The following is a 144,179-nucleotide window of genomic DNA, read 5'->3' on the forward strand; positions in this document are numbered from 1 at the left end:
ACATGCCGAAACAGAGGAACGCAGAGATAATTCCACTGAGAACACAGAGATAAAAAGTGGCCGTCTACATCAGGCAATTTGGTCCCAAACTCATCTTAAACATAGTACAGCTTCAAGTAGGAAAAATTTGTGTAAAATTTCTATTTAAGAATACTCATTCTGATAACTAGATGATGGATGAAATAGCAATTGAAAGCAATAGCAATGAAAAGCAATTGAAATGGGCAAGTCCAGAAAGGAAGCTGATACAATCATCCAGAAGAGAAATTTTGAAGATCTGAATTTAAAAAGTAGCAGCAGAGAATGGAAGGATTTCAAAGATATTTAGTCATTAAAATCAATGGGATTTGGTGACTGACAAAATGTGGGGAAGGAGAGGGCAGAGTGAAAAACATCATGTTTCTAGTGTTAGGAGATTGAGTTTATTCGCTGAAAATGAGAGTATAAGAGTGATTTGGTAAGAAAAGAGTAAATTCTTGCTTTGGATGTATTGAGTTCAAGATGTTATTATGTATCCATAATTAGGTATTTTCTAGGCACAGTGGAACCCTTTAAGGAAATGCAAAGCTTATTTTTATCTTTTGCTAGATTACTATTATTTATCATTATTTTGTATAATTTAAGAAATAGCACCAGAAGGTAGGTATGTTTATAAGAATAAGCACTGTATTGGTGTTGAGATTGATGCTCAGAGGTGTTGGTCAACTCTTCCAAGGTCACATAGCTTATGAATGATAGGATCCATTGTGATGGATCATTGTAAGTTACACTACATTTACAATCATATTATCATTGTAATGGATCACTGTAAATGTCATTGTAAATGACAGTTGCCAGTATTCCCTCCTCCAAACAAAGCATTTTCTGTTGGATATAAAAAGATGAAAATTAGAAGATACAGGTAGGAACCTAACTGTGGCCTTAAACAAAGACTAGGGGTTTGAGTTTCATTTTCTGAGAAGAATCACAATTTATACATCGAATAGCATGTTAGAGTTTATAAGATTTCACATACTTTCAAAGTAGATCTTCATGATAAACCTATAGGATACTCAGAGCATGTGTCTATTTTACAGCAAAGAATACTAAATTTGGTAATGTAAGTGACTTGCCAAAGATGGATCTTTGCCAAAGATGGATGGAAGAAGCCAAAATACAATGCCAGATCTTCGGGCTCTATGTTCGGTGGGTGAGTTATGAAGAGTTCTTGAATTCATAAACGGCAGGAAATCCATGGGAAATCTGCCCAAGGATGATTTATCTGGTGTCTGAAAATAGAAAAGACTGGAAGGTGAGGAGGTAAAAAACACAGGTGAACACAGGTGAATAAGGTGAAAGTTGGCATTTCCTTATTGTGTGTATATATATATATATATATATATATATATATATATATAATTTTACAAATATAATGGTACTGCCATCCTTACCTGGGAAAGCATGAAACCAAAGGACAGACTTATCCCAGTCCAGTACATTAAATTTGACAACTGAGCCACATTGGCTTGACAGTGCTGTAGTTCACAAGGCAGTTGTAGGATTTTAATAAGCTTATTTTTATGCCAACTTGATGAACAGTGAGGTCTTAGATTCAGCCAAAGGCATCAAGACTCAGCTTTGTGAGTAGAACAATAGGAACAAAAAGGATCACAGTCCCAAAGCACTTATCAAAGGGCATTATTTAATTTTCCCCCAAAACACAAATATATAATATATTACATATTATATAATATACATATATATATATATATTTATGTATTATATATGAAGAGGTGGTAAGTGAGGAAGGAAGAAAATAAAGCAAGTGACAAGATATATAGGAAGGAACAAAATCACAATGTTCACGGCTGATTGCAGGATTCCTCCTAGAGGCAAAAGACTCTCTTATATAAGAGCTCACTTAATTAGGTATGTTTGGGGACATAGTCAAAATGTGCCACAGTCACCCTGCATCAGAGCTACAGAGGAATTTTATAGTTTTAGAGGTTCCTGAAGAGAAGGAAAGCACAGGGTTGGAGAGGGAAATAAAGATGAAAGTTTAAAGTCAGATGAGAAAGAAAGAAAGAAAAGAGAAAGAAAGATGAAAGAAAGAAAAGAAAGAAAGAAAGAAAGAAAGAAAGAAAGAAAGAAAGAAAGAAAGAAAGAGAAAGAAGAAAGAAAGAAAGAAGAAAGAAGAAAGAAAGAAAAGAAAGAAAGAAAGAAGAAAGAAAGAAAGAAAGAAAGAAAGAAAGAAAGAAAGAAAGAAAAAAAAAGAAAAAAAAAAGAAAGAAAGAAAGAAAGAAAGAAAGAAAGAAAGAAAGAAAGAAAGGAAAGAAAGAAAGAAAAAAGAAAGAAAGAAAGAAAGAAAGAAAGAAAGAAAGAAGAAAGAAAGAAAGAGAAAGAAAGAAAGAAGAAAGAAAGAAAGAAGAAAGAAAGAAAGAAAGAAAGAAAGAAAGAAAGAAAGAAAGAAAGAAAGAAAGAAAGAAAGAAGAAAAGAGAGTGGGCATTGATAAACTATCTGTGGCAAGTGTGAAGGAGAGAGCTTGTAAATAGCAGTACTATTTAATATTTGATATTCAATTATAATTGGCTCTTATCTTGCTTTGTACCTTGTATCTTTCATTGCTGCTGAATCCCCTGCAAAATTCTCATCCATGTGAATGGTATTTTGGGGAAAATCTAGGCAAAGAAGCAGTGTCCCACAACTGAGGCCAACAGTGATGAAGAGAGAAAAAAGCCACAGGAGGGCATACACATTTAGAAATAGGGAATCAGAATCTTAGAAACAGGAAGTACAGTGGTGGTTTCCTAGACACTGGGACAGGGGCAAAGAGGAGGTGCTGGTAAAGGATACAAAGGTTCAGTCATGCAATGTGATTAAGTCCTAGAGATCTACTGTACAGCACAGTGCCTACAGTTAACAACACGGTATTGTATGCTTACAAATGTGCTGAGAGTGTAAACCTTGTGTTTTTATCACACACAAAAAAATAAGATAAAAGAAAGATGATGGAAAAAATTGGGGGAAGGTGATGGATATGTTTATGGCATAGATTGTGGTGATGATTTCATGGATGTATATACTTATCTCCAAATTTGTTGAGTTGGCACATTAAATACATACAGCTTTTTGTATGTCAAAAAATTATACATATATAAAATTCATATATATGTATATACAAATAGGGAATCATTTGGAGAGATAATGAGCAGTGAGCAAACATGGCCCTGGGACTTGCCAAAATCTTGGGGATGGCATCAGATTTCTAAAAAGAAAATAGAATGACATCTGGGCCAATCCTATTTTCTCTTAAAAAGCAGAGAGAGGGATCCCTGGGTGGCGCAGCGGTTTGGCGCCTGCCTTTGGCCCAGGGCGCGATCCTGGAGACCCGGGATCGAATCCCACGTCAGGCTCCCGGTGCATGGAGCCTGCTTCTCCCTCTGCCTGTGTCTCTGCCTCTCTCTCTCTATCTGTGTGTGACTATCATAAATAAATAAAAATTTATAAAAAAAAAAAAAAAAAAGCAGAGAGAGCAAGCTGATATCTGGGTTGACGTGAGGTTTGAGTGTGATCCCTTGTCTCTGCAGTATCTTCCATACTGACTTTGCAGTTAAGTCTTTGGTGATTATTATGGTAAAAACAACCACTACATTTTATGAAAACCTCCTGTAAGCAGACTGGACATAGCTACTTACTAACACCATGACCTTGGATAAACTACTTAACATCATTAAGCCTCTTTTTTCCCCTAATTTGTAAAAATAGACATAATAATCTGTAATAATAATTATTCCAAAAGAGAAGGCTGTTCTTTAAGCATCTGTGGAAAGTAATACATATTGCTAGAGATAATTACATATCCTGATGCACTTTTGCATAAAATTTAAGAGGTTTCTTGGATCCTAGATGACAACTGCATGAATAGATGGTGATCTTCTAATGACTGGAATTAGAGTCTTACAGGGCCTAACCCAAGCTTTGGCATACAAAAGTACAAAATATACATACTTATCTAGGCAGAATCTAGGAAATTGACAATAAACAAACAAACAGACTCAAAAAAGGGCAGCATAGGAAAAAAACCTTAAAAACAAGATCCAGAAAGGAAAACAATTTGTCAAATGTCACACAGATAATAACCGCAAGGCTTGTAGTTGAATCTGGTTCTCCTGACTCATGACCTGATACTCATCTCAGAACCCAGGATGTTTTCTGTTTCCTTTTCCATAAACCAGACAAGTTGAACTAAAGCCTCTAAGAACCCTTAGCATTGCAAAACTAAAGTGTGTGTTGTTGTTGTTGTTGTTTTTAATGAATCAAAGGCAATTTAAATTTGTACTTTTTAGAGTAGATGTGTGATCTTCCATAAACTTGAAAGCAAGTTTGTTCTCAAATCTAAGATCTAAAATTAAGTCAAACGAACAAGAGCAGGATGGTCAGGGGAGATAAGGCATTGATTCGAGAGGTATGATTCCATTTGAGATTTAAAGCAGCTCAAGGCTGAGGAAATTTCCAACTTTCTTTTATCAGATATGTTCAGAGGAAGAGAATTTGTCTCTGTTTGGAAGGCTTATGATTTTTCCTGAGGCAAGCTAAAATGAAGAAACAAGATTTCTTAATATGACCCACAAAATCGAGAGAGTGACAGACTTGGAAATGTTCTCTGTAAAACTCCTTATTCTAACTCCATAGCTGGTATATTTAATTGCTGAGGAAGAGAAAAGAAAAACATGCAAACACTCCATTCTCTCTGTGAATGATCCATTTAGTTCAATGAGTTAACTGAACTTCTGTGAAAAGCCTAGGAGTAAGACAGCTTTCTTCTTAGTTTTTTTGTGTGAGTGTAAACATTTACTGGAACCATGATTTGCAATTTAAAAATGATTTCCTGGGGATCCCAGGATGGCTCAGTGGTTTTGGTGCCTGCCTTTGGCCCAGGGCAGTGATCCTGGAGTCCCGCATTTTAATTTTAAAAAAATTAAAAATTAAAAAAAACTTATTTTCCCTTTTCCTTTCCACACCCAATCAGAACGTGTAATTTCTGTGCATCATCACACCTTGCGCAGATATATATATATATATTTTTTTAGATATTTATGTAAGAAAGAAAGGCAGATTATCTTAATGATATCCATGTTTTGTTTTGTTTTTAAACAAGTTTTCTATTGATTTTTTGTAACACAACCATCATCAGTGATCATCCAGTGAGGTTGTAAGATGATAAATGACTAGCATCTCAGTCCATTTGTCTTCCAAATGCATCCTCCCTTAAAAATATGATATTGAGGAGTTTCCTCAAACTAGTGGTGGTGAATGGTTAATATGCTGACCTGTAATATGTGACCTTAAGTGTTTTAAGTGGTTAAAGGACAATGGTGGGGACATAAGTAACCCTCCATTGCTTCAAACTACAGGATAAAAGCCAAATTTGTGAGCATCAAACATAATAGCCTTTAGAGTCCAACTTACTGATTTCATATTACATCCTCAACATCACCAGCCTCCTCCTAGTACCGACCTTGTTTTATCGATACTTAAAAACCTCAATTTCGGGCAGCCCAGGCGGTTTAGCCCCGCCTTCAGCCCAGGGTGTGATCCTGGAGTCCCAGAATCCAGTGCCAGTCGGGCTCCCTGCATGGAACCTGCTTCTCCCTCTGACTGTGTCTCTGCCTCCCTCTCTCTCTCTCTCTCTCTCTCTCTGTATCTCTCATGAATAAATAAATAAAATCTTTAAAAAAAAAACACTAAATTTCCCCCCAAATATGCCATTGTATTATGTGATCCTGTGCTTCTGCACATGCTAGACACTCCATCTGAGATTGCTTCCTTCCATCTCCACAACATGTATTCATTTTTAAATACCCAAGTAAAGGGCTTCGTCTTCCATGAAGCCTTCTTTTTTTTTAAACTAATTTTTAAATTTTAATTCCAATATATTTAAAATACAGTATTATATTAGTTTCAGGTGTACAAGAGTAATTCAACAATTTTATACATCACTGAGTGCTCATCATGATAAATGTATTCTTAATCCCCTTCATCTATTTCCTCCGTCCCCGTACCCACTCCCTTCTGGTAACCATCAGTTTGTTCTCTATAGCTAAGTACCTGTTTTATGGGTTGTCTCCTTTTTTCTTTGTTTTGCTTCTTAAATTCCACAATGTGAGTGAAATGGCATGGTATTGTCTTTCTCTGACTGATTTATTTCACTTAGCATTATACTCTATAGAACCATCTATGTTGTTACAAAAGGAAATATTTTACTATTTCTTACAGCTGAATATTCCATTGTATATATATAAACCACATCTTTTTTATCCATTCATCTGTCAGTTGATACTTGGGCAGATTCCACAGTTTGGATGTTGTAAATAACGCTGCAACCAACATAGGGGTGCATATATCTTTTTGAAACAGTGTTTTTGTATTCTTTGGGTAAATACCCAGTAGGGCAATTACTGAATAACAAGGTAATTCTATTTTTGATTTTTTGGAAAATCTCCATACTGTTTTCCACAGTGGCTGCACCAGTTTGCATTCCCATTAATAGTGAATGAAGGTTCCTTTTCCTCCACATCCTTGCCATCACTTGTTGTTTCTTGTATTTTTATTTTAGCCATTCTGACAGCTCTAAGATGATATCTCATTGTGGTTTTGATTTGAATTTCCCTGATGATAAGTGATGTTGAGCATCTTTCTTTTTCTTCCCATTTTTGTAAGGTTTGTTATTCCAATTATCATACAGTGTAATCATAGTTTCAATTGTGCAATATAGTTATTCAACACTTGCATACAGCACAAGTTTCTCATTGTATAAATGCACTTTAAAAATCCCTTAACTCATTTCACACCCTCCCAACCTCTTTCCATGTGTCTATTAGCCATCCGTGTGTCTTTTTTGGAGAAATGCCTGTTTGTGTGATCTGACCATTTTTTAGTTGTATTTATTTTTGGGGTGTTGAGTTGTGTAACTACTTTATATATTTTGGATACTAATCCTTTATTAGGTATGTCATTTGCAAATATCTCCACTCATTAAGTAGGTCATCCTTTAGTTTTGCTGATTATTTCTTGTGCTGTGTAGAAGCTTTTTATTTTGATGTAGTCCCAGTAGTTTATTTTTGCTTTTGTTTCCCTTGCATGAGGAGACACATTTAGAAAAAAGTCACTAAGGCCAATGTCAAACAAATTACTATCTCTCTTCTAGGGTTTTTATGGTTTCAGGTCTCACATTTAAGTCCTTAATCCATTTTTTATTTATTTTTGCATATGATGTAAGAAAAGTTTCATTCTTTTGCATTTAGCTATCTAGTTTTCCCAGCACATTTGTTAAAAAGATTGACTTTTTCCTATTGCATATTCTTGCCTCCTATGTCTAATATTAATGATCATATAATTGTGAGTTTATTTCTGGACTCTGTTTTATTGATCTATGTGTCTATTTTTGTGGCAATAGTGTTTTGATTACTACAGCTTTGTAGTATATCTTCAAATCTGGGATTGTAATACCTCTGGTTTTGTTTTTCTTTTTCAAGATTGCTTTGGCTATCCATGGTCTTTTGTGGTTCTATACAAATATTAGGATCATGTGTTCTAGTTCTGTGAAAAATGCTGTTGGTATTTTTATAAGGATTTTATTAAATCTGTACATTGCTTTGGGTAGTATGAACATTTTAGCAATATTTTTCCCCCAATCCATGAGCATGGGACATCTTTCTACCTGTTTGTGTATTCTTTTTGTGAATCTTCTTATCTGCTTACAAGTAGTACTAATAGCTGCTTCCTTTGTACTTCTCCATATTCAGTGGACTTCCCCATTACTGCATTTATAGGATTCTGCATGCTTACACCCATCTATCCCCTTCTGACCCTGCATACACTTTCATGCAGTGCTGTCATTGGGGTCAAGGTGTGTCTTATTGGTCAATGTCACTCCATTGCATACTACATTATCTGAAACAGACTAGCTTCCAATAAATAACTGAATTTCTGAAGTTTCCCCTCTGTAACTTGAGGGTGAACATAAAATATATATGAACTATCCTAATTTCATATTAGAAATTTGTAAAAAGTTAAAACTAAACAGTATTAAAAGAGAATGACTCTGGGTATTAGGATGGAAGAGATTGTAGGGGCAGAATTATAACATTGTAGAGAGGCAACAGGGCTATTTATAGGGAAAAATAGAGAAAAGGAAAGATGATCAAAAGATAGATGATACAATGAGGAGGCTGAGCCCAGCTCCTCAAATGATGTGGATCACATGAGATAACAGAGGTGGTGCCAGGGAGACAGTAATGACCTGGAGAAAATGGCGGCTGCCAAGTTTCCAGTAGGTGCATGCTTACAGGGCAAGTATTCTGAGAAGCAGCAAGAGTTCCGAAAAAACAACTTAAAGGGCACTTGGATGGCTCAGTTGGTTAAGCATCTGACTCTTGGTTTTGGCTCAGGTCAGGATCTCAGGGTTGTAAGAGCAAGCCCTGCTATGGTTCCCTGGTAAGTAAGGAGTCTGCTTGAGATTCTTTGCTCCCCCCTTGTCTCTCTCCCTCCCTCCCTCTCTGCTCCTCTCCCAGCTCCCATGATCTCTGTCTTTAAAATAAATAAATAAAATCTATTTTATAAAAAAGAAAAAAACACCCTACAATCAGGGCAGATGAGCTGCTGCCCAAGTCCCTGATAATGCCTCATAACCCTCCAGCTACAAAGGTGGAAAGAAACAGAGAGAAAAGGAGGAAGAAAGGGTGTGTGAAAAAGGGAAATAGGACAAAAGAAAGCAGAGGAAAGAAGAAAAAGAAAGAACAAGCCAAAAGAGAGAAAGGAAATGAAGAAATAAAAGAAGAGATGGAGAGGAAAAAACCTCCTCAGCACATAAAGATGACTGTGATAGTCATTTTTATTGCCTGAACAGATTTTATTGCTTGTCCAGTTGATCATCTCCACATATTGTAATGTTCAAAAGAGATGGCCTTGTGTAGACAATCAATGAAGACAAATTTCTTAGGTATCTATGTTGTTTCTGAGATATTTTATAAATATACAAACATGTCTATATTTCCTTTCTCCACCATTTTATATAAATGGTAGTATGTTATACACACATACTATGGATACCCTTCTGCACTGCACTCTTTTCACTTAAAATATATCTTCAAATTCATGAATACTCCATAAACAGCCTCCTTAATTTTGATGTCTACCTTGAATTCCACTGAATGCTTTTATACTAATTTATTTAACTAGTATCTCCCCGATGGATTCTTAGGTGGTTTCAATTTGTTGAAATCTAATAGTGAATTTGTGTGTTTGGATAGTCTCATGCACATTTGTGTGTTTGGATAGTCTCCACATCTCAACTAGAACTTAAGCCCTGCCCAGAAATACCTTGATATGCATTTCTAGTTTTCTTGTTCTTCCAATATTTGCCAAGTAGACTCCTCTTTCTCATCTCACACACACGCAAACACAAAATTTCAAACATTTTGTGAAATATTTGCTGGATAAGGGAATTCCCTGCCTCAAAATGCATAGCCTTTCTGATTATGGTGAAAACCATAGCCATATATGAGGTACCATTTTACATTTCTTTCTTTAAGATTTTATTTATTTATTTGAGAGAGAGAGAGAAGAGAGCACGTGAGTAGGTGAAGGGCAGGTGGAGAGGGAAAGAAAGAACTCAAGCAGACTCCACACTGAGTGTGAAGTCCAACGCAGGTTTCAGTCTCAGGACCCTGAAAACAATACCTGAGCTGAAACCAAGAGTTAGTCACTTAACTGAGCAATCCAGGCACCCCTCATCTTACATTTCCATGATTGTGTGATACATGTGCCTCCTTCCCTATAGTGACATCAACAGTATATTACCAAACTTTTGGCCCTTTGCCAATCTTGCAGGTGATAAACAGCATCTCTGTTCAGTTTTTTATATTTTTAGACATCAGGTTCACATAACTGAGTTATCATAATTTTTGGTTCATAATGCACTATTATCATAAGACCTTATATAGCTCTCTTTGATTATATTTTATTTGGTTAACTAACTAATTTATTTATTACTCTAATGACACCCATGATCCTCTACACAATCCCAAAACTACAACATTAGCTGGATACACATATAAGTAAACAGATCAACTTGGAGTTCACTAGGTTTCCTTTGTAATGTTTTCGGGAATTAGCATGCTCTACCCTAAATAAGAATCCAAGGTAAATCTGCTTGGATTTACAGCTGCATCACATCTGTACTCTGCAGAACTACGTGGCAGAATATTTCTGCCTTGCCTCTTGTTTCATTCACCGTCCCCACCCCACCCCATATCTGTTGCCATATTCACCCTCTTGATAACATCCCTAGAAGTTTCCACTGATAAGGTAAGAGAGACTGGAATCGAACGATGGGGCATATTGGATCTGTCTGCTGCCATGATGAGGAAAAGTTACCACCATCCTAATGACAATGACCAAAGCTATTTCCCCCTTTCTGACATTTGTCTGGTAAGGTAGGGGCTCCTTTGCACTCACTCAGTGATGTCCCTGTGGAAAGAGACAAAGGATTTGTTAACACATGATGGAGAGAGAGAGAACCAAGGAAAAGTTAATAATTCCCTATTAATTGGAGAATTTGGCAGATGGTCTGCAATACTTTACTTGAATTCATACTTAACATCTGTCAAAGGACATAGAAAAATATCTATATGAACATACATTTCTGTCTCCTTCCTATCCCACCTCAGATATCATCTCCCAGGACCATTTGGTAGCATGTTATACTTAGAAACTACTTTGCCTCTGAACTTGCTAACACATTTTCTATTTATAATCTACTAACTTTACAGTATACTGCTAATCTGCATTTAATTTTTTACCTTGTGAGAATATCTAATACCTTAAAAATCCACAGGAAACTACTAAATCTACTATGCTTTCCCTCCAGATTATATTTTAAAACCCTTCTCTTTATACCTGTGTTCATGCTAAACTTTACAGGTAGGTTTTTTGCCATTTGCTTCATTCATTATGTACAATTTTTTAAATCCTAAAGATAGATGACTTCTAATACTTCACCTTCATCTAATCTATGAAGGCTCCAACCATATGAGTTTTGCCACTGTACATTCAATGAGCCACATCTCAACTAGAACTTAAGCCCTGCCCAGAAATACCTTGATATGCATTTCTAGTTTTCTTGTTCTTCCAATATTTGCCAAGTAGACTCCTCTTTCTCATCTCGCTCTTATTATATATCACTTTCTCCTATTTTACAAAAAAAATAGAAATTATCAAATTTAAAATATTTGAAATTTCCATCATTCATTCACAAACTTACCTTAATCAATGTCGCTGGTACAATTTCAGTAGAGCAGTGGACCTGAGAGAGCCAAAGTTTAACCAGGTGTAAGAATGCTTATGGAACAAGATTTTCACCAAAAATAGTTTAGGATGAGTAATAAATAGAATGTAGAAAATAAGAAGGAAACTCTCTCTCTTTCCTGTTATGAGCAAAAAGAAAAATAGGTGAAATTAAGGTAAGGATATATACTTTTTTTTTTTTTTAAGGGTATATACTTTTTTCAGTCCTCATTGTCTTTGACATTTTGGCAGCATTTAGACTGTGTGATCTCTCCCATCTCCAAACCCTCTGATCCCTGGGTCTTGATTTGGTCCTAGCCACCTACTTTCCTCTACCCTGCCATCAGATGTTGGAGATTCTCAGGGATTCTCATAGACTTCCCTTCTGGTCTCACAATCCTTCCTTGGTAGGCAATTATATTTATTTCTTAAGATTTGGTAATAACATATTTGCCAATGATTTTCAAATTTACACACCTTATACAATCTTTTCTTTATACGACCAGACCCAATTGTCAACCAAGCATCTTGATTTGGGTGTCTTACGGGATGCTTAAAATTGCTCAGAGCTTTCCTCTTGTAGTTGAGACATAGTCTAAGTTCTAACTTGGATATTCTGGGCTCTGTCCTACCCTTCCTCCTCACCTAGTGCCGTCATCCAGACCCTAGCCATATCTCAGCTCTCCAAATGAGCTACAAGCTTTTCCAGTTTCCTCCAACACTCTTCATCTCACTAGCTAGCTCCTCGTCTTGTTCTTTTTCATCTTCAGGCCTCTGGTCATGCATTCCCTCTTAGAAAAAGATTTTTTTTACTTACTAGGGAAGTAAGCTTCCTTACCATATGCTCCTATAGCATTCCCTATTTCTACATTACACTGCTACCCCATTTCAAGCACTCTTTTCTTCATCAAACTGCAATGCCACAGGAGTGATGGTCAGAGCTATCTTATTCATTGCCATGTCTCCAGTCTACTGTGGTCCTGTCCTAGTCCATTGTGGTAATGGATGATAGAACTTGCGCCCACACACTACTTATGTTGCTCTGGGGCAGGACCTGCATCAGTAACACCCTGACCTCTCTGTTACCACCCCTTCCATGCCACTTCCACACTTCCTCTTTCCCAGGGGCAGAAAAGAAACTCAGCTGATTGAAGAATTTGGGATAATGATTTGGGGAAATGCCATTCTCTCCTTTTGGGCACTTGATTAACGGACTAAAAACAGGATCTTCCAACAGTTTGATGAAGATATTTTGACCTTTACTTCTGAGTTTCTCTCATCTATCTCTCAACTGGTTTCAACCTTAGGCAGAAAATAGGAATTTTATTTTGAAGTCTGAAGTCACACAATAACCTAATGCCTGGCTCATTGTAGCTATATATTTATTAAACCAATTTATGAGAGAATTTACCTGTTAATTAAACTTGAGGTTGTAAAATAATGGAAAATCAAAGGGGGCTTTGGAATAGAAAGAAGAATAGAAATAAGGATGTATTAGAGGAAACGGGGAGGGCAGAATAAAGAGAAGATTTAAAAAGAAGGGAGATTATGTGAGATATTTAATGCAGGTTATTTCATTAATCTTCAAAACAATCCTAGGTAACGAAAGCATAGAGGAGAAGGGGACGTACTTCAAATACTGGTTAAAATGGGGAAAAATAGATGGAGAAAATATTCATTTTTCAGAATAGAATATCAAGGGAACAAAGCTCTAGATAAACATCAGGAAACATGGAGAGCTAGGGTTGCAAGAAATTTAGACCATGTGAACATTTTGCTTATTGAAAAGAGAGAAAACAGGTTTTGAAAGTCACAAAGCAAGTTAAAAGAAAATCTGAGACCAAGGCCAGGTTTTGTGGCTCTTAGCTCAAAGCCATTTCAGTTCCCCAGGCCGCCTCCTTTAAAATGTAAGGAATCTAAAGAAAGGTCAAAAAGAAGGATGTGCTGGGAGATTAGGAAAACCAGATGAAAGATGAAAAATGTAGCGTGGGATGAGAAAAGTGAATAAAAAAAATGAAAGGACTCATTTCTAATTTATACATGTTTTACTTTATTCAACATTTAGTATCTGTGATTTAGTGGTGGTTTGGCACATAGAACAGGAGAGCAAAAAATAATGAAAATATGATGCTGGCAATATCATCCATCAATCGGAAGTACAGAGTCCTGGCAGGTCTACATTCAGGATCAAAAGTCTTTGTTTGGAACAGCCCAGTATACCCAACCAAATACCAATATTTCATAGTTCTTTCATCTAAATTAGAAAAAGAAATGTCATCTGTCTATAACATACACCCTATTGTGGCCTGCCCTCCAAAGAAAAATAAGGCAGCCAAAAGTTAAAGGGACCAGCATGTTATTTGAAGGGAGGGTTGTTGTTCTTTTCCCATTTTCCAAAAGATGTAGTAGTGGGAAGTAAGTGATAGTGATTTTCATCAAACTTGTTTTGGCATTCACATTCTTTACTGGCTTTATTTGTTGAAGCTTTGAGATAATAGCAAAGGTGGAACTATTAAAAATAGGGCAGACCCTTTACTTTTTTCCAGGCTTAATTTGATTGTATTGCACATATAGTGTATTAAAAGCTTATAATGTACCATGTGTGGCCTTTGGCCTTGTAGGAATCTGGTCCTTTCTATCCTGTTGCATTTAATGTAAAGGAAAATGAAAAACCTGTCCAGGTGCATGCTTCTCTATTCAAATAAGCATGGAACAAGGAAGAGAACATTTGTTAATAAGAATAATTAGGGTTTTTTTTCTAAGCTGTTATTTGACAGATACTGTTCTTAGATTTTTACATAGATTTCCTTACTCAATCTTCATCATAATTTTTTCAGGATTGCTTTATGACTAAACCTGTGGCCCAGGTGAGAATTCTGGGGCAGAGAGAGGGTAAGTAACTTTTCCTCATTTCCAGGGCTATAAAGACACTGATTATATCCCAAAAACTTCATGCACATGACTTTGTTTACACAGAGTCATGCAAATAAATCATAAGCTTTCTCTTATGAAAATAAGAAAATAGAGCTATAGTACATGTGCCTTAGTTATTTGGCTTCTGAAGACTGATATAAAATAGCAAATCAAGCATTTCCAGGGCTAAGGTTTGCATTTTCCTTACAGGGAGCAACACAGGCAACCAAGAGAAGATTTGTGATAGAGTCGATATTGAATTTAACCCTTGAATTTTGAAAAAGTAGCTGATAGAGAGTGGAGGGAGGATGTTCCAGGCCAGGCAAAAGTGACCAAATTAATGGAAATGTGGGGGCACTGAGCATGGAGAGGGCAGGCTAGTGTGGCTCCCTCAGGGTGAAAGATGAGCTCCACAGAGTAGGCAGGGACCCATCAGCAAAGGCCTTGAATGTGAGGCTGAGGAGCTGGGGAACCATTGCATATTTTTGAAGATTCCTATTTGTCCTAGATTGTTGACCAGGTAGTTGTAAATTGAATCCAGGCTTCACATTGTTCAGAAGAGACTCACTGTTAGCAAATCTTCAGTCTAAGAACCTTTTAGAAGTTCATTAAAAATCTCAAAAGCTTTTTCAAATACCACAAGTCCCCAGCACTTCATTTAAATGTAAATATACTTGAGAGTTTAAATTCTAAGATTTAAAAATGAATGGGAGTAAGTGCTTGGAAATAAATGTGGTTTTTTTTTTGTTTTTTTTGTTTTTTTCCGGAAAAAGAAATGGAAAGTGATGAACAGGGAGGACTAGGGAAAGACAAGAATGTATCCAATGCCGTGGGCGGGTTTTGGAAATGATTTGAGCCATCACTGCAGTTCTCTGGTGCGGATCATAAGTCAGGGAACTCAGAATTGACATCAGAGAAAAGAGCTGATGAACATCAAAATACAAGACAATAAAACCACAGAAAGAAAGCTCAGCTGGGTTTGGGCAGAGTTTTGTTTCCAGGTGGCAGTTTGTATTAGAAATCTGTCAGGTCTGGATACATGACGAAGGGGGTCTGAGCTGAGAGATCTGCAGAGAAGCCCTGGTCCCATCCAGATGGTTCTCATGCTTACATGGTGATGATCACCATCTTTCTTCCCCTTCCCAGTACCTCCCTGTCAATGCACCCTTCTAAAATTCAGCAGAAAATCAGTGTTATACAATATTGTCTCGAAGAAAAAGGAAGTACTGGATGCATAGCTTCTTAATATTGCCATTTTGAAAAAAATGCAAGAAACTATAAAAGCAAGGTTAAAGTGTAAACTTAACCATTGCTTGTAAGAAAGAAATAGATACAGTAGATATTTCTAAATTTTACCCCTTCCTCAATCTCCAAGTCAACTTATGAGGCATTTATTTTTTATTTTACTAAATTCTATATTGCTTATAGGATATATATAAGAAATATAGCCTTTTGCTTTTTATAAAAATCATGTTAAACACCTATATTATTTGTTTCTATAAAAAATCATTTTTATAATAAAACAAAATTATTTAATAATTTTAGAAAAGACAAAATGAGCAATAAAAATGTATCCATAAACTCATCACAAAGAAATAACTGTTAATATGTTGGTTCAGATTTCTTCAGTTTTATACCATTATATATAAAAAATTCATACACACAAAAGTCTTGATAAAACTGGAAACATATTACATATAAATTACATTTAAAGATCTATATTGTGTAAATGTTTCTATAAAATAATAAAAGGTTTTTTACAATATATATTTATATTTTAAAAATTTATATTTTAAAAATATTTTTAAAATAAAAAATATTTTAAAAATTTTAAAAATTAAACTCTCTTTAAATTAAATTTAAAATTTTAAAATTTTAAAAATTAAACGCTGGAAGAAAATTTAAGTTATTCACCTTGTTCCCCAAAATTGCTGTCATAAGGGCTTTTAGATTATTAAATATGATGTTTGGATGTTTCTGAGAGTCTTGAAATGATCCTGAGTATTTTTGAAAATTACCTGCATAGTATGGAACTAAATTAAAGGGTCATATTTTTGTTTTTGTTTTTACCTCATATGCCCATTTGAGTTTGGCTAGACTAGTAAGACAGTTTATAAAAAGCAGAGATGCCATTTTGTGGATTTTTAAATATAAAACAGAAGTTTTTCTTTACTAAGCAGCCAAATCTATGTATTAATTAAATATAAGTAAGTATCATGTTGTGACTTTAAATTATAATCTCCAGTCAATGTGATATAGTCCATAGGCATTAAAATAAATCCATAGAGAATGATTTACCATTTACTTGAGAAATTCACAATCCTGACTTGATAGGGATGAACCCTGGTGGTCAGGGAGCTGTTCCCCAGATGATGCTTAACCTGACTCCAGCTGTGTTATTTCCCACAACCCTTTAACTATCCTTAATGTTCAAACAACACCCCTCATCCCCAGGCATTCTCCCTGTTGGGTGCTAGACATAAGTGACACTCAGGAATTGCGTAAGGCCAGGGAGAGTTGGAAAACACCTGCCATCTTTATAAAAACTGAATGTTTAATTGCTAGGAGTTTTGTATGGAGTCAAAATGTCCCTGCAAATCACATGACTTTGTGTAGGCAACACATCCAGCCTTGGGACACAGCATCATATAGTGGGTACAGTATGATGTGGAAGAAAATCTGAGCTCTACAGAAAGGAGTCCCAGGGTCTCTGGGCAGACCATGTAACATCCTTGATCTCAGTTCCACAACCCTATTTTCCAAGTTTCAGAAATCCAAAAACAAACAAAAAACATAGTAAAAAAGTAGTAATTCCAATAATTCCATAATGCAGAGATAACCCCTTTTAGGATATTAACACATTTCTGTCCAACTAAATATATATAACTAGAATAACATGAATGCTATCTTATTTTTTAAAGTCATGTGATCTTTATTCTATTTTGAAAAATATGCATAGCATTTGTAATATCTGTACACTATAATTTGTTGAATTATTCCCCAAATGTGGGATGTGTGAATTGTTTGTTGTTATTCATTATTATAATAAAATATTCTAGAAAACATAATATCCTTGTCTAAATTCCAAATTAATCCTCAGGATGGAATTCAAGAAAAGTCTTTACAGACAAAAAAAAAAGCCACAATATAAGACATTGACATATACTGCCAAATTCTTAAAAAATATTATATAATTTTACATCCTTACCAGTCATGAATGAGGCCTGTGTCAATACATATCTTCAGTGTGACTATTAATTTTCTTCAAACTGCCACTTTTACAGAAAATATGCCATTTTATGGTTATTTAATTCCTATTTATTTGTTTGCTAGTCATAAGTCTATGGATAATTTGTATCTTTTCTGCTGCAAAATTTTTGTCCATGTACTTTGTCCATTTATCAACCTGGGTGCTAGAATCTTAAATAACATCTTACAGTATATGATTATAAAGCTACTGTGAATAATGTGTTCAATCATAATTAAATAATTAATTTGGTAATTTTAGAACATATAAAAATAAATCAGCCCCAAAAATCTTTTTTTTTTTAAATTTTTTATTTATTTACGATAGTCACACAGAGAAAGAGAGAGAGAGAGAGGCAGAGACACAGGCAGAGGGAGGAGCAGGCTCCATGCACCGGGAGCCCGACGTGGGATTCGATCCTGGGTCTCCAGGATCGCGCCCTGGGCCAAAGGCAGGCGCCAAACCGCTGCGCCACCCAGGGATCCCCAGCCCCAAAAATCTTATCTATAAACTTACTTCATGAAGATGACAACTGTCATATGCCAGTTCCTATTTTTCCAGTCTTATGCCATAAACAATGCTCAAACACACACATTCATGCACACATGCAATTCTTGACAAAGCTGTAATCGTACAGTATGTAAAAGTTTATTTCCATCCACTTACTTTTAATCTGTATGTGTCGGTATATTAATGATGGGTTTCTTATAGAAAACATGTTTAGGTTGTATTGGACCCATTCTGACACTCTCTGCCTTTTAAATGGTGCATCTGAGCTGTTGATTTTCAAGGTGATTTTGAGGTACTTGGATTCATACCAACTACACGTTATTGTTTTCTATTTACTGTCCTTATTCCTGGTTCTTGTTGTGGTTCATTCTTTTTCTACTTTTGTGATTTTGACTGAGCATTTTATATGAATCTATTTTCTCTCTTTTCTTTTACTATGAGTTATAGTTCCTTTAATACTTTTTTAAGTGGTTGACCTAAGAGTTTGCAATATACATTTACAACTGATCCAAGGCCACTTTCAAATAACACTATGCTACTGTATGTGTAGTGTGAGTATCATGTAATAAAACAATTCTAACCCTTCCTCCTTCCTGTCCCTGTATCATTGCTGTCATTCATTTCATACACATATACATATATATATACATATAACATATAAACATATATATGTTCAGATATATATGATACCTGCATAAGCATATAATGAAATACATTGTTGCCATTATTATTTTGAACAAACCATTACCTGTTAGATCAAGTGCGAATGAGAAAAATAAAAGTTTTGATATTACCTTCACCTATTTCCTTCTTTGATGTTCTTTTTCTTTATATGGGTCCATGTTTCTGACATATCATTTTCCTTCTCTCTAAAGAACTCCTTTTAATATTTCTTGCAAGGCAGGTCAACTGGCAACAAATTCCTTCATTTTTTGTTTGCCTAAGAATGTCTTGATTTCTTTTTCATTTTTGAGGATAATTTTACAGAGTACAGAATTATACATAGGCTGCTTTTAAAGGTTTCTTTTTCTCTCAACAATTTAAATATTTCACTCCAATCTTTTCTTGCTTGAATAGTTTCTGAGAAGTCAGAGGTAATTCTTATCTTTATTCCTCTGACTTTTTGGGGGGAATTTTTTTCTTTATCATTAGTTTTCTGTCATTTGAAGATGATCTGTCTAGGTGCAATTTCTTATAGCATTTATCCTGCCTAGTGTTCTCTGAGCTTCCTGGATCTGTGGTTTGGTGTCTGGCATTAATTTAGGAGAAAGTTTCAGTTATTATTATTATTTCAAATATTTCTTCTGTTTTTTTTTCTCTCTTTCTTCGTGTGATATTTACATTAAATGTATGTTATACCTCTTGTGGTTGTCCTACAGTTCTCAGATATTCTGTTCCATCTTTCTTCAGTCTTTGTTTTATTTCCTTTTCAGGTTTGAAGTTTTTAAATCCTCAAACTCAGAGATTCTTTCTTTAGGCATGTCCATTCTACTCATAATTTCACCAAAGCCTTGTTTGTTTCTGTTATAGTGTTTTGATCTGTAGCATTTCTGTTTGGTTCTTTCTTAGGATTTCCATCTCTGATTATATTGCTCATCTGCTCTTGCATATTGTCTCCTTTATCCATTTGAGCCCTTAGCATATTAATCATAGTTGTTTTAGATTCCTGATTTGATAGTTCCAACATCCTTACCATGTCTGATTCTGGTGCTTGCTCTGTCTCTTCAAATTATGGTTTTGCTTTTTGGTATGCCTTTTAATTTTTTCTTGATAACTGGACATAAAAATAAAGAGAATTACTGTAAATAGGCCTTTACTGATGTGATGATGCAGTGTGGGGGTAGAAGTATTCTATAACCTATGATTAAATCTCAGTCTTAATGAGCCTATGCCTTTAGTCTATGAGCCCCACAACTGTTTCCCAGGGCCCAGGGTTTTTTTCTCCCCACAGAGGTGGTATAGGATGGCTAGTATGGACTGGAATTGGTACTTCCCTTCTCCCAAATGGAAGGCTAGAGCTGACTGGAGATGGGGATTTCCCTTCCTCCAGGTCAGTTAAGCTCTGATAATAGCCCAGCAGGTTAGGCTCTCATTAACTAATTCCTCCTGAAGGCATTCCTGTTAAGAAAAACAGAGCACTTAGGTATATTTCAAAATGGTTCCTTTTCCATATCCCCTGCCATAAGCATGAGAGGATTTTTCTCTGATATTAACTAGAAGAAACTGGTTGGGCTATTGAGTACTTGTTAAGATGCCGTGGCAAAGTCCAAGTTCCTTATATGTAAGGAACCAGAAACAAAAGTTCATAAAAATCTATTTTTTTTTACTTAGCATTAATTTTTGAGCATTTCTTCTATGATTAAATACCTTGTTAAAGCACACTATCAGTTTATCAATAATGTTACTTTTTATGGGAGTGTCATTACATATCCAATCAAATTATCTTGTATATTCATATTTTCTGTCCTTTCTCTGTGATGAAAATTCTTGCACATAGATGTTTAACTGCAAAGCAGTGTAAACACATTGTTCCTCCTCTCCAAAAGTCAACAAGATAATTTAATAGCATTCAAAGATTTGAATAATCTTTAGAGACAATAATGGAAGAAGTGTTACAAAGCAGTGTTTCAAGTAGACTGTGTTTGGAGAATTTGAAGGACAGAAGAAGACTTGTTGATTCTGCGTGTGGTCTCTATGGGATTGTACCAGAAGCATTCCACTTGAGAACATTTCCCTCACTTCATACTCACTGTTCTCTCTGCCTCAGGATTCTCTCCACTACAAAATATCCTCTTCATCATGAGAGATCTGACCTTAAAAACATTCTACTTTTATCAAGGTATGTTTGTATAATATTCATTTAATCTTAGACAGTATCCATTTATAAAATACTCCTACATCTCATCACGCCTCATTCCTTGATTATGCTTTCTTCTTTTTCACAGAATTCATCATACCTGACATTATGTCATGTTTATTTGTTTACAATTATGTATTATGTTTATTTCCTACTAGAATACTACCTCTCAGAGGGCAGAGATGACTAATTTGTTTTAGTCATCATTGAATCCCCCAAACCTAGAACTGTTCCTAACACAGAAAATGTAGTCAAAAATATCTTAAAATATCCAAATGTTCCCAATTGCATGCACTGTCTGCTACACATTCAGCCTCTGGTAGAAGCATCTTTGATGGGTCTGGCACACCCTCTAATGTGTCAGCACCATGAGAGGTACTGAAACCCCACTGATAGCATCAGTGCTTATCTTCATCATTCTCACCAATACCCCTCCTACTTGTTACTTTAGACCCTCAACCCCCAGTCCTTTGACTTCTCAGTTTCCTTACCTTTGACTACAATCATCACAGTTTCTCATACCCACAGATATCCTATGGGCATCCTCCTCCTTGGAATCTCTTAAGTATGTTTCATGTTGTCCTCATAGGCCACAGTCAGCCATAGTTTTTGCCGTGCCTTTCTTGCTTTCTCAGATATGGTATTTAGGACATCAGCCCTCTCTTTCTAACCATGTCACCCATTTTGGTTTGCATGCTTCATTATGTTTTCCATCAACTTCAGATGGCCAACATCATCAGAATTCCCCATTAAAACCAAAGTAGGGGAGGCGCTTGAGTGACTCAGTCAGTTGAGTGTCCAAATCTTGATTTTTGGCTCAGATTATGATCTCAGGGTCATGGGATTGAGCCCCACATTGAGCTCCACACTCAGCAGAGAGTCTGCTTGAGGATTGATTCTCTCCCTCTCCCCCTCGCCTCTCCCCCCACTTGCATGTGCTCTCTCTCTCTCTCTAAAATAAATAGTAAACCTTTAAAAAGAAAAGTAGGAATAACCTATCATAACATACATTTTTAAATTTTGAACCATAAACAATAGGTGAATGAATAAACAAGTAAATGTATTTTCACATAAGATAAATCCTTTGACTAAAAGAATTCATTACTTTTGTCAATTTTGGTTGAATTTCAAGAACTGAAGATATGAGGAGGTGACTTTTGATAATGTGAAATCATTATTTATTTTATATTTTTATCTGCATTTTCATTAAGAACACTATGCTGAAAGGAGACTTTGTACATTTTATAACTATTTTTTCTGGTTCTAGATTAAATTTTCAAAACTTTTTTCTAAAGATCTTAGTAAAGCATACAGATCTTTCTGTCTTTAGATTCCTGTTTGTTGGTAAAGAGGCAAAAGCTGTAGTATTTTTTACATTGATTTTGTCAAATTATCATTGGATTTAGACATTGTAAAGCAGAAGTAAGAGTTAGAGATAGTTTCTGATCATTTAGGTAGAGACTCAGGATATTTCTGAATATACTTTGAAATAATAGGACAGCCTATAAAATGAATGTTGGGTACAAGTAAAAAAAATGAGTGGCTCATTCTAAAAGCAGCATGTTGAGTTTCACCATATTCTAGCTTGTTCAAAGATCTTGATAATATAATTGGTTAATTTCATCTTTTAAATATCTATCAAATTGCAAGTGTTTTCTTTTTTTATTCAGTGATTACACTTCTGGAATTTATGTAATTTCTGTACTAACACACTTTTAAGATGATAATATAATGTAATTTTTGTATTTTGGTTTAAAGCAAAACAGTAGAAATAATTTGAATGTCTACCAATATGGTACTGGTTATGCTGCACCTATAAAACAGAAGAGAAAGACAATTTTATTTAATAGTGTTTTGGTTAATAATTAGTAGATCCTGCTCTACCACTTCCTAAAATGGTGGAAAGGCTAGCATCTTCTACGCCATCAAAAAATATATATTGATAAAACTTGAATCAAATTTAAAGTCTACCAATGAGGCATATGGTGTGAAAATGTAGAATATATTAAATTTAATGTTTCAGAGAAATATCCGCATAGAAATGCCTTAGGTTTTTTTGTTTTTTTTTTTTTTTTTTATTCATAGAGATGGGGGGAGAGGGAGTGGATGGGGAGCAGAGACATAGGCAGAGAGAGAAGCAGGAGTCATACAGAGAGCCTGAAGTGGGACTCCATCCAGGGTCTCCAGGATCACGCCCTGGGCTGCAGGCGGCGCTAAACCGCTGCGCCACAGGGGCTGCCCTGCCTTAGGTTTTTTGAGCTTGTTGTCACTCTACCAGGAATTCTCTGACCCTCAGGTCTTTAAGTGGCTAACTATGCCCATTTAAGTTTCAACTTACATATCATCCTCAATGTAGAGCTACTTTACATTGCTGGTAGAGATACAAAAGGGTACACATTTGGTAAAAACTTTTTGGAAATTTCTAGGAGAGTTCTTACACAAGCATTATGACTCAGCAATTTTACTCTTCAGTGTCATGTTATTTCCTTCTTTTATCACAAAATGAGGATTTTTTTCCTTCTATTTACTTAAAAATTTTCCCTCCATTTTTGGCTTTCAAAAGTTTGGCCATAATGTACCCAAGACTCATTTTCTATATCTTGTTTGGGGTTTGCTGAACTACTGGAATCTATGGGATGATATATTAATAAGTTTTTATAAACTCCAGCCATTATGTTTTTTAAATACTGGTTCTGACCCATTTTCTCCTCTCCATCTAGGTCTCTCTTCGCACACGTGTAAAATATTTTGGCTGTGTCCCATGTGTCTCTTGCTCTTTGTTTTGTTTTTCCATTGTTTTTTCATTGTGCTTTAGTTTTGGTACATTCTCTATTAATTTATTTTAGAGGTTATCAATTCTGATTTTTTTCAGTGTCCTGCCAGCTGCTAAATCATCAAATGAGTTATTAATGCTAGGTTTATATACATTTTCTTGGTTCTAGGGTATCCATTTGAGTTTTATAGAGATTTATTCACCTATTGAAAATCATTGTTTTTTTTAATCAAATTTATCTACCTTTGCCTCTGTTTTCTTTAACATAATGATTCTAGCTTTAAATGTTTTTTTTTTCTAGTTGATTGCTAGTATTTTTTAAATTAAGACTTTATTTTTTTTTTAAGATTTTATTTATTTATTCATGAGAGACACACACACAGAGAGAGGCAGAAACACAGGGAGAGGGAGAAGCAGGCTCCATGCAGGGAGCCCGATGTGGGACTCGATCCTGGGTCTCCAGGATCAGGCCCTGGGCTGAAGGCAGTGCTAAACTGCTGAGCCACTGGGGCTGCCCAATTAAGACTTTATTTTTAAATCAGTTTTAGATTCCCAGCAAAATTGAACAGAAAGTAGACAGATATCCCACTCACATGCCCCTGCATCCACACGTTCATAGCCACCCCCATCATCAATACCCCTCACCAGAATGGTACATTTGTTATAATTGATGAACTTATACTGACACATCATCATCACCCAAAGTCTATAATTTAAATTATAGTTCACTCTTGGTGGTATACATTCTATGAGTTTGGACAAATGTATAACAATATCTACATACACACAATGATATGTATCTATCATACATTTCAATATGTATGAAAATACAGAATAGTTTCACTGTCCTAAAAACCATCCCTCTCTCTTACTCTCAAAACCTGGCAAACTCTGATCTTTTTCCACCTCCATAGTTTTGCCTTTTTAGATGTCATACAGTTAGAATCATACAGTATGTGGCCTTCTCAGATTGACTTCTTTTACTTAGTAATGTGCAATTAATATCACTCCATGTCTTCTCATGACTTGATAGCTCATTTCTTTTTAGCACTGAATAATATTCCATTGTCTGGGTATACCATATTATTGACCCACTCACCCAATGAAGAACATCTTGGTAGCTTTCAAGTTTTGGAAATTATGAGTAAAACTGCTATAAACACATCTGTGCATATTTTTGTAAGGACACAAGTTTTCATCTCCTTTGGGTAAATACCAAGGAGCATGATTACTGGATCTTATAGAGATCTCAGTTTGGTAAGAAGCTACCAGTATCTCCTAAAGTTGAAATATCATTTTACTTTCACATCAGCAATATATAACGGTCCCTATTGCTCCACATACTCACCAGCATTTGGTGCTGTCAGTGTTCTGTATTTTAGCCATTCTACTAGGTGTGTAGTGGTATCTCATTGTTTTAATTTGCAGTTCCCTTTGACATAATAAATCTTTTCATATGCTCAATCGCCCTCTGTATATTTTCTTTCATGAAATATCTGTTAAGGCCTTTCTTTATTTTAATTTTTTAATCAAGTTGTTTATTTTCTTATTGTTGAGTTTTAAACATTCTTTGTATATTTTGGATAACAGCCCTTTATCCAAAAAGTCCAGATGTGCCTTTTGCATATATTTTTTTCCCAGCCTGTAGCTTGTCTTCTCATTCTCTTGACATTGTCTGTCACAAAGCAGAAGTTTAAATTTTTTTATTATTATTTAAATTCAATTAGCCAACATATAGTACTTCATTAGTTTCAGATGTAGTGTACAATAATTTATCAGTTGTGTATAACACCCAGTGCTCATCATATCATGTGCCCTCCTTAAAATCCATTACCCAGTTACCCCATCTTCCCATGCACCTCCCCTCCAACAATAAAGTTTTACATTTTAACAAAATCCAGTTTATCAATTATTTCTTTCATGGATCATATTTTTCGGTGTTTTTTTTTTTTTTTGAAAGAGATTTTTTGGTGTTGTATCTAAAATGTTATTGTCCTACCGAAGGTATGTAAGTTTTTTCTATATTATCTTCCAGAGGGATTTAGAGTTTGCATTTTACATTTATATCAGTGATCCATTTTTAGTTGATTTTTGTGAAACATGTATGGTGTGGGTCTATATTTTGTTTTTCATGTGGATAGCAAGTTGTTTCAGTATCTTTGGTGAAAAGATTATCTTTGCTATATTGTATTGCCATTGGTATTTCCTCAAAGATGAGTTGACTATATTTATGTTGATCTATTTCTGGGTACTCTATTCTGTTCCATGGATTTATTTGTTTATCTTTGGCAATACTATACTGTCTTGATTACCAAAGCTTTAATTCTTAAGTTGGGTAATGTCAATCCTCCAACTTTGTTCTCTATCTTCAATATTGTGTTGACTATTCTAGGCTTTTTGCCTCTCTATAGAAACTGTAGAATCAATTTGTAAATGTTCATAAAATAACTTATTGGCTTTTTGACTGGGATTACATTGAATCTATATATCAGGTTGGGAAGAACAGAATATTTGACAATATTGAGTCTTCTCATCCATGAACATAGACAACCTTTTCATATATTTAGCTCTTACTTCATTTTGCTCATCAGTTTTGTAGTTTTCCTCATATAAATCCTGTGCACATTTTGTTAGATTCATATCTAAATATTTTAGTTTTAGGGGTGCTAGTGTAAATGGTATTGTATTTTTAGTTTCAAATTCCACTTGTTAATTGTTGGTGTATAGAAAAGCAATTGACTTTTTAAAATATCAACTTTGTATCCTGCAACCTGACTATATAATCATTTATTAGTTCCAGGAGGATTTTTTTGTGTTGATTCTTTTGAGTTTTCTAAATAGAAAATAATGTTATCTGTGAACAAAGAGAATTTCATTTCTCCCTTCCAAATCTGTATACTTTTTATTCCTCATTCTTATCTTATTGCATTAACTAGTACTTTCAGCACCATGTTGAAATGGAGTTGTGAGAGGGACTATCTTGCCTTGTTCCTGATCATGGTGGAAAACCCTAGTTATTTAAAATTTTTTTACATACTAACTCTGCTATTTGGATTTATATATAGATCTGTTTCTAATATACCTATTTATGACTTCATTATCATTCACATATTGATTATATATTTGTGTATCTAATCATTTTTTTAAATTTTACTATCTGTTAGACCTAAGATATTAGGTATTATAAATGCTCATGATGGTACATTCCATTAGAGAGGGATTCTCCTTGCCTTCTATTAGGCAGAAGGAGTGGGGACTTATGACCTCAATCTAAAGAGCAGCTGATTATAATTATGACTAGGTTGCCTTCTATGTAAGATTCAGTCTACCTCAAGTTGATCTCCGTATCTCAGATATGGCCTTTCTAGGATATTGGTAGAGCCCAGAAGGCTTCTCTCCATCTCTGAAAGAAACTGGGAGAAAGTTTTGCTCTTCAGATTTTTTAGCTTCTTGCTTCACATAGTTTCACAAACAAAAAGTGTAAGGAGGAAAACAGCTATGTGCTTATGGCAGGAATACTCCCTCTATCAGGACTTTGTGTCCTTTGTTCCATGAGACTCCAAAGGATTTGATTCTGTCTTTTGGAAGCTTTGGGCTCAGCTTCCCATGATTCCCAAGAATGGAACAAGTACTCCAGGAGAATCATTGCTATGAATTTGGGCTTCTTCTGGTTTCCAATCAGTTACACAAACACTGAGCAATTGCCAAATATTCCACAGATTCCTCTTTCCTTCAACAGAGACAACTTTTAGATTTCATTTTATTTTGTGGAGTGTCTTTATAAACACTATTTTCAGGCTGCACTCAGAATTAGTTCATGACCCAGGGAAGAAAGTAACCATAAATCATCAGCTTACTTATACAGTGCTCTTTATTATATGAAATTTTATTCTATTCAAACTTTATTGCTTCAACAACTCTCCACTGTCTTCAAAACATGAATTTTGAAATTTACTTCTTTTCCAAATTTGTGAACTGGAAGCATTGACATATCATGAACTATTTTATCCTCTCTAAGAGCACAAGTCTGAGACATTATTGTGGTTCAACAGATTGTTAAGAAAATTCAAATTTTTCATAATTTGTTACATTGGCAAAGCTGTGAAGAAAGATATGTTAACATATTGCTGGTACAAGGTGCATGAAGGTTCATTTTTCTGTAGCTGTCATATCATACATGTTTCTTTCTTTGATTCATAAATTATATTTCTAGGAACTTATACCAGCAAAATGACATATTATAAAAGTATTTGTTGCAACATCATATGTAATAACAAAAGATTAGAATGAATCCAAATGTCCATCAATAGGATTATAGTCTTAAATGAAATATTAAACTAATTCAAAATATTATGGACTTTTTTTTGCCAAATGACATGGAAATTTAGCTAAGATATTTGCTAAGTGGAAAGACCAATGTGCAGATAGAAGTGTAAAGATGTTAATGTTAGTAAAAAATGGGAATTCTAGAAAACACATATTTGTATTTAATCTTATAACAAATAGCTGGAGATACATAAAAGACTAATGATCTTGAACATTGGTTGAACCATGAAAGTATAGAAACTGAGTGGATGGAATGTGGAATGTAGGAAGAAAACTTTTCAGTATATACTTCTATAGGTGTATATATACTACATGAATGGGTTACACATTCACATAGTGTATGCATAAATACAAATATACATCTAAAATGTATATTTTACATATAAAAAGTAATTAAATAGTATACAAAATATACATCTAAAAAGTAATGAAATATACATATAAAAAGCAATTAAATGGTAAAATTCATAGCCCTTTTAAGACAAAGAGTCAGTAACATCACAAATCATATTCAAAAAGAATAAGTTTATCATGACTCCAAAATCATACAGTATATTTTACCTAAAGCTGACCAAAATCTGGGGAAAACACAGAATGGGCTATGAGCCAAAGAACTGAAGGTTGAAACACACAGATGATTGCTGGCTTCTCTCAGATACATCAGCGATCTTAACTTCTAAAACTACTTAGATAATCGCAACCACACTCATTAAAGGAAGGGGAAAATCTTTTCTTACCCCAGGAAATAAACCTTTAATAACCCAAGTCTCAGCGAATCTCACCCACAAAATCAAATTGTATTGGTAAGTGTAAGCAAAATGTCCTAGAAGACAAAAACATTTCAGGATAAAATAGATATTATTCTTTATCAAATTAACAGAGAAGAGTAGCTATAAACTTAATGCAAGCTCTAGGCATTAGACCAGCTTAGAGAGGTAAAAGAAAAGATTATATGTTCCGGGAGTTTGTATCTTAGAAGCTAAACTTGCAAAACCAGTCTCTAGTCTGATATTTCTCAGAGGAAAAGTAAGATGAGTGTCTTTGTCATTGTTCAATGAAGAGCTTGCAACTATTCATTCTTAATATTTGACAGCATCTCAGAATTCAATTACATGTCCTCTGGAGTCACACCATCTTCCATGTATTCTATTTTAGTGGACAGAGAACTGGTTTTAAAGTTAGGGAGGCATAGATTCCAATTTCAACAATATCATTAGCTGACCTTGGGGCAATCCATTTCTTCTCTGCATGCATTCATTTCTTCTTCTGAAGAATACGGTTTTGGATCTAGATAATCTCTATAATACTTTTGGGCTTCACATATGATGATTCTATATATTGAAAGAAATAAATGTCCTTTAGAGTGAGACATTCAAGTGACTCCGTTCTTTATATTGAACTGCACAAAGCAAGTCACATAGATTATCTGGTTTACGTTCTCAGAAGCAAGCTAGATTAGAAGTCTAGCTAAATCCTTTCCCTTTGGGACTAAACATGCAAAGTTTAAACATCTACATTGCCACTATATTGCCTTGTCTCCATTAAAAATATTTTCAAACATGAAACGTTATTGTTATCTTCATTTGTTTTATGTGTCTCCCTCACTATCTGAGCTTTCATTATCTAAATATTTGTTGTAACAATTAGCAAAAACCCTTTATCAAGAAACTCAACATCCAAGTTGAAAACCCGCTCTAACAAATTTGCCATATATACACACATTTATGTTGTTTGCAAGTCTAGTCTAGAGGAAGCAGAGTATGCTGAAGCTTTATCTCAGCTATTTTTTCCCATGGGACCATATCAAGAGTTCATATTGCTTAAATGTGTCATACTTTAATAATATCTTTCTCACATTACGAAGTGGAATGTTTTAAATAAAGTGCAAAAATCAATGAATAAAATAAGAAAAATGAATAGGTAATTACCTAATTAATCAGAGAGACTAGCAAGCCTATGCATTAGAGAAAATTTGGAAGAGTAAAGTGAATTGAGGGAGGAGAAAACCATCACTATCTTTTGAACATATTTCAGTGAAGCCACCAGTCTATTCTACCAATGTGACTATTGTAATCAATGTCACCAATGACTCCACACTGCCAAAAACAAACAGTTGATTTTCAACTACTAATTTATGCAACTTTTCACCAGGATTAGACACAGTTATGTGTACAAATATACTCTCTTCACTTTCAACATAGCATGTTCCCAACTTTCCAATGTCTGAATGCTGAGAGATTCAGATGTTCACTTCTGAAACTTATCTTTTCTCTCTCTACGTTTGCTCCCAAGGTAAACTCATCCAATTTAAATGCTACTCATAAACCGATCAAGTCATATTTTGGTTTCATATCCCTGTTGTGCTTCATTGGAACTCTCTGAATCTTGTATTCCTACCTTCTCTCTAGATTACAAAAAACACTGATTTGTAGCATTAAATGAATGGTGCAAAAGTACCCAAAGCATGGCCAGTTTTCCAGATACCATTGTGATTAGCTCTTTTGAACCAGAAGTATTTGTTTCCACACATCACTGGATATCTCTAACTGTATACTTGAAATCTTTCCTTCGATGTTAAGTAGTCTTCTCAAACATATGACCAAAACACAATTTTTAAGTTCTTCCTTGCCAAACCTAATCCTCCACAAATGTCAGATGACACCATCATTTACTCAATTTATCATCCAAGATTTCTTGGGAAAGTTTAAGACTTTCCCTGTTAACTTTTAGTTTAAAAGGTTCTAAAAGGAGTTTCCCAAACCACTAAAAACTTGGAGGTAAAATTCTTCTAGGACATTGGAGACTGGTACAGTTTTATCTCCTGAATAAGGATCTAAACTTGTAGACTCAGAACCTGGTTTTATTTATTTATTTTTAATTTATTTTTTATTGGTGTTCAATTTACTAACATACAGAATAACCCCCAGTGCCCGTCACCCATTCACTCCCACCCCCCGCCCTCCTCCCCTTCTACCACCCCTAGTTCGTTTCCCAGAGTTAGCAGTCTTTACACAGAACCTGGTTTTAGATGGATGAGGAAAGCTCAACTTTAGAGAACATCTCTTAAAAAGAAGCGCATAAAATGTTACTTGAAGTATTTTTATAATCACAATGTAAAGTCATATACAAAAAGGACAATAATGTGATAAGAATTGAACTTTAACATACATGTTTTTAATATCCAAGCTAGTAAGAGAGTGACACAGCTTTGGTACCCTCTATAGGGACTCTGGGAACCATGGAAATTCATGTGAATTAGTGCTACATCTGTTCCTGCCCTGTGTGGCCACATCATTGCTGATAGGATCTTATATTTTGGGCTAACTAGAGTGGACATTTGATCTAATCACGAATCAGGGTATTTGCACGTGTTTGTATGAGCATGTACTTTCTTCATGCCAATTCATAACTCACCAGAAAACCTGCCCTACATATATTTGCAGGATCAAAAACCAGAAAGAGGTCTGGATTCTCCATCTTTATAACAAAAAATTTTAACATATAGAGAACTAGACAGGATAATGGACAATGTACCCAATATGGAGATTTAATATTTGATAACAAGTTTGAGATGTTAATTTTGTATCCTTTTATTAATGTGATTATGCATGGTTTAGTGTTCCTACCAGAATCCATTCTTTCCTTCTTTTTACATATAACCATTACTGTGAAGATAGTATGTATTCCTAGGAAGAAGACTTATTCTATGAATGCCAGTAGTCATGTACAAGGTATGCAGGGCTTGGTGCTAAATTCTGATGGAAATATGTGTCCCTGTGCATCTCTGATCCTGTAGCAGTAATATTGTATCATTCTTATTGCCAGCAATATCTCCAGCTTGGTTCCAGAGAGAATTCCTAAGAATAACCTAGCTAGACTGCCAGAAATGTTCTCCTTTCTTTGGGAGGAGCTGCTTAGGAAATCAAATGCCTGTTCTCCTTTCTCTCATCTCATTTGCATTTTCAAAGAAATGAAAACCATTCTAGAGTACACTTTCAAACTAGTTTTAAAGGTCCAGTGTTCTGAGTTTCTCTCCTGCTCCAAAATTCTCTCACATAATTGTGGCTATATTTCAAAATAACTTTATTCTGGGATGCCTGGGTGGCTCAATGGTTGAGCATGTCTGCTTTTGCCTCAGGGAATGATCCTGGAGTTCTGGGATTGAGTCCTGCATCCGGCTCCCTGCATGGAGCTTGCTTCTCCCTCTGCCTATGTCTCTGCCTCTCTCTTTCTGTGTCTCTCATGAATAAATAAATAAAAATATTTTTTAAAATAACTTTATTCTAAGTACAGAGTGTCCAGTTTGTTTATGGTTCAGATTCCCCCAGCCCCAAAGTAGTCTCAGATATCTCACTAGTACCCTTACACGGAACAGATAAGAAAAATCTTAACTACATGAACAGACATGCAAAAAATACATACAATTTTAAATAAATACATAACATGCCATATATTCATGACATATTGTGTATATTTACTTTAAATGCACATATATATTTAAAAGCACATAATTTGTTTGTTGTACACCTATAAAACTTGGGTCCTATAACATCTTTGTTCTGTCATTTGAAGCTTGCATAGTAAGTTCTCTGTTTCAGGTGTATGTATACATTGTATTATTGTTTAAAATATGGCTTCCTTAGGAGTGAGAACTGTATCAACTTAATTTATGATTTCTGCCCTCTGCTTTGTCTTGATTCTTGGAATACAGTAAGTACACAAAATTTATGGAATTATAAATTTGTAACCTAGAAAGCAAGGTGAGCAATGGAAATATAGAAATCATAGATGGCAAAACAAAAATAGACCCTCAGAAATCAGAATATTTTTATTCTACCTCGGGGATGAGTTGAAGCATGTTGGGAACCAAGGGTTGGGATTAGGAGACTGGCTAGCCATCCTATGGGCAAGGGAATAAAACTGGATAGATTGAATAGAGAACAAAACAGTCAAATTTTAGGGTGAAAATTAAGTCAAATGTGAATGGCCGGCAGTTTCAGTTCATAAAAATAGCTAGAATGGACATCTTTCCCACTCTTCTAATAAGAAAATTGCTAACCAAACATGTTTTTACAAAATTTATCAGAGAACTGAGATCACAAGGACAAATAACCTAAAACATGGAGAGAGACGGACATCAGTAATGAAATGTAAGACTTAAGCTCTTACTTACCTGGGACATTGATACTGAATGCCATACAAGCTAATAAGAAGGACAAACCAGAAAATTATAATGAATTGCTCACAGCTAAGAATAGATTAGTGAAAGACTATGAAATTGCTTTGGGCCACGGAGAGAGGAATATTCATATACTCCAGGATTTTCCATCAAGTACTCATAAGGAAGATGTGGGAAAATCCCAAGAAAATTTTCACAATGAGGAGAGAGGAACGAGTTACTGCTAAAGCTTTGCCTGGTTGCCAACCCACTATCTCCCCTGTGAAACAAAACACTTGACTTGCATATGGAAAAGTAACCAAATTTTAACTACAGCTCGTAGTTAAGAACAGAAAACCAAACCCCATGCCTGATAAATGAGGAAGAATAAATGCAAAACCCAGTATGGCATCTGGAGGAAGGCAAGGACACATAAAAAGCCCATACCCTCAGGACGCCTGGGTGGCTCACTGATTGAGCATCAGCCTTCGGTTCAGGGTGTGATCCTGGTCCAGGGATCGAGTCCCACATCAGGCTCCCTGCAAGGAGCCCGCTTCTCCCTCTGTCTGTCTCTCTTCCTCTCTCTCTGTGTTTCTCATAAACAAACAAATAAATAAATAAATAAATCAAATATTTAAAAAGAATAAACATTTTTTTTTTAAAAGTCCATACCCTCAAGGCTCAGGTTCACAGTGCCTAAGACTAAGTTTTAATTAGAACACCAGAGAATGTCCCCAGGACTCCCTCCCACATGCTAACAAACATTGAGTGAAAATAACATTGGGATGAAGCAAAGAGAGTACAAAAGAATTTTCTCTGGAGAGCAAAGTAAATGGAAAATCCAGGGTCATGGGGTAGACCCAAAACCAAGTTGAGAAAAACTTTAAACCCAGTCCAATTCCTAAGTATATTAGCACAAATCACCACATCAAAAGACTGCAAGAAGAAAAGGCATGATTATCTCCAAGTATAAAAATTATTAATACTAGTACCCACCATTCTATACAATATTCCAGGCTTTTAACAACAATAACAACAACAATAGAAACCAAATAAAACAATCAAACAATCAAAAACTCAACAACAACAAAATCTATGAAGCATACATAGAAGCTGAATAAACACAGTCTGAAGGGACAAAGCAAGCATCAGGATAAGACTCACACATATTCACAGATGTTGATATTATCAGAGAGGAGATTTAAAATAATTATTAATAGTGTGTCAAAGCCCTTATTAGAAAAAAATAGAGGGCAAAATACAAGATCAAATAAGTAGTGTCATGACAGATAGAAGCCATAAGAAAAAAAATAATAAATTGTTAAACTAAACATAAAAACAGAAATCACAGTAACAGATATGGAGAATGCTTCCAATGAGCTTACCAGTAAACTCCACAGACAGTAAAGAACCAGTCAGGTTAAAATAAATTAATAGAAATCACTCAAGTTAAAATATAAAGAGGGAAAAGAAAGAGTGAAAACAAAGCAAAACAAAACAGAGCAGAACATTAAGGAGATGAGGGACAACATAAAATGGTATTTGGTTTTGGAATGATGAAGGAAAAGGAGAATAAATATTTGAAGAAATAATAATTCAGAATTTTCCAAAATTAGTAGCAGACACCAAACCACAAATCCAAGGTCAGAGAACATAAAGCAGAATCAGTAGCAATAAAACTACACTTGGTTTCTATTGTTTTTGCTGAAATTCAAGGACAAAGAAAAACCTTGAAGGCAGTTAAAACAAAAAAAATTACTGAAAGAAAAACATTTGTTAAGAGTTACAACAGACTTCTCATTAGAAATCAATGTAAGAAGGAAGGCAATGGAATGACACGTTTAAAATAATAAGAGAAAAAAAAATGTTATCCCTGAATTCTATATTCAGTGGAAATATCTTTGAAAGAATTTTTAAAAATTCAAGTATCTTTGAAAAAATTAACTTTTGAATTCAATTTCAACATGTAAAGAACTTTGAAAATTGTCACTTCTATCTTTAGAAGAAAAACCTGAACAAACGGAATATCAATGACTATTTGTGAATCCATCATTAACAGAGGTCACACTATTACCGCTAAAATTTAGAGAGACAGACAAATTTGGAGACTCACAGCTGAGACTTCCTTGTCTGAAGCAGAAGCCACTATGAAATGGAGCTATAAACTGGTAAAGAAACTTAAATAATGATTTTGATTAATTTCTAGAGCTAAGTGTGGATTAATATGAGAAAGAAACTCTTGAGAATTAGACTCCCTCTAACTCTTAGAATTAGAGGGAAACCCACAATCCTGAGTTCTCCCTCCAAGGAGATCAACAAGTTCTAACAGTGAGGATCTGAGAAAGATCCTCCTGTGGCTTTGTCAGAAGGAAGGGAAACTATTACACTTTCCACATAGTATTCTCCTTAACAAAGACCCATTCTCCAAGGACAAAGACTGCCTTGTAATATTTATTAATATCCGATAGTCCTCAGAGCACATTTTGGGAAAGCCTTGATAGAAGTGTTGTATATAATTCATCTGGCACAGAGAAGGTATTCAGTCCTGGTAGCTATTATTGCGATTATTGGCATGATATCTCTTCTTCTCAACTCCCTGGTTAATAAACTTTGAACCATAGGTATAGTCCCCCCCAGCTGCATAATTTAAAATATATGCTTTAGGCAAAAGCACACCTCAAACATTCTTCCAAGAAGAGCTACTGAGGTAAGCACTATGATATCAGGAGTTCTGGGATCAATTGTGTTCGCTGAAAAATACTTTTCCCACTTGTTTGTAAGTGCCAAATTCAAATAAAAACATCTTTAAGAGGAAAAAAATCAGCAAGCTTACTGATTTATTTCTTTTCTTAACAATTCAGTTTTATAGGAGGAAAGGGGCTGAAAATGGCTTCCAGGTGCACAGAAGGTGGCATGAGAGTAGTAGGAAGCATGAGACGTGAAGGCTGAATCTTCTAATGTGTTCTCTCAATTTCCCAATTTTCTGTAGGCTCAAATGTTTCTGCTGTGACTTGTTTAAAACTATTGACCATGTTGGTGTGTGTGTGTGTGTGTGTGTCTGTCTGTCTGTTTATGTGTGTTTAAGATTTATTTATTTTAGAGAGAGAGAGAGAGAGAGGGAGCTGAAGTGAGAGGCAGAGGGAGAGAGAAACTCAAGCAGACTCCACACTGAGCTTGGTGCCACACTCAAGCCTTGATCCCATGACTTTGAGATCATGACCTGAGCTGAAACCCAGAGATGGTTGCTTGACCAACTGTGCCACCAAACTCCCTATTGATCATTTTTGAACAGAGCAATAACTCAGCTCCTCAGGACCTCCAGGAACAATCTCTGAAGAAATTTTTCTTTTGAATAGTAGTGAGTTTATTTATCAAGAATCCACACTCCCTGAGTCAAAAGAATAAGACGTAGGATTGGCAGGGGATCTTGATATATCCTTCTTTTCTTTCCAGATCACTTGGGGTGGGGGGCACATTTATTTGCCTTTTTGATAACAAAGTGTGTTTTGAAAAATAGGAACATGGCATGAATTAGGCCCTTGTCAATTCGCATAAAAACTCTAAAATGCCAACATCACCTCCCAGTGCTTTAAGTGTTCATTTTATTCTCCATGGCAATCTCTTACATTAAAAAAAAAAAAACAGTCCTGTGAGTCACTCATGTTTATTTATATTCCATGGAGAGCTGGGGGATAAACAGTAAATTAAAAGCTGAGTTTGCACAGAAAGGATTTGGGAGAGGGGAGAAAAGCTTTCCACGAGCACTACCACAGTTGTGTTTAGTGGTTCTCCATAAGACATGTGGTACAGTGTCCTTGTTTGACTTCTTTATAATTACCTAAAGTACCATTCATCAATTCCCTAATCTCAGTCATTTCTACCTGTGCTTCATAGCCACAGCCATGAATTTTCTCAGGAAGTCGCCACAGATTTTTTCAATCTATGATAGTGATTTCCTTCCTGATATAACCTAAAGTAAGAAAGGGGCTCCTGACAGAGCACTCTCACTCCACTCTGTCCAGTGGCCCAAGATTTGATCTTACTGAATGCTCAGTCATTGGACCTCAGTAGCACTCATTGGTACCTGGCATGCATGAATGACACAACTAGTTAGTGGTCTGCATGTCTGTAGCTCTAGCCTCCTAAGCAGTGCAAGAGAGAAATCTGCATAGAGGAACCACCATTCTTAGGCCCAGTTGCAACTTGCTGATTTGTCCTCATTCTCTCCCACGTTTATTACAATTTTGCCTTCAACCATTCATATTCTTTCACAGGCATCAACTCATTGAAGCTTGTTTTGTGAGGCAGTCGCTCTTCATTGTCACTGTTGCCTTGGTGAAGCATGCTCTCCTGGACAATAGTGTAGCCAACTCTTTCAAAAATGTATGAATCCCACCCCAAATTCCTCTCATGAGAATAAGTTTTTTCAAGCTACTTCTATTGTTTCTATTAAAACCAAGTTAAAATAAATAAATAAATTAATAAAACCAAGTTAATTTAAAGCTTTACATTGAATGATTAATGGAAAGTCACTAAAAACATATCAGATTAAATTGTGGCAAGGCTATCATAAAAAAGTAGAAAATAAATAGTACTAATTTAAAAGAGTCTGAACTCAGATTACCACACATCTTGCCCTCTGAGAGCTCCTTCATTGAGAACATATACTTTGTTCTTTGTTTCTGTGATAAATCATAATTCCATTACAGGCAGTGAATGGGGGGGGGGGAATCCATTGAACTGCAGAAAGAGTGTCTAGAAGACCCACAGTGAGTCTGGCACCTATACCTCAACCTGGGCCCAGATGCCCAGAGCAAATCCTCGTCCATCATCCAGGGCCAGTGAAGCTTGAAAGTGAGAGCCCAACCCACAGACACCATCTGGGGAAGTAGAAAGAGTCTGGGAAGCGGGAGTCAGAAAAATTGGCTTTGAGGCTTGGCTGTGACTCTTTCCAACAGAAATTTTCTAGGCGAGTCACAAAATTGCTCTGAGTCTAAATTTCTTTCACCTATAAATTAAAATGGGAATAACATAACAATTCCACTTTGTCTGCCTTGGAAGTTTTTTGTGAATATAGGAAACAGAGACCTTCCCCTCATATCTTCTAGAGAGAAGCTCTGCTCTTCTCCCCATGCTTTTATCTCTCTACACTCTTCCATTAAAAGCTTCTTAAAAGTGATATAAAGGCACTAATCTGTCAATGTGGGACATTTACTGAATTATGTTTTACTAGTGGGACTTACATATCAATATCTGCATGTTGTCTTTGTCCTTGCTGGTAGTAAATTGACCTAGAATTTTCCTCTTCATAAAGGCAGATCTCTGTTGCCTCATTTGGGACCTTCGTAATTCTATATACTAAGGATTAGGTATAAGGGAATAGAGTCCAGCTCCAAACTACATTCTACATTCCTTATATGGAGCCTTGAATCATGAAACAAAAGTCCAACTATCAATACCATGCACTTTGTGTATCATCTGATTATTTAGTTTCTATTACAACTTTGGTCAAAAACCTAAAGCATAGTAGGAGTTAAATGACCAGAAAACAAAAAGCCGCTCCAAACCCCTAACAGGGCAGATCAGAAAATATATGTCTCAAGAAATAATTTATTCAGGTCAAACAGAAAAACAAGATACAAATGATAAATATAATCATTTCAATGTCATGAATTGTTGCAAAAGTGAAAGGAGGAGACATCAATTTCTAATAGAAATACAGAACTGAGATCTTGATCTTGTTTATTTAACCCCTGCAAGAGTTTTATCTACCAACCAGTGCCTCTGACTTTCACCAAGGAGACAGCATGGCTTGGATAACCCCTGCACTTTTTATTGAGCAAATATGAGGTGTTTTGTTGTTGTTGTTCCAGCAAGAGATCTCAGACAATACAATTATCTTATGCCTCAGTTTCCCTACCTATGAAAATGGACTTCATTGGAGCAGTGCTTCCCTTCAGCAAAAAGTTTGGTGGAACAAATGAAATAATAGCTGGGAAAATTTTCTGTAAAGTACAAAGCAAATATATATATATGTATATATATATATATATATATACATATATATATATACACACACACGTAATTATAGTTTTTGAGACAGAATATGTGTCCCTCTTCCTTTCTTTAGGCATGCTTTTTGAACACTTAACATACCTAAGCATATTGTAAGCTTTTGTAGCATGTATTCTTTCATTGAAATCTCACACAAATATATGCTTTTATTTGAGTAGCTCAGTGGTTGAGCATCTACCTTCAGCTCAGGGCATGATCCCAAGGATCAAGTCCCACATGGGGCTCCCTTCAGGGAGCCTGCTTCTCCCTCTGCCTATGTTTCTGCCTCTCTCTCTCTCTGTGTCTCTCATGAATAAATAAATAAAATATTTTTAAAAAAGAAATCTCACACCAACTCTTTTGAGATAGAAATTATTGCCATCTCTTTATAAATAAGCAAAATAAGGCTGGGGGAGTGGGTGTTCTTCACTGCGCATGAAGCCAGATGTGGCCATTTCTTGGAGATTCTGACTGAGTTGCAGTGAATAAAGTTATCTCTAAACCTCCTACCACCCATTTTAACCATATCACCTTGAGTGACATATGGTGAAGCTAGATGTAGATGAAGAGAGAGAAATCGAAAAGAAGTTTACAGTTCTATTATATTCATCATGCCTTGGAGGGAACACAGCACAGAGTGAAGGACCACATGGGGAGGCACCAGGGCTATTCACAAGGCGGAGAGAACTGTGAGTAAGCTCTTGTTCTGTGGCTCCTGCAGGAAGGAACAGGCAAGGCAAGCTGGCTTAGCAGTGGCTAAGGTAAATAATGTAAATAATTTCAGCGACTCTGGGGCCTAAGGGCTGCCGTTGGTTGTCTGGTAAATGGCCCTAGGGCAATTAAGGTAGATATATCATGGCCTAACAAAGGAAGAGGATGGGGTTCTGAACTGGATATTCAATGGAAACAATTGATCAGCTTCCAGTTAGGACCTCCAAACTGGGTCAAGATAACACACACACACACACACACACACACACACACACACACTATATCACTCCATCTAATATTTGGAAGATACATTTAACAATTTGTTTTATTTTTTTCTTTTTTGAAAGAAAATTGAGAAGATAGCTTATAGGGTGGCAACACAAAAAGGAGGTAAGAGATTTGGTCTAGGGTCAAATCTCAGCCATCCTGCTTACCAGCAGAATAAACTTGGACAATATACTTAAACTTTTTAAGTCCCCGTTTCCGTATATATAATAATAGAACTCATTTGGATGTGCCTTATAGTGAGTTTTCTATATATATATTAGTTTACTAAAATTCAGCATCTAGATTAATTTGCACAGAGCAGCATTTAGTCCTTCACAATAATTTGTGAGATTTTGCTACCCTATCCTTCTCAAGTGAGAGCATTTAAATAAATTATAACTGCTTATTATAGACTCTAAAATCAAGTTTATTAGAATGACATGGAAATAAAATTTATAACATTTAAAAATCTTGGAATCTCTTAAAATAATAATAGCAATAAAAGATTCCTGTGGAACTAATGAGTGTCTTACCATATCCATCTTAATGATAGAATCACTGAAAATCAGTGAAGATGTATCATATAGCCAAGATAATGTATTTTATTCACTCATTGTCTCATTACTAATCCAGAAATAAATGCAGATTAAAAATGTTAGACTAGAATGGAACCCTGGAATTCATCTGGTTTAGCACCATCATTTTAAAAATGGACTCCTGTGGTTGGAGAGGATCCCTATCTGTAGTATCCTTGAAGAAACTTGTCCTCAAGATCTCAAGCAGAGCAGACTCAAGTTCATTTTCCTTAGATGGACTTTTAGATTTTCCAGAAGGCTAAGACTTCTATTTAGAAAAGTCAGAAATAGCCCCATTAAAGCAGAAGCCTTTGACTTCTACTTCACTGCACACATAGTTCTCCATTTTACTTGTGTTCTTCCTCATTATAGAGACCTGGAAAAGGTACTGGATGAGGGTCATGGAAACTTTATAGACTTGCAGAAATCACTCTTTGCTCAGATCCTCATTATTAAAATGAGCTCTATAATGATACCCACCTCCCAAGAATGTTGTTGAACATCAACTCACATGGCCAACGTGGTGACTAGCACATATACGTTCTTTGGTCTTGATTTTCACTTAATGTTCAATGTAGTTTCTCTTATCTCATTATATTAATCTTTCATAATTCTTAACTTCTCTTAAGCACCATAATCCCTTTTGAGGTCTTGACGGATATTTCTATTATTGTTCCAAAGTCCTTCACTTATTCCTCAGAATGAATGAAGTTATTAAGTAGGGAAGCATCTTCTATTTAATATCCATCTAAAATGTACAGAGAGACTGTCTACTGTGTTTTGTGTCTCATGGGACGTTCTCTTAGATCTCTTTCCCCAATCATTTGTCACTTTATGTTTTTGTGTTGTCACTTATTAATATCCAAGTGCTTTATGCTAATCATTTTGGTGGGGAAAACAGAGAAGTTTCAGAGAGAGAGAGAAATGCTGTGTGTCTCTGAAAGCATATTTGAGGACAAAGTACTTTGAATGACAGGAATGATGATACCATTCTTTCTTGTTGAACTCCTAGGATTGGGGTAGGTAAACCCACCACTTGCCCCAAGCCAAGCTGTGGGGAGATCAATGTTTACACTGTGTGCAAGCACATATGAAATAAACGACGTGGGAAGAAGGTTCACCATCTATTTTAAAATGCTACCTTCTATTTTAGACTGAACATGTACAATTTCTGTTTAGCAATTTCAGCTAATTGTTGGATTAACATTTTTGGGAACAGATTGCAAACTTCAAAATGGAAAAGATCATTTTAGGGAGGGAAGCTAGGCAGCTGTCAGGGAGTCGGAATTAACATACATTTGCATAACAGATGTACAGTAAGGTGTCTATGACAGACAATCACTGAATATTAATGCTATAGACCACGACATCATTTGCGTAAATGCTGTCTGCTGGGTATTGAGGTTGGTGTGCTCTTTGCAGAAGACAAAGGGCCAGAGATTGGAACAGATGCACCAGATACGCCGATGCATCTTAATTTATGACATCCTCATGAAAGACCTTGTGGTGTGATTTCAGATTTTATTACAAATAATTTGGAGATAAAGGAACTAAGTAATTATCTTTTCCCCTACAGTTAGTCTCTCTCAAAGGAAGAGGGTTCATTTGTGGACTGCCATTGTGATGCTCTCAGGAGAGTGGCATTCTTTTTATGAAGTGGGGGTGGGGTGAAAAAGAAAAAGAAAGCATTCCTTAAAGTCAACGTTGTGCATTGAATAGATTTGGCTATTAGCATGTTGTCGGACACCTGTCACAGAGCAACTCACCCCCCCACACACACTTGAATGAAGCAGCAGGTGATTCTATGACAGGTTTCAAATGGTATTTTTTAAAAAGTGAATTAGCATTGAAGTATAAAACCCATTTTGTTAAGTCAATGTTCTGAACATATGTTGAGCTTGTACTATATGCAAGGCACCAGGTTTCTTTTCTTTGGTATCTTAATCAATTCCTTGCTTTCTTCTGGCCAGTCTCTACTGGACACCCTCCTCAGTAATTACACTCCACAGAATTGCTTGCCTTGTTGACCTCCCAGTGCACAACCAGTTCTTGATTGGCTAATTAAAAATGTCATGCATTTGATCAATATATATTTTAGCACATCAGATGTGACAAGCCTTGTATTAGGTGCTCAGTATGCAAAGGCACAGCTTCTGTCCTAAAGATTCACTGTCTAGTAGGGATGACAGTCAACAAATGTTTATTGAGCAGTTATTGTGCATTAGCCATTGTCAAGGTGCTAGAGATGCAGCAATAAATAAACCTGATGATCACTACTCTCAAGACACTTTCTGATGACAGAAAGACAATAAATTGTAACCAAATAAATAAGATGGTATTAGGTACAGGTAAAATAAGGTAGTGTGAGAGAGAGCAGTAGAGAGTGCCTGGGAGTGACTGGGTGTGGGGCCTGTCTGCTTTATTTTAAACTGCAAAAGACCTCTCTATAAAAGTTAACAATTGACCTGATATCTGCATGGTGAGAAGGAAGCAACCATATGGAGCATCTGGAGAAATGCCATTTTAGTAGAAGAAATAGCAAATGCAATATTCCTGAGACGGAGCTCATAAACATGCAAATAACTTGTTCACAAGGAGCTAACTTCCAAGTATTACATAGTTTGTACATGTAATGGATGGGGACAAGGGAGACAGTTCCTGATCCAACTGCATTGGAGTGAAGGTCAAAGGAGTTGGCAGAAATAATTTGTTTCTGTTGAGTCTCTCCTATATTGAAATCTAAAGCTTGGAAAGACACTAAGTCTTCCTGTAGTGAGTCTCTCCTGTATTGAAATCTAAAGCTTGGGAAGACACAAAGGACTCTCAAAAGAAAGCCTAGCATATGCAAAGACCTTCAAAAGAGATGCACAAGAGCAAGGCAGTTCCCCAGAATTGCATTGTGGATACATGTGGCTAATTCATAAACTGTTTGGGGGAAGTGTCACAATATAAAGCTGAAAAGGTAGGGTTGGGGCTACATTGAGAGGAATTTGTTAAGTTATGGAGGTTTTGAGGCAGGGAATAAGCAGACATCTAATTCAGAAATCTCATCTGGAAACACTGCATAATCTGGTAGAGTGGGCATTGCAACATGCTAAATTATGTACCACTTGTTTTCTGGCCCTTGTTTTTGAAACCTCTCACGTATGGGGATAAACGGAGTCACTTTAATAACAATTCAAATTCCTTTGATTCTAGTCATCGTGGCTTACTCAGGATTGATAATGACCCCCAAATCCACCAGGAAATCAAGAGAGAATGCTCATATGAATCTGCATCCTTCTCCTCTTCCCTTTTCCTAGTGTTATCTGCCCACAAATAGTTCAAAATGCTCATCCCTGCCAATGTGGACAGGTCTCTCTGAGAGAACATCAATGTCTACCTTCAGGGAGTAGCTTCTCGTGGTATTTCTGATGATGTCACCCAGTGATAGAAGAATTCAGCTATGTCCCCAGAAGTAGGTGTTGAAAATCTTCCACCCACACAATGTCACACTTTAGTATTAAAGGAGTCACCACCGCCCCTCTGCCTCTTAGAGATTCTCTTGGGAATCACATCTTTGGTTTGTGCTTAAAGCTTCTCTCCCCATAACCCCTAATACTAATGGCTAATGTGCCTTATGTGCATACTCTGTTGTAAGCTCTGTGCTACATTCTAAACATGGAAGGCTTTGTTTCAATCTTACAATGCACTTATGATATGTTTTCTCCTTCTAATGGACAAGGAATAAAACTCAGAAGGTACAAACCATTTGCCCCAGAATTTGCAACCAGAAAATTACTAGGTGCCAAATTTGATACACAGGCAGTCTGACTGCAAAGCCTGTATTTATAACCACTGTACTATATACTGCCTTTCCAGAGATCTCAGGGAGGTGTTCATGGGGTTGGCATAAGGCAAAGACACCTACCATGCTTGTCATTCTCGCTCTGTCTTCAGGTGACTGTTCAAGGCCCTTCCTACAAATACAGATAGCTCCTACAAGTCCATCTCCTGATTACTATGACAAGCTCAAACATTCTTAAGTCATAGTTTATCTAGTTTCTTTTTTTTTTTTATTTTTTTTCAATTTTTATTTATTTATAATAGTCACAGAGAGAGAGAGAGAGACAGAGACACAGGCCGAGGGAGAAGCAGGCTCCATGCACCGGGAGCCCGATGTGGGATTCGATCCCGGGTCTCCAGGATCGCGCCCTGGGCCAAAGGCAGGCGCCAAACCGCTGCGCCACCCAGGGATCCCAGTTTATCTAGTTTCAAGAGAAGATTCTCTTACATGCCATTCTTCAGTTATATCCTGCTTGTTAGCTATGTCTTTTTTTATCATTTTATTATTTTTTAAATTAAAATTTTATTTGTTTTGGTTTTGTTTTTATTGAAGTTCAATTTACCAACATATAACACCCAGTGCTCATCCCATCAAGTGCCCTCCTTAGTGTCCATCACCCAGTTACCCCAACTCCCAGCCCACCTTCCCTTCCACAACCCTTTGTTCATTTCCCAGAGTTAAGAGTCTCTCATGGTTTGTCTCCATCTCTAATTTTTCCCCACTCAGTTCCCCTCCTTTCTCTTATAATCCCTTTCACTATTTCATATATTCCCTGTATGAGTGAAACCATATGATGATTGTTCTTCTCCGATTGACTTACTTCACTCAGCATAATACCCTCCAGTTCCAACCGTGTCAAAGCAAATGGTGGGTATTCGTCTTTCTGATGGCTGAGTAATATTACATTGTATATATATATATATATATACCATATCTTCTTTATCCATTCATCTGTTGAAGGACATCGTGGCTCCTTCCATAGTTTGCCTATTGTGGACATTGCTGCTATAAACACTGGGGTGCCGTGATGTCTGTTTAAAGTGGTTGCAGACTTCCAGAAGGCACAGATTACAGAATAAAAGAAACTTGTTTTTTATAATGCTAGTCCATCTAAACTGGTTTAAATTTATTGTACCTAATCTGTTTTTTTAGCTCTTTTGGTGGCATTTCTCTGCCAAGATCAATAATAGGATATACTTACAGTGGAAAGAAAAAACTTGTTAAGACCCTTACCTGATGGAGAACAATACGGTGTAGTAAAAAACTTTGAATTCTGATATATGTTTTCACTGCCTTGATTATCATGGAGATGATTCAAGAGATAAGAGAATAGTTTAGCTGGGAGATAAGAGTCAAGGACACATTTGTCTACTAGTCTCTTCTCTCCTTTAGCTATCTATAGTTCCTCTTTTCTATACCAACCAATATTACCAATGCTAATATCAGTAGCCAAAGCCAGATTTTTATCTTCTACCTGAAACCCAGCCAGTTACTAGCATCATTACTTTTTCTTTTCTAGCTACCATTTGAAGGTTCCATGTTTAATTTAATTTGTCCAGTAAGTAAGTGGTCAGGTGCCATTTTGAGTGATAACTTTCAAACTTATCTCTGAGAAACTGAGTACTGCCTGGGTCAAGGATATCTCTATGTCTCCTCACAGCCAGAGCACCAGACTCTGGGTCCTTTTTGTGTTTGATTTCAGAAAAGGAGTACCTGATCTCATCAACCATGCATCATGGAATAAAGGAAGATAGACAAATTGGTAGGCTTCCTCCAGAATTAGGAGCCTAGCATTATTGAGTTTTGTGATATTCCTGCTGAAACAAGTATTAAGAGTGGTCTTCTTTTAGAAGTGAATGGGACTTAGGAAATTAGAGTCAACCTGTGATAGAGAAAATCAAATATCTGTGGGTGTCTAGAATTGGAGTACACATAGGAGAAAAGAGACAAAGCTGTCATGAAAGAGAGAAGATAGATTTCAGGGTGCAATTTTAGACTGGTCAACAATAGGGCAATAGGAAGTTGTTTTAGTATTTTATGGAAAGAATGACATGTTCAATTTTGCTTTAAAGAATCATTCTAAAAACAATGTGGAGAACATATTGGAGGAGAAAAAAATAAAGTTGATAGATGGCTGCAATAGTCCAGATGAAGAATGATGATGGTAATCTAGACTAAGGTGGAAATTCAGAATGGAGAGGAGATTTATGAAATTTGGATTTGAATGTAGATATAGGAAAGAAAGTAAAGGTCAGAATCTTTCCCAAATTTCAAGCTTGGGAAACTAGATGGAAAGTGAGATTGTTTTCTGATAGCGCAAAAGATAATGAGTTTTCTTTTAGACACTTGAACTTTTGAAGAGATGTCTACTAATAATTTGATTTATGGACATAGAACTCAGCAAGGGTTGGATTGGATGTAGATAGGTAAAATATGTTGACCTAGAATGCATGGGAGAGTAAATTTAAGCCTTAAGAATAGGATATATAGGGGTGCCTGGGTGGCTCAGTCAGTTAAGCATCTGATTCTTGAGTTTAGCCCAGGTCTTGATCTCAGGATCATGAGTTCAAGTCCCACATTGGGACTGACCTCATAGCATCACCTATGGTTATGGTCTCAGGGAAGGGAAGCTGCTCAAAATAAATGCACAAAGGGAATTGAGGTATTCATAAATGTTCTCAGAAACAATAAGGTGAAGAGACAAAAGCATAGACAAGGAATGGGTAGACTTCTATCCTCGCTCATTTATTTGCTAGCTGAATAACTCTAAACAACTTACCTCACATTTCTGACACCATTTTCTATTTTGTAAAAGGAAGAGGACATCTGTTTTGATCATCACTCTGAGGCTGTGTTGGCCAATATAGTTGTCACTAACCATGTATAGTTATTGATATGTAAGTAATTTGAAGTTAAATAACATTAAAAATCACTTCCTCAGTTGTCTAGCCACATTTGAAGCACTTGGTAGCCACATGCACATTCTGGTGCCTCTCCTATTGAGCCACATGGGTGTAGAATACTTCCATCATCACAAAAAATTCCTTTTGACAGCACTCTTTAAAGGATTACAGACAATCTCTAAGAACAGATCCAAAAAAATCTTCATCATCTATTATTAGGCACTCAGATGTAACAACTAACTTTTTCGTAATTATAAGTAATCTTTAAGACTAAAATCCGTACAAAATGTGTTACAAATTTCATTTAATATAACTTTTACTTCCACTGGGGATGGGAATGAGAATATTCATTCTATAGATGAGGAAATGAGACTTAAAAAGGTTAAATCATTTTCCAAGATTACAAAGATTATAAAGCTATTACGTTTGGGAATGTCTTCAAAATCACGGGGGAAAAATTTCAGAAAAGGGTTTCAAATACTCATTTGCTTGGCCACTAACCTACATGTTATACACCTATCAGCATGCTTTTATCTGCACTGAGAAGGGTGGAAAGCCCCAGCTGTGGTGGAAGGGAGGATAAACAATCTCGAGAATTTCATACAGGAAAGAAAAGAACAGTAGGGAAAGCCCTTGTGTATAAAGAAAACAAGGACAAAAAGTAGATAGCCTCGAAGTCCTATGACCTTGGACTCTCAGATTCTGAAAGACCTCATATTACATATTCTATCCCATTGGACACAATCAAGAATTATAGTTATTTATTTCAAGAAAAAACTATTTTCTTTTATTGTCTTTGCCAATCAATACCTGCCTCTTTGAGGAGACCTATGTTCTGATGAACATGTAGAGAGGAACAATTTGCTCTTGAAAATAAAGAAATAGGTTGGGAAATGGGTCTAAATAGTGGAGTATAGAATCTTAACAGTTTTTGTCTTTGCCCAAATCCTACACATCACACCTTTATCCATTGTTTTCTAAAAGAAATATCAAGACATTGTAAGTAGTAAGCACAATAGCGTCTTGTTAAATACTTTCCTGATTAAAAACAACTACAATATGGACACCTGAGTGGCTCAGTCAATTAAATGTCTGACTCTTGGTTTCAGCTCAGGTCATGATCTCAGGGTCTTGAGATGTACCACCCTGCTACCTTCTGCACTAGGCTCTATGCTAAGCAGAGTCTCCTTCCTCTTTCCCTCTGCTCCTCCCCCTGTTCACACTCTCTCTCTCTCAAATAAATAAATCTTTGAAAATAATAGAATTGATAACTATAAAGCAAATAATAATAATCATACTAAAAATAATAATGATTGGATGAATATATTATGAGTAAATTAATACAACATCTTAACAGTGGTTATATTAGGATAGGCTAGATTATGTGACAATAACAATACACCAATAAATCTCAGTGATTTAAGCCAAAAAGAAGTTTCCCACATGATAGTGCAACTGAATAAGTGTAGCTCTTCCTGGAGGCTGCCTTTCCTGATGGTTGATTCAGGAACCCAACATCTGGAACTTGTGTTCTCCAAGGGCTAGAGAGTCATGTAGCATAATTCCCAAGGCTGGAAGCAATTTACATTACTTCTGTCCACTTTCTATTTTCCAGAATTCAGTCACATGGTCCACAACTCAACTATAAGAGATACTGGCATATGTTGCCTTGTTATGAACCCAAGTGTAATGAACACATGACCTTGTCTATGAATCAGAGGTTGCCAACTAAGTTCAGCCTCCATGCATCAGCAAGCTATCTGCTTCTTTTAAAAAACTAACAGCCTCTTTGCTTTTAAATACTCATTTTTCTTTTTTTTCCAAAGCTCTGTTTCTACTTAAATGCAACCTGCCCCACCCTCATCAGATAGACTTGATTCCTACTTCAGCCCCACCAGACAAATTTTACATTCTCCTTTTCAGCTTGTCTTTCTCCTTTCAGAGGGGCAGCTGTCCTCTTAAACAAAGCTGAATCCTCTAAAGAAAGCACGGAGCTCCTTTGCTTCTTCCAGACTTTGATCTGTTAATTATTGCCTCTGTTTCCTATGTCTTTACTCCTGTGTATTTTTGTTTCTTTAGTCTATAAACTCGCTGAGATCTTTTTCATCCTAAACCCTTCCTTGACAATCAGGTTGTACCACACCTATAGTACAGTCAAGTCTCTACATCTATCCTTCATTACAATCTTAGAAGAAGAATACATACTCACTTCAAATCTGTTTCTAAATATTTATCTTCATAATGCTTAACAACATTTAATGATATATTGTTGTGTGGGACTATTGTCTATATCCTGCACTCAACTTCAAGCTCTACAAGGACATGACTATATATTTCTATTCACCCTGATTCTCACTACTAATCCTAGAGCCTGCTACATGGTACCTGCTTCAGACATATTTGGTGGTTCAAAAAAAAAATGAATAAATATTTGTTTATTTAGTCTACTGTAATTGATGCAGACTAAAAGGATCAATTACATTATCGCTATTAAATGTAACAGATACCACATCCTCTTTATTCACTCATCTATCAACAGACATCTGGGCTTTTTCCATATTTTGGCTATTGTGGACATTGTTGCTATAACCATCGGGGTGCAGGTACCCCTTAAGATCACTGATTATATCCTTCGGGTAAATACCTAGTAGTACAATTTTTGGGTCAAAGGGTAACTCTGTGTTTAATGTTTTAAGGAAGCTCCATACAATTTTCCAGAAGATTTGGTATATACATATACAATGGAATATTACTCAGCCACCAAAAAAAGAAGTCTTATTATTTGCAATGATGTGGATGAAACTAGAGGGTAATATGCTAAGCAAAATAAGTCTTTCAGAGAAAGACAATAATCATTATGATTTTACTCATATGTCAAATTTAAGAAACAACACAGAGGATCATAGGGGAGGGAAAAAAATAAGACAAAATCAGAGAGGGAGACAAACCATAAGAGATTCTCTTAATCATAGTAAACAAACTGAGGATTGGTAGGAGAGGTGGGTTGGGAGGATAGGGTAACTGAGTGATGGGCAGTAGGAAGGGCACTTGATGTAATGAGTGCTGGGTGTTATATGTAATCACTAAACTCTACCTCTGAAACTAAAAGAAAAGTAATAAACAAACAAACAAATAAATAAATGTATATATTATACATTATATTATATATATGGATATATTATATGTATATAAAATATATATATATATATAATGGATACATTTCTGCCTTTACTTTCATGGATTATTCTACTGCATTTCATATCATTGGATGACCTATGTTCTTTAGATAATCTAATCCCATGATGTCCTTGACCCATCAAACTCTTGGTGGTTTTCATACTTCTATGATAGGTCTCTTCCAGTTTACTGAATTGTCTCCTTCATCTTGCACTTTGCACCCCTCAAGTGGAGGTGCTCCCTGAAGTTTTATCCTTAGGATGCTGATCCCCTCAGTATTCATATTTCTAAAAGGATGACTTATCCACTTCAGAGATTTCTACTGCCACCTGTCTGCTGGTGTCTTACAAAACATATAGTAGTCCTAGACTTCTTCCTTGAGTGACAAAATTTGGGGCAAATTTAGGGCCATTGTCCATACAGTGATCAAATTAAAAACCAAGGAGCTTTATCTCTTTCCCTTTATCACTCTCTATTCCATAAACCACTAAATAAGTCCTACCCTTATACTTCCAAATATTTCTTGTATCCTTCCTCTCTTATCCACTCTTACTAGTTTTCTTACTCATTTCTCCACCCTGGATTATGAAAATCTATCAATCTTTTGCCAGCTAAATCCACTCCCACAGTGCTGCCAAACTGACTTTTTCAGAAGAAACCATCTGGCCATTTCATACTTCCATTTAAACTCCTTCAAAGACTCCCCATTGTATACAAGGCAAGATCACAACACTATAAGATGTCATGGATTTTCCAAAATTTGACTCCTTCCTCTCTGTGTCTCTAATTTCTCTTCCTTTCTTTCTTTCTTTCTTTCTTTCTTTCTTTCTTTCTTTCTTTCTTTCTTTCTTTCTTTCTTTTTCTTCTTCTTTCTTTCTTTCTTTCTTTCTTTCTTTCTTTCTTTCTTTCTTCTTTCTTTCTTTCTTTTTTTTCTTTTATTGGAGTTCAATTTGCCAACATATAACATATCACCCAGTGCTTGTGTCTCTGATTTCATGATTAGCAATGTTGTTGCTCTGCATACACCCTATTCTTTCTTGCATTGGTACTTTACTGAAGGAAAGTTAAGCAAAACCTAGATAACCTCTTCTCATCTTTGTAATCCTCTGTCAGGCCTCACCTCCTCCAGAAAGTCCCTATATCTCTGTTCAGTCTGAGTTGAATCTGGGCATCAGTCCCCTGTCCACATGTAGTGCTCTATGGATATTTGTGACTTGGAGTGATATAAAACTAAATCCCTTGGCAAAACATGTTGGACATGTCATATGAGTGGGAAGTAACATTTTGTGATGTTAAGTGACTGAAATTCAGGGCCTAATTGTCACCCCAACGTAACCTAGGTAATTCTGAATAAACTGTGGTTAGCATCTTTCAAATGAAGAATGAGGCATGAAAAAGTTAAGTCCCTACTCTGCTAATAGAGACAAAGCACAGATCTGCCATCATCTCCAGGCCTAACATTCACTGGAGCTATTTTACTAGGAAATGTTCAAAGGGAGCCAATTTGACTCTAGAAGGAAATGAAGAAAATTATGGAAAACTGCTTTCTCTAAGTACAGCAAACATTTGTAGAATAAATGAGTTTGCAGTTTATAATCTATTTTCCACTCTAGCAAAGCCAGTGCTATTCCATCTGAGCTGAGAAACTACTGGAGCTTGAATTATCCATGAAGGCGCTGCCTATTTGTCATGCAGCCTGGCCCACTGAGGGCGAGTTTACACATTGAAATGCAATGAGGTCAAATTGGAGATCCAGCAAACATTGCCACACTTTGGCAGCTGGAACATCATGTGCCAGTCCAAGTTCAGGAGCCATCTCAATATCCCTTGGGGGATAGCATCAAGGAAATGGGCCTTGCAGGGCTCATCCAGGGCTTACTGAATATTCACAGAACCACTGTACCCACTCTCTTACCATGTCTGCCCAGACACAGCCAAGGGAAAGAAAGGCAGGGACAGTGAAGCTACGTTTGTGGAATGTTATTTTCAGATGAAAAGACTACCTAGTGCCTCTTGGAAAGGGATAAATATACCATATCACATCAAATGTTTAGTCCTTCAACACATGAGAAGAATCTACCACTGGCTCCATTCCACTGTGAACATTTTTGATCATTGCCATATTTTATCTCCTGATTAGTGCATATGACTTGCTTTGGGGCTTTCTGGAATCTAAGCCCCTTTCTTATGCTCAGTGAGTTTCCCACCATATGGTCTTGTTGAAAAGCAGAACCTGCCTCCCACCTTAGAAGTCAAAAGACCAGGGATGCCTGGGTGGTTCAGTGGTTGAGTGTCTGCCTTTGGACCAGGTCATGATCCTGGGATCCAGGATCTAATCCCACATTGGGCTCCTTGCAGAAAGCCTGCTTCTCCCTCTGCCTATGTCTCTGCCTCTCTCTATCTCATGAATAAATAAATAAATAAAATCTTAAAAAAAAAAAAAAAGTCAAAAGGCCAGATCACACTTTTCTAGCTTCTCTTATGTCTCAAGACTTGGCACATGTCTCAAATAAGCAAATGTATAGGACACTAATTCTGAACTGGGAAAAAGGAATATAAAGAAGCAGGACCCTCAGCTATTGCATTCTGGGGACAATGATGGTAGAAATTTCTGTATGCAAGGATAGCAGTACCCAAGATGACCACAGGAGGGACTAAACAGGGATGTCCAGCATTTCTGGACAATAGCAGCAGTGTAGGGTCAAATTCATGGTGAGCATGCATTTGGCTGGGTTCTGGTGGCCTAGCCTTCCTTGTTCTGGGCCACCTTCTGCCCCTAGTTCTCCAGCCAGAACTGGCTATTCCATAGTATCCTAACAGCCTATTAATAAAGTTCTATTCTTACATCAGTCAAAAAACATTTCTGCTATTGTTATTACAATTCTTTTCTGATAAACTCTCTCATGTGCATAGCAAGATAAGGGACATTCCTAAAACAATCATTATAAATATTGTTTTCAGTGGAATCTATTCATAAAATAGGCAAAGAGAAATGGCCTCAGCATCAATGTAATTTATAGTGTGCTTGGTTCAATTTGTCATCTTAGATCAGTGATTCTCAATCCGGGGCCATTGTGTCCTCCAGGAGCCATCCAAGTAAGTTTGCTATTGTCATCTAATGAGTAGAAGTGAGAAACGTTGCTAAATATCCTACAATGCACAGGACAGCCTCAATGACAATGAATTATCTGGCCCAAAATGCCAAAAATGTGAAGGTTCAAGAACCCTGTCTTAGATTATTTGAGTTTCAATGGGCCTTAGGCCAACTAATTCTGTGGAAGAGGCAGCTCTGTTTTCTGGGACTGTGAACTCCAGAAGGCGCTTCTCTGTCCTCTTGTTAGGATTCTCAGCCTGTTGCTTTTTTTCCTGCTTTCTTTGTACTTTGTGATATGCTTTATTGTATTGTTTTGATGTATCCAGAGAATTAATTGCTTTAACATTCAGAATGTTTTATTCTCACTGTGGTAGCATAAATGGAAGCTTCTGTAACCTCATCAGTAACTCTTTTGGGGTATCCTTGAAATATTAAAGTTCGATCCTCAAAACCAAAAACCTCTTAGAGCTTATTTTAAAGTTCATAAGGAGATGCCTCAACTATTTTTCATGTTTTATAGACTTTCATGTTGTTGTTGTTGAGAGAGAGAGAATGAGAGAGATAGAGAAAGAGATAGCATATGCTCAAGTGGGCGTGGAGGGCAGAGGGAGAAGGAGAGAGAGAGAATTTTAAAGCTACCCCCATGCCCAGTGCAGAGCCTGGCACAGGGCTCAATCCCATGACCCTGAGATGATGGCCTGAGCTGAAACCAAGAATCCAATGAGCCATCCAAGCACCCTAAGAATTTCACATTTAAGTCTTTCTCCATCCAACAATTACTGCCAGTTCCATACCAGGAACCCTGCTGGGAATAAGCCTCCAAAACAAAGACACAAAAACACCCCAAAATTCCTGGTGCTAGCTTTCAAGAATGTTTATACAAATGGGGAAGATAGACAACAAATAAGTAAATTGATAGATATAAACTATTAGAAAGATAATAACAGAGGAAAAGCTGGGTTAAGCATTAGAAATTATCAAGGGAAAATCACCTTGGAGAATATGATCATAGAGACTTCTCTGAGGAAGTGGAATTGTTTTAATTCAATTTTATTTATTTTTAATTCAAACATAATTAACATATAGTGTTATATTAGCTTCAGGTATAACGTAGAATGATTTAGCAATTCTAGGCATTTCTCTTTTTTTAATTTATTTATTCATTAGAAGCACAGAGAGAGAGAGAGAGAGAGGCAGAGACACAGGCAGAGAGAGAAGCAGGCTCCATGCAGAGAGCCGGACGCGGGACTCTATCCCGGGTCTCCAGGATCATGCCCTGGGTCAAAGGCAGGTGCTAAACCACAAAGCCACCCAGGGATCCCCAATTCTAGGCATTTCTCAGTGCTCATCACAAGTACACTCCTTAATCCCCATCACCTATTTAACCCATCCCCCCAACCACTTCCCCTCTGGCAACCACCAGTCTGTTCTCTGTATTTAAGAGTCTGTTTTGGGAAGCACCTGGGTGGCTCAGTCGGTTCAGCATCTGCCTTAGGCTCAGGTCATGATCTCAGGGTCCTAGGATTGAGCCCTGGATCCCTCTCTCCATTCAGCAGGGAGTCTGGTTCTCCCTCTTTCTTTCCCTTTCCCTCCCTCTGTGCTCTCTCTCCCTCTCTCACTCTTTCTCAAAAAAATAAATAAACTATCTTTTTTTAAAGAGTCTTTTTGTTTGTCTCTCTGTTTTCTTTGTTCATTTGTTTAGTTTCTCAAATTCCATATATGAGTGAAATCATAAGGTATTTGTCTTTCTCTGATTGATTTATTTCACTTAGCGTTATGCTCTCTATATCCATCTGTGTTGTCACAAATGTTAAGATTTCATTCTTTTTTATGGCTGAGTAATATTTCATTGTGTATGTATCACATCTTTTTTCCATTCATTTATCATTGGATACTTGGAATATTTCCATAATTTGTAAATAATTCTGCAATAAACCTTAGGGGTGCATATATATTTTTGAATTACTGTTTTTGTATTCTTTGGGTAAACACCCAGTAGTGGAATTGCTAGATCATATGGTAGTCCTATTTTTAATTTTTTGAAGAACCTCCATACTGTTTTCTACAGTGGCTGCACTAGGTTGTATTCCCACTAACAATGAACAAGAGTTCCTCTTTCTCCACATTGAGGAGGTAGCATTTAAACCAAAGTTGGAGGAAGAGCATATTAAACAGAGAAAACAATGTGAAGGAAGTCTTGTGATGGGAAAGGACTTGATGATTAAGGAGTTTAAAGGAAGCCAGTGTGATTATGGGGCCATGGGTGAGGGAGAATAGCAGGAGGTAAGGTGGGAGGTACAGAAAGAGACCTATTGGATCTGCCCCAGTCTATTGATGGTGATGCTCCAGATTGGGACCTCAGGCACTCACCTGGGCCCATATTCCTCATAGCCAAGCCCCACAGACATATCCCGCCCCAGGGCCAAAATTGTGGCAGGACCAGCCCTAGTGGTTTTTGTTATGCCTGCAGACCACACTTCAGTAAAGACCCTCAGGACACTTTGAGGAACAAGACCTGTTATTCCCAGGTCCCGGAGGGCATGTAGCAAGGTCATGGGTGGAGAAAGAACTTATATCTAAGGCCCTGCTTTGATTTGTGTCTGAGGGTGGGGTTTCTAGGGTTTTGTGGGCTCACTTTTTATTGGCAAATTTAAAGCATAGAGCAGGAATTAGGGTGTGGGAAGGGAGAAATGGGATCACTCAAGGGGTCAGTTATCTAGGCCACACAGAGCCTTCTGAAAGGGGACCTTCATGGTGGAGGCTGCCTGGCTTCTTATCTGGTTGCTTTGTGAGTGGCTGTGTCATATTTCTGGCAATATGTTTATTCAGGATGGATGTCTTGAAATGGATATACCGGCAATCAAAAGTTTATGTCAGGGCAGCCCGGGTGGCTCAGGGGTTTAACGCCGCCATCAGCTCGGGGCCTGATCCTAGAGACCGGGGATCGAGTCCCATGTCGGGCTTCCCGCATGAAGCCTGCTTCTCCCTCTGCCTCTCTCTCTCTCTCTCTCTCTATCACTCACTCTGTATCTATCATGAATAAATAAATAAAATCTTAAAAATAAAAATACAAAAGCTTATGTCAGACACTGACACTACAATCAGAAAGCTTGTCAGAAGCTTGGACTACAAGGTCCATCCTGTGGACTTCTTTAAATTGAGAGGAAGAGGTGGCAAATCTGCAAAAGGATTCTTCTGTTTACATATGCTAAGGATTCTTGGACTATCAGAATATGGAATTGCTTTGCACTTGCCCAGAATAATTTTTAAAAAAGGAAGAAGAAGGAAAAAAATACATTTAATAATATGTGTTATTTCACTATGATCAGAAGCCCAAATTGAGTTTTATTTATGCCTGATTAATAAAAAAATATATCAACTAATTGTGTGTTAGTCAGTATCCTTTACTTGATAAACAAAAATCTTGAAAAGCACATGATCTGATCTGTGAGTGAAAAGTTCAAAATCTTCCAATCAAGTCCAGTTATTTCATTTGATGTAAGATGAAACAGAGACACACAGAGCAAATATGACTCGTCCAAGGTCACACAATTAAGAGAACCAAGTTGAAGATCTAGTTGTCTGCACACCTACCCTGACACTCTTTCTACCAAACCATCTTGCCTAGACAAAATGTGATTGGAGGAGTCTCTGTAGAGGTTAAACTAACTACCAGAGAGAATCTGGTTTCCTTCCTTTAATGAAAAATCTCTCTTGAATTCTGAACTCACTCGAATGTATGACATTTTCCCCATTGCCCAGATAGATAGAAATTTACTTCAAAAATTACCCTTTTCTTGTGCCTCATGAATAATCATTGCCATCAGATTAGAGGCCAGATTAACATTTTCTATATACTTGATCCAAATGACTGCCTGGAGGTTTTTGGGTAAATGAACTGTGCAGTAGGTAATCATTAATTTCCATTCTATCACCCATGCATGGAAGACTATGCCAGTGTTCAAACTGCTTTTCCTTTAGCTGACAAATAAATTGTTCCCACCTTGATGCCTCTGAACTGCATTTATAATGGCTTTAATTAATATCATGTATTTTTCTATACTTTATGAGTCCAAGATAAATAAAAGTCCCAGGGAGATCAATATGGGCAGGGAGTATCAGTGGGAGACATCTAAATACCTGGGTTCTACTGGTGACAAGCAGGCTGTTGGAAGGGCATCTCCTATGCTGCTTTGGGTGAATTCTGGAAAAAGACTGTTTGCCTAGTGTTGGAGAGAATGGCTTCTGATTGATCTGAGATTAAATCCTAATATTTCTGGTTACTACTCACAAGACTGTAAAACATTTCTTAAATGCTCTAAATTTCCATTTCCTCGTTCATAATGGAAAGATGATAATACTCATAGCTAGCATTTATTAAGACTGTACTATTATGCCCCTGACACTTCTCTGTGCAGTTAATAAGAATCAATACAAGGTGTGTATTAACATCTTGATTATAAAGGTGAAGAAAAATAAAATCCTTGAATAACCTGCCCAGGATCTTACAATTGGAAAATAACAAAGCAATAATATTCTGCAGCTTTGTTCTTTTACCTGTATAAATCCTATAAAGTTGCAGTCTAGCTGATGTTTGTTTGTTTGTTTGTTTTTTCTGAAAAACGAGTAAGCCCTGGATTCCAGGGAGATAAAAATGGCAAGGCTGTTCCATGACCTCGCTGGGCAGGCAGCTTCTGTTTCATTCATCACTCCAATGTATTTTCATGAGAATCATGCTGCCTCATGAGGAAAGTTCTGTGTTAATTTAGTTTTTAAATTATTGGAGATTAACTGAGCTTCATATACATTTGCCCAGGAATAGTATGCTCTCCAAAACTTTGAGTAGGCCCTGAGTTCTGCACCCCTGCTTTGGGTTATGAGACAGCAGGCCCAGAACCTTTCTCACACAGTAATATAGCTGCTGCCTCCACTGAACCAGTTCTGCCCTCCTCCTATTATGCTTTTGTGAGCAGTGCTCTTGTAGTACTGAGCACAATGCTGTCTATTGTGAGTATGTGTTCTAAAAAATAAAGACCATGTGATCTGTGAGTATATAGGTTTTAGCATATAGCCTTATTGCATTCAATGCATTCTGTTGGCACAATAGCAAAGCCAAATCAGCATAAGGAAGATAGAAGCATCCTCCAAATAAGCAAGAGAGGACAGGGAAGGTTCAGAATGTTCTGTCCTAGCCACTGAAGGTATGAAAGATAAAGAATCCTATAAAGCAGCATAAAATAGCTCATTGGCATGACGGGAATAATAAGTGGCCAGATCAGAGGCCTATTGTCTTTCATCCAGGTCTGGGATATCAATGGCCCCATAGGCAAAACCAAGGCTAGCCAACAGGACTCCTGAGAGTTACTACTCATCATTTATTTACTTATGCTTTCTAAATTTATTCCTGAGTTTGAAACTTCAGAAGTGTTTTTATAGTTAAAAGGAAATAGAAATAAGATTTATACCAGTTCCTCAACTTTTGGTACTGTGTTCTTAGTTCCATATTAAGTCCCAATCCCCATTTTATGGCTTTTGTCTCTTCTTTCTTACACTTTGTATACTTTATATGTCCTGATCTTCTTTTTCTGAGTGTGAATAAGCATCTTTGAGATTTAATCTTACCAACTTGGCATCTCTACTTGAATGTTGCTGTCTGCTCACCCATAACTAAATTCATCAATCTCCACGCCAAGACTCCTCCTTCTGGGTTTCTTATCACAGATAATATGTTTGCCGCATTTTTCAATTACTAAAGACTGAAACTAGGCATTGTCCATACTTCCTTCTTTGCTCCCTTCCCCTCACATCCAATTATCAAGCCATGTTGAAACTATCTTTCAACCAAGTCTGAAGTCCACCTGCTTCTCTCCTTGTTGCCACCACCATTTTTTCCCATCCCCCCACCAGCCTCCTCTCTGGTAACCGTCAGTTTGTTCTCTATAGTTAAGAGTCTGTTTCTTGATTTGTCTCTCTCTTTCTTTTCCCTTTGCTCATTTTTTTTGGTTTCTTAAATTCCATATATGAATGAAATCATATGGTATTTGTCTTTCTCTGACCAACTTATTTCTTTAGCATGATACTTTCTAGCTCCATCCACATCATTTCAAATGTACTGCCCCCATTTTGGCACAGGTTGCATTACCTCTCACCTACAGCAACCCCTAATTGGCTTTCGTGTCTTCTTTCTCCCATTCAACCTTTCTCTACCCTGTAGCCAGGGTGTCATTTTTGAAGTCTGTGATCATGTGTGCTCCTGAGTAAGGCCATCCAGGGGTTTCTAATTGCTCTTAGATCCAGTTGAAACAGCTTATATAGAGTTCTAAACTGTGTGTGTGATCTGGGCACTGCTTGTTTCTCCAGCCTTAGTTTTTCCCTCCCCCCAACACCCACCCCTCTTACTGTCTCCCCTTCACACAGACTCAGAAGCATAACAGGATTTTATATTCAGTAAGAGAGAATCTATAAAAACATGCAAAATTTGATTACTTTATTTGTTTCAATATATTAAAAGTAACTACTCTTGAAGGATGTGTTCATTCCTGCTCCCCTCCTGAATATACCGCCACACACAGATCATTCTTTCTCCTTAAACATGACTCCTTCAGCCACTACACACATATCAATCCTTCCTTCCCTGTCAGTTCTGTGACTTGTAAGTCATAGAAATCCATCTCAAAGCATAATAAAAGTAATAGCATCATATTAAAGTTACTGCCTACTCCTTATTTCAAGGAGTGGCCTGACACCCATCCCTCTACCACAGTGGTGGATTCATAGAGCTAGATTTCCTATGTTGGATGCCCCTCATCTGTTCTGGACCACAGTAAGTTGTCCAAGGTGGACATCTAACCCAATGAACCAAGAACTCTCTCTTTACTAAGAAACTGGAATTAGAACCAAAACGTCTTTACATTTGGCTGGGCCCACACATAAAATCTCTGGTGTGGTAAGATGGCTACATCTTCTATCATATCTACCAGGAGAAGAGAAAGACAATCTAGAGAAATAGAAAACATAAGGAATTAGACACACTGATAAAACAAACAAATAACAATAGTGACGAGAAACAGAAAGGATTCTCATATCGTTCTAGTACCTTCCCCATCTTTCCTGATAGCTCGAAGCATTTTTGCACTTGTGTTCCATTAGATATCCATATGCCTCCTTCATTTTTGTCCGCTTAGGTTTACTCAGTATCATTTTTATTACATTATAGTAAGAGTGCATAATAAAGTATTTTTTGCTTTCTATGTAACAAGTAATATGAATACATATTACATTTCCACATATATAATATATGCATGAATATATATGTGTGTGTATATGCATATATGAATGTGTGTATGTACACACACACATACACACAGTCTCATGTAAGTACCACCATAACTCAGAGGTGTTTGTGTTTTGATTTCCATTTTAAAGATGAGAAATATGAGATTTATAGAAGTGATGTAACACATCCAAGATCTCACAGATAAAAAGGAGGGAACCAAGTATGAAATTGAAGTATTTTTGATTCTCACAAGCATATTTTTTCCTATTTTACTATGTTTCCCACCCTCCTTCATTTGGATCCCAATATCAGTCAACTGTTCATTCATTCATGAAACACATATTTGTTTTCTTCTACATGGCAGATGCTAGGCAGATCATTTTCTCTTCATTTTTGTGATAATTTGATGATACTGTTGGAAGACAGTTCTCCATATCTCATGTTTCTGCATGTCTTGTGTCAGCCATTATTCTAGGTTAGCTTTTCAAGGGTGTCTGTTGTAACAAACATTCTTGGAAGATAGACATACTGTCTCTTTCCAGAGCAGAGGGAAGATGTGTTTTTTGGCCAGGGTGATAAGGACAATTTTTCCCTCTGGGGTGAATGTTGAGTACGTTTGTTAGCAATTCCTTTTAAAAGATTGAGGTTTTCTAAGTTTGGAGTCCCTCAGACATGTTGCAGACTCATTGAATATGTAGTATCTATCTGGGTTGCTCCACATCATCCCATGGGACTTGGGGATAATGTGAACATGAAGCTCATGTTGCCTCCTATTCCATGAGCAATGAAATCCATTACTTTCTGACCAAGGAGTATCATATCTCCCACCAGCATCTATGTATAATAAATTTACTTGTTAGTTTGCAAATTTAAAAAGCTTAGATCCTTCACATTTGACAACTATAACTGATAAAATAGTTATGGGAAGATAGATATGGAGAATACAACTTGACATACTGATGTTTATGCAGACTTATAAGTTATAGAGTCAATATTTGAACCAAGATCTATCTGACTTCCAGACCACCAAAGAAGGCATAAAGGCATTAAAGGAGAGGAATAGGATTAATAAAAGACAGCCAGCCTCAACTGGTCTGCTGTATGCTACCATCTAATAGGTGTGTGATAAGAACTTTTGGAATGATTAGTGTTGTAAAATGTATCAGAGACTGGCACAGGGACTGGTGAGTAGTGAGTAGAGAAGACAAATGGTCTTAGAGGTTAAGAGACTTTGGAATCAAACAGCCTTAGGTTCAAATCTGACACTCTGCGTGACACAGAACAATTTATTTAACCTTTTGGAGCAGTAATTTCTTTATCTCTAAGGCAAGAATAATAGATTCTATCTCACAAGAGTGTCATAGCATTAAACAAGGTGATGTATAGAGCATTTAGCATGAGGCTGCACACAAAGAAAGTAGTCATTAAATGATAGCTCTTATGTTACTAATAAGCCCTCAATAAAGTTTGCATGAGTGATTGATCAATGTCTCTGTGTCAATTTTCCTGCATTTTAACTATCAGATCATTAACTACTAGTATTGCCCTCATAGTTAGCAACATAATCAGGTTTACGAATTCAGATCATTACCTGCACCTCTGCAGCTTTAAGAGCTAAAGGGGACCCTGCTTTTAAGTGTGGTGGGTACTAATAGTTCCTTCCTTGTAACAAAAATATCTTCAGGCTGCAATTTTGAGATAGCATTAAGGCTGAGCACTCACTTTGTACATTGCCACAATGGTATGAGAAATTACAAGGCTGGGGTTTTCCTGGTTATCCATTTGTCTCTTTCCCATCTTGCAAGTGGAACTAGTACTGCTGTTGCCAAGCAACAGTGCAGAGGTGGGAGTGATGGTGCATGTGTAATGTGGCACTCTGGGAGTGAGGGGCTTAGTTCTAGAGCTGATCCAAGGGCACTGAAAAGGAACACTGAAGAGTGTACTTTTTCTCGACAGCTGGACAGTCATGTTATTAATGCAAATCCTCCAATAATTAAAAGAGCTGCTTTCACTGAGCAATCCCATCACCAGTATTCTGTGAACTGTGGAAAATCCCAAGAACCACAGGGCATACTAGCTCTTGAGAGTCGCCATTTGCCATCCCAGTATCTTGGCCAAACACACCGAGTAAATCAGAACTCAAACCCGACTCTAAAGAGGAGTTGGAAATCTTGCTCCCAAACATGCATCCATTCTATGGAGTTAGTTGGAAAATGGTTCTTTCACTGAAGTAATAAAGAAAAGATGTCAAAAAAGGGGATGGGGGGTACAAGGTGAGAATGAGGAACACACAGTTCGGTAACTGGCAATCGTCTGTTTTACGTCATAAAAGAGGGGGAGAAAAGGTTGAGAATGTCTCTTTTACATTAGTAGATGAGGCTTCCCTCATTAATTGTACTCAGGTATAACTAATATGGGATAATTGCATTCAAGCCTACACAGTGTGCTAGGCAGCATTATAAAGCAGTGAAGCACAGACTCATGAACCAGGCTGACTTGGTTTGGGTCCCAGCTCTCCCACTTATTGATGGAGTGATTTTGGAAGATCACTTCACCTCTCTGTGTCTCACTTTTTTGTACATATAAAATGTGAATAATTATAGTACCTATCTCTTAGGACTCTTGTAAAGATTAAATGAGTTAATACATATAAACAATTTAAACTGAAGTGAGTATATTAAGTAAATGCTAGCCATTATTAATGCAATAGCACAAATTTTATTAAGTAACCTTATCTTATTCCTCTTTTTATTTTTATTGTCCAAAAACTATCTCCAGCCTTTAGATGGTACTTGACAAATCTTTGTCAAATAAGCTCTAAAAATTAAATTACCTCACTTTAGTTCAATAAATTTTTAAAACTGACTAATGAAAATATAATTCCAAGGAATAACATCAGGAATTTACAGAGTAGGTTCACATGTCTTTTTACTTGCCTAATCCCTCAAAATATAGTTTTAAGAATGTTAAACTCAAAATTAGGAGCTAATGTTGGCTTCTATGTTACATTTTCTTCTTCATAGATGGATATCTCTACCTCCTAGAGGCAGCAATAGTGTCCTGGAGTTCAATTTGGATTTTTAAAATATTGTGCCCTTGTCTTGTATTGAGCTTTAATAGAAAAATGATCTAATCACAATGGGAAGTAAGAAAAAAAGCTTTGATAAACTATGGCAACCCTATGCCCTAGAAAAAGCCCAGAGCCCCAAATGAGTTTTACCCTGGTGTCTCACTTGGACAAATAGTTTTAATTCTTGGTGCATTGGTTTCTTCATCTTTAAAATGTAAGTCATAATCTGATCTCTTCATATTTATCAAATGAGACCATTTACCTCAATGTAATATAATGTGAGAGCTTCTTGAGAAAATTTTAGTCCTAGAAAATGTCTCATTTTGAAATACACCTTTTATTTATTTATTTCAGAGTTTTATATATCCAATTAAAAGGAGTAGGTAATAGAACCACACTTCCAGTTTAAAATGGAAGTGATTAATGGAACCTTCCTTTCCCCAGGTTTCACCTGCTTCCAGGTTCAAAAGGGTGTTGAAATAACAAATGGAATCTATCCAAGGATTAATATGACTGGAGCCCAGCCTTTCCAACTTTCTGTTCCATTTACACAGACCCCAAAAGTCACATCTTCTCCTGAAGGAAGCCCCTTTCAGGCTCCCTCTTACCTTGCACCAACACCTGCCCCCATCACTACTGATTCTTCTGTGGTGGGGTCCCTAGTCATTGTGTTAATATTTTTTTCCTTCAGTTGTCTAATATTACTCTAGAACAACAACAACAACAACAATAAAAGGCACACATGGTTAATGCCAGCATATGATCATAGTTTGAAAATGTGTCTGATGGTGCAAAACATTGTCAGGCAAAAATCAAATAAGTAAAACAAATAAGCAGAAAATCCTACAAGAGGCTTGTCTTAACTCCTAAGACTAACTCTGTCCCTCTGGTATGCCATTTATCTTGAAAATAGCTTTGAGGTCTGAAACTGTTAGAAGACTTGATCTTATCTTTCTCTATTTCTTTCTCCTATTTTTTTTTCATTTTCCATCATCATGCCACTTAAGAACTTAAGAGGAATGGTGAAAAGACAAGAAGCAGTGATTTATAGGATATAATTTTTTTCCTCAGTGCAAGCACCAGAATGTTGAAAAATAAGATGCTCACTAATGAACTGGATGAAATTGATATTCTTAAATCAACTATTGAACCAAGAATTTAATCTAGTTCTTTTGACCACCTTAACCCAGAGATGCAAGAATGCACCACTTTATAGCTGAAAGCAGATGGCATGTGTGTTTTGATGGAGCTAGATGGAAATCTTGGCCACAATTCTACCTGCGGGTATTAAACTGGGTAAATTAGTTCAGCTCCCTGGTTTCAGTTTCCTCATCTCTAAATCAAGAATAATAGCACTTATTTCAGAAGGACTTGTGAGGCTTAAATATATATAGAGATTTTGGAATAGCTGTGTCTTTCCACTATAAAGTTGGGATCACATAAGCTTTAGAGATAAGGCACAGGTATGTTAGTTTAAAGGTTCCCTTGAACTTCACAAAACATGGAACTGTTGTGGAAAACTGTGTTTGGTTCTCCCCCAGATCCTCTGAGATACCATGTGAAATACATCTCAGAAGTATTTCACCAGAAGGTTGAAAAGCTAGAACTTTTATCCATTGGTTTCCATCCCCCCATTAGTTGACAGTTGCTTCCTGGAACAGTCCTGGGGCTGTGCACTTCCAGGTTGTGCCCTCTTGTTCACAGAAGAACACCATCATCAGGAAAAGAGGGAAAAAATGGGCACTTGGGGTGCTTGCTTACAGTATGCTGAAACTTTTTTTTAATCACATTATAATTAACATACAATGTTCTGTTAGTTTCCCTTGTACAATGTAGTGATTCAACAATTCTATGCATTACTCATTGATCACTATAATGAGTGTAGTCACCATCTGTCACCATACATCAGTATAACAATATCATTAACTATATTCCCTGTGCTGTACTCTTTTGTTCATTGTTCTGTCCTTACTGCCTAGAATATTATCTGGAATTTAGTAGGTGTTTAATTAATATCTATTGAGTTAAGTTAATCATGTTTAGTTAAGTATAGAGTTGGGATTTCTCCCCAGGTTTTCTGATTTCCAACCTAGCATAGTACCATCTTGCCAATATAGTAAATGCTATTGATAGTCTGCCCCACATACCCTTATCTCACTGAATTTACACATCAAAACAGTTGATAAATAAAAGACAATAGAGTCTTCAGTGACAGAGAGCTAGGGTTAAGGTTAGGGTTAGGGTTAGAGTTAGACAGAAAGGGATAAGAGTAAAGACTGCCCCTAAATATACTTAACATCTATGCTTTAGCCAGAACACTGAAAAAGTCCACCAGCATCTGATGGTACTCAGCAAACTAAGGATAGACCATGCCAAATACCAGAGGCCTCCCTACTACTGACATAGAACCAGTTACTTGCACAACCCCAAGTCCTACCTTATACATTCCACCTGCTTCAAATCTGAAGGAAGAAGAGAACTGTAAGAACAAGACTATCAATCTTACCCTTTGTCTAGCCCTTAAATCCATAATCTAACAAGCCCTGATGGAGAAAAAAGCTTTAAATTAGACATGACAATAAGAGTTTTGTTGGATTGGGCTGAATTTTAATAACATTACTGAAAAATTGCCATAAAATTATATAAAATACCAAACTGACCTCAAGATATATAAAGAAGAATTTAGTATAGCACAGTGAAATCAATGGCTAGAAATATATAATGCCATTTCATGTTTACATATAACTTTTGTGGACTGACTTGTGTCCCTCTAAAATTAGTAGGTTGAAGCCTGACCTACAATGTAGATTTGGAAATGGGGCCTTTGGAAGACAATCAGATTTAGATGAAGTTATGAAAGCAGGGTCTTCATGAAGGTGTCAGTGCTCTCGTAAGAAGAGACCTGAGAGAGCCTGTTCTCTTTTGCTTGGTCTCTCCTTGCTATGTGAGGACCCAGATAGAAGGTGGTTATCTCCAAGCCAAGAAGAGAGCTCTCACAGCAATCAGCCATGCTGACACTTTGATCTTGAACATCTAGTCTCCAGAAGTGAGAGAAAACAAAGATATGTTGTTTAAGTCACCCAGTCTGTGGTATTTTGTAATGATGACCCAAGCTAAGACAGTATCAAAGTGTAAACCTCAATAAACCCCTTACACTCTCAGCAAGAATTCCAAGTAGTAATTTCAAGCTCCAGTAATAGTTCTAACACTAGCACCTTCTTCTAACATACCTCTTTGCTTCTCAAAAGTAGTCTTTAAATACCATCTTTCCACTAAATTAAATCCTAACTCTTCCTTTCTGGTATTTCCCAATATGACCCCAAGTCACCCTTTCAGCTTTATTCATATTCTCCTCTGTGCATGCTCCAAGCTCCACTTGCCCCTTTCCAACCTGTGCTTCCCAATCCCCATGTGTATTACTTTGTTGAGCTGACATTAAAAACTAACATAAACTGGATGGTCAAAATAACAGAAATGTATTATCTCAGTTTTGGAGGCTAGAAGTCCATAGTCAAGGTGTCAGCAAGATAGATTCCTTCTGATGGATGTGAGGGAGCCATCTGTCACAGGTCTCTCTATATGGACTGCAGATGGCCAACTTCTCACATCATCTTCCCTCTATGTCTCTGTGTATGCAAATTTCACCTTTTTATAAGGTCAGCAGTCATGTTGGATTAGGGCCCATACCAATGACGTCATTTTTAATCAATTATGATTAAAAAGTCTGAAAAGACACTATCTCCACATAAGGTCACATTCTAAGGTAAATGGGTAAGACTTCAACATATGTATTTGTGGAGGTAGAGGGGGACACAGTTTAAGCCTAAACACTATTTTTACTTACTCCTCACTGTTCCCCAAACTCCTTTTCTCTATTTTCCTTTCATGACTTTGAAATCATATCATTCGTTCAATGCAACCTTCTACATACAATCTGTTTTCTCCTGATCTCCCCTGCCTCCCAACTACATATACTCTCTCCCTTCATATCCATTATACTTAGCTTTTATTTTTCTCATGACATTTACCTCCTACTTCACATCACATACAATGTGTACTTTTTTCCTTCCTTTAATAGACAGTGGAGAACCTAATGGACGGTCTAACTCTGACCTGATGCAGTACCAAATGCAGGTCTTAATATCTGGGAATTGATAGGAGAGTATTTGTGTATGTGGCTATTCATTTGATCAAACAATTGGAGCAAACAGTCTAAACTGCTATGGTTGTAACTCATTTCTATATGAATCTTTAGTACTGGGCACAATGCCTGGCACAGAAGCATGACTTATTAAAGTGAATGATTTTTCTAGAATAGTATATGTCATGGAGATGGGAGGGAAGCAGCTAATGGAAAAGGTCAACAAAGCTAAATGCTTGTTGCATAAGGCCTGCCAGCAAATCATTGTCATGTCTCTCTGGACTATAGATGTGGACTGTCAGTCTTGGATGAAATGAGCTCTTTTCAGAAAAAGCATCCACAGGGATCTCTTTGACTGACAGAACGTCACAGGAAGTGAGGACTATACCTCTGTGCTTGTTCTTTTAAGTTTCACGTTGGCCCATATAGAGTGAAAGAATAAAATGACCAGGAAAAAATGATTTCATAGCAGGATATCTTGACCTGTCTATAAGAAGGCCATTGGGAATAATGGCATCAATGAAGAGAATGATGAAGAGAAATAAAGTCCATTAACTGTAGTGGTTCTGGAAAGTCATAGGGAAGACAAAATTCCTGTTTGCTGGGCCTAGTGTATATCTTTGTATATGCATACCACTTTGCATTCCCTTTGTGGTTTCAGATGGAGCTGCAGTGGTTAGGTAGTGGTGGAAGCTGAGATGCAGAGGGGCTGAGCAGGGTGGTAATATAGGTTTTATAATTTTTTTTTTAGATGTAATAGGCCAGCAGACTGGGAGATAGTTGCCAGTGAATAAAGCTATTATACTGACAGATCCCAAGAGGAGAGGGCATGACACGCCATGGGCTGGGGGTACCTGAGGAAACACTGATTTCAGTTGGGAGGCAGCAGAGAGGGAGAAACCATAGCAAGAGCCTCTATTGTGGTTTCTGTGGGAAGGAACAGGCAAGGCAAGTGCAACAGGTTTAGGATTGGCCAGTTTGAATAATATCAGTGGGCTCTGGGACATAGGTGCTGTCGTCCCTGGTTGTCTGGTATCTGGCCCTGGGGTGACTTGACACGTTATAGAGAGACTCCAATAAAGGAGGTGGCTGGGGTGTAGACTAGATTCATTGGCTTGCATTTTTAAAGTGTGCTCAGTGGGTGAACATTTGCTTTCCCTAGGAATAGGCTAGCCCAGGGAGCACGGTCCTTCCAGGGTCAGCATGGCCTCAGAAGTCAAAGCCTCAGAATACAGAAAATAAAATAAATGGTTCATATAAACTGTCAGGTGCTGAGCCACCTCCACCCTTTCAAACACAACATCTAAAATATGAATTCCATCGACCTGCAGTGTTTCCCTTAATTCCCAAAACCGACCTTTCTCAACAGGTCTTCATTTTCCTATCTGGTAAATGAGAAATTGCAAGGCTTACAAAGCTTTTTCCAAGTTCACACACTCAAAATGCTAGACAAAGTCCTTCATTTCAAGAGTAAAGATAATTTTGTTTTCCATCTTACATTATTATGGTCACTCTGCTTGCTGAGTTCTGAGGGGCTTTTAATATCAAGCCTGTGTGAACACATGTGTAACAAAGTCTTGGGAACCATGACTTGGCCAACAATTAATGGCTATCTTAAGATCTCTATGCCACTAGGACAGAGGCTTCTGGAGCCTGAGTCAGTAGATTTAAATTTGTTTGTTTGTTTGTTTGTTTGTTTTTAATTCCAGCCTCAAAGACTTTAAGTAGGTACTTTGTAATGATCCTGGGCATAATTGATACTCCTTCTTTCCCACCAGCATTTGGCCACCGAAAGCTATTACGTTCAAACACCAGCAGCTTCCATGTTTCACTAACCTTTGGTTTTACTTCCATCATTAGTAATTACAAGGGCGAGTTCCAGCAATCTTGCAGATGAGGTTGGCTTTCTCTCCACCCTCACCTCTTACAAGGATCAAATATTGACAAGGTGAAGCAAGGGAAACACTTGAAGGTCTCTGAATGGCCCTGGATAATCCATAATGGAGTTACACAGATCTGAGTGTATACATTTTCTATTTATCCACCGTTTCCATAGGGGACACAGAGACTTTCAAGCAAACTGTAAGAAATTTTAGGATGAATTTCTGTGCTTAGTAGCCCAAGCCATTATCTTTCTAAAAGGTTTGTTTAGCATTACTATTTGTAAAATCCAAAAGGTGTCACAGATACAGAAAGGAGAGGAGGCAAGGTAGGATTACGAATGAAAGGACTTTCAGGTGCCTCCAGGTAGAACACTTTACACTGTTATGAAATTTTTATTTCTTTAAGGGAAGACCACCACATCTCAATTTTGTGCAAGTGTTATACAGCCACAGGACACTCAGTTTAAAGAGACATCAAAGGCTGGGAGACTGTAGATAATATTAGTAACTAGTGAAGACTTTAGGATCAGAGTTCTAGGCTCTAGTCCAAACTCTTGTTACACTTTTTAGCCATGTGACCTCAGGCAAGTTTTATTAGTGAGGCTCAGTTGACTCAGGTGTCAAATGGGAATCATACTTTCCCATGGCTAATTTGAGAATTAAATGAATGAATGTATGTAAGGAGCTTCGTTCACTGACTTGGATAAATTAAGCACTCAATAAAATTTTAGCTGTTGATGTATATAGAGCTTTCTATTGGGGACCAATAAGAATGATTTTTGTTTCTTCATTTTGTATGCATTGTTTTGTTTTTAGAGTCTCAATGCTCTTCGGGATTATCATAAAAGAATCTTCTTTGGTTCAACTCCATCATGCTACACAAATGTAAACTAGGATGCATGATGCAAAGTCCCTTTAGGTACCATTGAGAACCTATAGCTAAAACAAAGATGCAAATGTTGGTTTGGTAGAGACTAACTTTTTGACACAGCATTAAGTCTAAAAGTTGATCAATCCTTAAGCTAATACTTTAGAGCAGAAAAGTACAGATACTTAAAAGGAACAAAACTCTGAATGGTGTCATAGTCACCTACTGCACACTTTACTTGGAGAAATGTTCTCTATTAAGTAAGATGATATTATGATTTGAACATGTCTTTGCAGTATGTGGGATATATATGATAACAACACTATATTTGCCATTTTTAGAGAAAAATATTTCATTCATTCACACTGTAGCTCTGCAGAGTTGTGGCTAAAACAACTCTGTGATGTTTGCAAGGTGAAGGATTCCTTTACTGGCTCTGTAATTGGCAAGACACTGAGGAGAAATACCTTATGGTTGTTCAGTGAAGCTCTTCCATACTAGTGCTTTGGAAATTTCAAACTATGCAAAGTTTTCCTTCAGGCCAACACTCACATTGGTCTCTTTCTATATTTTCTAGTCAAACTATATAATAAGTAAAACTACAGTTTTTCTACAGCCTAAGGATGCGCTTAATGGTGTTGCATAGGAAGGACAATGAAACCCATGTTTCAGTGTGGACTCCAACAAAGATCTTACGCTTTCTAAAAATAGACTTAAAACTTCCAAAGCTAGAGCATTGAACAAACAAGGGAAACACTATTTTCAGAAGAGTAAATAAAATAAGAGCCACATGTTTACTGGGGACAATTGGGAGAGGAGTGGTTGGAAGAAATGTTTCAATAGTAGAACAACTGGAGTATTGTGTACAGAAATTGTAAGAATTAAGTGTCATAATACAAGAAATTCACAGATCAAAGTTGAAACTTTCCCCCTTCTCTCAAGAAAAGAACATGAATCACAAAGAAAAAATCTTGATAAAAGGTTTTTTAGCAGTTTCTAATAAAAGAACTAGACATGTATATTGGTTAATACATATAATTATATATCGATTACATATTGGTTATTAACTAATCACGTAGGAAAATTTGTAACATTTTCATTCCAAAGTACATATGTTTTCAACAAAAGCCTTCATACTGGGTCTTCATAAGTCCCAAGGTAAAGAGCTCAGGATTTCATTATCATCAATCATGTAAAGTGAGTAACTCTCTGAGTTAATCTTTAATATTCAATCCTGAATGAATAAAGGCATATAAATAGCCCATCCAGTCACAGTTTATTTTTAAAGGTTTTACTTCTGCTAAATACTATTCCAATGAATAGGAACCCAGGAATAGTTGTTGACATAAACAGCACCAAGAATATATTTTTGCTTATATGTAAATTCTAATCTAAGTCTGGATGGAGGAACATCTTGATCAATCACTTGTGGTTAAGCAGGGCTGAGACTAAATGATAGCAATGAACTCACACCGAGCAAGAAGAGACCTGTCACGACATTGGCCAATCTATTTCAACAGTGGTCTTCAGTTAACTTTATGCATCTCTCTTACCTTTGGCAAGACCATTTGTAGGACTGGGGTGAGTTTCAAGGGAGATAGCTGAAATAAGGCTCTTATTCAAAATGGTCTTAAATCAATGTCAAATGGGAATCATACTTGATGAGCCCATGACCAGAAATTATGCTACCTGTTAACCTCTGATGCAAATCAGAAAGTTGTAGGGAGATACCTAAAGAAAGGTAAACAGAATTGAGGTAGGGAGATGTAATGGGTAGCATATTTGGAAGAAATAGCAGGTAATGAGAAGCAGAAATGGAGGAACTAAATTATATGTATATTAGACTATTAGAATCTCACTTATACTCTGCATAATGATATCTAGTTCTCTGTGGCACCTTTTGTATGGATGCTGGAATTATTTCATGCTTTTCTTAATTGTTTGTGCAGCCCTAGCAAAACAAACAAACAAAATAGGAACCATCATAATTTTTGGTCCTGCCTGTGTGGACTCACATCGTTTGTCCCTGCCAAAATCCCCAATCTCACCTCCTACTGTTACTATCCAGACATGCCCACTCTTGTCACAGAATATACACAGTATTCCAACTTGTTCCTGTCCCTATTCATTATTCATGTTTTAGCTCATTTCTCCACTGAGTCTCCTCTGAAGCACTGAACTACAATGCCTTCACCTTCATAGGTATTAGGCAGGCTTTAATCAGAAGTGAACCAAATACATATGGTATATATACACACACATGCACACATACATGCATATATGCATATACATACATGTTGGTGCTTTACATGTCATAAATATGTATGCATTCATACACACATATGGAGGTACATATACACACAGGGAGGTTTACACAATTGTAGGGCAAGCTAACGAAGCCTGGGAAGGCAGTGAAGAAGGGAAGATTCACGAGGAAGGGAAAGCAATCGCAGTCCCACAGAATGCTTGGAGTACTTGGTTATTAGGAATGCCCAGTCTTGGGATCCCTGGGTGGCTCAGCAGCTAGCGCCTGCCTTTGGCCCAGGGTGCGATCCTGGAGACCCAGATGGAGTCCCACGTTGGGCTCCCTGCATGGAGCCTGCTTCTCCATCCTCCTGTGTCTCTGCCTCTCTCTCTTTCTCTATGTCTATCATGAATAAATAAATAAATAAATAAATAAATAAATAAATAAATACCCAGTCTCGATGAATGGATAAAGGAATGTGTACACACATACACAATGGAATATTACTCAACCATAACAAAGAATGAAAGCTTGCCAAAAAAAAACCAAAAAAACAAAAACAAAAACAAAAAAGCAAACAAACAAACAAACAAAAAATAAAACAAAAAAAAGAAAGCTTGCCATTTGCTACAACATGGATGGAGCTAGAGAGTATCATGCTAAGTGAAATAAGTCAGAGAAAGACAAATACCATATGATTTCACTCATCTGGGGAATATAAGAAACAAAACAAATGATCATGGGGTAAAAAAGAGGGAAACAAACCAAGAAACAGACTCTTAACTCTAGATAATGAACTGATTGTTACCAGAGGTGAGAGAAGTTGGGGGTATGGATTGAAATAGGGGATGGGGATTAAGGAGGGCATTTGATGTGATGAGCACGAGGTGTCATGTGTCTGTGTTGATCACTAAATTGTACAGCTGAAATTTATATTATACCGTATGTTAACTAACTGGAATTTAAATACAAACTTAAAAAATAATGTTCAATCTTTTTTTCAAGGTCTTCCACCTGACTAAGTCACATTCATCTAGTAAAATCTTTCTTTTGATTATCTAAAAAATTTAACTAATTTAGAACTTTGTATCTCATTGATAAAACCTCTTCACAGAAACATTAAAACTAGTGTTTGATTAACTGAGAAAAGGCATGATGCATGCTTATTTCCCACTCCCTAATTCTCCTGAGATAATATTCCTTGGAGTCAAACCTAACTGGAAACAGCAGAAGGAGAATTCTGGGGAAGGTGGTACAGTCCAACAAAGCTGATGAGTCAGAAAGCCGTATCATAGCTCTCAGTACTTTCCTTTCACTGCACTTAATCCAGAATCAAATTCCATTTGTACCAGCCTTCCCGGGGAAACTCTGTGTTCTCTGAAGGCAAGAACCATATCCGTGTCCTGTATCATAATATCCCTAACTACCACCACAGTGCCTGCACAGAACATAAGTCAACAAATATCTGAGGAATGAATGAATGAATGAATGAATGAACAATTGAATGAATTAATACATGTCATTATATGAGTGTAGCCAGCAACCATTTTGTCAAGCCAACACAAACCTAACTACCACCACAGGGGCCTTGGAGGTCATCCACATGAGAGAAATAATCTCCTATGTAATAAGTGGATACATAAATATAAAGCTACATCCATTTTAGTTCATTTCTTTTTCATCTGGTCTCCCATACCAGCAAGGTTCTTTGCAGTGTGCAAACCACAAGATTTTTAGAAGCAAAAATGGTTTTAAGAGCTTTAATTCATTTGACCAATATTTACAGGGCATCCAGTTCACTCCAGAACTGTGTTAGGGACTTGAGAAACAAAGATGACATAGGACAGGAGCCCTACCCTTAGGTTGCTCACAGCATGGTCAAGAACAGTAAGCAGGTCAGAATGTATATTATAGGGCTACAGGAACATGCTGGATGTCTATTCAGGGCACAGCAGAGGGGAGATAGAGTTATGATTTTTTTCTGCTGAGAAGTCCGAGAACATGGCACGGAAGTGACATCTCAAAAGCTACTTCACACTAATTTGATGGACAAGGGTGGCAAAGGTGCTGCAGTAGAGAGAATAGTACATTAAGATATTTGGGGAGGGCAGGGATTTCATTGTGTCTACAGAGTGTGTATGAGCAGATGAGTCAGGGCTGGTTAAACTAGAGGCAAAGTCAAGTCACAGAAGCTTCTAATGAGCCCTCCCATATAATGATGGGCAGAAGAATCTCTGATCCTAACTGTCCTTTTATTATGCACACCTACAGCACTCCCAATCTTTCATGGAACCTCCTTTGACTGCAGGCTAGGTCTTCATTTTTTTTCCCAACAAATCACCCAAAGATGTCATGCTCAACCTTCCTCCTAATCCCAGGGACCCACAAGTCACTATTCACATGCTGCAGGTGCAGAACCCTGAGCACACAGGGCAGGGTCAGGAGGATGTGATTAATTTTTATTAAATAAGTAAGTACAGAATCTATGAATAAATATTATCAACTATGCTTTGATCAAAGTAGCTCTTGTTGCTAAAATGTCTCCTGCCATCCTAAACAAACACCTTAGCTAATCCAAGTGTTTTCAACATCAATTTTAACATTATGGATCAAGTTATTCTTTGTTGTGAAGGCTGCCTTGAATATTATTATAGGATGTTTATCAGTATTTCTGGCTTCCACTCACTAGGTCACTAGTACTCCACTCCCAGAATTATGAAAACCAAAAATGTCTCCTGGCATTGCTAAATATTTCCTCTGGAGAAAAATTATCCATGGTGGAAAACCACTAACCTAATTCCATATTTTGGCTAGTGTATTTTATATATACCATTGGTCTCTTCTTACCAGTGTGATAGTTTTTATAGAGCTTCTAATATTTTTTCCATAGTCATAGATGATATTAATTAAATGCTTTTTTATAGGCACACTATGAAGGCTTTTCTGCTATGAGCACCATTTCACAGAGAAGAAATGTAAGTTCATGGAAGCTAAAGCTTTTCCCACAGAGTGGGTCTAGAATTTGAATCCAAGCCACCTGACTCCAAAGTCAGTCCCTAAGTCACTCTGAAACATTATCTCACAGGCAAGAAAAAGCCTAGCCTCCTAGAAGATAGTTGTGTAAGGACTCCAGGGAATAGCAGACATATCAGCCAGCATAGTAAACTTGCTAAAACTCGGTCTTTCCAACTCACTTTCCCAAACAGAATCCCTAAGATATTCAATGATTTGCCCACTTGAATATCAAGTGTGGAGATAAAAGGAGTAGAGATCAACTCAAGGATTCATATAATGAAATGGCTACTTTGATAGCTAATCCAAAGCCAGGCTATGCTGTGTCCATTGTTTCTGGAGGGTTCTGCATGTGCATCATCATAACACATCATACATTATATCACCAATGTATCCTGCCTTAAATGCCTATTCTATTAGACTGGGGGTATCTTCAGAGCAAAAATAGTTTCACTCAACTCTTTTGCAAAGAGCATTTTTCCATTCACATATTAAGAACTTAATCTAAGATGACTGATTGGAAAAATGGTTGGACGGACGGATGGATGGATGGATGGATGGATGGATGGACAGATGTCAGACGGATGGACTAATGAATCTTAGATATCGAGAAAATTGTAAACATGCAGGTTGGGAGTTATAAGTGACTTCTAGCAGCCCAGGTACAAATGAAAGCCTGTCAAGTTAACCACTTACAGAAAGTGTTTTCTGTTATCCAGACAGGAAGCCGCTGGGAGCAAAGTACATAGATTTAATGCAGCAAATAAAGTAAGAAAAAATTGGCCCTGAATCAATAAAAATTGTCTGTCCTCTCTTTTCAGTTTTATAATCCAGGCCGTGGCTGACCCAAACCACCCTACTCAATTCCACCCCCATTTAGGACTATTACCTGCCTTGTTAAATATTCAGGGGCACTGCCCCTCCGGAAAGGGTGCAAGCACTTTAGCACCACTAATCGATCCACAGCGCCTCTGTGCAAGCAGCCTGTTAAAGGAGATTACAAAACACAGCTCCGGGTTTGACAAGTTTCCCAGACTTGGGGTTTGGCAGCTGGAGACAATCAGGCAGGCTTCTCTGTCCCCACCACCCACAGCTCTGGACACAGAGAATTGCTTCTCTATTCCCAGGATGAATTACTGACTTGGAAGATTTCCCAATGCAACCTTGTTTTCACAACTTCTATTTTTGTCTCCGAAGATGATCTTTAGAATCTTCTTTTGTCAGACATTCTGGGGCCCAGAGGTACACTCAGACTCGATGAAGCAGCTAAAGCTCAAAGAGGGGAAATGACTTGCCCAAGATCCCTAGGGGAGGTAGCTGGGGCGCTAAGATTAGCTTGGGAAATGTTGATGGACTGAATGCACTGGTTGGACTAAGATAATAATGGGTTGGAACCCCATGAACCCAGAGGAAGCTCTCTAGAGACACTGAACAAGTAGACTGGAGCCAGGTTGGGGAATCTTTTCATTGACCATGGTAGCTATTCAGGGTGATTGAAATTATATTCAGTCATTGATTCATGCACCTACTAAATATTACTATATGCTTTCAGTGACCTAAGAATTGAGCAAGTTTCTGGTGATAAAGGATGGAGCAGTCAGACAAGAAGACAGCAAATAGGCTAGCAGAAAATCTAGATAATGGAATATAGTATTATACAGTCAGTAGATCATTTATAATGATGTTATATGTGATATTATATGATATATATTGTTTTAGTTTGCTCGGCTTGCCACAACAAAATACCATATACTGGGTGGCTTAAGCAGCAGAAATTTATTTTATCATGGTTCTGGAAACTAAAAGTCTGAGATTAGGATGTCAGTGTGGTCGAGTTCTAGTGAGAACCCTCTTCCTGGCTTGCAGGCAGCTACCTTTTCACTGTGTCCTCAACAGTAGAGAGATCTCTGTCATTTCTTCTTATAAGGCCACTATCAGTTTTCCCCATCATGGGGAAACCACTTCATGACCTTATCTCCCAAAGGCTACACCTCCAAGTACTATCACACTAGAGGGAAGGGCTTCAACATATGAAGGGGAGCATAAGTCAGTCCATACCTATGACCAACTATGATATACGGTATGGAATGATATGACATAAAAATACAGGCTAAGAACTGAAAAAGGAAGGAAAGGGCAGGAGAAAGCTTCTTGCAGGTAGTAACATCTAAAGCCAAGTGTGTTGTCAAGTTTAAAGGGAAAACACAGAACCAGAGACCATAGATTGGGGCAAAAGGCCCTGGGTCAATAAGGGAGTAGTTTAGTGGGCAAGGAGAAAGGCAGGAAAGTCCAGCTGCTGAGCTCAGGCAATGGAGGCAGATAGACTTCAGGCACCTACAGGACCATGGATACATCATTCAAACCTTCTAAGTCTTGATTTCCACAATTATAAACTATGGAGAACAAAAGCAGCTAACTTGGCAGGTAGTTGTGCAGATTGTCATGAGGTAATCCTCCAAAAGAGCTTAGCCTGAGGCTGGCATATTGTGTTTAATAAACGGGAATTATGATTATTGAAGAATTGATAATACTCCACCAGCACAGCCTGTTGGCTCTGCCTTCAGGAGGCATCTTGCCTCCAAACACCTGACAATCTCCAACAATTTGTGTGGCCTGGGTGGACTGTTTAAAACTCTCTATGCCTCAGTTTTTTCATCTGTAAAATGGATACGTTATTAATGTCTACCTCTCAGAGCTGTTGGAAGTACTTACAAATTAACATACACGTAAAGGGCTTTAAAAGATGCCGAGGCTTCAGCCCGTGGTGAGTGCTAAGTAAGTGGTCCTTACTGTTTTCATCTTTTGTTTGGAATGCTGGGGTAGCAGGCTCTTCTTTGTTTTCTCTACTCCTACCCCTTTTCCTTGCATCTCTCCACAGAGTAGCCAGAGTAAGGCATTCAAAAAATAAATTATGTCAGCCTCCGATGTATTACCATCTCACTCCACAAAAGCAAAGGTTTCACATTGGCCTGGATCCCCTTATCACTCAGACCTTACTTCCCACTGCCCTGCTCATTCACACTGCCTCTGCCTCCCCAGTCTGACATGCTGTTCCTCTGACGTAGCATGTCGGTGTGTTTTTACTTTCTGTTCTCTCTGCCCGAATGTTCTTTCCCAGGTATGTTTAAGAACTGCCCATTCAACTCCATGCAGGACCCTGTTTAAATATCTCGTTAGCCTGAAGACCTCTCCTGCACAATTCACCCAAGGAGCCAAGGACGCCCAGCACATTCTACCACCCTGACCCTTCTTGATTTTCCTTCTTATCTGACATATTATAAATTTATACTGGTGATTGCTTATTGCCAGTTGTCACAACAGAATGGCAGCTCCATGAAGGCAGGGATCTGGCTTGTTCACTGGCAGCAATTAATGCACTAGATACATGGAAGGTGCTTAGTAAATATTTTTCAGTGATAAATGAGTAAAATGGTTATGGCCAGGTGTCCTCTCTGATTGAACACTGACCATCCGTCCAGGATAGGGGTGGCCCCTCTGGCTGCGAGGCACCTGGACTGCCGTCCTAAATGAAAGACTCAGGAGCCTTGAGTCCCCGATTTCCAGTCTAGTGTCTTTTCCAGGAACAGCCTGGAAAATCTGCCTGAATAGTTCTCAGTGGCAGAAGGCAAGCAATCTTCATTATTTAGCAATTCTAAGCATTACCTTAATGACCTGGTAAATCATCCTGAAAATCTGAAGGTCTCTAAAATATGGTGATTCTGAGAAACGGCTGACTCAGGCAGTCTCCACAGGGAAGTTGTTAGTGATCAGTTTGGATGGGCTTTTTGCAGGTACTTTTATGTTCTACTTAGGTGAGGTGCAAAGGAATGAAGTATAGTTCTCCCACCTTTTATTTTTTCCTTTTTTCTTTCTTTCATTCTTTCTCCTGCCTTCTATGCAGTAGAGTACAATCTGTTCAGTCAAGACAATGCTGTAAATCCTGCTGTGTGTGTGTGTGTGTGTGTGTGTGTGTGTGTGTAGCTTCTGTGGCATTATTTTAACCAGAAATCTCAGTTAAGTGGGGTCAGAAAGCTATTTTGATATTCATATCCAATATCACTGGAGCCATTTCTCAAAACAAGTTGGCTTCCTACAGTTTTTCTTCCTTCCTTCCTTCCTTCCTTCCTTCCTTCCTTCCTTCCTTCCTTCCTTCCTTAAAGATGAAATTGAAGATGAACACTTACTTCATAGTAAGTGTGGCCACCATCCAACCTGACTCTATATGGTACCACCCTTAGGTCTAAGCAACAAGGCCTCCATCCTGAGCCCCAGGCTTTAGAGGGATCTTCTATTACAAATACAATAGGAAATGCATTTATTGAATAATACACTATCACCTTTGCTTTTGGCATCCATTTGTCAGCTCTGGTGCAGCATGATCCCTATACCTGAATCTCCACTTCTCTGAGTGCTCCAGCCCCTGGAAAAAAATAAATCCTTTATCCCAGGTGCTCAAAACAAAAGATAAAATGCATTCAAATACCATTAAGGTTTACAAGTGGCCTGATGCCAACGTCAGAGATAGAGAGGTTGTTGGATTTGAGCAGCAGGAACAACTCAGGTGACAGAGCAGACAAATTAATAATTTGTGAAATCTTTCCATGCAAATAGTACAAATGCAATAGGCTTGTGCATGGTAAAATAGTGTAAGGCATCCATTTTCTTACTTTGAGTTCATATTACATCTCATAATTTCAAAGATAGATTTGAGCTATCTCATGAGAGGTATTAACATCAGTTCCCCAGGACAGTTAAGGAACATTTTCCTATTTTGAATAATTCATATTGCTCTGGGAGTTTCATATGTTAGTATCATGGGCATAATGGACATGCAGCATGATGCAGATTCTTTACATGGGTAACTAGATGGACATTGCATACTAGAATCATAAATTGTATTACTGCTAAAAAATGAGTAAGATTTAATTAAATTTGCAAACAATCAAATAAAATATTTCAGCTTTATTTAAATAATTTAAATGCATTTTTTGATATTTTGACATTAATATAATTTGAATTTTTAACTTTTAACTTATTTTGCATATTTTACAAGAAAACTGAAAAATAAAAATAATTTTCATCTTTTGATTTTTTACATTTATGTTAATTTACATTTTTGATGAACCTTTATTAAAATTGTGTTGGTTTCAAATCCAATTATATTTTACTTTCCAACCCTTTAAATCATTTAGAATGAGTACAAATTGGGAAGGCAATAGAATCCAAAAAGATGAAAATTTACCTCAGAGAAGAAAAGGAAAAAAAAATTTCAAAAAAGGGGTTTGCTTTGAACTAGAAAAAATAAAAGTGAATGCATTTCATGTAATAGGAATCACATGGAATTAGTGACTATTACATTACAAATTCTTGATGTAAAGATTTAATTATTAATCAAAACAATGAAAAATGAGCAAGGAAATTACTGTTATCAAATCTACAATCTGAACAAGTCAGATGAAATCAATGCAATGTTGTGATCTTTACTAAATTAAGACGTAATTACTGAACAAAAAGAGAAGATGTGGGCCTCCATTTTGCCATTGCTCTGGATCAAATTTCCCCAAAACTCACTGCAGGAGATGATGCTACAGCCTCAGCTCACCTACCTTCCTATCCCTAAATACAAGTCCATCAAAACTTTTATTTATCATTATAGGGGAAGGGCACATTGTTAGCATGACAAATATGGGGGGAGACACAGATGTTTAGGCCAAGTGCCAGCTTTTGATGGTAAATTTCTACACCAAGAGAGAAAATAGAACTCACTCTGAGCCTCTTCCCTTCTATTTTACTCATTTATTTTTAAGTTACACATGTGGTGAGCGATGTTATATACAAGGCCTTTGCCAAGTGCTTTTTATGCTCTATTTTATTTTATGTTAGAACAAGATTCTGGAAGAGTTAATGTTACTTTCTTCATTCACAGATGAGGAAGAAGGGAAGTCTGTGCCAGACCCAAGGTGATCCATAAAGCCAGGGTCATGCTGAATGAGCCAAGGTAGTCTCACAAATAATCTATGCTATCTCCCCTGAAACTAATCTACTTTTAGGATGAGGGTGGAGGATTGTGTACATCCTCTATCCCTTTTGGATTACTTTTTTTGCAAAAGGCCACGTTAACTTCTCCCCAAAGATCTTTAACTGTAAAAAACAAAATCAGTGTCTATTCTTCTCCCATTGTATGTGAATAACTTGAAGTGTGGGCTATATCTTATTCATCTTTTTATTCCCTGTGTCTACAACAGGACTTACATGCTTTAATCTTCTAGTAAATGAATGAATGAAGACAGTGCAATGAGTGACCCTTATCTCAAGTGAATAGTTTTATTTAAATATCTTCAGAGCATAATATGTCTGCTTGGGAGACTCACAATCTCCCTCTCACTGTGTTCCTGCCATCTCACAGGTAGAGGCATGAGTCCTCTTGCAGTTATCAAGTAGAAACATCCTGCTTTCTTTCTGCCTTTCACTTTGTCTTCCCTATCAGATGAGGAATGACTTGTCTTACAGCCAAGATTGGGATGGAAGAGCAAGAATACCCAGTGAACCCCCTTCTAGACTCTCTTTTTGCCTAGTGTGCCCACAGTATAGAGGCCTTCTTTTCTCCACCCCTCCATCCATATGAGAAACACACTTTAATAAGGGACCAAGGATGCCATCTCAAGAAAAATCAGGAGGCTCACTTCTGTGCCCACTTTCAGCTTCTTTAAGGCATGGAGATGACTTCCATGCAGCACACTGGACAGACATCTGGTCTACAAATCCACTCTTCCCACAAGTGGACCCCACCTCTAAGATTTAGGAGAAAGGTGCCCAAAGTCAGAATTGGGCAGCAGGTTCAAGTCTCATTCTCCAGTCCATATCAACCAATATTAAAGCTGATATTCTCACCCTTATTTAACTCTTACATGTGTGTCTGAATTGAATCTGAAATTCCAAGAGGAGAGGTATTGAGCAAAATCACTATCTTTAGAACTTTCTTCTAGGCAGAAATGATAAATTTGGGAAAAGTCTTACACTTTTAGCTATAAAAACTGAATGCAGTAGGGAGCACCTGGGTGGCTCAATGGTTGAGCCTCTGCCTTTGGTTCAGGTGGTAACCCCAGGGTCCTGGGATCAAGTCCCACCTCAGGGTCCCCACAGGGAGCCTGCTTCTCCCTCTGCCTATGTCTCTCCTCTCTCTGTGTATCTTTCATGTATAAATAAATAAAATCTTTAAAAAAAAGTGCAGTAGATGCCCATTCTTACTTACCGAGCCCACTTTTCAGAAGCCCCTCCTTTATTCCTATAATAAGGTGCCTCCCACTCCCATGAGAACTCTAGAGAATACTCACTATGGTGAGTGTCACACCGTGAATGTTACTTGTTTTTGTAGGCTTCACAAACCTCATGCTCAAAACTCCTCAGAAGTAAGGAAATGAAGAGCCTGATTACCTTACTCTTCACTTTATTCCCTGTAGTGAGCTCAATGCCCAGCAGTTAGAGAGCACTTAAAAAATAAATATAAATAAATATTAATAAGTGAGGAAATTACAAGTTAATTTAATATGTAACTCTGATGCCCTGGAACTTGAACTATCTTGTTAATGTTTAGAAAAATTATTTCAAAACACTTCAAGAATTTAATCTGACATTTTAAAATGTCGCTGTATCGCACAAGCTGGTGAGAGGCTAGGGGCCAGACAGGGAAGTGGCTCAGACTCGGGAGTGTGAGGGCTCAGATGCTCATGCCAGCTCTGCCTCCAGCTTGCAGTGTGAACTCAAAAATGCAAACTCTATAAGTGGCATTTTGCATTTTAATGGCATTCTTTGATTTTCATAAAATTATATGATGCTTGATTAGAGAGAAAAAGCACAGGGAACATAGTTTGCCTTTCATTCTATCTAGTAAAGAGTCTGAAACTTGAAGAGATGAGCTCTACTTTTCTACCACACAGCAACAGAACCAGACTCAGAAAATGGCAGTGTTTGCCTACCAGGTCTGCATGTCTCCTGTGTGTGTGTGTGTTTTTTCTAAGAAATAATCCTGTTTCTTATTAAATATGGATATGCCAGGAGTCAGTAGGCATTGAGGATTAAATTAGACTCTGGAAGTCTACTCTCTAGTGGAGAAAGGAGATTAATCAATCGAAGATTATAGATAAAATTGAAAACTATCATGGTATGGTATGCTCAGAACCCAGGATTAGGAGGCCATGCACAGAAGAATCTTCTAAATTCACCCAGGGAGGAAGGATGCTAAGTTATTCATTCTAGGGTGATTCATGACCTGCAGTTCTATATTTGAGTCAGGATGCTACATGAGTATGGAGGCACAAGAGAGCACTTAGGAGGGGTCATTACAGAGAAATGGGAAATCATGTGGAAAGAAACCCTTCACCTTATTTCCCTCCTTGCTTTCTACTGTCTACTTCTAGTTCCTCCACATGCACATTTACCTGTAGCCCTAGCCTACACACCTGTTGATCCTCCACTAAAAAAAAAAAAAAAAAAAAATGTTCCTACCTCCTCTCACATGATGGATTCCTTATTCTTCACACTTGACCTTAAATGTAATTTCCACAGGAAGCTTGCTCTGTCTGCCCCGCTTCTAAAGTAGCACCCCTTTTATTTCTCTCATATGACAATACGTTTTTAGCCATGTACTAAACATGCTTTTTAATGTTAGTTTCAACATAGGTTATTTTTAATACCCATATCCATCATTGGACTGTGAGATCCTGAGAGTTAGGATCATGTCTGTTTTGTTCTCTACTGTACATGCTGTACTTTACACAGTATTTGGTTGACATTTACTGAATGCCTACTGTTCAGTTGACATTTACTAAATGTCTACCACGTGCTGGACAATGTTCTAAGGATTTTACAAATTGTTATCTCAATTATTTCTCTTAGCTTCATGAGGAGATAGATACTAAGGTAACCCTCATTTTATAGATAAGGACATTAAAGCATAGAGATGATAAGTAACTAGCTCAAGTTTGAGAGTGGTAGTAGCAGAACTGGAATTAAATCAGGTGGTCTAACTGGAGAGTCAGTGCTCTTGGCTTAGATGCCAATCTACTTCTCATGACTAAGTGAGTGAAGCAATGAATAAATAAATTATAAACAGCAAACTGTGTTCAAGAAGCTGCAGGAGTATAGTATGACTGAAATATAGGGTTAGTGATAGGGCAGGACGTATATGATGGGGCCAGGGATTAGAGGCAGTGAGATTCAAAGCATAGAGGGCCTAGGGTATTAAGATATGAGATTCCTCCCTTTGATGGCAGATGCACTGAAGAATCTGCAGCAAGATTTCACATTTAAGAGAGATCACTGGCTTTTCTTTTAAAATGATAACCCAGGGGCAGCCTAGATGGCTCTGCAGTTTACTGCCGCCACCTTCAGCCCAGGGCCTGATCCTGGGGACCTGGGATGGAGTCCCATGTCAGGCTCCTTACATGGAGCCTGCTTCTCCCTCTGCCTGTGTCTCTGCCTCTTTCTCTCTGCCTCTCATGAATAAATAAATAAAATCTTTACAAAAAATTAAAATAAAATAAAATGACAACCCAACCTCAGAACTGAATCATGAATGCTAACTTCAACCCCTACATTATACCTCCATCTCATTCCCTCGTACGATCTGCTTTCTTCAAGCTGAACCTGTCAGACTGGCCATATCAGCTGACTGTCTACCTGTTTGAGAACAGCTTTCCCACCTGAAGATGTTTCTCCATACTTCTTTGGCTCTTTGGTTTACAACTAATTGAGTGGCACAATGCAGTTAAACCCCCTCCAGAGCTCAAGGGCCCAAGTCCTCCTGAAACATCTTCAGTTCTTGGTATTATCTGCAATGTAATGGGCATGGCACTTACTTAGTACACTGTGAAGGTAGAATGGTAAGTTGATTCTTAGATAACAGTATATGTGTTGTTAAGGCGGGAGAAGGGTCAGGAATGAAGAGACTAGTACTAGCTGTGAGGCTACTACAGTAGTCTAAGTTGAGTTTAAAATGCTCTTTACTCTATTGGAGCTTCTGGAACAAGAAAGGAAAAAAGTTGCCAGGTCAGAGACAATAGAACTTAGGGAATAATTAAAGAAAGACAGTGCAAAACATCAGAGGCCTTTAAAGTTTTGAGTCTGAGAATCTGAAAAAAAAAAAAAAAAAAGAAAAGAAATAGAAAATGAAAGGGAATAGAAAGGCTGATAAGATTCCTTTGGATATGTTGAGTTGGAGGCACTGAATGGGCACCCAGGTGTATATGCCCAGCTGGAAACCAGCAGAGAAGCCTATGGACTGGGAAAGAGCATGGGAATGAAAGACACAGCTGTGAGGACCACTCTTGTTGATGTGGTCATTGAAAATACAGCTTGAGGGTGTGTATAAACAGGAAAAACCCAAGGACCAGTGCCATAAAATAGCCACCACTAGGTGAAGTACTTCATTTCATATTAAGGGCACAGAGCTTGGAGCTACAGAGATAAACCATGGCTAGGTTTGAATCGTGCCTGCAACACTTTTTGGCTATGTGAGTTGGGCAAGTTTCTTTATTTCTCAAAGCTCAGATTTCCTTTTAGTAAAATCAGGATAACAAGCTCCATCTCCTGGGGTCATTGTGAAAAATCACTGAACAAACATGCGAAGGACCCAACATAATGGACAGCCCATTGTGGATCCCAGAAAACACCAGTACCCTTGCCCCATCTAAGACCCTATTATTGGTGCTTGAAAACCATTGCTCTTGCCTGATGCAGGTATTCCCTCTTATAATCCTTACTACAACAGTATATAGAGGATTTGTGTGCCTCCATCATTTGTTTAAGAAATTTAGGTTCACAGGTAAGTAACTTGTCTAAACTTGAAGAAGCTAAGAACAAACCACCTCCAAATTCACCCTCTTGACACAATAAAATTTTATTTCTCACTCAAGTTACAGAGCCACCATTGGTTGGGTAGTACTTCTAAGTAACTGTTTTCCAGGGAAAGACTCAGGGATCCAGGCTCCTCCCAGCATGTGACAGTCCCATCTTTAACACTTGTCCTGTAAGGTCATTCATGTAGAAGGAAGAGAGTAAAGAGGATCATCAAGCCAGGAATTGATAGCTAGGAGTGAAAGGAGCCCACACACATAATCTATTGGCAGAACCTAGTTATATGTCTATCCCTAAGTCAGTTTCAGTGAAAGCTTGGAAATGTAGTCGCCTTGCCTAGGAAGAGAAATGAGCAAGACTGCCCTGTCTCATAAGTAGTGAAGGTGGATGTGAAAGAAGTCCTAAATATGGAGACAGGAGGAAAAAGACAGACAGTAAAGGGGAAATTTGACAAATGAAAAAAGACCTAGCATAGTTTTCATGTTCTGAAAGCCAAGGGGAGAGAGAGTCTCTTCATTTATTAAATCCCTACTATGTGCCAGGCACTGTGCTAGTTCAGTGCAAACTCACAAAGATGCAGTATCTGGATGAGGATATGGAAGGGTCTACCAGGCTTAGCAATAGTATTGATAAGGGATTTGTTTCAGGAGACCTGGGTAAGGAGCAGGGAAGAAAGAGACAGGTTTTGTTGCTGTTGTTAAGTTTTATCATTGCCAGAGACATGTTGCATAGTCCTCCTGAGAGTATTGTTGGAAACTCGCTTTCTCTTTGAGAAAGAACTCTGTGAGACCCTGAAGACTTCTCACAGAATAGCAATTATTTACCCCCAGGGTAAGAAGACATGACATAACTAAAAAAAGGCTATGGGGTGGGAGGAGCAAAGAAATTATGAAATTCATACTTTATCTCTTTAAACATTTATGTTTCTTCTCCCATTTGGTGACTCACTTTTAAAGAAAAAGAACAAACAACAACAACAACAAAAAAAAAAAGGAGACAAAACAAAACAAAAAAATCAAGAAACAAAGCATAAGCCTGGGAGCTCGGGCTGGTCCAATCTGAAATTACTTTGATACGGAAGAACTGAGAGAAGTAAGGTAGCCATCAGATCTTGCCAGAGCCTCAAAGACCCTCCCCTGTTCCACATAGGACTTCAGGATCTCTAAAATAAACAACAGCAGGAAATCCCTCAGTCTCCTGGATTTCTTTTCCTTTTTTTTTTTTTTTAAGATTTTATTTATTTATTCATGAGAGACACAGAGAGACAAGAGAGAGGCAGAGACACAAGCAGAGGGAGAAGCAGGCTCCATGCAGGGAGCCTGACTTGGGACTTGATCCGGGGTCTCCAGGATCAGGCCCTGGGCTGAAGGCAGCGCTAAACCGCTGAGCCACTAGGGCTGTCCCAGTCTCCTGGATTTCTCAGGATGTTTTCCATTGGTAAATTTCAAACTCTCACCCTCTGGTAGCATGCCAAGTTTCTACCCGGTTGCCTTTTAACCTCTACTCTCCCTTTTAGATTCATGTGAGTTAATAATTCCTTCAGATTGTTTACCTGACTTCTGACTCAGCATGCCTTGAGGTCATCACCCCTCAAAACCCCTCCACAGCCTACTGCACATTGATATACTACCCCACACAAAACCTGGAGTCTGAGATACTTTATTCCATGTGTAACCCAGTACCCTTCCCCTAATCCACCTCATGCGGTGGAGGAAGTTCAGGCACATGTGGCCCAAGAGAGACTGCAAGGGAATCTTCTGTGCAAGTAATAGCATCATGTTTGCAATGCAGGAGGCCACAGTGGGTGATGGGTAATCCCAGACTCCTGTTCCAGCTCAGGGGAGAAAAGTCTTGAGGCAAAAGCACCATCGGAAAAAAATAGAATCACCTCTGACATAAGTCTGAAATCTGGAGAACAAACTGACAAATAAATAAAACTGAGACAAACAAACAAAAATAGTGGCAAACATCTGAATAGCAATATAGGAAGAGGAAATCTTAACAGCTGAAAGAATGAGGAAGGGAAGTTCTGCTGGCTTCATGCAGGAAATAGAGCCTATGGAAGATCTTTACTGAAGGAAAAAGCACTAAACATACATTGTGATTACAGCAATAACTCAGTAAAGAGAGAGATGCTAAAGATGCCACAGAGGGTGGATGGGGGGTGGTCAGGAACAAAGGCCCAAATCTGCCAACTGGATCATCAGACAATTTCTTCCAGGTGGAACAATTGTCAGGAAGTGAGAGGAGTGGCCGCATAGACAGTAACCACAAAGGCCAGAAGACAATGAACATACAGAAGCTTCACTACCACTCTGGTAAAATGGAAGAGCCACTGGATTCAGAATCAGCAGATCTGATTCAGCCCCAGTGGATCCAGGAATTTTGACAATTTTCTGTGTTCCTCTATCTTCTTTTGTAAGATGAGGGAATTGGAAGGAAGAATTCTATAGTTCATCATTAGGGGCCAATATGCCAGCCCTTTCCCTCTTTGAATGTTCCCATAGGATGCAATTCTCCTATGAAAGCTCACATCTAAAAAAAAAAAAAAGAAAGAAAGAAAGCTCACATCTAGAAACAACTGATTTTTGATAATCAAGGAGACACCAAATACAACATATGCATTTTAATCCAAATGGCATGCCTAATCCAGAACCATCCCATCAGGAATGCCATTCATCCACTTAGGTTGAATCAAAGAAATTCTAGATCCCCAAATCATTTTGTCTCTTAAAGAAACAAATCTGTTTTTGTTTATTCCATTGTAGTGATTATTTTCATACTAATTTTTAAAATTCCATCACAGTGTTCTATAAAAACTCATCTTGGTGCTCAAGGGACTTAGTGAAGTTGGCATTTTATTCTGTTGGTTGTTGAAAGTGAAGTCTGTTGACTGGGAAAATGTTGACTTCTGTTGCTCTGAGTAAAGATGTGTGTATCTATGTGTGTGTGCTCCCAGTTTGGTAGGTAATAAAAAGATTAAATCTGAAAATGGCTCCATTCTACAAGATGTGGCATTTCACATCTAGTTGTATTTTACAACATTTTCAGGTAGAATTTGATTACTGTGAACAATTGACTATTGATTCATGATTCTCAGAACTCAGCAGGGTATGGGGAGAAGACTCAGCCAATTGCAAATACTTGGAAAGTGTTCTCAAGCAGCATGGCTTATAATCAAAAGTACTGGGAATTTAAGCAAAATCTTAAAAATCCTGCCCTACCTCCTATTAATGAAATATTTTGCTTCTCTAGGTTGAGCTTCCCTGGATCAAGTATAACTCACTCCTACATTAAATGGTACAACCATGTAAAATCTGTTCAGTGTGACCCCAGGATATTCAATAATAAAGTATAAGATATGTGTGTATATATATATACATTATCTTACATTTAAATTAAAGACACTTGAAAGCAACCTTAGCCTTTTCTACCCTTATCAGTTCTGATGGTCATCAAAAATTAATATGTTAGGAAATATAGATGAAGCACAGGAGATATATTGAAGTCTGATAGACCTGAGTTCAAATTCTAAATCAAGAAGACTTGGGACTAAGTTTCACAGGAAAAAAAAAAAAAGACATAGCAATCCTCAATGTATTAAAAAAAGAAGAAGACTTATAAAAGTCTCTTAACCAGCATGAATGTCATAAATAAAGTAAGGATAACCTTACAGGTTTATTATGAGGCTTAAATGAAATTACATATGTGAACACACAAAAATCATTTTTGATCATTTACTATGTTTTGGCTTAATGTGAGCATTACCAAGTACATGAGTATTCACTTATATAATCCTTATAATAGCTTTATGAGTTTGGGATGTGTGAGTGGCTTTGTCAGTTAAGTGTCTGACTCTTGGTTTTGACTCAGGTCATGACCTCAGGGTCATGAGATTGAGCCCTGTGTCAGGCTTCATGCTCAATGGGGAGTCTGCTTGAGATGCTCTCTCTCTTCCATTCCCTCTGGCCTTCCACGGTGCTCTATCACTCCCTCTAAAATAAATCAATCAATCATTTAAAAAAATAACCCTATGAGTTAGATACTATCATCATTCCCTTTGATAATAGGCAACCACTATCTATAAAATAACTGAATACAAGAAAGTTTAGAAAATTTACCAGAATAAATAGTAATTCTAAGCTTTGATTATGCCAGAGCCTATATCCAAAAATAGCACATAAAGTACTAACATTTTATTACAATCCTATGAAATTGATCCCAGAATATATTTATGATTTAAAGCCTTCACTGATTCCTGTGCTAGATTAGGTGAGTGTCCTTTCTATTTACTCCAATTATATTTAAACTTTACTTGGCTATTTTCAATGATATAACTAATTTATGATAACCCAAAATGGAAAACCAAACTGGAACCTTAACAAACTTACACCTCAGTGCAAGTTTCTCCCATCAGCTCAGATCTCTACTTCCACTAACAAAGTATAAATATCAATAGGAATCTTGTATTTATAATTCTCATGCTCTCCTTTTTATGGAGAGCACCATCTATTCATATTCCTAAATGTTAAGCAAAACACACACATGCACACTTAAAAGAATCAAGTAGTGAGTAATTTTTGAAAGTTACTTTTATTCTTTAGCATTATGGCACTAAAGATCCATCCAACTTTGTAGCATTGACCCTGGATAATATTACTGTGTGACTATTCCACAGATTATTCATCTACTCCCGTGATGACAGACTTAAGGCTGTTTCCAGGCTTTCATTATAACATTCATCATAGTACTCATTATAACACTGCTATAAACATTTTCATAGATGTCTTCTGCTATGCATGAGTAAGACTTTTGTTTTCAGTATTATCACAGGAATGGGTTTTCTGGGTCAAAAGGTTTAAAAACTTTAGGAAATAATATCAAGTCATTTTCCAAAGTGATTTTACCATCTTATGTACTCACTAAAAATGTATAAGGCTCTCCAATGCTTTGTATTGTGATTTTATTTTAATTTTTCTAATCCAATAGGTGTAAAATGATGTGCCGTTGTAATACTGATTTGTTAACTAGGGTGTCCATCTCCCTTCTGTTTTTCATATATTTACTGAATATGTGTTTCCTCATTTATGAAATACATCTTTATGCCTTTTGCATATTATTTCTGTGGATTTTTAGCATTCTTATTGTATAATCTTGATACATATTCTTTGTTATAGTTAGAAATATTTCTATCTTGGGATACTTGGGTGACTCAGTAGTTGAGTGTATGCCTTTGGCTCAGGGTGTGATTCTGGGGTACTCGAATCGAGTCCCGCATCAGGCTCCCTGCATGGAGCCTACTTCTCCCTCTGCCTGTGTCTCTTTCTCCCTCTCTGAGTCTCTCAATAATAAATAAATAAAATATTTTAAAAATATATGTCTATCTTCTCTCAGTGCATAACTGGGATTTTCACATTCTTCCAGGAGTCTTTTGATAAAAACTTCAATTTTCTTACTTTTAATAACATTCAACTCACTGTGTGGTTTGCCTGCTCCTGATTGGACCCAAATGGACACATACACACGTAAATGCCAAGAAAGACTCAATACCATGAATAATTACATAAAATCCAAATTGATTCATACATACAAAGAATTCCAATAAGAAAATTGCAATAGGAAGAGAGGACTGGAAGAAGAGATATAATATCCATACTGTAAAGTTCCAGTTAAGAAAGTGTTTATGGATTCTTGTTTCACATTTAGATCTTTCATCCATTTTGAGTTTATCTTTGTGTATGGTGTAAGAGAATGGTCTAGTTTCATTCTTCTGCATGTGGCTGTCAATTTTCCCAGCTCCATTTATTGAAGAAACTGTCCTTTTTCCAGTAGATAGTCTTTCCTGCTTTGTCGAATATTTGTTGACCATAGAGTTGAGGGTCCACTTCTGGATTCTCTATTCTGTTTCATTGATCTATGTGTCTGTTTTTGTGCCAGTACCACACTGTCTTGATGACCACAGATTTGTGGTACAACCTAAAATCTGGCATTGTGATGCCCCCAGCTCTGGTTTTCTTTTTCAATATTTCCCTGGCTATTTGGGGTCTTTTCTGATTCCACACAAATATTAAGATTATTTGTTCCAACTCTGTGAGAAAGTCCATGGTATTTTGATAGGAATTACACTGAATGTGTAAATTGCCCTGGGTAGCATTGACATTTTCACAATATTAATTCTTCAAATCCATGAACATAGAATATTTTTCCATCTCTGTGTCTTCCTCAATTTCTTTCAGAAGTGTTCTGTAGTTTTTAGGTCCTTTACCTCTTTGGTTAGGTTTATTCCTAGGTATTTTATGCTTTTGGGTGCAATTGTAAATGAGTTGACTCCTTAATTTCTCTTTCTTCAGTCTCATTGTTAGTGTATAAAAATGCCACTGATTTCTGAGCACTGATATTGTGTCCTGCCACACTGCCAAATTGCTGTATGAGTTCTAGCAACTTTGGGGTGGAGTCTTTTGGGTTTTCTACGTACAGTATCATGTCATCTGCAAAGAGGGAGAGTTTGACTTCTTCTTTGACAATTTGAATGTCTTTTATTTCTTTTTGTTGCCTGATTACTGAGGCTAGGACTTCTAGTACTATGTTGAATAGCAGGGGTGAGAGTGACATCCTTGTTGTGTTCCTGATCTTAGGGGAAAGGCTCCTAGTGTTTCCCCATTGAGAATGATATTCACCGTGGGCTTTTCATACATAGCTTTTAAGATGCTGAGGAATGTTCCCTCTATCCCTACACTCTGAAGAGTTTTGATCAGGAATGGATGCTGTATTTTGTCAAATGCTTTCTCTGAATCTATTGAGAGGATCATATGGTTCTTGTTCTTTTCTCTTGCTGATATGATCTATCACATTGATTGTTTTATGAGTGTTGAACCAGCCTTGCATCCCGGGGATAAATCCCATTTGGTCATGTGCAGAACAATGAAATTAGACCATTTTCTTACACCATACACAAAGATAAACTCAAAATAGATGAAAGATCTAAATGTGAGACAAGAATCCATCCAAATCCTACAAGAGAACACAGGCAACACCCTTTTTGAACTTTGCCACAGCAACTTCTTGCAAGATACCTCTATGAAGATAAGGGAAATAAAAGCAAAAATGAATTATTGGGAATTAATCAAGATAAAAAGCTTCTGTACAGCAAAAGAAACAGTCAATAAAACTAAGACAATGTACAGAATGAGAGAAAATATTTGCAAATGACATATCAGATAAAGGGCTAGTATCCAAGATCTATAAGGAACTTATTAAACTCAACACCCAAGAAGCAAACAATCCAATCATGAAATGAACAAAAGACATGAACAGAAATTTCACCAAAGAAGACATAGACATGGCCAACAAGCACATGAGAAAATGCTCTGCATCACTTGCCATCAGGGAAATACAAATCAAAACCACAATGAGATACAACCTCACACTAGTGAGAATGGTGAAAATTAACAAAATAGGAAACAAGAAATGTTGGAGAGGATAGGGAGAAAGGGGAACCCTCTTGCACTTTTGGTGGGAATGTGAACTGGTACAGCTACTCTGGAAAACATTGTGGAGGTTCCTCAAAGAGTTAAAAATAGAAATACCCTACGACCCATCAATTGCACTGCTAGGGATTTACCCCAAAGATACAGATGCAGTGAATCTCTGGGACACCTGCACCCCAATGTTTAGCAGCAATGTCCACAATAGCCAAAATGTGGAAGGAGCTGAGATGTCCTTTGACAGATAAATGGATAAAGAAGATGTGGTCTATATATACAATGGAATATTACTCAGCCATTAGAAATGACGAATACCCACCATCTGCTTTCAACGTCGATAGAACCGAAGGGTGTTATGCTGAGTGAAGTAAGTCAATCAGAGAAGGACAAACATTATATGGTCTCATTCATTTGGGGAATATAAAAAATAGTGAAAGAGATTATAAGGGAGAGGAGAGAAATTGAGTGGGAAATATCAGAGAAACACATGAGAGACTCCTAACTCTGGGAAACAAACAAGGGGTAGTGGAAGGGGAGGTGGGCGGGGGGATGGGGTGACTGGGTGTTATACTATATGTTGGCAAATCAAACTCCAATAAAAAGAGAGAGAGAGAGAGTGTGTTTAGTACTGAGAAAGGTAAAGGATAGAAATTTGACCAATGAAATAGGCTAGGGGTCCAGAAACAGATCTTTATTTATACATGGAAACTTAGTATGTGATAGGCTTAATATGCCACATTAGTGATGAAAAAGAGGACTCTTCACTACTTGAAGTTGGAAAAGAAAGCACACTCACTTTATTTTATTTTTTTTAATTTTTATTTATTCATGATAGGCACACAGTGAGAGAGAGAGAGGCAGAGGCACAAGCAGGCTCCATGCACCGGGAGCCCGACGTGGGATTCGATCCCGGATCTCCAGGATCCCGCCCTGGGCCAAAGACAGGCGCCAAACCCCTGCGCCACCCAGGGATCCCGAAAGCACACTCACTTTAAAAAAAGCCCTGACTTACACCATGTGATAAAATCTCATTTATTCATGCACATATACTTGCCTAGAATTCCTTGCTTACAGTCTTCCATTCTCCTATCCAGTCTCCTATATCACTAGTCATATGTCAATATTAGGAGTCAAAAAAGATATATACCACAATAATAATAACCCTCATTTTATGGGACAGAGAACCAATATGAAGAGTGTTGGCTGTTAAATGTACTGTCATTACTTACACATTTTGAAACCAGAAATATAACTGCAGCTAGGTCTGCAGATTCATTAGACCCAAAAAGAAATGGCCTTGGGCCAAACTCCATTTTTGCTCTGCCTCTACTGGCTCCCAATCTAATCAGAGGACCATGAGGACACTTTCACACTGATATTATACAAACTTTTGTATCCAGTAGTCTTAAAACTCTGAATATTTTTAGTAAAATTTTCCTCTAAGCTAACAGGGCTTTTGTGGGGTGCCTGGATGGCTCAGTCAGTTAAGCATCAGATTCTCAATTTCAATTCAGGTCATTATCTCAGTGTCTTGAGAGCAAGCCTGTGTGAGTCTCCCCACTCAGCGGGAAGTTGGCTTGAGATGCTGTCTCTCCCTCTCCCTCTGTCCCTACTCTCACTTGTGCTCTCTCTCTAAAATAAATCTTTAAAAATGCTTTTGTAAAATTATGAGATAAATATTTACTTTATAATTGTGATGGCATTACAGGGTCTTTTCTTAAGGGGTTCTGACTCTGCTTTCTATCAGTTGACTTGGGGTCTATGAGTCAACTTCAATCTGGAAACTGGATGAGAAACTATAATTTTTCATTGCCTTAATTGATGTTAGCCTTTGTCACTCTCTATTAACTTCCACTGGTTAAAGTTACATTCACAGAGTTTGAATTGGTCTGCACTTCCAGGGTGGGCATTGACTCATCCCTCACATCTCAACAGGAACAGGGAAACCTCAGAGGTGAAAAGTCTACAGTGCTAGCACAAGGTGTTATGCTTGCAGATTATACCTATATAATTATTTACCATAGGGTCTGGAGTAAACCTAGGGTTCTGGAAATAGGTGTGAACAAGAGACTATAAGAAGCATCATAAGAAGCAAATAATACAAGTGGCTATTAAGCCAATGATGAATGGAAATTCTCTTCATTGGCAAAATTATGAGCAACACATCTGTTTTTTTCCCCTCTTTTTCCATTAAGAAAGATGATGTGATGAGTCTACACACCCTTATGGTAGTGGCCAATTTGTTGGCTTGCTACTTTTAGGTAATGTAAAAGACCAAAACTGCAAGATTAGTGACAAGAAGGTCTGGGAAAGAAGTGTATGCATAGATTTTTTGGATTGGATATATATATATATATATATAACACATATTCTGTACTACATAAAGGCCCACAGGAGGTCATCCACTGTGGAAAGGTTCTTAGTAAGATAAGATCATTTATACTGTGGATATCAGCCCCTTTCCCAAGAAATACTGATGCTTTTTCTGTGGCTCATTATACAGTGTTGGCAGGAAGAAGCCCAAGCATGAGCACAAAGACATAAATTAAGCCCCACCACAACTGATCCAGGTACTGAAACGACTGAATGTCTATCTTGACATCAGGGGATGCCAATATTAAGCCCAAATATAACACCATTTCCTGCGATAACTAGTGGCCAATGCCTAGTGAATTACATTGGAAGCCCTCCATCATGAGGCAGTAGTAATTTTTATTCTTGAGAATAGATATTTTAGAATATTATTCTGGATAAGGATGACTGCCTCCCATGCTTTGTCAGCACAACCACATGTGGACTTACAGAATGCCATAATCATCACTTCAGTGTCCAAAACAGCATCTTATCTAACTAAGAAACTATACGGCAAATTAAATAAAGCAAAACTTTTGCATATGCAATTTGTTTGTCTTATCATGTAATCCTTCATCCATAGACATGTAGTCCAATAGAATTGTAGAACTCACACACAGCTTCCTTCCCTAAAAGCAGGGCAACCATTTAAAGCTTACTTATAGTATTAGCTAGAAGAAGCCATCCTCAAGTATTAATGTTGTCCTACATAAAGTGATACATGATCTAAACCAATAACCATCCCAGTTTGAGGTGTCATTTTCCCCCAAAGCCAGAATAGACAGGTCTGGGAACAAAGAAGTGAAAGTCAGAGAGACCAATCTCACTTCACTGTATATCTCATAACCCCTTTAGAGAATTTTTGAATTCCAATTATTGTATTTCTTAAGAAAATAATGTTTCCCTAACAGAGAATAGCAACATTTTTATTAACTTAGAAGACAAGAAAATACCCTGATCATTTGGCTACTGAACTGAACGACAGAGAGGGTGATTATCACAAGGAACTTGATTTCATTCACTAGGAAGAAATTAAGTTGCTTCTACCCAATGGAGAAAAGGAAGAATCTGAATGGCAACCAAGGAAGTCACTAGGGTAACTTTAGTGCTCTCGTGAAAATAGTCCTGGTCAATGGAAAACTATGACAATCCAATGAAGATAGAATATTTGGGAATAAATATTTAGGTCACCCTAAGAGAAGGGATTGGCAGAAAATAAAGGGACCATGGACTGTGGTCTTATAAGGAAGTTGTTAATATAATAAATTGTGCATAACTTACTATATTATTTCTTCTATCCCACCTGTTATGACACCTTTTTTAAAAAAACTATTGCTGATGATTGATATACATTTCTATTCCAGGCAGTATAACAAAATAAGGATCTCTGCCATCAGAGCTAGCATAAGGCTGAGACAAGGGAGTATCCTAAGATACAAAATCAAGAAGTTACTTACTCTCAAGGTTGTACATGTACAGGGTACCATTTGTATTTAATTATACTAACAGCTGTGTCTTCCAGATATATGCCCTGTGGTTCTATAATAGATTGATAATATTCCTTGTCTCCTCATATTTATCTAAGCTCTTAAAGATCAGGAGCTCTATCTTGTTCACACTATATTATGGGAGCTTAGCACAGTGCCTAGCACATTGTAGATGCTAATTAAAAGTTTGTTTAATGAAAGCATGTGGTCTCACAAGGTAAGTTTTGTTTCATTTTTATTTTTGTGTTTTTACACAGATTTTATTACACAAATATTCACAAACCAAGGCCAAGAGATTCTTCTATTCTTGGCAGGGAATGGGGGACATTGTTGATGATAAGCTAATAAGCAAAACATTTCAAGCTAAAAAGAGGACAAAATATCACAGAAGGACAATATATAAAAAGAAAGCATAGAGTGAGAAATATTGATGGTGAGATTTAGATTGCAGAACCAAATTTCCTATTTACTGGCTCTGAGAATGGAGACAGGTTATTTGATCTCACAGAGTGTCAATGTCTGTTATTTGCAAAATAGGGTATGATATCTAAGATATAGACCTTACAGAGCCATAATAAAGATTTAAAATTAAATTTTAAGACTAGATGAAAATAATTTGTTTTAACATGATATATAATTGTAAAGGATTCATACTTAGCAATTTCACTTTTTCTAACTAATCTAAATGAGTTTTTTTTCTAGCACTAATCACAGATTATCCAGTATGATAGATAATTTTACACATGCCAATCTTATCTTAATAATAAGGTTTCCTGCTGTCATTGGAGATTGAATCTTATTTCTCTTTTCTCTCTCCCTCTCTGTCCCTCTAATTAGTTTCCCCCTCCCTGTTCCATGTTTGTCTCCTTCCTTCCTTCCTTCCATCTTTCCTTCCTTCCTTCCTTCCTTCCTTCCTTCCTTCCTTCCTTCCTTCCTTCCTTCCTTCCTTCCTTCTTTCCTTTCTTTCCTTCCCTCCTGCCCTCCCTTCTCCCTTTTCTATTTCCCCTTATTTCTTCTTTATTTTCTCCTTCTTCTCCTCCTACTCTTCTTGCTTCTTCTTCTGCTTCATCTGCTTCTCCTTGTTTCTCTTCTCTCCCCTCCCACTCTCTTTCCCCTCACTCCCCTTGGTATCTTTCCTTAGAATTTACTATAAGTTAAGGAGTCAATAATGTCTATTGAATTAAATGATATTTCTCATCACCCACGAATTTAGTGTTTTCCTGCCAAGATTTGTACTTTTTTTTATTTAACAAGTTATGATCCAGTAAACTTTTTAACATTATAAAACATAAGTAAAACCAAACGTATGCAATTAAGCTGATAAGACATGGCATTAAACTATATTTTTTGTGGTTTCAATGGGTTAGCTCGAGGGAGTACACACTTAGAATTCGTGTGAGAGGAGAAATAATATCGAGCAAAGCAAAGAAGAAAGAGATATGTGAGGTGAATTTGTCCAACTAAATATTAAGGCAGTGATGTGGGTTGTGGTGCTGTCCATGGTGCTGGCCATGTATCCAATTTGGAGGGGAAAAAGTAACTCCTGTCCAGTTTCTGCCAATATTCCCTAGCCAGGTAGAAAAGAAAACATAAATGGGAAGAGAGTGGAATTAACCATAGAGAAAATGGGTCGGGGTTGTCAGTTATGCAAGATATTGATCCCCTAGTTTATAAATTAGGGAAAGTTAAAGAAATAAAAAGAAAGATTATCATTTAAGGAAATCCAAAATTATTGAGAAAGGAACTACAAAGTACAATATTGGAATGTGAAAACAATTATACAATAAGAAAAATGTGAACCAAGGAAGTAACATCTGTGCTTCTGTTAACATAAACCAACTTACATGGATACCAAGACAGAAGTTACATCATCAATGCTAATAGTTTTTTTTCGTTTTTTATTTTCTATCTTGATTTTTTAAGTTACATTTTTTACATTATTGCAGATCGAATTAAAGCATGATTTATATTTTATGATATTTGTCACTGATTTTGCATTAGTTTGATGGTTTAGTCATATTCTTGATTTCTATAATTCTTTATAAATCTGTAGTTTATTTATATTTGGATGGGGGTATATTAGAGACCCTGGATTTTCTTCCTCTAATTCATGCCTGATGCTTTGTGGGAGTTGTTACTAATAGTCCCTTCTCCTCATGTGTTTCCAGCATCTATTAGTATCAGCCCTCAGCAAAAAAGTTAAAAGTCATCCTCAACTTCTCTCACTGTTGAATTTGTTTCTTGCAACCATTTCAGATACATATAACTACCTCTCCTATTTGATATTAGCTACATTCTTTATAATTAAAAGAATGTCCGACTTAGTTTGGCATATAGCTATATTTCACTTTTATAATTCACTGCTCTGATCAAATGACTTTAGTCTACTTAATGTTCCCAAAAAAATGCTATATCTTTCATACCTCCAGGTCTTTGCTGATGCTATGTTCATCATCTCCTTCTACCTGGTTTCCTCCAAACAAAACTCTGTTCCTTCTCCAAGACCCAGTCAAAACATCATCTCAAAATGTAGCAATCAAAAGCACTCTCTCTTTGATAATTTCAGTACATTGTGATAGTTTTTGGATAGTCTGGAGAACTGTAGTATGTATTGTGGACTGTTGTACACCAGGAGAAAGTATGGACCACAGAATTAAAAGATTTTAGTTTCAAGTCAATATTCATTTCTTCAGCAAATACTTAGTGAAGTCCTATTAGGTCTAGGCACTTTCCTAAGCATCGGAACAATGGAAAGAATAGAAAGCCTTGGCTTACACAGAACCAAATCTCTAGTTAGAGGTGGTAGACAATAATGAGATTGATGAAAAAAATACATTTAACATTTTCAGATAGAGATAACCGAGAATTATAGCCAAGAGAAGGGTAATTAGGGAGGGCTTCTTTGAGAAGAATCTCTCTCTCTCTCTCTCTCTCTCTCTCTCTCTCTCTCTCTCTTTCTCACTACCTCCTTTTCTCCATCTCTTTGGGAATCTGAATATTATGAAGGAGCCAATGATGCAAAGATTACAGATGATGATGAGAAAGACAAGAGAAGGAAGATAGCAATTATGATAACCAGCGTTGAGTGAACCCTTATGTCGTCTAGCCACTTATTTAAAATAATATGATTCTAAGAACTGAGTACAAGTATTATCTCCTTTGCAAATGAGACAGAAAATAGGTTTACAAATATTGAAAATTCAACATCAGTTAAAAAGCACAATAAGGCTGTTTAAAAAGCTATTTGGTCTCAGGATGCCCATAGGGCCAGAAAATAAGTTAACACTCTCATTGTCCTCTGTTTCTCATTTATAACCAAGACATTTCTAAACAATCATTGACAGGTGATCTTAGTGGAAAGGGTAAAATAAAGGGAAATAAATACAAAGATATCAATAAGCATTCAAAGTATAATAAATGTAAATTATTTAAGAATAGATATACATGTACTTATCCTCTTAAGTGTGCCTATGTTCACTTTACATGCAAAAAGGGTTTAAGTTCATTACAAAAAAAAAAGAATTAAATAGGAAAGCAAAAATAATTTAAGAAAAGGTCATACTGATGAAGTTTTTAATAATGATCCAATAAAGCAAGACATTTAAGTAATAAATAGAAATTTAAAATGAGATATAATGCATAGCAAAATAAAAAGGCATATCAAGAAGGATTAGAGTGTGTGTGTGTGTGTGTGTGTGTGTGTGTGAACTGCTATCTTTCATGTGGTTGTGCATTGTAAGGAATTATCTGTCTGAAATTAACTGCAAATAAATCGTGCTGAACATACAACCTTAGCAGAGATTTTTTTAAAGTTTTATTGTTCTAGATCTAAGGAAATTTATTTTCAATCCTAAAGTTTACCAAGGTTTCTTTTAAAGAATTGCTTCTCCTGTGAGTCATTAACCTAGGATTCCATTTCTCAGAAGGGGTCTCATTGCAGTATTTCAATCCCTAGTGGCTATTATTTTTGTTTGTTAACAGTTAAGTGGTTGATGCACAGATATATATTTTTGAGATGTTCTTGCATAGTCTTAGAAGTTGTTGAAAGTGTGGTTGTTTTCCCTCTGTCTCTGAGATTTGTGTGAAAAGAGTACAGTGTTATCTTTTCCATCTGTTGTTTTTTTTTTAATTGAACTGCTTAGAAATTTTGTTTGTTTTTGTAACTTTTCTTCTCAATTTTGAACTATTGGTTTAAAGTCATGTAAAACCACCATTTTGTGGTCTACTTTCATATCAAAATATGGATATAAGTACAGTGCATCATGCTTTATTATGCTTCCCAGAATGGAAAAATCTAGAGTAAATTAAATCACTTAACAATATTTGAAAGTCAGATTTCTGTAGTAATTTCACTGACTGATGTGGTTTTTGGTCCATGTGATTCTATCAGAGTTAAAAATATTAATTTGATCATGTGTTAAGTGATACCTTTGACTAGCATGCTTTCCACATATAGTAGGAATGTGGATTTTATTCCCAGTTTATTCCTCCAGAAACCAAAATTAAATATTCACAAATAATATTTTCAGATTTATTACTCTATTTCTGACTCTAATATGTCAGATAGATATAGAGATGATTTAAGGATAAAGAAAGAGGAGATACTCTTTAGCTACAAGGATTGATATTTTTAAGTTTGAGAAGCCCTCAAAATGACACACAGGATGATACTAAAGAGGATTGTAGGAAAGAATACCAACATTTATACTGTGTTGTCCCATAACTTTGCCTAGATAAGCCAGGCTAGACTGGGATATGTTGCAAGAACAAATGACCCCCACATCTCAATCTTTAAAATACCAACATGTGTTTCTTACACTAAATACACTGCAGATCCACAGGGGTGGGTGGGGAATGTGAGTAGAGTCTTTTCTCATGGAAATTACTCAAAATTCTGAGCCAATAAGTAGCCACAAACATTGCCGGTATTAGTTCACAAACTGAGTAGAAAGAAAGAACTGGAGGGCCTTGCACTAATAACTGGATGATTGTCCCTCATCGCCTCTGCTCGTGATCCATTGGCCAAAGATATTTATTAGGTCCCACCTAACTTCAAAGGCATCAGAAGTTCTATTCTTTCATGTACTCAAAAAGAAGAGAGCCAAAAATATCCAGAAAATAGAACTAGACCCTACCACAGCTTCTATGCTTTGCTTTTGTGATCACTCCATTTTTACCTATAAATAAAACTTTACTTTGATTTGTATTAAAGCTTTTGTGTGGCAAGCACTGATTCCCCAAATGAAAGGAAGTGGTTTTTCTTTGTTAACATTTATATTTAGCAATGAAATATAAGACATCTCTGCTAGCACACTTGTCTTTATTTTCTATTCTATCCAGAGTCTGATCCAATTATCAATGATATTAGCAGAACCAAAAAGAAAAGGACCAAAGCTTTTGTAATACTATAAAGCTAATCCCTTGATCTTCATTGCTGCCTGCCATCAATCTGCACAATAACATACATTTAGGAAGAAAAGAGGAATTTAGTCTTTGTCCTAAGAGCTGAAACTGCAATATTCCCTGATTCCCAGGACTAACCTCCTCTTCCACTGTATGCCCTTCTCCATGGCTGGCTGTGTCGAGTGGTGGAGTGGGGGTGGCAAGGGTCTGAATTTCATTCCTAACTGTATCACTTACTAGCTATGAAATCTTGAACAAAATGGTTTATTTCTCCATGCCTCTCTTTCTCTCTGCAAAGTCAGAACAAACAAAATGTCCATTGTATAAGAGACCTGCAATGAAAATTTTATATTGTGTATTTTATTTTTTACCTTCATCTCTTCCTTCCTTCCTTAACCTGCCTACAACTATCATAGCACTTCAGCGATACTTTTTCATTGTATTTTTTACTTTATGATAGTAATTTGTGGGTATGTTCACATGAGATTACAGTGGACCAGAAGTGAGGTCTGCTACTTACGATAGTATATGGGAATCCTGTATTAGATACTGTACCAAATGGAACTCCACTTTCCAAATGAGGAAACTGAGAAAATCCAAAGTAAGCAGATAACACTTGTTCTTGTCTACCTTACAAGGTAATTGGAATGATGAAATTTGATAATATAAGCCATATTTTGGGGCCATATTTTTTGCTATATTTTTGGCCATAGCACTTGTACATCATAAAGTTCTATCTCCTTCCACATTATAAAGTGCTTTTAGGCAGGATCTGTATCTATTTTATCTTTTCCTTCACAGTGGGAAGTTTAATGTCTGACAATGATAGGAGCTCAAGGGATGGTTGTTAACACCTAAACTCTAAGAGCCCCCTCCCACACTTAAGAAGACCCATGAGGGCAGCCCCGGTAGTGCAGCGGTTTAGTGCCGCCTGCAGCCCAGGGTTTGATCCTGGGGACCCTGAATGGAGTCCCACATCAGGCTCCCTGCATGGAGCTTGCTTCTCCCTCTGCCTGTGCCTCTGCCTCTCTCTCTCTCTCTGTGTCTCTATGAATAAATAAATAAAATCATTAAAAAAAAAAGAAGACCTATGAGGTGAAGATACATATAACAATGTTTTAATTATCTCCACACTGATAAGGATTATAGTGAGCCAATGTGACTAGAGGAAATAGAAATCTGTAGTCACCTACCCACTTGTAAAATTTTAGCTCTGCCATAAAATCCAAATGTCCTTGAGTAACTTGATCTATTTTTAAGTTTAGAAGAGTAAATACAAGCATGAGTATAAAATTCTTTGCATATCCCTTTGCACATAGTAGGACATAAGTAGTAATAGAATTCATCCTTTATGCCATTATTTCAAAATTGCTTAATATTGTGAAAATGACTAACATAAGTCATTCATAAATGATGATATAGCCACAATTATATAATTATTAGAATTAGTGATTATATCCTGTCTTCCTGACCCACAATATATATATTCTTGTGTTTGTTATGTAAGTATTGATAGTTTTTGTATATTTAGCTCAGACAGTTGAGGAGAAAGATTTATATGATTGTCATACCTGAAATATATTCATAGAGATTAAGGAAAGTAGTTATAGAGCCACTTGACTTCCACAAGCCAAGGAATCCTCAGACAGAAAAGCAAAAAAGCCTCACTTTGAGGGTATCCACTTAGTAGAGCAATGACCTGTGGAAATCCATTCTAGAGAGAGTAGTCTGTATTATTTCAGCTCTGTCTAAAAAATCTGTATCACCTACATCCATCGTTGAGTTTTTCCCACTTTAGTGTGTCCTCTCCATTCTCAAAGAGAGACAGTATCTACACAGGGTGGGAGAGAAGTGCTAAAGTATTTTGGGTCGTGCTCCTCTCTGGAAGCAGGCATTGCCCTGAAATCCTCTATCCAAAATCCAAATCACACTTTTTCTAAACAAAACTATTTATTTCCAGTTAGCTCTACTTCGTTGTTGATTTTGTTGGCTGACAATAGAAAGCATTAAGCATTGAGATATGAGGACACAAGCAATAGGTCAGAACTGATGAATGGGTGACTTTGCCATGCCTTCAGTGTGGGGACTAGAGCACCCAATGCAAGTTTCCCTGGACAATCTGCATGACAATTGTTTGAGAAATAGTGCTCCAGGCAGAGCTGTGGACTATAAACTGTAGGCTTAGTCCTCTTCTACTTATTAACTAGACTTCAATTTCACCATCTTTAAGGTGGGCCTAATAATAGCACTTTTCTTATAATTTTATTATGGTAATTAAGAAAAAGAATTTGGGATCCCTGGGTGGCAGCGGTTGAGCTCCTGCCTTTGGCCCAGGGTGAGATCCTGGAATCCCAGGATCTAGTCCCACATTGGGCTTCCTGCATGGAGCCTGCTTCTCCCTCTGCCTGTCTGCCTCTCTCTCTCTCTCCCTCTCTGTGTCTCTCATGAATAAATAAATAAAATCTTAAAAAAAAAAAAAAGAAAAGAAAAAAGAATTCTGGCAAAGTTACTTGAACTCATGACTATACATAGTCAGTTTTCAAGAAATACAAATTATTATTATCATGCCATGCTTCAAGGACTGTGCCAGCAGGCAATCTCCCCCATGAGCTCCCTAAAAAAAATTGCTTCCACTGCAAAAGGCACCTGTTCAAACTCACATCACCCTCCTGGGACTGTCTGTACTCACTACTGCTCAATGTGAGGGTATGAACTGGACTTGGATTTGAACCTCTCACTTATCAACTTGGGACAACTTTGAAGGGTTATCCCAACCTCAGAAGGTTGGCTAAGTTTTCTGAGGAGACTGTGTCCCTAAGTATCTTCTCCCTCTGCCAAATCCTGCATGCTTCCTGTCCTTGCCATGGTTGTGGACCCTAAGATAAAGTCTTCTACATACTAATCTCCATCTCAGTATGCTTCTCAGGGTATCCAGTCTAGGGCATCATTATATTGCTAAGGTTTCCATCACTTTTAAATCGGCCACCAGCAGAAACCAGATTCAGAAAATATAAGCCTTATCCAGAACCTATGGAAGAAACCATTTTCTCTCAAGTTCTGTCTTCTGGCTGTTTTCCCCTATCTTTGGACCTTGTCCACTCCCTTCCCTCCTGTCTCCTATCCACACTTCTACTCTATCTAGTGCAGCATTTAGACATGATTCTAAACCAAAGATGTTGAAGTTAACTCAATTTTTCCTGTTCTTGTTCCCACAGTTATATGGTTTCTATGAGAATTATAGAAAAAGAATGTTCATTAATGAAATAGCTGAGTATCCAGTGAGTCACTGCTCACTCACGTCTCCTTCTAACACTAGCATCCATCTTGATCTATTGTATTTGGTGTCTTGTTGGTTAGACTTTCAGGAATTTCCAGATGCTATAAATGCATTCATTGCTTTGATATTGTATCTCCCAACTTGAAAAATACAATGCAAAGTAATTGTGCGGGAGCTGCAAAATTTGCAAACTGTTTCATTAAGTTAGTGAAAGTGATAACAATGAACTACATATTCTCTTGTAAAACCACACATGCAAGACAGCAGCAATTAAATCGGTTAACAAAGAAAAGACAAACTTAAAAGACACCCTCATAGTATTTCAAGAGAGAATAACTTGATTATCAAAAGATCCAGAAGAACACCTGGAACAATGAACAAAATATTAAATATTTTTAATAACAGTATTCTTTAAGGAAGGATATGAAAGACAATTGGAAGGTGAAGGATATATTATCCTAATACTATATGCTCTTAATAAAAATCATGCATCCACCTTCAAAACAATGAAATCCACTTGACCTATTTTTTTGTTGTTGTTCATCCTAAGAATTATGTCATAATTTTATTTGTGGCTAATATTTTTAAATAGATGATAAAATGAACTTATTTTCATGATTGCTATTTCATTTATCATACATTACCCTAGTCAAAATTGCTTTTAATATTTTCTTCAAAATATGTGTCCCATTTTTGTGAATTCACTTTAAGTGGCCTTACCTCAGTATGAAATTATCCTGAGCTAATGAGGCCTTCCTCTCCTGCTGCTAGGGCGTGACCTCTGACATCCCCGGCATGTCTATTCCTACTGCATCTCTGGGCCTGACATTACATCAATTATCGCCTCCTCACACCTTTCCATGCAGGCACACAGCATCCCAGTAACCCTGGACTTTGACTATCGATGTTCCTCTCAGCATCTGAAACTAGGCACCGGGATCTAGATATCCTCTTTTTTAAAATAAACAAAGGATATCATAATGTTCATAAATATGAATAAGAAATAATCGTAGAAGCATAGCAGTGAAATATACATGTACAGATACATGTATGCACCTACACCTGCATCTGTATGTACACACATATATGTATATACATAAAAAAAGAAAAATCATTGCTATTCTTAACCATTTAAAAATTTGTTATAGAGATGCATTCATATGGGTATGTGAAAATGTTATGGATTATGAATTTAATGAATATAATCAAAGTGGTTTTACTTCCCCCAAATCCTGGGCTTTACATAACAAGACTAAATGAGTATAGTAACTATGGGAATGTGGGAGTTACCAGAGTTGGCTAAAAAAAATATACTGCCAGCAAGATCTTGCTTGCATGACAAACAACCAGAACATCCATCAAATTAAAATCATGTTTGAAGCAAAATCCTATTTGCATGACAAACAGCAGAGCATCAGTCAGAACAAACACTAATGTTTGAGACTTGGTACAAATTCTGCAGGAAGAAAAAGCAGCAAAGGGATTCCGGTGCTGAATTAGGGAGGAAAAGTAGAAGCCAGAGGTGCAGGACTTTTGCATAGAATGTGCCCTGACTACAAGTTTCAGCAAAAAAGCATCCAAAAGAGGCTTTGTTTCTTTTTGTATTATTATTGTTGTAAAGTAAGAACAAAGTCCAAACAAAAAGAAAGAGAGAAGGGAAGGAGAGGGGGTGAGAGGAGGAGAGAAAATGAGAGATGAAAGGTGGGAGAGGAGGGAGGGAGAGAGAGAGAGAGAGAGAGAGAGAGAGAGAGAAGTGTTCTTTTTTCCATGGAAAGAGAATGCAGGCATGGGGTCTGAAGGGAGATAATCATGCAGCCCAGCAGCCAGCAGCTAAAGGGTTTGGCAGGCTGCAGGAGCAGGTGTGCTTGGCTGTAAAACAAGCATTGCCTGCCAGGCCCTGGCATCATCCCAGACTCATGTATACCACACAGGCATATGGGGCTGGTGATAAATAGCAACAGGACAGGAGATGCAAGGCTAGGATCGGGGCGGTAGGCAGAACCCAGCCGTCTCACACATCCTCAGGCTCTCTCAGACCCTCTCTTCTGGGTACATTCCATCCACACGTTGGCCCAATTTTAAGGAGTGTGTCTGCTGTCCCTGTGAGAATGCAAGGTCTGCATTCAGGCAGAAGAGGCCTTGTTATTTACCAGTTCTACAGCATTGGTTGTACTGAGTCTCAGGATTCTCATCTTACAGTGAAGCCCAGGACAGATTTCTGAAAAGAAAAGAGAAAGAAAAGAACATGCGTGAGCATGCTAGGCACACCGCATGCGCCTCACTTCAATCATTGTCGGGCCACCTTCCTCTCTCAGTCTAGGTAGAGTCATAACTGCCAAAGTGAGGTCCTCATCGCATGTTGTGACAAAGACCCCCGATCTGCATTTCCTTTTTCTTTCACTATGAAGTCTTGTTTACTATTGAAAGTCAGCACCAAGTGAAGAGTTCTACAGGACGGGCCCAGAACCCAGAGCCAGGAGATCTGGAAATTACCCTGTCTCCTGTCCTGGGTTCTCACATAACCTTGGAGAAATGCCATTTCTCTACTTCAGCATCCCGAACTGTGTTGTCAGGGTTCTCCAGAGAAATAGAACCAGTGTTATTACATATTGTATAATTATAATATGTAATAGAACTATATTATATGTTACATAGCTACAGTTGACCTTTGAACAGCATGGGTTTGAACCACGCAGGTCCATTTGTATGTGGATTTTTTTATTTTGTTTTGATAAATACAGTACTATGCAATTCATGTATTTTCTTTCCTATGATTTTCATAAAAGATTTTCTTTTCTCTAGTTCATTTTGAGAACATTGTACATAATACATATAACATACAAAATATTTCTTTATGGTTTCTGTTATCAATAGGGCTTCTGGTCAGCAGCTTCCCAATAGTAGTTAAGTTTTTCAGGAGCCAAATTTATATAACTATAGAAATACAATGATTAATTTATATTGATATATGATTAGTGACTAATGTACAATTTGATTAATGATTCATATACAATTATATTCCATAATTATTATAAAATAGATACCATATAAGTATTATAATATAAATTATATGTAATTTATTTATATAATTGCATTATATATTATATATCAGTATATACAATATCATTATATATTTGCTGTGTAATGTATTTATATGTAATTATGACAATATATATGTAGTATTTTGTGTTATATATAGATATATTATAAGGAATGGGCTCATGCAAATATGGTGGCTGAGAATTCCCAAGATCTGGAGTCAGGAAGCTAGAGACTAAAGGCTTATGAGAGCCAGAGTTCCAGTTCCAGTCTGAGAACCAGGAGAGCCAATAGTGTAAGTTCCAATCCAAAGGTACAGGATCGAGATCTAAGAATGGATATTCAGTTCAAGTACAAAAAGCAGGAAAAAACTGATGTTCCAGCTCAAAGGAGTCGAGTGGAAGGAGTTACCTCTAACTCTCAGGAGTCAGTCTTTTCCTTCTATTTAGGCCTTCAACTGATTAGCTGTGGCTAATTATATTGGAGAAGCACAATTTGCTTCACTTACTGATTCAGTAAGTTAAATCAGATATTAATTTCATCCAAAAACACCTTCATAGTCATACTCAGAATGATCTTTGATCACATGTCTGGGCAGGATGTGGCCACATCAAGCTGACACACAGTATCAAACATCACATCACCCATATTGTATGGAAAGAAAGGAGGAGGAGGAGAAGGAGGAGGAGGGTGAATAGAGCCCAGAAACATGGGATTGAATACTCAAGAAATCAACTGACACTTAGCATCCTCCAGGAAACAAGGTGAAGCATCTAGATTCAATGGAATATTTAGGAGACACATAGGAAGATGATACCTTATCATACCATGAAAAATACTGGACATTGGTTTTCTAAAGTGAATGAAATCCTTAATGACACATAGAAATAGCATTATACTACTTAAATGTGTTTCTACCATGAGCCAGGCATCTTACACGATTGTCTTATTTTCTCCCCACATCAACCCTCAGAGTTGAGCTTCATTAAATTCATATTAGATAAGGGGCAGCGGCTCAGAGGGTTTAAGTAACATGCCCAGCTTAGCTAATCAGTGACAGTGCTGGGATTTGCTGTATGCACTGTGTCCTGGTGTCTAGGACATTGCCTGGCATATGGCAGGTGCTCAACAAATATTCATTGAGTAAATAATGAGTGACACCCAGATAATCTTCCTTCTCCTGCCCCTGTTTTTACTAGCTCTCTCTCACTGGTAAGCCTGGTGGATCCTACCCACCTGTCCACATCGCCCTGTTCCTGAGTCAGTTAGTCCAAAATAGCAAAAGAAGAGGATTCTTAACTTCAATCCCTTCTGATGATGAGGGCTGGATATTTCCTTTCCAAAAGATTAAGCTATCTCTGTAATGGAAAAGGACCTTGGAAATTTTATGCTTCAAGTGACTTGTTCTCTATGCTCCTTTCAGGTACTCTGATCCATGATGCACAGTAACAATGCAACACCATGGGGTCTGATTTTGCATTCTGATCTGATTTGGCCACTTCAGGTTTATGAATCAGGGCAAAGAAACCATATTTTTAGTGTGTTTTCCTCCCTGTTTTTTTTTTTTTTTTTAAGATTTTATTTATTTGTTTGTTTGAGAGAGAGAGAGAGAGCACAAGCAGGGGGAGGGGTGGAAGGACAGGGAGAAGCAGACTCCCCACTGAGCATGACCAGGACCCAGGGATTATGACCTGAGCCAAAGGCAGATGCTTCACTGACTGAGCCCCCAGGCACAACTCCCTGTCTGTAAGTGTGGTATGACTTTCCCTGGCACATAGGGCTGCTGTAAGCATTAAATGTGCTACTTCGGGCAGCCCCAGTGGCTTACTGGCTTGGTGCTGCCTTCGGCCCAGGGTGTGATCCTGGAGACCCAGGATCGAGTCCCACATCAGGCTCCCTGTGTGGAGCCTGCTTCTCCCTCTGCCTCTGTCTCTGCCTTTCTCTCTGTGTGTGTGTGTGTGTGTGTGTGTGTGTGTGTCTCCCATGAATAAATAAATAAAATCTTTTAAAAATAAATAAATAAATAAATGTGCTAGTTCATGCAAAGTACTTAGCATAGTGTCTAGCATATGGGTCAGGAGGATGAAGGATGACCAGTTAGGTATTATTATTGTTCAACCTCAACATCCAGTTTTATTCTACAGGAGATTGTCCCACTGGAGAAAAAAGCCCAGTGCTAATATTATTCAAAATAAGTTGTGTACAGTTTTTGGACTCTGTATTAAAATGGCTGCCCTTGCCAGGGCCTGTTTTGCTGGTTGAGTTGGTTCTCCTGACCTCACCCTCCTCTTCTTGGCTTCTTACACTTACTGAGGACACAAAACACTCAACCACTGTGGTGCCCCCACCCTCGCTGCCAGCACTGCCAGCCTTAGAAGCTGTCTTCTCCATATTTAAAGATGTGTCACTTTCTCTTTTAAAAACTTCCCTTTTATTTGGATTAACAGCCCAATCGTCCAGTTTGCCACTTCCAAAGTGATTCCAATAAATAGAAACCAGAACATTTGGAAATTGCCTCCAGCCTTTTCTGTGCTAGTCTCACTTGGAAATCTCTGGCAGCTGCATGTTTTCCTAACGATCTTCAGTCGCTCAGAGAATGTATAATTCATTCCCCACCTATCTTCACTAATCCCACTTTCCTAAAATAAATATTAACTGAACTTATCTGCTAAAACAAGCCCAAATCAAGTCTCTTATCAAATGAACTCAGAGGCAGAAAAGAAAGCTGAGAATCTGGTCGAGAGGTAATTGTCTTTATTGGGAAGGCAGATCTAAAACTCCCTCTGGCCTGCCGTTCCATTCAATCCTGTTCAGCAAACCTTTATTGAACACTCTCTATGCAGGCAGCAACAGAGCTGGAGAGGACAGAAAATTGGATTCAGAGTTAGAAGGCCTGATATCAGAGGAATTGGATTCGAATTCCATCTTTACTCTTGACCAATTGCGAATGTCCAGAAAATCACTCTGAGGCTCATTTGCAGTGGAATAATAGCATGATTCCTATTACCAGAATCCCTCAACGGCTCTCCCCACCTCCCTGACACACGCAACTTTCAGCAAGTCTCCCTGGATTTGTCAGGGATAAGACAGTGAGTGTCTTGTCAAATATTAGAAAAAAAATATTGACTTCCTGATGCACGGGTGGATTATGGGAGTAGAAGTTGCAATATCTCTAGCTCAATTCAAAGAAGAAAGTTATTTGTTTTGTTTCATGAAAATGTATAAATCTCATCACCCATGAAAATATCTTTGCCAATCCAATTCTACTCAAGCCCAGTGCAGTCCTATTACCATAACAGTACATTTGCTTGCTGCTAGCGTGGGAGATGGAGGAGTAATCTAGAAATGTGACTTGTACCTTAAATTCAGAGGCATTTGTTTCCAAAGGACTGATCTGATAATCTCACCTTTTTGAGCCTTTGAATGGGACCATCCTTGGAAACATCCCTCTTTGCTAGTCTGCAAAGACTCGCACTGGATTAGGCCACCCAGTCATTATAGCACCAGGGACGCTGTGTCGAGTCACAAATCTGACTCATCATCTAACGTCAATAGGTAAGGGGAGCACCAAGATTGCATAGATGATACATAGTGAGTAATTCCAGATTTGTGCTACTAACCTATAGCTACAAAAGGTAATTTTAAAATCTTCCACCAAAAAAGGTATTGTCTAAATAGATACTGGATTCTTTCTGAAAGACAAAAGAGGAGAGGAAAGCAAAGCAGAGCAATGGTAATGGTTTATGACAAAGGCCGACTGACTTTTTTACTTTCCAACTGGCTTCGTGACATCATACCAAATACTGGGATTTCCCCTGTCTCTCCTTCTCCAATAAATCCCCTCCTGCTTCCTTCCCAGGGGTGTGATGGTAGACTATGCAATGGTTTCAAAAGCATCCAGTAGACTGTCAAATCCTGAACATGCTAGAGGTTGTCACCATTCTTCGCCACTGGGACAGATGCTATCAGGGACAAGCAGATGAAAATCTTATGACCCCACCACTCCTGAGTGCAGAGCCTAGTGAGAAGTAGTAATAGGCTCCCCAGCAAGAAAGTTCGCTGAGAGTTGAGCAAAGGAAAGGTGGTGGCCCAAACATGTACACATTTAGGAAAGCCCTTTGCTATGAAAAGAATGTCAAAGCCAAGTGGAGCAATTACAGAGAAGAGGTTACAATTGCCTGAGAAATCTTCAAGGAAAACAATTCCTTGTCCTCTGCAGGGACCTTCCAATGCACCCTCAGTAAAGCATCATTAAACCTGCATGGGCCTAATGAGGTAGTTCAACATCATCCAGTTATTAAACAAACAAAAAAGCTCTGCTCTTATTTCTCAAAGAGCTCTCCAACCCACACACCTTCTTTGAGTTCAAATTAAGGAATTAAATATTCTGTTTTTTTTTTTCTTTGCACCAGTCTGTATTCCTATCTTTAATTTACAAAGCCAGGGATAGAAAAGGGAAGAAGGGGGGCATCCTAACAAGTTTATTTCTTTAATTGGCATTTATCTATTAATATCTCTTTTCAAAAGGAGGATATAAACTAGAAACAACCCATTGTTCTAAGCACCTTGAGAGTAAAATAACATATTACAAAGATAATAGAAAAAAAATAAAGGCTGGAAAGAAAAACACGAGAATGCATAGGTAACTTTCAGGTTATAGGATGGTTGTTTTTCTTCTTTCATCATTTGCTATTAATTTATTTTTAACAAGCTTTGATAATATGAAAATGTGTTATCATAAAAAATGCCCCCCAAAAGAGTTTTCAGTGGGCAACTGGACTATATAGGTATAGCCACTTAGATTCCAAGCTGAGAACACTAATGCATGAAGCTTTCTTCCCAGCATCCCTGTAATGAACAAGAACCAAAAGACAAGGATGTAGGAAGGTTTTGTCCAAATCCATTTGCCTTAAGTTGGAAGTCTCCACCATGTCTCAGTCTCATGTTGTAAGTTCAGTGGAAGTACATTTGAGAGCCTGATACAGGGATTTCAGCCACACTCCCTGACCTTCCTCCCTTCCCTGCTCCTTTCTCGGGGGCTAGAAACTATTGTCTCCAAAGCCCTGGTCAGAATCGCTGATTGCTGAGGGCTGGAAGTACCTCCGTCTACGACCCTGCTACTCCTTGAAGCACAACTCAGACACCAGAGCTGCTCTTCTGTCTGTCCGAATGCATGAAATCAAAGCTTTCTCCACATCATCAAACACCAAAAGTTGCTAATGTAAATTCTACACACAGGAGCCATTTTTTTGGTCTACTTTTCCCCTATTACTTTATTTTGCTGTTATTGTCCTAATAATCTTTGGTGGGTGACATTTGTCCTACCAGCTTCAAGTTGGCTTTCTGCTGCCTGCATATAGCATTCCTGTACATTCTAAGTGGAACTATGGAAAAAAGATCACAAAATATGGAAACTATTACCTTGTTGCAAGTGAACCCTTGAAAAACCCTTAACTTGAAAGTCTTCATTCTGCCCAACCATTTGGTCAGGGCATGGGCTCTGGGAAAATGGCATTCCAGAGAGCATGACTTCTTTTTGTTTGTTTGTTTTTGGACTTTTTTTTTTTTTATTGAAGTTCAATTTGCCAACATACAGTATAACACCCAGTGCTCATCCCATCAAGTGTCCTTCTCAGTGCCCATCCCCCAGTTACCTCACCTCCTGCCCTCCTCCCCTTCTGCAACACTTTGTTAGTTTAAACCTTTGGTCAAGGCATGGGATTGGGAAGATGGCATTCCAGACAGCATGACTTCAAGGAGACTGACCACACTGGTGTGCTGACGCCAGCTAGCACAGGCTCAAAACCAGATACTTGCTAGCAAGATCCCACCAAATACACCTCCTCCCAATTCCCTATTCAGTAGCTTCTGGATGGCAGCTGAAAATTAGCCACTGAAATCAACAAACGTTACAAATCTGAGTGTTTTGTTTTGCTTTGTTTTGTTTTGTGCCAGAGAGCCAGTTAATAAACTTCTTTCTAGCACAGCACTAACTACAAGCCTATGAACGGTCAATATTTTAAAGAGCCATCTGGCTCGCAAACACCTTAGGAGAAAGGCCTCTCATTTCTGTGATTCCTCTAGGAAGGGCCAGCAAGAAATAAAGGCCCATCCCTATGACTTTTTCCTCTCGGTGCTTTAAAACAAGCAAAACCAGAGTTCTGGCCAGTCGTCTCCCACCCTCCGTTTGCATCATGCATAACTCGAAAGTCCTTCCATTATTTAGACCACACAGCTTTTTACACCTTTACTGTGTTATATCAGCCAGCCTGTCTAGTTTTGGAACTATCCTGTAAATACATCAGCTTCAATTTTCCCTTTCTTCTGCCTCATCCTCGGGCTGTAACTTTCATTCCTTTCCAAACAAATCTTTCCCTTAGTGGTTTTCTTTCCTGCCTCCACTTCTCATCTTCCACCCCTCTCCCAGCCTACATGGGTCTGCTGCCCCCTCAGCTCACCACACTCCTTCCTGTGCCTGCCTGTCCACGGCAATATCTTCTTTTCAGACTCCTGGCTGCTCACATCCCTTCTCCTTCCCTCTGAGGATGTTCCTCTGTCAGTGGAGTCCTATCCCTAAAACACCTCCCTTGGCTGGCACAGCTATTCCAAATCATGGTTCTCAGTCTTCATTTCTGACTCGTCTTCTGTCTCTTCTTGGCGGGCCTTCTCCAGGAGTCTGGGTTGGGCACCAGCCACCAGGTCCACTCAGCCTTTGGAACCTCTTTTCCAGCCATTGATATTTTATTTTCTTGTTATATATATAAATATGGCATTTCCTCTAGTAGAAGATAGAGGACTGAAGAGCAAAGAGTGGGCCTTAATGGAGTAAAGGGACTTCCCTAGCTGGATCTCCCCAATATCCTAAGTTATCTGATAGAGTATAGGACAGTGGTTCTCAAGCAAGGGTAGTTGGTCCCTTGGACATTTGACAGTCTGGAGATTTTTTTTTTCATTTTTACAACTAATGAGGGCATACTACTGGCTACTGGTGGTTAGAGTCCATGGATCTCGCTAAGTGTTCCACAGTGCACAGCACAATTCCCCCCCCCACCACCAAAAAATTATCAGACCCAAAATGTCAATAGGACTGAGGTAACTTCTAGTGACCATCCTATTGCTGCCTACCACTGCTACTTACCAGCTAATGGGAATAAGCGTTGGGCTGTGGCTCTAGTTATACTTGCCTGACTACCAAATAACTGAGTTCCATAAGGTTTGCTACACCCATATGCTTACCTCAACCTGGCATCAAGATGGCCCCCAATTGGCTCCCTATAAGGCCTTTGTTCTGACCTGCAGTCCTCACTGAATGCACAGCAGAGCACCTCACTCTCAATCGTTGGATGTGTCTCTAATACGCAATGAACAAGCCATTGTATCAGGACAATCTGTGTGTGAGTCTCAGCAATCTGCATCTTTAACATGCATGTCAAATATTCAAAAGCTTATCCACATTTGACAACCACAAGTTTAGGGAAAGTATAAGTTAGTGGCTAGAAGCTAAGAGACCCAAGGTCACAGGACAATTATGACCCCCAGCTTGAGTGATTCTGAGTTTTTGCTAATCTTCACTCCGTTTTTTGGTCTATAAAATGAGGATATCTATCAGTAAGACATTCCTGGTGGAGTCGTGACAACTACATGTGATAATGCAAGCACAGTGTTGAGCAAAATACCCAGCAGCTAGTAATCACTTGGCAAATAAAAGAGGTGGTGCTAGTAAAACAACTTTAGATTCTTTATGGTTAGGAAAAAGAGAGAAGCCAGGAGACTCTTTTAATATTAGGAGGGATTACGGATTATCATACAACTAATAACCTACTTTCTACAAGTACTCCTTCAATTTTTTTTTGTGTTGAATTGAAATGAAGTGATTTAACTAGAGTGTACATGTATCCCATCATTTGTAATCAAGCAACAATTCAAATAGAATAGAGTGTTTGAAAGGAATAATCCACGGATCTTGAAAACAGTGAGGAAAGGAAAAAGGAGAATATAATACATAGAACACAAGATGCATTGCTGTGAGCTGAGTCTTGAATATCCTCTATTTTTGTAGAATATCCTCTTCGTTAATTTGGTCTCAAGGGTCCAAACTGTCTTGCTAATCTGATGACTCGCCACAACATCCTGGTATTATCATTCCAATTTTTTAAAACCTGAGTAGACTGAACTGCAGAAAAATTGAGTGAATCGCTCAAGGTCACACAGAAGTCAAGCCCAGAATAGAACTGTGTCTGCTGGTTTCCCGTTCAGCCATGACCCTTCCCAATATGCCTTATTTGAAGCAGTCTGGTGAGAGTGGCTAATGGCTTGGATATTCTTGAACCACCAATATATATATATATATATATATATATATATATATATATATATATATATATATATATATATTAACTGAGTGATACTCTTGGCAAACTTACTTATTTTCTAGAATAAAAGATATTTCTGAAAATAGAGCCTCTAAACAAAGTTGATTGTCAGTCTAAAAGAATAGTCAGCCTAAAAGCAGTGAATTAATTTTAACCTAAAAATGTGGGTTTGGGTACTGTAATCAAAGAGGAAGATTTTATACCAATATCAAGAATCTTGAAAGGCAAGAAGATTGAATGAAAAATATTGAACATCAAAGTAAGAGTTTTACAAAGGTTAGAAAACCTGGATTCAGAATAAGAGCAGGCCTTTGAGCAATGAGTTTGAATTCCTGCCAAGAAATGTGGTGCACCTTGGCACCCTTCCCTGACCTCACAATCCTGAGCATTGGCTTATATCTCATGCTGCAGCCAACTCATTTCCTCCAGCCCAATCGATGGCTTTCTAATAGCTGAGCATCCTGCTCTGAATCACTTGCAAACCACTAAGATATATTTTCACTGTTTATTTTCTAACTTGAGACTGAGAAGAGCAAGGTCAGTTGATTCTTTCAATGATTGCTCTTAAAATAAAAACTTTTACTGCTGTCTTTAGAACTTTTGAAAACCAATGTCCAATAATACAGCCATTTTAGCAAATTCAGTTGTTCATGACCATAGTGTTTCTGTAACTTTATTATCTCTGCCTACATCATATATATTAATGCACTGGCATTATTAATGGGTATGTACTTTTACATTTGTCAAATGTAGTGCTTTGTGCTTCCTACGCACTCAACTAACATTGGAAAAGAAAAAAGAAAACGCACAAAAATAACAAATGGTCTTTTTTAATTAGGGGCTTATTATTCATGTGAGATAGAGCCCTCCTATTATAAGAAGAAGCATATATCGATCATGTGATGGAACAGAGAAAAGACTCTCTGGTGGGAAAAGTGCATGTCAAGGAGCTGGAGAAGATAAAATTGAAATGGGTGTGTCATTTAGGCAGAGAACAAAGTTTTTGATATTGGGCATAATAGTATGAACAGTATGAGCAAAAGAATGAAGGGATTCCAACCACAAGATGAAAGTTCTAGTGTGAAATTACTATAGGCAAAAAATTTGGTAGCCACTTGCCATTTGGTAGCCAACATGCTCACAAGCAGCTGCATTGCACCATCATCAGTATCATCAACGTCATGTTACAATTGCAAGTCAGAGAAAGGAATTCATCAAAGTCCAGAAACTGGAGCACAGATATTATTAATCATCATTATTAGAACACCCATGCTCTTCTAACGTTTATTTGAGACCACTTCACACTTTTACACCAACTGGCACAAGATTGCTTACTTTCTTGGGACTTGAAACATCATAAAGTATGTGGCAGAGAATTCACTTTCATTGTTCTTCATCCAGATTTATGTACTCATCCAGGATCTTGTTTGAATATAATGAATCAACAGAGGCCAGAGGCTGGATTAAATTTGCTGACCAACTATCAAGGCATGTGATGAAACCAGCTCATTTTTCTCTTGTAAAGCTATGTTGTCTTTACCTTCATTCTGTCTGAAGTGGAAGATGTTTTTCTAGATGCTGGCCTATTTTGGAAAAGTGACCCAAATAATCCAAGATTTTTTTCCCTCAAACTCCAAATTCTATTTCAGATGCGAGTTGCTGGTTGCTAAGGGAACCACCACAGGGCAATTATCATTAAAACAGGCTCTGAAACTAGATATCTGATAGAGGGGGAATTGTTCTCTGGTCTTTTAAGAGCAACAGTTGGGTAAACCCTTTCTCCTGTGAGTAAAGCCCATTCAGGGTCAGGCTGCTTTTCTTTTTCACCCCACTTCCTGGGAAAACAGTGAAGGACAAAAAAGCCTTGGAGAAGAGAAGACTCACATTTGGATGAAACGCGAAATCAAATTGAACCTATAAATTCATGATGGCTGTAATATAAGGAAATTGTATTTAAACATGGATAATGATTTTTTCTTCTACTCTTTTTATAAATAGGAGTATAAGTTACATGCAATAAATGTAGCCTTGATGTACATTTTGATGAGTTTTGACATACACATTTGTGCAACCACCCCAGAAATGACACAAAATGCTTCCATCATTCTTTTTTCTTATAAAGATTTTATTTATTCATGAGGGACACAGAAAGAGAGAGGCAGAGACACAGGCAGAGAGAGAAGCAGGCTTCATGCAGGGAGCCCGATGTGGGACTCCATCTGGGGACTCCAGGATCACACCCTGAGCCGAAGGCAGGCGCTCATCTGCTGAGTCACACAGGTGTCCCTGCTTCCATCATTCTTAAAAGTTCCTTCCTAATACCATCCCAGGTATTTCTTCTCTCCTACACACCACTATTGCTGACACCAGTCACCATAATTTAGTTTCTCCTACTCTGGAACTTCATATAAATGGAATAATATAATGTTTAATCTTATATTAAGATTGGCTTCTATTGCCCCATATAAGGCTTATGAGATTAATTGATGTGATTATATTTATCAGTAGTTCATTCTTTTTTATGGCTGAGGAGTATTCCACTGAATGAATATGTCACACTTTTGTATCCATTCACCTACTTGTTAGCAAAGATTTAGTTTGTTTTTTACTACTATGAATGAAACTGCTATGAATGTTCTTTTAAATATCTGTCTGTGGACAAGTAATTTTCATTTCAATTTGATTTGATAACTCCTTTTATTTTTTTTTAATTTGTTTATTTATTTTAGAGAGAGAGAGCATGCAGTGGGAAGAAGCAGAAGGAGAGAGAGAATGAGACTCAAGCAGACACACACTGAACGTGGAGCTCGATCTCATGACCCTGAGATCAGGACCTGAGCTAAAATCAAGAGATGGCCACTCAACCAACTGTGCCACTCAGCTGCCTCTTGATGACTCTTTTTAGAAGTTGCTACAGTAGGAGAAGATTGTTCTGAATTTTCTCTACCTTTAGCCCCTTGGTGGTCTCAGCCCAGGGTTTTGGACCATCCCCTTTACCAACATTATCCATCCCCAGCCTCCAATACCCACTGAAAGCATACCTCAAATTCCATGTTTCCTGGGATATCACAGCCAAATAGTATAATAAAGACAAGGCCCCTTTCTCATTACCATTTCCATTTAAATAATTGAGACCTCCTTTTAACACTACCCAGAAGTCCCTCAGGGTAGTAGCTTTGAATTCCATGGGTGACCACTTTGCATATATTTTGCACTCATAATGAAAATACATCCAAGTTTCAACATTTCACATTCTGGGATGATTCTGAGAGCCTCCTGCTTTTTCTGAGCTATAGGAAAAGTTATGTTAATAAGACCATATTTAAAATTCACCCCAGTGGTGCTTCAACATCCTTGCTGGGAAAGATGTACCAAGATATTTGCTGTAATCCACGCTAAGACCCTTCTAAAGATTTAGGGACTTTGTTACAGTGGAGAATGCTTTATTGGAGGACGGTGGTCTGGCTATGGGATCACCAGAGCATTTATTTTAGCCCATAGGGTAGGAATCCTGTTGGCAGTGCTTTGATGCTGGCATGCACAGATTATGCCCAAAGCTCTCACACATTTCTGATGCTTCTGGGAGTGCCACATCTCTAGCTGATTTAATCCTATCAGCTGATTCTTTCTGTTTTTTTTTTTTTTTCTCACATCTAACTGATGTGCAAGGGATACCATTTAAACATGATTGTTTCATCTCTTGATTTTGTTTGTTTGTTTGTTTGTGTCCCAATGTTAAATGTTATATCATTTCCCAACAACTTTCTGGACTTTGTGAACCAAATAGGCATTGAGGGGATGGATCCCTGGGTGGCTCCGTGGTTTCGTGCCTGCCTTTGGCCCAGGACGCGATCTTGGAGTCCCGCGCCAGGCTCCCGGCATGGAGCCTGCTTCTCCCTCTGCCTGTGTCTCTACCTCTCTCTCTCTCTCTCTATCTCTCTCTCTCTCTCTATCTCTCTATGTCTATCACAAATAAAAATAAATCTTTAAAAAAAATAGGCATTGAGTACCACACCCATTTTACAGATGGTAAGAATGAAACAGATTAAGTAGCTTGCCATGTTGCATTGAAATTATGCTACTTTACTCTTCCTGTCTGTGTCCAGACAGCTCATGATGCACCCTGACTGATTGTAATGCCACAGCTGCATCCTTGGGATGACCGTGTGGGAGACAGCTGGCTGCACCTGCAGTCGCAGAGACTCCTGACATCAAGCTCTTTGGGAAGTGGAGCATCAGTGATGTGCATATTAATGGCATCTGCAGGATTATATAGCAGTGAAGGAGAAGTATGCCAAGTACCTGCCCCACAGTGCAGGGTGCTAGGCAGCCAAGTGCTTCCCTAAGGCACAGTGACCCATTGTGGAGTGCCTTACCAACTCGATGATGTACGGCCACAATAATGGCAAGCAGCTCATGACTATGCACACTGCCAAGCATGCCTTCGATATCATCCATCTGCTCACTGGTGAGAACCCCTTGCAGGTCCTGGTCCATGGCATTATTAACAGAGGTTTCAGGAGGACTCAACCAGCATTGGGTAAGCTGGAACAGGAAGGCATCAGGCAGTCGACGAATCCCCTCTGTGCTGCATGAATAAGGCTGTTTGACTGCTGTGCACAGGTGCACAGAGTTGACCTCTGGAACATCGAGACCACCACCCACTGTCCAGCAGATGAGCTTATCAACACAGCCAAAGGCTCTTCCAAATCCTATGCCATTAAGAAGGATAACCTGAGAAGTATAGCCAAGTTCAATTGTTGATCACCTGACTGTGGCCCCAATACACCCATCTGACCTTTGGGGCAGCCTCACACACACATAATATATATATATATATTTAATAAATAAATAAATAAATAAATAAATAAATAAATAAATAAGATACTATATATATGTATGTGTGTGTATATATATATATATATATATATATACACACACACACACATATGATGCCACTTTAAGCATTTCCAACTTTGCCCCGTACCCCAACTGGGGTGCAAGCAGCAACTTGTCTCCATTCTGAGAAAAATCCTGAGAAGAATTCTCAATTTTTTCAGTGAAAGACAAGTGGATGCTTACTGTAAGGGAAGGGCTTGACAAGGTAGCCCCTCCAAGTTCCCCTAGATATGCCGGCCTGCACTGAGGCAGGGGCCAGTAAATTATCACATGAATGAAGAAACCTCCTGAGAAGAAAAGGATCTGTTCTGAACCCTTTCTCTTTTAGGGGCCAGTATTTGAGTGTGTCTAATAAATTTGAATGGTTGCAAGAAGGTTAAAAGACATAAAGAACACCAACGGCCACAAAAGCGGAAGTCATCATGGAGGAAGAAGCGATGTGCTAAGTAAGCTGAAAACACCAAAAACTAAACTAGCAAAATCCATAGATATAGAATGCAAATTATATACATAATTTTAATTTTCTCTTTGCCACATTTAAAAAAGCGAAAGGAAATGCAGGTAATTTTGATACATTTTAGTCAACCTAATCTATCCAAAATATTACCATCTTAAGAAATAATTAATATAAAAATAACGAGATATTTTATCTTCTTTTTTATGTATTCAGTCTTGAAATCAAAAATGTATTTTCTATTTATGGTGCACCTCTATTTGGAAAAGCCACATTTCAAGTGCTCTTGCCTTTAAGTAGCTGTCATGTTGCATGGTACAGGCCTGGACACTCATGGGAGAAAGACAAATGCCTTCATAGTGGCCACTCTCGCAAGGTTGCTGTGCTTTAGAGCTGGGGCGGGAGTGTCAGCCAGAGCAGTAACTGTAAAGTGCTGCAAGCTATACACTCAGAGATCCAAAGGGTAGTGAGGATCGCACCACAAAGCAGCAGAACCACCACAATCCCACACTGTGAGGCACAAGTGGACTGAGCACGTTGCTTTACTCTCTCCTTATTGTTTGGAAAAAGAGTTGATCGCATAATTCTTGGCCAGTGGTGTAAAGAAAAGAAGAACTCAGGAGAGCATCTGGTCTTATGCAAATTGAAACAAAGGAGATTTCAGCCAAGAATCTGAAAAATAAGAGCCTGTGAAATGGGTCAGACAAATAACAATTATTTAATTGTGCATCAGCCTTCCCCTCCCATATGATGTGAGGGGTTTGAGGGGAGAATTAGGATTTACTCTTTTTATAATACTTCCTGAACCTTATGTGACACCGCAATTGTGGTAAACTGGGTAAGTCTGGTCTTCTTCAACCTCTTGCCGGCACCTAGAAAAGGACTCGCGATGGAGTCCTGTCCATTCAAAGATAGTTAGAGGGCTGGTCAGAGAAACCTGAGTTCCCTCCCTCACTACTTCCAAAGGAAGGTCCCTTTCAGGTCCCTCCTTCCAAAATGGACATAACCAGAAGGCTTACCTTGCTCATGTCTCAAGTAAATGACCCTAGATGTTACTATCTTTACCTATCTACCGAAGTCATTGGGAAGAAAAAAATACAAGAAAAATAGGAATAAAGTGTGTTGTGTTTATATGATATTTTACATCATATGGAAAGTTCTCATATGCAAATCTCATTTTACCCTTCACATTTTACACATTCAGAGAGAGTTCAGTCAAGTGACTAACAAGTCATTCACCTGGACACTGATCCTCAGATGTCTACCGTCAAATCCAAATAATTTTTGGTCTTCCTTTCCTGGCATTCTGGCTGCCTCAAAATGCAGGACTACTTTGTGTTGGAAATAAAATACTCTGGACAAATGCATGGTATTTTTATCATGTTGTTATCAAGAGGGGCTCAGTTAGCTCTGACTTAAGAAAATATTATTATTTGAAACTGCCTTTGACCTATCTTTACATATATTAAATACAACTATTGACCCATCATAAAACCCAGAGTGGCTCTAAATATAAAGATTTTCATTTTCCAGGTTGTACCATGATAGTTTGTCTTCCAGAATAAAATGACTTCCTTGGAAGCAGGGGAGAATTGATTTCTTAAATCTGACCCAGACGTCAGATTGGTGTGCTTTATTGTATGAGTCTAACTGAATGTTTTCTTAGCAGGATCTCCTGTTACTGGAACAAGGAGATTTTGCACAATTTATTCATCGAAGCAATGGGGGAAAATAGGCCAGACCACACAGCTGGCTTAGAAAACAATGTAAATGCATTTTTGTTCAGTAAACAATTGAAGAGGGAAAATAATTTCCTCCCAAGCCAACAGAAAGTGGGAAAGGACAAACATTTGCTCCTGCCAAATTCAGTCTGAATTATTTATTACCTGCTACAGAACAGGGTACACGAATAGTATTGTAAGAAGCAGCAAAGTTTGAACACCTTCTCAAGAAATAGTTTGTAAATATTTTGTAAATAATTTGTAAATAGTCAGTAAATGACCATACATCAGTCATTGCAAGGGGGTGAGTCATAGGAAGTTGTGACCATAATTATACTCTCCTAGATTCTGCATTTTGTAAGGAAAACTCAACACTTTTCAACATGCTTTTGACTTGAAGCCCAAAGACCTAGCTTCATTCTGTAGCTGTGTCATCTTTCTCAAATCACTGCAGATTTCTGAGCTTCCCCTTTCCCATTGTTAAACATTCTAAAAATATCTACTTTGTGGAGTTGTACTGAGAATTAAGTGAGCTAATAGAAGTGAAATGCCCTGGTGCAATACTGAATCCATAGTTTTAACACCCACAGATCTCTGATACCTAGTAGCAACATACATTCAGAAATATCATTTTTCTGACTTAAGTATGGCTGAGAAATAAGTGTTTCCCATCTAGGAAGCTGATACCAGAGCTGCTCCTACAGTGGACTTGAAATGATGTAACAGTAATAGATGATTCATTTATTTATTTTTTCACTCCATCATCATTAAAAAAGACTTAATTTATTGCCTACCATGTATATGACACTGTACCAGCCCCTGAGATATACTAGTTAACAAAGCAGACAATAAGTCCCCCATAGCCTACAACCTATAGGCTACTGTTGAGGGACAGGGGGGAGGGGCTACTGTTGAGGGACAGGGGAGGGGGTGGAGGTACATGTTGTTATACAGGAAGGTCCTTGGCTTCCTAATGTGAGAAGGATGGTTTCAATGGCCACTGTGAATAGCAAAGGATGTTTTGAAAAGGGTGTTTAAGATACCCATCTATCACTCAAGCTTGTAGTCACAGAGTACCGGGCTGAGAGATAGAGACAGCCCAGGATCTGACAGCCTTCCCTTCTGATGAATGCCATGGTAAGTTGCCATATTAAGGAGAAACAAGCGTTCATTGGCAATCAGATGATAAAAGTTCCATACTTAGAGTGTTCGTCAAACAAAAACAAGAGAAGTACAAGATCTCACTTCTATTAATAATAGACTCTATAGCAGAAAGTAGATGCTAGAACACAGTGATCAAGACAAACTTCAGGCAAAGATGGAGTTTTAAATACATGGTTCTGGGAGAATTGGGTAATGATTCTGGAGGGAAAAAGGGAAAATTGCATTAATTTCACAAAATACACAAGAATTAACTCTAAATGGATTAAGAACATAAATTTTAAAAAAATAGAATAATACATGTACTATAGGGGTGAATTCCTTTTTAATTTCAGACTAGGAAAAGGATTTCTACTTATGACTTAAAATCTAGAGGCAATAAAGAAGATTGATGAAACTGACTACAGGAAAAAATTATAAAAATGTATAACATAAAATACCGTAATCAAAAACAAAAGATAACTGAAAAAAAGAATATTTGTAATGTGTACCATATCCAAGGGTTTAAGATACCTAGTATATGAAGAATTCTCAAAAATTTAAGGAAAAAAGACAAAAATAATAGGAAAATAGAAAAAATACAGACAATTCACAAGAATGTATAAACTGCTCTGAATATGTGAAAAAGTTCAAATTAACTAATAGTCAAAGAAATGCAAGTTATAACAATGTTAAATTATCATTTTTCACCTCTCAGATTGACAAAAGACTTAAAAATAGGAAAACAAATGGTACTGGAGTAACTGGACATCCACATGCAGAGACTGAATCTGGACACAGACCTTCACCTTTCACAAAAATGAACTCAAAGTCAATCATAAACAAAAATACAAAGTACAATATGTTGGCAAATCGAGCTTCAATAAAAAATATACATATAAAAAATACAAACCTATAAAGCTCCTAGAGGATAACATAGGAGAAATCTTACCTAACTTTGGACATGGTAATGACTTTGTAGATACAATACCAAAGGCATGACCCATAAAAGAAATAATTGACAAGCTGGAGTTCATGAAAATTCAAAATGTCTGCTCTGTGAAAGACGCTATAAAGAGAATGAAAAGATAAGCCACAGACTGGGAGGAAATATTTGCAAAAGACATATCTGAAAAGAGACTGTTATTCAAAGTATAAAGAGAACTCTTAAGTGAGAAAAAGAACAGAACAATTTAAAAATGGGTGAAAGACCTGAACAGAAATCCCACCAAAGAAGATAAAAGATATATGGATAGCAAATAAGCATATGAATAGAAGCTCAACACCATATGTTCTTAGGGAATTGCAAGTTAAAACAACAAAATACCACTACCCACCTATTAAAATGGCCAAAATCCAAAACATTGAGAACACCAAATACTGGCCAATGAGGATACAGAGCAATAGAAACTTTCATTCATTGCTGGTGAGAATGCAAAATGGTACCACCACTTTGGAAGACAGTTCAGTAGCTCCTTTTCAAAACTAAACATACTCTTACCATATGATCCAGCAGTCACACTCCTTGATATTTATCCAAAGGAATTGAAACCTTGTACCCATATAGCACTCTAAGCATAGATACTTATGGCAGCCAAAACTCAGAAGCAGCGAAGACATTCTTCAGTAGGTGAATGGATAAAAAAAACTACATCCAGACAATGGAATATGCTTCAATGTTAAAAAGAAGTGAGCTACCAAACCATGAAAAGACATGGAGGAACATTAAATGCATATTAGTAAAGGAAAGAAGCAAATCTGAAGAGGCTGCATACTATATGATTTCAACTATAAGACATTCCAGAAAAGACAAAACTATGGAGACAGCAAAAGGATCAGTGTTTATCAGGGGCTAGAGAAAATAGTGGGATGAATTGGCAGAGCATGAAGAATTTATAGGGCAGAGAGGCTATTCTATACGATACTATAATGGCAAATACATGTCTTATATATTTGTCAAAACCCATGCAATGTACAACACCAAGGATGAGCCCTGTGGAAACTATGGACTTTGGTTATGATGTGTCAGAGTAGGTTCATCAATTGTAGCAAATGTACCACTCTAATCAGGGATATTGATGGTGGGGAAGGCCACCATGTGTGAGACGGAGGATATGGGCTCTTCATTCAATTTTAGTGTGAACCTAAAACTACTGTAATAAATAAAATCTATTTAAAAAGTAGAACAACACATCATGTGGGTAAAATTGTGAGACAATGTTCTCTTCAAACATTACTGGCAGACATGCAAACCAATACAACTGTTCTTGGGGGGAATTTGGCAACATCCAACAAAATTACCTACACACTTATCTTTTGAGACCACAATTTCATTCCTAGGAATCTACAACATGAAATACACATGAATATGCACAAGATAAGTCACTGTATCATTGTTTGTTATTACAAAATACTAGAAATGATCTAAATACTCATTCAAAGGTGAATTATTTTAAAAATGCAGTACATCCAGGCAATGGAATAATCTGTAACCATAAGAAAAAATGAAGGAAGGTCTGTTTTGATTAGTATGATGTGATTTTCAAAATTTACTGTTAAATGAAAAAAGTAAAGTGCAAAGATGTATCTATAGAAAGCTACCCTTCATGTAAGAAAGAAGATATAAGAAAACACACACATGCACAGTTTTTTAACAAGTTAAACAGTGAAGACAAACCAAAAACTGAAGAGATTTATTACAAAGCATAGCTGGACAGGAGATTAGAGTTGAAACAAATGGTGGTACAAGGAGAGAGGGCCACTTCTCTGGGTGGACCTCTTTGTATAGCCCTTATTCTTAGAAGCAGAGTAGTATTTCACAAACCCCCAAGATAAATCATTAAAATCAACCAGACTGTAGGGGGATACAAAGTAGAGTAGAAACAACACCAAATAGACTTAATAACATTACAACAAATAACAAAACCACACTGAAGGGATTGGGGAACAAGGAAACCTAAGCAACCTCAAAAACTGGAATTTCGACAAAATATTTGGTGAAGTACAAGGTACTAAGAACTGCACACAAATGTTGTAATGCAGTGAAATGGTTTCTCATAGAGATATGGGTTAGCAGTTCTCAAACTACGTGTGTAACAGGATTGTGTAAGAACTATATATTATACATGATGAAAACCAGATTTCTTACAGCTGTAAGACTGGAGGAGGGGTAGGCACATGGTACCTCTCTGCACTATTGTTGCAATTTCCTAGGAATCTACAGTTATTTCCAAAAAAATAAAATAAAGAAGAATGACAAAGACAGCAAGCAGCTCTAAGGACAGGATTGAAATATTTATTCTGATTAGAGTCCAAGGGGCTTTAAGGCATTTATAACCAATCACACTTGCTTTCTTAAGGGAATGTGTGTGAGTGTGTGTATGTGTGTGTGGGGGCATATACATACACACTTTTGCATATGCATAAATATATATAAATAGAAAGATGATAATTTCAGAAGCGCTCATTCCTCCTGAAGTTGCTTATTTTTCTACCATGAACATATGTTATTTTGAATAAGAGAAAAGAGAGGCATTTATAATAATGTTAAAGAAAAAATGAGGAATTACTTGTCCAACGTAAACAATTTACCAGTGGGGAAACCAACAAGTGTCAGGGCCAACCTCCCCAGTGACCCCATGGAAGTGCCAGGACCACTGCCATCTACCCAAGGTTTCATCCCTCGAGCCTGTGACATCTTTCCTTCAGGTGGAATCAACACTCTTCTTCTCCCAGAGTCCAAGTCTCCATAGGAAATGTGAATGGCAAGGCCAAAGAAATTTCACAAAGTGAACAACTGAAATATAGTTAATATTTCAGGAAGAAATTTGTTGATGCAAAAACAAAATTGGCAATCAAAAGAATGCAAACAGGCTATCTCTGCCAATAAAATTCCAGCAGAATTGCTTAAAATTCTCTACTGATGAACATTCTTTCCACATAAGTCAAATACAAATTATAAAAACACATTAACACAAAAGTCTTTTGAAGGCCTCTAGTGTACTTTTATTTACATAGAGCATTTTGTCCCGTAAAACTAAAGTTGTCTTAAATGTCAATTTCTTTAAAAAAATCAATTTCTAAAATTAAATAGAAAAATAAAAGGCAACTATTTCATTAAAATTCTTTAAGTTAGAGATCTTGGTTATTCCTTGAATGCAAGAACAAAGGGAATTGTGTAATAAAAAAAAAATTTTAGGCAGCTTGAAAACCTCAGTTTTCTTTAGAAATGGCCGAGAGTATTACCATGATAGGATAAAAATCATATAAAAGTGTCACTGGAAAATAGCTATTTTTAATGTGTGAAGAAAAGTCTATTTTATAAAAACTAATGAGCAGAGAATTTTCTGAAAAAGTTATTTTGCTTTCAGATTCCATTTATCAATATGTGTTTTCAACAAAAATCCATTAAGCACCTGCTTGAGACTGGCCCCACTCCCATTCTGGTTCTGAACATCCATCCATGAATGAGACCAACAGAGCTTAAGCTGTAAGAAATTCTTACAACTCCAGCCCTAGAAATTTGGAAAAAAGCCACATGTTCCTCCCATAGTGAAAGAGGGATTGTGGTGAATGTGAGAAGAGCCATCACCCTACTTTATTCTGCACACAGAGAAAAGGGTACTCATACTGGCTAAAGATTCAAGCCCTTCACAGACAGCACTTTGTCATAGTCATGACCACCCACTATGGTAGGTAATTTCTCTATTTTACAGCCCTGGAAACTATGATTCAGAAGCTTAAGTAACTAAATGGGAAGGGGGAGACTAATAATACTTATAGAGACAGAGACATTTAAAGAATGATAAGTTTGAGCAGGTATGGAAGAGATTCTTCACTCCCATTATCGTGTTGAAGAATTTTTAAAAATGAGTGAATGAATGAATGAATGAATGGGACATAGAAATTCTCATTATATAGCTATCTCTTACCCAGACATGGGTAAGTTTTATGTTATAATTTAGAGAGTCAATAGTGGCCCTTTTGGTTCTGGGAAGAGCCTTCTACAGGGTTATTAAGCATACAGAATTAAAAAGAAGGATAAGATTGTTGATACAGCTCTAGTGGGGTGGCAGGGAGGCAGAGAACCCTTCTTATTTCTAATTACCACCTTTGTCATGTTGGTTAATAGTTAATATCTTGGACTTCAAAACCTTATCCCATAAAATAAAAATAATGAAACTTGTTTCATTGCACACTTGTGAGAAGAAAGAAAAAAATCATATTGAATGCAATTGCCTGGCAGATACTCAGATCCTGATTAACAGAACCTCCTTTCACAAGTTCCCACCTGAGGCCTGAAAGAGACTTGAGGGTGGGCTACCTGGCCTGAAACACATCCCCAGGGTGAGTGGGCTGTGGAAGGAAGAAGCTGAGTGAGTGGAATCTTGAGTGGGCAGGGTCCACACAATCAGGGTTTTTGAACAGGGTCACATATGTCATGATGGAATTTTAGAGTTGTCCTCTGAAGGTCTTCAAAAGTCAAGTTGGAATTAATCCAATGAGGCTTCACCTTTCTTCTAGAACGAGATGATCTTGATGGTTTTTCCAAGACCCGTTTTAGCCCTCGGGTTCTGTGATAGAATTATCTTTAAAGTAGCCAGCCTTTAATTTTTTTCCAGTACCTTCTTTTGTGAAGTCAGAGAGTGCAACTGATTGCTTACCTTCCATTGCCTCTCAGTGGGGTTTATTTATAGAATAATCACATGACAGCCAGAAATACCTTCAGACCAGGAGGGACACCGGCCATCTGTTCTTCTGATAACGTGCTTCGAGTGATTTCTCCAGGATTCTGGTACTTAACAAAATGTTGCCACGGCATCATCCAATCTGTGTATTTATAGGAAGGAGAATGTGTGTACGTTACATATTTGGACTTGTTTCTTTCAGCGGGAGAAATATAGCCTCTGCCATATGTTTGCCGCACACATAATTACCTCAGCACTCCATACATCTAATTTTAAATATTTCACCATTCGCAGAGCAGCAGGTTAGAATCTTCCCCTTGAGTCCGGATACACTTAAACCCATCATCCTGGAACAGAAGCCCTTTGTGGGAGGGTCATTAATCAGGTAATTACTAACTTTCAAGCTGATCCTCTAAATAAACATTCCCTATTTTGTGATATCTCCTGGAGCTAGGAGAGAAGGCCAAAGCTCCCATGTGGGTCCCAAGGTATGTGCCTTCACTCCCCCTGGCTTCCCTCAACCCCTGCTGCTCCTCTTGCATTCATAAAAGGCTTGTTGGTAAGAATGAAAATTGTAGGTTCATTAAGTAGGCTTGTGTCTTATGCCATGCTGTGCTACACATGTTGTGTGTGTGTTATGTGATTTTACTTCCTGCAACAGCTTTGAAGAGTTGGACTCTTATTATTCCCACCTTATAAGTGGGCAAACTAAAGCTTAGAAGAATTAAGTATCTGGGTCTCTTCGTGGCCCTCAAGTCTAGATCTGTCTCTCTCTAAAGGGGATTCATGGATACAACCAATATTACAGAAAGTCTTCCCAGCACCTGATTTGTCTGGAAGGCAGAGTCCCCTCTTTCATGAGACTAGTAATTCTGATAGAAGAGGACAGACAATAAGCAAACAAACAAACAAAAAAATGGCAGGTACTCAAGGCTGTGATGGAAGCAATGCAGGAGGACATACAGGGAGAGACCTTAGGCCACTTTGACTTTAGATTTGGGAAATGAGCTGAGACCAGAATGAGAAGAGGTTGGGCAACTAAAGCTACTGGGGAAGAACATTCTAGGCAGAGGCAACAGCTCATGACCAGAATGGGAAGAAGCTCATCCCCTTACAAGTTCAGATGGAAGACCAGTGGAGGGATCCCTGGGTGGCGCAGCAGTTTGGCGCCTGCCTTTGGCCCAGGGCGCGATCCTGGAGACCTGGGATCGAATCCCACATCGGGCTCCCGGTGCATGGAGCCTGCTTCTCCCTCTGCCTGTGTCTCTGCCTCTCTCTCTGTGTGACTATCATAAATAAAAAAAAAAAGACCAGTGGAGTCAGAACCTCTGTGCAGGAGGGGATCCAAGCATAGAGAGGAGTCCCAGATACAGACAGGGACATGTCGCACAGTGATTTCCAGGTAAGGATAGGGAGACCAACTTTTATTGAGGTGTTTGAATGGCTACTTGTGGAGCAGAAGGGCATTTAAGGGGAGCTTTTCATCATCTGATTTACACATTTCAGAATTCAGAATGGTGTATGCAATGGGGTGGGGTTGGGAAGAATGGAAGCAAAGAGAACCATTAAGTGGCTACCACAGCAACACCCACCCCAGCAGGTGAATAGTGTTTCTTCCACCCACATGAGAATTGGCCAGACAGCAGACAGAACATACTTTTTATCGGAGTTCTATCTAGAAAAATAAGCAAGATCTCATCAGGCAGGGAAAAGGAGAATACTCCAGTTAGAGGGAACAGTGATGAGAAATGTACAAAGTTTCTAAGTTCAGGGTATGTTAGGGAAACTGTAAGTGTTTGTCTCCAGACTTTGGTGGGACTAAAAATGTTGGAAACAGGATATATGAGGGGCCTTGAGTATATATGAGAGGCCTCTCCACAGTAAGAGTCGAGTCCTCCAGGTGGACAGAACCTACATCAGAGTTCATGGAAAGGAAAAGGAAACAATGACTTCTGCACCTCCTTCCTGATGATGCCCTAAGCTACATCTAGAGCCATGTGCAGATATGTCTGATCTCCCTTTCTTTCTCCTTCACCCCACTCCTGCCATCCTTTTGTGGTCCATTCTGGGTGCTTGCTCAGTCCACTGATACTCCATGCTGAGGCACATCTGATGGAAGTAGCATGTGCCCCACATATGACATGGTGGTCCGGACCCAGGACTGCTGCCAAGATTTTCACCTTGGATAGTTTTATTCTAGATGTTGGTCATAGACCCTTGCTCCTCAGTGTGGAAGAGCAGTATTTGTATTACCTGGGAGTATGCTGGAAATGCAGAATCTCAAGCTCTACCCTAGAGTAACTGAATCAGACTCTGTCTTTTAGTAAGATTCCCAGGTGAGTTGCATGCACATTTGAATCTGAGAAGCACTAGTCTAGATAATCAAAATACTGTCAAAGATAAGTCATGCCTGAGAAAGCCAGAAAGGGTCCAGAACTATGCAGAAACCCCCAGTGTGATGCCAACTGGGTCCTGGGATTGGCAATACTGTGTCAGGAGCATGGGTGGCCACTGAATCTTTTGATCCCCATTTCCAGCTATGCTTCTGATACAGAGTGTAGGCAGAGAGGGGTTCTGAGGGCCAGGCTTTCCCTTTCTTCCATGTGTCTACCTGTGAAGATACTTATTTTTATGGATGCAAGACAAGTTTGTAAGGTTCTACTAAAAATAAATTAATTTCCCTGAAGAAAAACATAAGAATTCCCCTTGATTGTGATCAGAAGAACCTAAAGTACACCAAAAAAAAAAAAAAAAAAAAAAAGGAAGAGATTTATAAAGAAAGCTAGAAGCTCTCTAAATCACTTTATGACCGCAAAAACTGTCCAGTGAGTTATCTGATCATAGGGAGTATTAGTACTCTTGTGCATTTGGGGAATCTACTCTTTTACTGTGCTATTTTATTGATATATAAGTAGACATCCTCTCTCCTTGCGTTATTTTTTATAACCTTACCATCTTTTAACACACTATATAATTTCTTAGTTTTAATGTTTGGGTCTGACTATTTAGTGTGATCTCAGTCTGAGGTAGACTCTGGTTTGAGGTGTTGAGTCAGAGGGAGGAAGATCAAAAAAAACCCTAAAATATTAAATTACCATTCAGTATATGTGAAATGTGTTTTTGAAGCTCATGCAACTTTTTTATTTTAATGCTGGATGGCATGTCACTCTGTCTTAAATCTCTGCAAGAAAAAAATCAATTAGCATCGTAGAGCTGGTAATTCTACACTATATTCTGCAACAAGGGGAATGACAGAGAAAGAGCAATTTAGGCTGATAGCTACATCAACCACAGTACAGTTGATTAAAAATTTAACAGTTTTTTCTGATGAATGTCCTAGCTCAGATTTGGAAAACACTGACGGATTTAATTTTCCACTGACTAAATAATCATTTTATAAGCCATGTATAATTCATGTAATAGCAGCGTTATGGGCTTGTTAAAAACGACTGCTACTAAACAGTTAACACTCTCTAGCAAGCAGAGACTTGTAAAGGATTATTATTGGAATTAGTTGGCACCCTTTACCTGAAAATGGGTTTTTTGCCTTCTGAATCTTTAACATTAAAAATAGATTCAACCTATTAGCACAAGTAACACCTTGCCCCTCTCACCCCCCAGCACTCCCACCCAGGGGGAAAAAACAACAACAACAACAAAAAAAACACCTAATGGTATTTTTTACAGAAATAGAAAAACAACTCTAAAATTCATGTGGAACCACAAAAGACCCAGATTAGCCAAAGGAATGTTGAGCAAAAAGAACAAAGTGGGAGGACTTGCAATTCCTGATCTCAAAACGTATCACAAAGGTACAGTAACACAAGCAACATGGAACAGCATAGAGCCCAGAAATAAATCCATACATATACAGTCAACTAATCTTCCACAAAAGAGTCAAGAATACACAATGTACAATACATGATGCTCAATTTACTTTGTTAAATATAGTAATCAGCACAAATGTGGACGTTAAGGGAGCTGCTCCTTTATCTTAAAGTTTAAAACTTCTCTTTCCTAACTGGAAAAAATTGTGGGTTCTAGTTTAGCTGGACACATAAACCTATCTAATAAGACAATCTAAGTTTGTGCTGAAAAATTAGTTAGCTTAGAGGTCTCTTATTTGTCTTCCATGCCCTGAAGTAGAAAGAAAAAAGAAACTTAGGCAAGTCATGGCATATCAGATGACAAAACTAAATTGCTCAATTGTAATTTCCATCTACCAGGTGTAGAGAAACCACAGAGAAGAAAGACATTCCATCTTTCTTTCATTCAAGGAAGGCTTCCCAGAAGAAGGGACCTTTCGTTGGGCATTACAAGATGTACGAAGGTTCTGCACATACGAAGAAGGGAGACAGAATGGCATCTTATGCAGAGGGCAATGCGCAGTGACAATGAAAAGTTCCATGTTGCCCCAGCACAGTATGAATGCTTGCTGAAATTTTTCTCATTATCACACATTGAAGGAGCACTACTACCACGTATCAGGAACTATCCCTGAGAAACAAAGGGATAAAGTCAGTTTTGATCCGTGCCCGGGAGTTCACGATTGAGACAGATAGAAAGTCACACATGCACATGGAGTGTGGAATAGAAAGTGCAATCCCAGCAGTGGGCATGAGTTGCCATGGCAACACAGAGACACCGAGTGACTAACTCTGCCTAAAGAAGAGAGAGAAGAGTTGTGCAGAGAATGACCCATGAGCTGTGACGAGTTCACCAGCAACGGAAGAAGTAGGCAGTGACACTCTCTACAGATGGGGCATCATATGGCATCAAACCTAGAGGTGGGGCAGTCCATGGCTTCATAAGCCATAGAGGATTGTTTAAAAATTATTAAGAATTCAAGGTGATGACAGAAGAGCATTGAACTAAGGATAAGGCTCTTCTAAGTATGACCTTTGTGACAGCACAGGCTGCACACCTACGAAGTACACGACCTATGGAGGAACATGCATGAAATTTACCCTGCTGTTTCCTGTCAGAGCCCTTTGTCTGAATCTACCCTGAGGTCGTTTGAAGTGACTACAAGATTGTTACTTTTACTCATAATGAAACTCTGATGTTGGAAAACCTTCACTCAAATGACTCTTTATTGCTATAAAACCAGTCTAGGTAAATGCCATTGAAACTGACTGCAATAAACAATAGAGAATCACAAAGGAAATGAAAACCACCACAGAGAATTCAAAAGAAACCAAGAGGGTAAAAACCCAACCCGAGTAACTCCTGTCATGCAGAGCGATTGTCTAAGATCAGAGGAGCTAAATGACTCTGTGAGTCCCAGAATTCACTCACGATAATTGAAAAACACTTTAGACTTTCCAGAAATCATTGCATTTTTTTCCACCAAACATGGCTTGAAAGTAGATTACAGGATAAACAGAAATACCATGAAAAATTGTCTAGGGATTAGAAACATAAAACCTTTTATGTTTCAGAAATAAAGGCCATAAAAACAAAGTATCTATATTTAACTATTCCTGTGGATGGTAATGAGATATTTTTAGAAGAGAAAATAGCTTATATGGCATATGTGCACCGCCTTGTTTAGATCAGGTTAGATTACAATGTAATGACTAACTAACTTCAGGTTTTATGGTTAAACAAAGCTTCATCTTATTTATGTGTGTGTTCTCTTTATTGCTCTGCAGAATTTCTGCTTCTTAGCATTGAATATGGACCAAGCACTTGTCTACCGAATATTCAGGAAAGCAGGGTCAGTTTTTTAAAGAATGTAGTGTATCAGTTAAAAATAAATTGGCATGATGATTGTCTTTATCCAATTGATTTACTTCACTCAGCATAACACCCTCCAGTTCCATCCACATCGAAGTAAATGGTAAGTTATCATCTCATATGTGGAATATAAGAAATACTGAAAGAGACTATAGGGGAAAACAGGGAAACTGAGTGGGGAAAAAATAGAGAGGAAGACAAACCATGAGAGACTCCTAACTCTGGGAAACAAACAAAGGATTGCAGAAGGGAAGGAGGGTGGGGGCATGGGGTAACTGGGTGACAGGTACTAAGGAGGGCACACAATAAGATGAGCACTGGATGTTGGCAAGCTGAACTTAAATAAAATAATATACTTCTAAAATAAAATAAATTGGCATGGCAAAGTAGTCTTGAGGGTGTCAGGAGAGGTTCCTGTCTTCTCATTCCACTACCTGGGAGACGTGTTCACAGAGGCCTCAGTTTCTGTTTGATTCTGTGCGGTGCTCACTCCCATGTCCCAGGCCTCCTCTCAGCCTGTCTACTGATGGGCTGCACTGGCACACCTCTGTGCCTACCCTAACTGAGCCTTCTGTTCAGTGGTGCTGAGAATAAGAAGTGGAAGTCGACAAAGTGATAGTCATGTTTTTATAGCAATGATTAATAAACATTTATTGAACATTCACAAGTATCTGATATAGGGTTTAGCAGTTTACATGGGTTACATGTTTCATATTTTATTTAATCATATAGCAGCCCATGATGAGGTACTATTATAAGCCTCAATTTTAATTACAGAAATTGAAGTCCAGGCAGCCATTTCCCAAGCTTACTCAACTGGTTGGTGGCTGAATCAAGTTTAAGACCCAAACAGTTAAACTACACAGTGTGTATTATTAGCCACTGAGTCAGTATTTCCCAAACTTTGATCAGTTTTATACCACTGTTAAAGTTGATGGTCTTTAAATTTAAAACATTATTCATCTATCCATTTAAGTAACATCTTGCCTAAAACATTAAATATTAATATGTTAAAATATCAATTGCTCATCCACATGCACCCTACAATCATCGTGCCCACTACCTGGATTCATTGGACCAGTATTTATCAGGTCTGTACCAGTCATTGTGCCAGGCAGGGCACATAGCAGGGAAATTGAGAAGGAAACAACCTTAAGAGAAGGTAGAAGAATAGATTCTGCCGACAGCCCAAGCAGGCCCCAAGGAGATGGTCGCTCTAGGACAGCACAAGGAAGCAGAGAGTTGGACATTAACAAGTATTCAAGTAAATCCCAGCAGAGTGGAAGATCCTCAAGGGAAGAGAATTCTGTATACTGTATCTCAATGCTTGCAACAGTTCATGGCATAGTAGAGATGCTCAATAACTATTTGTTGAATAAAAGATAAATTAGAACAGGTGTTTGCCTTCCTCTGGGACCGTGAGTTGGAGAGTAAACAAGGATTCTGGGTAGCTGATTCACAAATGCATTGTCAAGTCCCTATGTCATGTGGAAAAGTACAGACATTTCCTGTAGACCCTAAAGACAGATTATCTGTCTTAAGAGTGTGACATCCAGTTTGATTTTCTCTTGGTGGTAGTTCCTATATTTTCCCAGAATATCTCATGTACTTAAATTCCTCATCCATAAAAGTAACAAAACATTATCGGGGATTTACTGGTCTGAAGGAATCACATATATAATTGTTTTAAATTAAAACTAGGACTTTTTTTAAGTTTAAAAAGTTCTAGTTTAAGGTAGGACTTTTTATTTTTTACAACAACCCACAAACCAGGTACTATATTATCTCAGTTAACAGAAGAAAAATTAAGATCATTTCACAAAATTTTTTCAAACCATGCAGCTAGTGAGTGATAGAGACAAGATTCAAATCCAGGCAGTCTGTGTTCTTAACCACTATACTTTATTGCCCTTTCAGTGCTAAGGAAGACAAGTCCCATGGAAAACTGCAAGGTTGGCATCATTTACCTTCAGGGACTCACCCTCTTTCATATGTTACCTTTTGTCCATTTCAACCCTTAATATCCTTTATCAGCCACATGGCTTTGTCTACAAACAATCCTACCAGTCTATGCTTCTTTCCAGAGACATATGCCACTTATCAAAGCACACATTTTTCTGGGTCATGATTTCACAGTTTCACTGCCAGGTGTCAGCAGATGAGTAGGAATAAAATGGATCATTTTTTAGAGTAACAATTTCTATCCCCTCTCCTTCCTCCTTACCTGAGCACTTCAGTATTATGAATAGCTAGAAATAGCACATATGGAATAAACTAGGACTTTTCAGTTACACCCGGTCACCTGGGATCAAAGTCATGTCCACTAGATCTTGTCTTGATCACTTCCTCTAATGCTCCTTCATGATGGTCTCTCACTTCAAACCCAATACTCACATCTGACCTGGTTCATCCTGTGGCCTGGACTGAATGCTAGCAGTCTTTTTATTTTTCTTGGTTTGTCAACCAAGAAAGTGGCTCTACTTTTCAGCAAGGGTCTCTGGTTCTGGCACCTGTTTAGTTGAATACTTTTTCTTGAGGCCCTCAGTCTCCCCAGGAGCTGATGCATCGAGGCCTCACTACCTAGTTCCCCTCCTGAGTCAACCAGCTTTCCAAGGTGATGCCTAAGTAGCTGGGATCACGTCTAGTGCCTTCTTCCTTTTTTAAAGATGCCTCATTCTATCCACTAAGGGACACCTATTGAAATGTTACTGATTTGTCACTTCATTATCTAGATCATCGGAAGTGGCAATGAGTCAATGAAAAGGTCACTGAGATTGAAATCAAAAGACTAAATTTGAATTTCCACTTTATTACATCAAGCCCTTAGACTTAGTCATCTAATCTATGTAAATGATAATAAAAACTAATTTGCTAATATTTTAAGGCTTCAGTAAGATAATGTACATGGAAGTAAGTGTTAATTACTATAAGCTACAAAAATGTCAAATATGTTTTTACTACTTTCAGCTTCATCCTGTGCTAATAACATTTTACAGGAATCATTGGAACTAAAAAAAAAGAGAACTAATTTACATCAACACACATTTCTTGGTCACCTGCTTCTATGCAGGCACTGTGTTTCATGCTGGGTACAAAGGTAAACTGGCACCCAGATTGTTCAGTACCACAGAAATGGCAAATGACCTGCATTAAAATTTGGAACATAGCAAACTGTCTGAATATCACTGGAGATTCATTTGTCATTTGGAGAAGCAAAGTAGGCATGAGTCTCTCCAAGTAAAAAGCTTTTTAATCTATGTAAACCACCTTTAGAAAAAAGCCCTTCCCTGTGTGAAGTCCAAGATAGCTTTGTGAATAGAATCTGGTTTGTAGGGAGCCCTCTAGAGGTCAGTTGACATTATCGCTAGCATTTTCTAGTAGGAGCCCCAGGTCTTCTTTTAATGCCTAATTTCCAGATGTGGATTTTTGAGTCTCAGAGAATTTAGCTGTAAATGTCAGCTCTTAAAGGAAGACATGATTTTTATTAAAATTCTGAAAATATTAAGTAATTTAAAATATTTACATTGATATTTTCAGGAAAAAAATCCTGAAGCAAAATTTAAAGTACAATTCTTGTAGCCTGTGGTATTTTCATTCCTAATTTGCAGCTGTTTTTATTCCTTGCTTAATTAAATCTTTATTTCCCCCACTACAACTTAGGAAAGAAATATTTTCATGGACTTTGAAGTCTGTGAGAGAACACTATTTGTTAGACATATGTGAATATTCTTGATAGAGTCATATATAAATGTTCTTTCACTCTTCAGGAATAATCTCTAATTAATTATCTAGAGTTTAGCAAATACTGGGGCTTTTTATGCCTCTTTTAATACCCCCATAAATTCCAGTGCTCTTGTTTATGCTTCTTTTGCAACAGGTAAAATTTTGCACAAGAAACTTCTGTTTTGCTTTGTTTTGTATTTTTCCTTCCCTTTTCTATCCTGATATTTGGACCAGGAAATTGATCCTGTGTAAATCAAAATTATCTTCACTCTCTTTGAGATAAATCATGTTTTGTATGCAGTAGAAAGTCAATAGATATCTGCTGATTGTGTTGACAATTCTAGTTTTCTAACTATTCTCCTGGTTGTAAACATGAGAAAAGAAAAAAAAGGTTTTAGTGATTCTCATATTGGATTGCCAGTGATAACCATAGATTTCCTCTCATCCCAATGGTTTTGAAACTATTTTGTAATTATAGCAACTTTGGTATAATGGCTGTTTGAACTGGCAATGATGGATAGGCTTGATATCTTTGCCAGTACATGCTTCAATTTCTAAATGTCACTTGTTCCAGAAAGAGAGCATGGATATTAAGACATGGGGACAGAAATCCAAAGCCAAGATAGGAAAGTTTCTAGAACAGAATGAGATGGGGTTGGGGAAGAGTGAAGTTTGCCATTGATGTTAGCTATCTCAAAGGAGTAGCCAGGTCAGATCTTGGTTTTCTCTTATTATTATTCTCTGGTTGATTTCTTTTTGTTTTCTTCATCCATTCCTCCATTTCTTTCTTTATACCTCTTAGAGAAGAATTTCTAATCCCCTGTAAGCCTTGGTTTCCATGTGGAGAGAGTTGTAGTAGACAAAGTGTTGATCTCTCTTCTGACTCTCACTGTTTCCCCAGAGAAAAGGAGTGATTTACCTGAATAGTGAATATGTGAGAAGAAATTGAGAAAGTTGTGCTCAGCCCCTTTTAGGGGATGCCTGTGGTTGCCCACCTGTGGGAATGACTAGGTTGGCAAGTCTATGAAATTCTGAGGTGAAGTATAAGCAAGTCTATTTGGCTATATAAACCTAAAGTATATTTTACCCCAAGCTTTCTCCTGCATCTTACTCTCAATGGCTCCAAATTCAGGTTGGGAAGGGAAGTATTATTATTTATGGCCACCTGAAATCCCAACAATCCTCTTCTTTGTTTTTTTGAACTGAGGTGGATTTCAAAATTATATACAAAACAAGATAAAGTACTAGCAAGTAAAGAAACAGAAGAATAAAATGGTAGGAAAAAATAGAATAAAGCCAGCTGTTTACCTGTTTATTAATTCAACTTTTGTTTATTGAGGCTCCATGTTGCCAGGTTCTATTCTAGGTGGGGATGTGTAATAATGAACAAGACAAGCAGGGTTCCTGCTTCATGAACTTTACAGAGCACACAAATGTTACACTATGCAGTCTTACTTTGTCCTCTAGAGGTAGGAGGCAAAGAATTCACTAATCTTGATAATAGTCAGAGTGGAATCCATCTTCAATTACATAATGAACAAGAGTGTCTGCCTACCCAAAGGATTGCCTCCCACCCCAGGTTGCTGTGAGATGCTCCAATTCACCACATGGTTACCCCAAAGGGAAATGGACATTCTCTTTCTCAGGATACCTAACTTCTAGCTCTAATGATTCAACCAGGAGTACATATCTAATGCAGACCAAATTATCCAGAGCCCTGATCTAGTATTTTTACCTATTTGATGCAGGCAATCCAGTAATGTCTTAAAAGTGAATGAAACTCAAGAGCTGTCAGCAGCCATCACTGGCAGCTAGATCTGGATCCAGCATGATTCTCAGATCTGCAGCAAAGAGAGAAAAGTAAATGAAAGAAAGTAATTCCACCTTGGTCCTGCTGTGCCCCATACTGCGTTCATGGCTTGGCAACTGAAAAACTCAGAAATATGTATGCATTCTTCTACTAAGACAGTGAGTTTTTAAAATAGTTTAACTGCAGTCATAGAGAGGGAGAACATAGATATTCACAAGCTCTATGTTCTTGAGTTTCACATGACATTTTCTACACATCCTCCTATCTCGTGCAGCTCCTCCACTTTTTTAAAAATCTTAAATCTATACTTAAATCTATGACAATTTTGACACAATGAACAGCAAAACCCTAAAGTAAATACTGAATCCACATTCTGGCTTATTTTCAATATTCATTCTTGCTTCTTTTTCTTTTCTTGTCCTGTCTTGAGTTAATCCAAAAATTGATTTCCATGTATTTATTCCTTAGTCATCTATCCTGGACCCCTCAGAAAGGTATCAACTGATGCAAGGCAGCTCTTTAACTT

At 37.6% G+C, this 144,179-nt stretch overlaps 2 long non-coding RNA genes and 1 pseudogene across 7 annotated transcripts in view; 1 reads left to right on the forward strand and 2 right to left on the reverse strand.

Annotated features, from left to right (window-relative positions):
- Positions 1-25,162: 25,162 nt before the first annotated feature.
- Positions 25,163-120,106, reverse strand: LOC140621086 (uncharacterized). 6 transcript variants are annotated; one of them, XR_012020806.1, is made up of 6 exons: positions 119,816-120,106; positions 109,220-109,287; positions 80,550-80,632; positions 29,175-29,283; positions 26,956-27,039; positions 25,163-25,301 (listed from the first exon to the last, which is right to left on the reverse strand). It is a non-coding gene; the product is annotated as an uncharacterized lncRNA (long non-coding RNA). The 6 variants fall into 6 exon arrangements; XR_012020807.1 differs by lacking the exon at positions 80,550-80,632; XR_012020808.1 differs by lacking the exon at positions 26,956-27,039 and having other exon boundaries at positions 25,178-25,301.
- Positions 120,107-122,638: 2,532 nt separating this feature from the next.
- LOC140609616 (small ribosomal subunit protein uS7-like) lies at positions 122,639-123,244 on the forward strand (annotated as a pseudogene).
- Positions 123,245-130,016: 6,772 nt separating this feature from the next.
- Positions 130,017-144,179, reverse strand: part of LOC140621088 (uncharacterized) — a 29,280-nt gene continuing 15,117 nt past the window's right edge. The window contains exons 2-3 of the long non-coding RNA XR_012020813.1: positions 143,579-143,684; positions 130,017-132,523 (exon numbers count right to left, since the gene is read on the reverse strand). This is a non-coding gene — a long non-coding RNA (uncharacterized lncRNA). The remainder of the gene's footprint in view (positions 132,524-143,578; positions 143,685-144,179) is intronic.

Source organism: Canis lupus, chromosome 2 (genome assembly GCF_048164855.1).
Source record: "Canis lupus baileyi chromosome 2, mCanLup2.hap1, whole genome shotgun sequence".
In the NCBI taxonomy this organism is placed as follows: Eukaryota; Metazoa; Chordata; class Mammalia; order Carnivora; family Canidae; genus Canis; species Canis lupus.